At 43.9% G+C, this 144,179-nt stretch overlaps 1 protein-coding gene and 3 long non-coding RNA genes across 11 annotated transcripts in view; 1 reads left to right on the top strand and 3 right to left on the bottom strand.

Annotated features, from left to right (window-relative positions):
* Window positions 1-20,688: 20,688 nt before the first annotated feature.
* Window positions 20,689-26,107, top strand: LOC124225987 (uncharacterized). Of its 2 annotated transcripts, none has more exons than XR_006885176.1 (4): window positions 20,689-23,033; window positions 23,259-24,068; window positions 24,889-25,016; window positions 25,920-26,107. It is a non-coding gene; the product is annotated as an uncharacterized LOC124225987 (long non-coding RNA). The 2 variants fall into 2 exon arrangements; XR_006885177.1 differs by having other exon boundaries at window positions 20,697-23,708; window positions 23,892-24,068.
* Window positions 23,998-26,243, bottom strand: LOC124225988 (uncharacterized). The gene is made up of 2 exons (XR_006885178.1): window positions 26,106-26,243; window positions 23,998-24,332 (listed from the first exon to the last, which is right to left on the bottom strand). It is a non-coding gene; the product is annotated as an uncharacterized LOC124225988 (long non-coding RNA).
* A 9,043-nt stretch (window positions 26,244-35,286) lies between these two features.
* Window positions 35,287-104,869, bottom strand: ELOVL5 (ELOVL fatty acid elongase 5). Of its 6 annotated transcripts, none has more exons than XM_046639262.1 (9): window positions 104,840-104,869; window positions 102,802-102,949; window positions 59,158-59,223; window positions 58,057-58,244; window positions 43,743-43,820; window positions 42,696-42,867; window positions 40,796-40,920; window positions 38,454-38,588; window positions 35,287-37,147 (listed from the first exon to the last, which is right to left on the bottom strand). In XM_046639262.1, exons 1-9 carry the CDS (start codon window positions 104,852-104,854, stop codon window positions 37,004-37,006), a joined length of 1,071 nt encoding a protein of 356 aa, XP_046495218.1. In that variant the 5' UTR covers window positions 104,855-104,869; the 3' UTR covers window positions 35,287-37,003. The 6 variants fall into 6 exon arrangements, with proteins under 6 accessions (XP_046495218.1, XP_046495219.1, XP_046495220.1 ...); XM_046639263.1 differs by lacking the exons at window positions 102,802-102,949; window positions 104,840-104,869 and adding exons at window positions 62,621-62,727; window positions 62,963-63,006; XM_046639264.1 differs by lacking the exons at window positions 102,802-102,949; window positions 104,840-104,869 and adding an exon at window positions 102,330-102,423.
* An 18,658-nt stretch (window positions 104,870-123,527) lies between these two features.
* LOC124225993 (uncharacterized) overlaps window positions 123,528-144,179 on the bottom strand; it is a 22,451-nt gene continuing 1,799 nt past the window's right edge. The window contains exons 2-4 of one of the 2 annotated variants that reach the window (XR_006885181.1): window positions 129,170-129,478; window positions 126,775-126,913; window positions 123,528-124,945 (exon numbers count right to left, since the gene is read on the bottom strand). This is a non-coding gene — a long non-coding RNA (uncharacterized LOC124225993). The remainder of the gene's footprint in view (window positions 124,946-126,774; window positions 126,914-129,169; window positions 129,479-144,179) is intronic. The other variant, XR_006885180.1, reaches the window with a different exon arrangement.

Raw genomic sequence — 144,179 nt, 5'->3', positions numbered from 1 at the left:
TCTTTTTCAGCTCATTTTGCATATCTGTATGAGTACTAACAGGTTAACTCTACGATGGCAATCTTTCCCTGTTATTTCTAGGTTCCTAGAGGGTTTCTTACCTAAGATTCCCAGTGTTTAAAAATACCTACATCTATGAGCTGTCTAACTCCCCTCTCCTATCTATGCCCAGGTTGGCAAAAGTTCACGATTCTGTTTGAATGATATTAAACAGAACACCTTTACAGACTCAGTTTATTTGATTCTTGACTATGGAATAAGGTCTGATTTTGATTTTATGCTATCTTGAGATAAGCTAGGATTGTTTATCATCAGAAGTCAAATGTTCTCCCAAATTCATTGACTTTTTTTTCCTTTTAAATAGACTTTATTTTTTAGAGCAGTTTTTGGTTCACAGCAAAATTCAAAGTACAGAGTCTCAGATGACCCCTGCCCACACACGGGCACAACCTCCACTACTGTCAACATTCCACAACCACAGTGGTACATTTGTTATAGTTGATGAACCTACACTGACACATCATTATTACCCAAAGTCTGTAGTTTACATTAGGGTTTACTCTTGGTGTGGTACATTCTATGGGTTTTGACAAAGGTATAAGGATATGTACTCACCATTATAGTATCATAGTGAATAGTTTCACAGCCTTAAAAGTCTCCTGTGTTCTGTTTATTCATCCCTCCCTCCCTCCATCCCCTGGCAACCAGTGATATTTTTTTTTACTATCTTTTCCAGAAAGTTGGAAAAGTTGGAATCATTCAGTTTTTAGCCTTTTCAAATTGGCTTCTTTCCCTAAGTAATATGCATTTAAAGTTCTTCCATGTCTTTTCATGGCTTGATAGTTCATTTTTTCCCCCACCCTCAGTCCCTGGCAACCACTTTTCTACTCTCTGTTTCTTTGATTTTGACTTTTTTCTTTGTTTAGAGTCCACATGTAAATGATACCATGCAGTATTTGTCTTTCTCTGTCAGTCTTATTTCACTTAGCATAATGCTCTCTAGGTTCATCCATGTTGTCACAAATGACAGGATCTCCTTCTTTTTCAAGGCTGAATAATATTCCATTATATTTATATGTTACGTTTTCTTTATCCATTTATCTGTTAATGGGCGCTTAGGTTGTTTCCATACCTTGGCACTTGTGAACAATGCTTCAATGAACATGAGTGTACAGGTGTCTCTTTAAGATAGTGATTTCATTTTCTTTGGATATATGCCCAGAAGTAGGATTGCTGGATCATATGGTAGTTCTATTTTTAATTTTTTGAGGAACCTCCATATTGTTTTCCATAGTAGCTGCACCAATTTGTATTCTCACCAACAGTGCACAAGGGTTCCCTTTTCTCCATATCCTAGACAGCATTTGTTATCTCTTATCTTTTTGATGACAGCCGTTCTACCAGGTGTGTGGTGATATCTCACTGTGGTTTTGATTTGCATTTGCCTGATGTTTAGTGATGCCCAGTGTCTTTTTATGTACCCACTGGCCATTTGTAGGTTTTCTTTGGAAAAATGCCTATTCAGGTGTTTTGTCCATTTTCAAATTGGGTTATTATTATTTTTTTTGCTATTATTGAGTTGAATGAGTTCTTTGTATATTTTGAATATTAATGTCTTATCAGATATATGATTTACAAATATTTTCTCTCATTCCATAGGCTGCCTTTCTGTTTTGTTGATGATTTCCTTTGTTGTGCTGATACTTTTTAGTTTGATGTAGTCCCACTTGTTTATTTTTGCTTTTGTTGCCTTTACTTTTGGTGTCATAGTCAAAAATCATTGCAAAAACCAATATCAAGGAGCTTACTCACCATATCTTCCTCTAGGAGTTTTATGCTTCCAGTTCTTAACCCATTTTGAGTTGATTTTTGTGTATGGGGTAAGAAAGGAGTCCAGTTTCCTTCTTCTGTATGTGGCTGTCCACTTTTCTCAGCACCGTTTATTGAAGAGACTGTCCTTCCCCCATTGTATATTCTTGGATCCCTTGTTGTAAGTTAATTAACTTTACATGCATTGGTTTGTTTTTGCTTTCTATTCTGTTCCATTGATCTATATGTCTGGAGTTTTTTTGTTTGTTTGTTTTGGTTAGGAAGATTGGCCCTGAGCTAACACTCATGCCCATCTTCCTCTATTTTGTGTATGGGTTGCCACCACAGCATGGCTTAATGAGCAGTGTGTAGGTCCATTCCTGAGATCTGAACCTGTGAACCCCAGGCCACCGAAGTGGAGTGCAAGAGCCCAACTCCTACATCACTGGGCTGGCCCCTATATGTCTGTTTTTATACAAATACCATACTGTTTTGATTACTAGTTATTTTGTAATATGGTTTTAAATAAGAAAATTTGATGCTTCCACCTTTATTCTTCTTTTTCATGATTGCTTTGGAGTCTTTGTGGTTCCATATAAATTTTAGGATTGTTTTCTCCATTTCTGTGAAAAATGTCATTGGAATTTTGATAGAAATTACATTAAATCTGTAGATCACTTTGGGCATTATGGAAATTTTAACAATATTAATTCTTCTGATCTTTGAACATGGAGTATCTTCTCATTTATTTGTGTCTTTTTCAATTTCTTTCACTAATGTGTTATAGTTTTCAGTGTTCAGATCTTTCACCTCCTTGGTTAAATTTATTCCTAGCTACTTTATTCATTTTAATGCTATTGTAAATGAGCTTGTTTTCTTAATTTCACTCTCTGATAGTTCATTGCTTATGTACAGAAACACAGCTAATTTTTGTATTCATCTGGTATTTACCTGGATGAGTTGAAAACATGTTCACACAAAAACCTACACACAGATGTTTACAGCAGTTTTATTCATACTTGCTAAAACTTGGAAGCAACCAAGATGTCCTTCACTAGGTGAATGCATAAATAAACTATGGTACATCCAGACAACGGAATATTGTTCAACATTAAAAAGAAATCAGGGGCCGGCCCTGTGGCCGAGTGGTTAAGTTCGCATGCTCCGCTTCAGCGGCCCAGGTTTTGTGGGTTCAAATCCTGGGTGCAGACTTGGCATTACTCATCAAGCCATGCTGAGGTGGCATCCCACATGCCACACTAGAAGGACCAACAACTAAAAATACATGACTATGTACCGGGGGGATTTTGGTGACAAAAAGGAAAAATAAAATCTTTGAAAAAAAAGAGAGAGGCTTTTTAAAATTTTTTGTGAGGAAGATTGGCCCTGAGCTAACATCTGTTGCCAATTTTTCTTTTTTTTCTCCTCAAAGCTCCAGTACATAGTTGTATATCCTAGTTGTAAGTCCTTCTAGTTCTCATTTCTTCTATGTGGGACACCGCCACAGCATGGCTTGACGAGCAGTGTGTAGGTCCACACCCAGGATCCGAACCAGTGAACCCCGGCCACCAAAGTGGAGCATGCAAACTTAATCACTACACCACTTTGCTGGCCCCTGCTCATTTTCAAATTGAGTTGTTCATTTTCTTATTGTTGAGTTTTAAGAGTTCTTTGTATATTTTTAATATAAATCCCTTAATAGATATGCCTTTTGCAAATGTTTTCTCCATTCACTAACTTTTCTTTTTTCCTCCCCAAAGCCCCAGCGCATGGTTGTATAACTTAGTTGTAAGTTGTTCTCGTTCTTTTTTGTGAGCCGCCACCACAGCATGGCAGCTGACAGACAGGTGGTGTGGTTCCACAACCCGGAAGTGAACCTGGGCCCCTGAAGCGGTGAGCACTGCACTTTAACCTCTAGGCCATCAAGGCTAGCTTCCATTCACTAACTTTTAAAGCAGAAATTATTTGTGGGTTCTTTTGGTTGGAGAAGGAATGTGAGTTTTGCTGTATTTAAATATCAGATAAGACGGGGCCGGCCCTGTGGCCGAGTGGTTGTTTTCATGCTCTGCTTCTGCAGCCCAGGGTTTCACCAGTTCAGATCCTGGGCGCTGACACGGCACTGCTCAACAAGCCATGCTGAGGCAGTGTCCCACATGCCACAACTAGAAGGACCCACAACTAAAAATATACAACTATGTACCAGGGGGCTTTGGGGAGAAAAAGGAAAAATAAAATCTTTAAATATCAGATAAGAGAATTGACTACAAGATGGTAAAACTAAAATCATTTTTCCATGCTAGCAAGCAAAAATTATTTATTGGAATGACAATTTTCAGTTTGGGTAATAAAAATGTTGTCATCACTCTATTCTTCCATTAAACCATTATTTATGGAGGACTTACTATACACGAGGGACTATTCTAATCTACTCCCAGGAAGGAGCTCAAGAGTAAACCTCTCATAAATCTCCTCTCCAGGGGAGTTTTGTGGCCATGAAGAAGACAGAGAGACCACTCACACTTACATAAACGAATATTATCACAAACTTTCTGATCTCCTGTTTGTTCTTCTAGAAACCCATTTGAACAGTCTAATCAAATGACTGCTTACTCCCCAAGACTCTGAAATATTCAACTCAAATCCTCTTCTTGCTGGGTCCACCACTTCTAAAATACATCATAACCTTTGTGCAACCCTAATCAAGCCTCTCCAGGGAAAGCCTTGCCTTCCACTCAATTCCCAGAGCTGATAAGTATCCCAACATCATGCCCGAGCTCCAAGACTCTGTCTTGGTGGCCGCGCACTCTTTCTCTCTTATTGTGGTAAGAATAAACTCAGCTTTGTCTTATTAATAGGTTGTTTCTCTGATATATTCCGGAAGCCACTGCTGTACAGGGGTAAATTGCAGTTTTAAGGATAATCATCAGGTAGACCTCGTTAGGAACACGATATTTGAACAAAGACTCAAAGAGAGGGGGTTCGCCCCAAGGATCTGTGGGGGCAGAGTTCTCCAGGCAGAGAGAACAGACAGAACAAAGCCTTGAATGAAGGTCAAGCCTGTCTTGATTACAGCAGAGTGAGCGAGGAAAGAGTGGTGAGAGACAAGGTCAGGGATGTCGTGTGAGCTTGAGTGGCGGCCGTGTGTGGGTGTGTCTATGGGAGGGTCTTGTGGCCAAGTATATATTTATTTGTGTTTCTGTAAAAATATGCATGAAAATAATTTCCTCGGACTACTTAGACTCAGGCTCTTCTCATTTACATTTCTCCCAGTATTTCGTCCAATTTTCCCCAGGCTGCAGCTCCCTCAGAAAATGTTTGGAGAATTGTCCCAAGTTCCCCTGGAGCTAGGGTCCAGGAACCAACTTCGTGATATTTCGTCACACTTGAGTGAGATCGAACTCACAAGAACTAGCCTCAGAAAGAATTTCCTAATAGTATTAGGCCACCCCTTCAATAAATTTCAACGATGAACAGCGTAGGGGTTAAATAAAAGAAAAGAAAAGAAAGTCAGGGTTTGAGACAGAGGCAGAAATTGTAAGGAGTATTTTTCTGGGAGAACACTTTTTGTGTAGGCAGGGCCAGCTCGTGGGTCTACGATCTTTGCCCTTGCACAGGGCTATACATTTATTTTCATGCTTTGCTGTTGGTATCTTAAAATTCCTAATAATTTTTTAACAAGCTATCCTGCATTTTCATTTTGCACTGAGCTCCACAAATTATTACCTAGAGTGTAGGTTAGCATTTGTCTCTAGGGCAGGCGTGTTGCTGCCAAATACAGATCAATTGTGACACATTAGGGTCCTTGAGTGGATTAAAGAAGACGATATCTGTATGTTGGTGGTTGTGTCAAGAATAATGCTGTACAGTGTGGATGAGTAGATAAGCTTAGTGTTTGAAGGCATCACCATTCCCTTAGGCCTACTTAGACCAGATCTTCTTAATTTCACAATTAAAAGGAAAAAAATACTAGTTTAAAAATATTGATATATCTGAATATTGTTCAGCCTTAAAAAGGAAGGAAATTCTCACACATACTACAAAATGGATGAACTTTGAAGGCATCACACTACTAAGCCAGTCACAAAAGGACAAATGCTGTCTGAGTCCACTGATCTGAAGTATCTAGAGTACTTAAACCCACAGAGACAGAAAGTGGAATGGTGGCTGCCAGGGCCTGGGGGATGGGGAAATGCGGAGTTGGTGTTTAATGGGTACAGAGTTTCTGTTTTGCAAGATAAAAAGAGTTCTGGAGATTGGTTACCCAACAACATGAATATAATTAACACTACGGAACAGTACACTTAGAAAGGGTTAAGATGGCAAATTTTATGTCTGTGTGTTTACTACAATTAAATTAAAAAAAAAATATATAGATACTTCCGAAAATTCAAAAACAGAGGTGGTTAAGGGAACATACCAGATGTCTTCCTCCATGGTGGAAAAGACAGGAAGTTTGAGATTTCTAGGTGGTTAATGAGAGATTTGGTATCAAAAAAGACAGATTTTAAAGGCTTGACACACTATTTCATCTTTTTGCTTCCAAAAAACTATATCACGTGAACTATGTTATATTGTTCCAACTTTCCCTAAGTGTGTTTTTCTATTATCCTGATAACGTTTCATCTTATTCTCTAAACAAACATTTGTGGAGAGCTTGCAATGCATGAGGCGCTGCCCTGGGCAGTGGGTATACAGTGATGAATCCAACAGATTCAGCTCATTCCCTGCCCTCGTTGGCCATAGGTTCCTGTAAGGGAGACAGCTCATCACATAACTGACTTGTGATCAATGTCATGAAACAGAAATTCAAGAGGCAAGGAGAGAACGTAACAGAGTCTGAGGCCTAAACTGGAGTTCAGGGAAGGCTGCCCTGATTGTGGTAGAATCAAGAGGGCTGCAAATTCTTTGCCCTTCCCCTGATGGAGAGGTCGGGTGCATTTACCCCCCCTCTGATTCTAAGCTGGTCCTGTGACTTGTTTTGACCAAGCAAGTGCAGTGGAAGTGAGGCTGGGCCCTAAGAGATCTACAATGCTTGGAACCTTTTTCCCTGGAGGCCAGTTGTCGTATAAGAAATTTGACCACCATGTGATGAGGAAGCTCAAGTTAGGCATGTGGACAAAGAGAGGCCACGTGGACGAGCACCCAGGCACCAGCCACGTGAGTGAAGCCTTCATGGACTTTCCAGCCCGTCCCAGCCCGCTACCAGATGAATGCAGCTGAGTTAATGACCCCAGCTGATCCCACAGAGAGCAGAAGTACCCAGCTGAGCTGTGCCTGAATTCCTGTCTCATAGGATCATAAGCAAATAAAATCATTGCTATTTTGAGGCACTATGTTTGGGTAGTTACACAGCTATAGCTAACCGGAATATTGAGGAAGTGATCTTTGACCAAAATAGAAGTGATGTTTGGGCTTTAACACATGAACAAGATTCCCAACATTGCACCATGGCAGTGGTTTTCAAATTGTACTTTATAGAACTATTTTTGGATCCCAAGGAAGACTGGGGAACAAGGAAGGGCTGACCGTTCACAGTAGGGTCAGGATGAGAGGCAATAGATCAAGCAGTATTCCCTCAGCCAGTGGGGACTCGCTTTCTCTGAGACTGGTGGGGCAGGGGTGGCGGGATGGATTTGTAGCATCTGAAATCAAAACGATTTGCGAGTTGCTCATAAAAGAATAAATAAACACATCCCAATGCTTTCTCAGATTTTGCGTCACCAGCCTACCTATAAACTTAGAACTTTCTCATCCCTCTGGTACCTCTCCTGGTCTCTGGCATCCATCCGTTTAGCTTGAATTTCCTGGTGCCGCCATGTGTCTACCGTCAAAGCCCTGCTGCAGTGGGACACTTTGCTGTTCCAGGAAGAATTTCCTGGAAGACTCGAACCTCTGCTTCCGCTGCACCACCAGCCACAGCACCTGCAAGACCCAGATCCTTCCAGAAAGCAACGCTTGCTAGCCAGGCCTTCTCTCTCCATCTTCCCCGGGAATGGGCTTAAAATGAGAGGAGAGGGCAGACAGTCTCTGTGCTAGTGAGAACGCCTTCCACTTCTTGCACACGACTGTGACCCAGTAGATTTTAAATATCACAGCTAGCTCATGAAGAAGGAAGTGTTATCCCTACGTCATAGAGGTGGGACCTGAAGCTCAGAAAATGTAAGCACCTTGTCCACATTTACACTGCTAGTAAGTGACAGTGCTGGGAGCGTGCCCTTTGAAGAGGGCAGGGACCTCCCCACATGTGCTCCAAGCCGTTCAGGACGAAAGGCTGAGTCCTTCAGGCAGCCTGTCTAGCAGTGGGCACACGTATTCTTTCAGGGAAGGTCTTTGTTTAGGGGATGTGACAAAGACAAGATAGTATTTGAAATTCTGCTGTCTTGGCACAAATGGGCTTTTTTGAAATTATACATCTATTTATTAACAGAATTCATCTGTTTATAAATAGCCCATGTTGTGTATGTGGCATTGAGCACAGAGGTCTTCATTCTGAGTCAGAAGATGTAAGTTCTACTTTTCATATGAGTTGGAACTCTGTGACAAATTGCTTTATTATTCAAAATTTTCAGACCTCAGTTTCTGTCTCCTTCACTGAGCTGAGAAAAAGTCCAGGGCAGGGAACGCTCTGGTCTACCCTGTATCTCTAGCCTCTGGGTCAGGGCCCGAAAACTTTGGAAGGTGGAAAGAAATAGGAAGGAGGAAAAGAAAGAAGGAAGGAATTTATCATGCAACACCAGTCATGGGGTCAGTGATGCGAATTTAAACGACTTGCAGGGTTTGTGGAAAGTCATGAGATCAATCTGGGTGGCAAGCTTTTAGGAGGAAATGGGAGCTGTAGCAAAGCCCTCTTTTGCATAAAGGCACAGAAAATGGAATTGACGGGTACATACAATCTAATGCCTTGGCATCTTTCCCCTGCTCCTCCCAAAGCAACTGATACCACAAAATGACAAAGTGGTGAAACAAGAGGACGGCTGTCAACGACATCTTATCTGGCTGCTTCCTTTTCAGTTACCTTTGCGGGTAGCAACAAGAATAGAAAGGTTGGAGGAGCCCCTAAGACAAATGTGGAATTGCGACTTAGTTTTGTGCCACCAAACTCACCTCATATGTGTTCTTTGGTGTCCTCAATTCTTTTGACCTTTGCAGACTGAACTCCCATTTGAGGATTGTGCCAGAATTTAAACTGGGAGCCTCAGCTGCAGAGGGCAGAGGAGTCAAGTTAATAAGCTCTCCAGTTCTGCTTCTTGCAGACTCAGTTTTGAAGAAGGCATTATTTTTAGAATTCCTTCTTGCTTTCATCCTGTACCCTGAATGATTAACTCCTAGCGTCTCTCTCTTAATATTAACTCATGTTTCCTCTGCAGTTGCTCCTGGGGAAGCAAGTGTATTTTCAACTCAGGCAGAGACCAGAGGTTTTTTTTTTAAAATCATTTTTAATCTGCCTCTTCCCCTGCAACCTCACCTCTCCATCTTCTGCCCCCATCCCCCATCTCCTCCTATTAAAATCATCTCCACCTGGGCTCCAGGATAACGGCGGCTTGTTTGGGAGGTGGTAACCCTGCGAGATAAACCTTAGATAATGTTTAAAGTGCAGTTTAATTCTTCTGGTGTCTAGACAGAGCAACATCATTGGATCTCCAAGTGGATGATAGCTTTACTTGATTTATGTCATTAAAATAGAGAGGCTGGCCCAGGGTTCCTGGGTTCGGATCCCGGGCACAGACCTATACACTGCTCATCAAGCTATGCTATGGTGGTATCCCACATACAGAAAAAAAAATAGAGGAAGATGGTCACAGCTGTTAGTTCAGGGCCAATCTTCCTCGTAAAAAAACAACAACAACAACAACTGAGGTTGGGATAAAGGGAGAAGGAAGCACACAGCTCAGCATTTGGGGAGTTTGTTGAACACTTCCATGGTCTTTCATAGAGTAGGCAGATGAAGCCACTCTTCACTTATAAATCTACAAAATACTTTAGAAATGTAACTTATTCAGCGGTTTGTTTTTGCCAAATTATCTTTTTACAAATCTGAAAAAAAGTCTCAGGGAGAAAATTATAATTTCCTTTCACTCAGTTCAAAATCTATAAGTATCTTTCAGATAAATTTTCTTAAGAGAAAAATACACACAAATAATTATGCTTTGGGAATATTTGTGCCTAAAACTGAAGAACAGGCTCTATGTGAATAGGGAGTAAACCCTAATAATGACTTATCAGATTCAATGTATTATTTATTTATTTATTTATTTATTTTTTTTGAGGAAGATTAGCCCTGAGCTAACATCTGCCACCAATCCTCGTCCCTTTGCTGAGGAAGACTGGCCCGGAGCTAACATCCATGCCCATCTTCCCCCTGAGCTAACATCCATGCCCATCTTCCTCTACTTTATATGTGGGACACCTACCATAGCATGGCTTTTTTTTTTGCCAAGTGGTGCCATGTCCACACCTAGGATCCGAACCGGCAAACCCTGGGCCGCCCAGAAGCTGAACGTGCGCGCTTAACTGCTGTGCCACGGGGCCGGCCTTATTTCTTTTTTTAAAAGATGTGACTATGGTGACCAGTAAAGGAGCCAAAAAAGATGCTTGTGATTAAATGGAAACTTTTAAGTTAATATGAACTTGCAGTAATAAATGGATTCATTTGGTGACCCTGCCAAAATCAGGGGATGTGTTTTAAAGTTGTACTGAGTCTGGTTATAGTGGTTCTTGAGATATAATGATTAGAATTTTAAATAAATGTAATTTATCCTTTAATTCTCTAAAGCAAGTTTTAAATAAAGCCTGAATCCAACAGGAAATCTTGCTATTCATTCTTTGCAAAGTTCCAAGTAGTTAAGCCACAGAAGGAATTTCTGTTTCTTTGGTATGGCTCATGCAAATAAAAATTGGCATCAAAGATGTAAAGAACACAGTGTTAAACTCTGAAGTACAAATGACTTTAGGCAGAGGCACAGATGGGCGAGGAGAGGGGAGACAGAAGGAGAGATTTCTCTCCCATGAACACATCGTCCCAAAAAGGTGCCTTGTGTGCAATTTTTAAGGTCACATGTTAACACGATGGCTGTTATGACTTTGATGAAAAAAAGCTTGAGGAAGCCAGAGTGAAATACTCGGATGAAACGTCAGCGGTGAGACTTTGAGACATATAAAAAAGGTCCTCAAACCCTGCCATCTCTTTTATTTGCTCTCTCTCCCACCAAACGGCATCTCTGCTCACATGTTAAAGAAGGAGGAAATATTTGTTGAGAATACAGTCATCCTAATGTGCTAGATGAACGAAGAGGTGTTGCAACCGCGTGTGACAGAATGTATTTGTTCTTTCCTTCTTAAGTACCTTGTATTGTCCTTTACTAAGCTTAAAGCTTGTCCAAACAAGATGAATCACACACACGCGGAGATGTAAACACCAACCTCCCCACTCCTCCAGTAAGCCCCAAATAAATCTGATCTGCTTGGAACGATTGCTTTCACAGCTCCCACTGCTCTCAGGATGTAGTCTGATCTGGTGCGGCAGGTGCAGCCCCGCAGGAGCTGGCCCCTGCACCCTCTGCACCCATCCGTCTCCTCCCTCCCTCCCTCCCTACACCATATTGACTTTGAGGTTCTTGAACCTGCCACTCTCCCTTCTCACACCTCCAAGCCTATTTTTCCTGCTCCCTTCACCTCCATGGCTGCCTGTCTCTGATCTGACCTTCCACAATGAGCTCCCATGTCACCTTGCCCTGAAAACTTTGCTGGACTATCTCCTTGCTCATATCAGGATTGGTACCTGGCCGGTCTGTTCCCACACATGCTGTCCATGCCTCTACCACAGCATCCCACCAATTTGAAACCCTTGGTCTTTTCCTATTGACTGTTTCTTGTATTATAGCACAAAACCTGTCCCACAGTGAGAGTCTACTGTACTTTTGATGAATGAGTGGTTCAATCAGAGGGTGTTTCTAATCTTGTTTCTAGCTCATGTTAGCTGGTTCACTTGTGGGCCTAAGTGGGTGAGGATGATAAATCTTAAATGGTCTGCTTGACAAAAAATATTTTCCTCAGAGTGATTTGGCAACTTGAAAATTAGTGGGGGAGGTAGTGATAGTTTCTGAACAGACGGCCTTTGATTACCTTCACTTATTCAATCTATGAATGCTGGAGATAACAATAATAACTAAAAATAATGAAGACCACAATTATTATGGATATATGCCAAACATCCTATTATTGTTCCGAGGGCTGCAATTGCAACTCCAGAATTCGTCTTCTTCCCCCCACCCTGCTCACCCCCAACACACACACACAGACACACACACACACTCCCCTAGAGCCACCTTACCAGATTTTGTCTTTATTAGAGTCCCTAAGACAATGTCACTACATTTCCAAAGTCATAATGGATCTTATAAAGGAAAGCTGTAGAAAATGATGATAAAGAGACCCACTCAGTTGGCATAAGAGGCTCCCCTTTGACCTCTTCAAACAAACCAAGAAATCAAGAGCAAAAGTCATCTAAGAAAGCAAAACTTGAGGGGCCAGCCCCGTGGAGGAGTGGTTAAGTTTGAGTGCTCTGCTTCGGCGGCCCAGGGTTTCACTGGTTCAAATCCTGGGCGCGGACATGGCACCGCTTGTCAAACCACACTGAGGCGGCATCCCACATGCCACAACTAGAAGGACCCACAACAAAAAATACACAACTATGTACTGGGGGGCTTTGGGAGAAAAAGGAAAAGTAAAATCTTTAAAAAAAAAAAGAAAGCAAGACTTGGGATATTCTCCCAGCACCGCTCAGCCCATCGCACCAGTCATGTGGCTCTGTGTCAAGTACAAAGTCAGTTCTACAAGTCACCTGGTAGAAAGAAGAGTTATTTTAGAATGATCATCTTGGGAAGCTTATTTATACTCTCTCTGAAGTGATGAGTCCAATGAACTCTTGAACTGGAGAGTTGAAGTCCCTAATTTTTGCTGTCACTTGGAAAACATCACTCAGTAATTTTCTACGTAATTTATTAGAGAGCAGCAAAAGTGGCTGACAACATTATTAGCTGGACTTTTGGTCTGTTTTGGTAAACACCAGATAAAACGTTTTAAGGGTGGGGTTTAAAAGTCTAATTACACAACACTGAAAACAAATGTCTTGATGTCAAGTCTGTATTTTCAAATGGACACGAAGGACTGTCAGAACAGTTCAGCCAGCAATTCCGTGTTTCGGAAAAACGAGGTTATAGGTCTGGCATAGAGTATGACATAGACTCTTTTTCTACAAGGTGTAATAAGAAAGAACACTGAAGTCAGAGACTTAAGACTCAGTTTTAGCTCCGGTTTTGCCTGTGCGACCCTGGCCAAGTCACTTCAAAGTGAACTTGGACTTCCACAGCCACGAAATGAAGGAGTGGACTTTTCGTCTCCTTGCATCTCTGACGATGTGTGGGGTTATCCCACATCTGGATAAAGGAGGCCAAATGTTTTTGGCAACACTACCTACCATGGAAAAAACAGCCTTCCCTCGTCTTAGTTGGGGCAGAGGTTAGGCATGCCCTGCCTTCCACTCAGCAGCCATCAGCTGACCAATGTGCCCACAGCCTGTTCCAATGGGTCCACTGGTTGGGATACTTGTGGAGGCAGTTGGGTTACACCCCCTGACCAAAACCGGCCAGGTAGGAGAGAGGCAGATGTGCCAGGAGTTACATCACCCATCCTCAGGAGGGAGAATGGGGTGAGGGAACAATGGTTCTAGGGCAAGACTCACTCAGGTGATTTGATCTGTGTGTCCAGCCCAAGGCCCTTCACCTGGCCTCAACCCACCTGCAAGGCCGGTGCCTCCTCCTTCTGCTTTCCCCACACCTTCTCTGGGTCTCTATTTCCGTTCTGACTGGTGTAGCTGGCTCCTGCGGGCTCATACAGAAGATAATATAAGTAATTCACCACCCCCCCAACCCTTCTGCACATGTCTTCCTTGTTGCCAGAAGTCTGGCTATGTTCAAGGGTGCCCCCAGCCCCAGGTGGCGAAGGGAAGGTCTTAAAGTCTCAATCCCAGGGGAAAACCCTGAATGGGGTGAGCGGTCACCGAGCTCCCATTCTACTGTCCTCACGAGTGACTGGTTTAGGAATGGCTATATACTGTGGTATGGTTCTGGCCAATACCAATGTGGTGTGTTCTGGTTCAAGCTTCTAGGAAAACATATATTGTCATGCCTACATGCTGTGCCTGGAGTACCATGGCTGTCTTTTGAAAATGAGAAAGTTAAGTTGACAGGCTGAGGAGAGCACCAGCAATAATCAGCTGGGTCCTTGGTACTAAAGCTGAGCTGCCTAACTCAGCCACCCTGGAGCCCCTCTACCTCTCGAATTCTGGTTATGCGACATAACAATTTTTTTCTTACTCTTTGAGTCAGAAGCCAAAAGCATCTTAATGCAGCCCAGGCTAGCATACTGGAGAGGCAATGTGGAAACCCCTGGGCTTTAGAATTAACATGGACCTGGGCTCAAATATCAGTTCCTCCACTAAAAAGTTGTCGCTGGGCAACAAATTACTTCAAAACTTAGCAACTTAGAAAAACAATAAGCATATATTATTGCTCAGTGTCTGTGGGTTACAAATTTGGGAGGGGCTTGGGCAGGCAACTCTGGCTTAAATTCTCTCCTCCCGTGAGATCGTGAACAGGTATGGGTTGGGGCTGCAGCCTTCTGAAGGCTTGACTGGGGCTGGTGGCTCTGCTTCTTGGGTGGCTCACTCACAAGGCTGGTGGGATGGACGCCTTAGTTCCTCTTCATCTCGGCTTCTCCACAGGACTCTTGAAGGTTGTCTGTTTTAAAATATAGGTTTTATCATTATTTAGGCATGGCAAGGCCAAGAGATCAGGAGATCACTGCCAATGAAAAGAGAGTTGGTTGGGGATGTGGGCTCTGGACTGGTTGCATTGCATTAGAGAGGTGTGCTCACAGACAAGCTGCTTATTTTCTCTAGGAATTGGCTAACCCTAGGAGGTGCAGTCCCTCCAGGGTCAGCAAGACCCCAGAGGTCAAAGTAGCAAAATACAGAAAGAATAGACGTGGTTAATACATCCTCACAGCATGGTGGCTGGCTCTGCCTGCAGTGAGCAATCTAAGAGAGCCAGGCAGAAGCTGCAGTGCCCTTTATGATCCAGATTCAGAAGTCACATACTATCACCTCTGCCATACCCCACACAGACCAGCCCTGATTCAGTGGGAGGAGATGACACAAGAGTGTGAACATCTAAGAGGTGAGGAGCACTGGCAGTCACCTGCAGGCTGGTTACCACACATTTGATAAGTTATGTAACCTCCAAGTGTCAGTTTCTTCATCTGCTAAAAATAGAGCCAATGTTGTGTTAGCCAGACTTCTTGGTTGCAAACAACAGAAAATGACTCTGGCTCACCTATGCAAAAGATGGATTTATTGGATGAATTTGGGGCAAAGCACACCACGGAGGCTATATAACCTTATAGATGTGCAGAAATGAAAGGAGGCCAGGGAGCAAGTAAAGATGTGCAAGGTTGAAGCCTCAGGATTGTTCCAGTTGGGACACTGGTGTTGACACTACCCCCACTGGCCACTGGCTGTTGTCGCCAAAGCTGAATTTCTCTGCTGTGAGTAACTGTCACAGCAGCTCCCTCTGCCCTTAAGGTTCCACAGCATGGGGAGCATGGCGACGGGAGAGTGTGGCCCCTTCTGCTTCCAAGAATTCAGCTAATGTCCACTAGAAATTCCAGTCTCCTGGGATTCTCATGAGGATTCAACAGGAGTATATGAGCCTTCGGAAAACATAGTGATCAGGAGTTGTTGGTTATTGAACAGAAGGAAGAAAGCAGTCACCTTGGAATGGCGTACAGTGGGTTTAGAGATCTCAAGGTGAGGGGGATTGAGTCTTAGATCCTGAAGCATTCTCATAACATTTCTAGACACACTGATCATTTCTAATCGCACCCTCTCCCCACCCCTGCTCTTACACGCATACACAAATTCTAAATTGCTGAGATTTATGCAAATCCTATCTCTACTCTGATCGAGTTGCCCGATGACCAGAGCTGGAGGCAAAAGAACAGTACGTGATTAATTAAGAAAAGCTAAAGTGCAAGCTTCCTATGAAATTGCAACCCTGGTTCCTTGGGAGCCTGATGTGGTCCACAGTCAACCGCACTCTCTATGTGGTGGTGGCTCCCATCTGTGCTCTCAGTGCCTTTGCTTCCATCTCAGTTTGAATTGCCGAGCCATGACAAGATACCTCTGCCCAGAGAGCCTGTGTTTTTCTAGCTGTGGGTACGGGCCTTACTGTTCAGACTCAAGGCTTTTGTTCAAAGTGTTTCACCTCCCTTGGGTTTTAACTGAGGTTGACGTGTTTACCTTAGGTCAGTGGTTCTCAAACTTTAGTGTTCAGGCTGACTGATAGGAGGGCTTGCTAAAACACAGATTGCCAGGCCCCACCCCCAGAGTGCCAGATTCAATAGGTCTAGGGTGGAGCCTGAGAATGTGCATTTCTAGTAAGTTCCCAGGTAGTGCTGATGCTGGTTTGGGGCTACACTCTGGGTCACCTGATGCTGGTGCAGGACTGCTTCGTAAACTCCTTATATTCTTCCTAAACATTGCCTTTCATAGAGAAAACCAAGACATCACTCACAGAGCAAAACTCTATGATGCTGAGAAATAAATACTGAAACATGATTTCAGTTATAAAGATATTTGATTACATGGAACTGAAACTTGACCATAGGAGCTTAACCAGATAGCAGTTTATTATTTTTCCTCCCATTCTCAAGAAGACCAGGGGCTGTCTAAGGCTGGTGAGATGATGCCACGTGATCAGGGGCTCAGGCTCTTGCTAACTTTCTTCACTGCCATCCGGTAAACTGTTATTGCCCTCATGGTCACAAGATGGCTGCCACATCTGCAGGTATTGCCTCTGCACTCCAGGTAGGAAGAAGATGAAAGATGAAGAGGAAATGCACATGTGAGCTTTTCTGAAAGCCCTTCTATAGACTTCTGTTCCCTTCTCATTGGCCAGAACCATGTCAGTTGGCCCCACCTAGCTTCAAAGGAGCCTGAGAATTCAGGTAGTTTTAGCTCAGCCCTTGTTGACCCAAATAAAAAGGGGTTCTGTTACTGAGGAAGAAAGGGAGAATGGGTGGTAACCAGCAGCCTCTGTGTCAGCACTCACCTGCTCAGCTCCCAAAGGACCCAGACGGCTGACTCTGGCCAAGGCTATGTACAGTGCTAAACCCACCATACCACGGGTGAGGGGCCGAAGACAGGACATGGAGACATTGTCTACACTAGCATTTCTTGTCGCATGCTAATGGATGTTACGTGAAAAGGGCAAATTCTGGGTCAGAACTTGTTTCTATAGGACTGAGAAGTTTTATTAGGCTGAGGTATGTAATGACTTTCCAAGATAGGGACAAACACGCTGCATTTCCCAAGTGTATCTGACCACAGAAGCTTTTAAAAAATTTTCCTGGAGCATCTCTCCAAACTAAGGTCCACAGGACGTTTGCCAAGAAACCTTGATGTACACAGCGTCGACTATCAGTATGTTTTCAGAACCCCCGTACATGGAAAAAGCTAGCATGCTCTTCTTGAATCAATAGACTAGCCTATTTTTTTAAGGGGAAGGAAGTGAAAATAGGAACAGCTAGTGAGTCAGGACACGGGGTGTGGTGCTGGTCTGCTGTCTGGTAACTGCGTGAGCTTGACAACCCCCTTGCCATCTCAGAAGTCTCCGGTTCTTATCTGCGAAACAAGATCTATAGTAGATGACCAGGTTGCATGCAACAAACCAAAATTCTGCAACTTCACAGCTCCTAGAAACATCAAGAAGTGATGTCTGGATAAATTTTTGCTAATGGGTGACAGGAGAACTAAAGAAAAATGTCTAAGATTAAAAAGTCTTTCAGAAGTCAGGAATCATTTTAAGGGAAAAAATACCTTAATGAATATAAAAGATGGAAAAATGAGGGATTGCATTAGTTTCCTGTGGCTGCCTTAACAAATTACCACAAATTTGGTGGCTTGAAAAAACACCCAATGTATTATCTTGCGGTCTAGAGGCTAGAAGTCCCACATGGATCTCACTGGGCTCAACTAAGATGTCAGCAAGGTCACATTCCTTCTCCAGAAGGCCCTAGGGGAGAATCCACTTCTGCACATCTTCCAGTTTCTAAAGGCTGCCCACCTTCCTTGGCTCAAGGCTCCCTTCCTCCAAACCAGCAATATTGCATCTCACTGATCCTTCTCCCCTGTCACATCTGCCTCTCTGGCCACAGCCAGGAAGGGTCCTCCCCTTTAAGGAACCATGTGATTGTGTTGGGCTCACCCAGAGAATCCAGGATCACTCCTTCTTTTAACGTGCTTCGTCACATTGTCAGAGTCCCCTTTGCCATGTAAGGTAGCATATTTACAAGTTCCAGATGTCAGGAGGTGGGTATCTTTGGGGGTGGGAGGCATTATTCTGCCTACCATGTGGATGAAATCTGTTTAAAGAAGTTTAGGTGTTGAGAAACTAACAGACATCACGAAAAATTGAAGTTAGGCTTAATAATTTGTGAGGCAAAAAGAGGTAGAGAGGGTTGAATAAAAAAAAAGTCCAAGAAAGGAGATAAGTTACAACATGAACAAAAATAGGACAACACTAGTTAACAGTGTTAGAAGCACATTAATCCTTTGTGAAAAAAACAGAGCAAAGAGCAGAGGCTTAGTTTGGGATTGTTTTTTGCTGTTTTATCATACCTTCACAAAACAGAACTAAAAATTGCACTATTTAAACAGCTAGAATGTGTTAGCTGTAAACTAAGTTCGTCCTGCAGGAGGTCCTCCAGGGGTGGAAGGTTGGGGGAAGCCCCAAGGATGGCCTGAAATCATCGCAGAGCCCCGACAGTGTTTGGAAGGATTTATAGAAACCTGGTGACATGAGGGCAGCCTTTGTTTAGCAGCTTCAGGATGTGGAACAAAAAGGAACGTGGCATTTACATCCAAGGTGAGAGTGGGCTTGGGGCCGAGGGTGGCAGAAGCAACAGTCCTAGGGTCAATAAGACAGTAAGAACCAAATTCAAGGGACCCACGTGGAGGGTACACCCATGCTTTCTCAGCCTCTGCACCGTTGCCATTTTGGACCAGATAATTCTTTGTGGTGGGAGGCCATCCTGTGCATCGTAGGAAGGTTAGCAGTATCCTTGGATCCTGTGCACCTGAGGCCAGTAGCACCCTTCCCCAGGTTGTGACAACAAAGATGTCTCCAGGCATTGCCCAATGTCCCTTGGGAGGCAAAGTCGCCCCAGCTGAGAACCCCTGGTAGAAACTGAGAGAACAGGTGAGGGGCAGCAGCAAGCCAGCCTGCAGAGCCTGAGAGCCTGGAGAGAGTCTCTGGCTGCAAGGGCAGGAACCGAGGGATCCTTCTACAGGAACTTTTGCTGGAGCTCCTGGGCTGGCAGGGAGCCACCAGAGCGCCCAGCTGGTTTGCATATTGGTCTCTGAATTGGCTGTGGCAGCCTCCAGGTCGAGAGAGCTCAAGTACAATTGGTTCAGGGATCACACTCTGGCTATTGTCCATTTGTTATGCAAGCATAGGCTTTAGAAGGCATGTCACCTGGGCAGGTGACATGCTTGTTTGCAATCTAAACAGCTTGGGACCTATTCTCTTGTTTTCCTTCATCTAGGTTAACTGCCAGTTCTTCTGACCCGATTCACTGAGTAGGGAGAAAAGGGGGACTGTGGAGGGACTGGTATGCAAGCAGGGCCACCTCAAGCCGCATTAGACCGATGATGTTATGCAAAGTGGAAAAAGTGCACCCCTCGTGGATGAATTAGAAAAGGATGTCCCTCTGGGAGGGTCAGGAGCAGGGCTAGGAGAGCAGGTGGCACATGTGCAGCCCTGGCCCCACTCCACATGGCACCCTGCACAGTGAGCACCCGCCCCGCCCCTGGGGAGGCCAAGCTCTGTCTCCCACACTGTGTCGTACCTGTCACCGGAGACAGAGGTTCATACATGGAAACCTTGGGAATCAGGCACAATACTGGGGAGCCCCAAACTCTGAGAGGTCCTAAACTTTCTTACAGCAAAATTAGAATTTTGATACAACACATGGTCAGAAACAAAGGCAATCTATTCTGTAGGAATGAGGGCAAAGTAGTTTAGAAATCATCTAAGGGAGGAAAAGCCAAAATGGACAGCTAGGACAGGCGGTACCCAGTTGCCTGTGTGTGTGGTCAGAGGAGCCTATTCATTTAGAGACTTAGGACCGAGGTGATGAGGGGGACGCAGAGATACACAAGAGAGCTGCGCTTGGCGAGTGAGGCAGACCTCCGAATGCCTCCTGTTTCAAACACCAACCGCCCCAGGCCTCTGATCAGGAGATGCCACTCCCCAGAGCAGATCATGGTGTGCTGTGTCACTCCTGTGAACTGGCTTTGATGACCCCGGAGGAACAGCCTTGTTAACCTCCTTCCTGGTTGGGCAAGGTGTCATCCTGCCAAAGGGATGGACAAGAGATTCTAAAGTCAGAAAACTCTCACCAAGTGCAGATTACAGGTTATGGATGGAGACCCTGAAGCAGAGTCGGGCCAGCCCCTAACAACTGCAGGGCCTGGGGCGAGAGCATGAATGGAGGCCCACACTTCTAACGTCTATTTAAATAAAACTTGCTTGAGCCTTGTATTTGGATAAATATATCCTCATAGCAACAAAATTGGGGAAAAAAGTGAAATTTATGTTTTTTTATGATGTCAAATTGGCAAAAAATTTTAAATGACTATTCCATTATCATTGCACACTTGTGGGTGTTCGATTAATGAGCTGATATGCTAAAACTTTTTATTTTTTCTCCCCAAAGCCCCAGCACCCAATTGTATACCCCAGTCGTAGGTCCTTCTACTTCTTCTACGTGGGACACCACCTCAGCATGGCGTGTAGGCCCACACCCAGGATCCAAGCTGGAGAACCCTGGGCCGCTGAAGCGGAGCGTGAAAACTTAACCACTCGGCCACGGGGCTGGCCTCAAGGGCTGATATGTCTAAATGAGCAATACAATAAAGACACAATTCATGTATGGTTATATATTTATCCATAAAATTAATCTTCCTGGTTTTCATTTCAGCAAAACCACTAATTATGTTGTTATAATCAATATTTTCACATCATTTGCGTCCTATTAAAAGTAATGCACACTAGATGACCTTTCTCGAATCTTTGGGTTTTTTTAAATTTTCAATGTGGAGAAATTTTGCTCTGCAGAGGCAGCAGCAATTGAAATTGTCAATAAAATTCTTAAAGCAATACTTTGATTTGGAAATGGATCATGAGTTTTATATACCAACATTGTAATTGGGTTGCATCTGATATATTCATGATCACAGACACTGTTACAAATGTTTTAATTTCATCCTATAAATCACTATCATTTATTTCATGATTTTCAAAATCTCTTAAAACAATATTTAAAAATATACAGATGCACATAGTGTTGTAAAGAGTTGATATCAGGCTTCACACATATTGTTGGTGCACCTGCATACATCTGCATTCAAGTGTACCGTGAACTGTTGTGGATATTGTGCTAATTCACGAGTAATTCCAGAACCATCCGTTGGAACATGAAGAGAAACCAGAGACTGTTGCAGGCAGGCCACTTGGAGAGGAGGATGGCACAGCTACGTCATCTTCCCTCTCTCCCAGGAGCTTCTACCACCAGCATCTTCCTCGCTCTCCGAGGCAGCGTCAGATCTGAGGTCAGCAGTGGCACACTCTACAAACCTTTGCAGCTTTGGGCGTGGTTACCTTCTGCTTGGAGAACACGGGGCAAAAGATGTAGGGGATACCTTGGGGCCTGGAGGGTGTCAGTCACCTGCAGATGTTCAGCATTGGGGGTTACACTGAGCCCGTGCCATGTGACAGAGGGCCTTCTAAAGTGATGGGCCCAGGAGCCCACCCGCCCAGGGTGATGGCCAGTACTGCACTGCTTGCTAAATAACCATATAAATATTACTGTAGTGGATTGAATGGTGGTCCCCGAACAGATATACCCACATCCTAGTCCCTAGAACCCGTGAATGTGACCTTATTTTTGCAGATGTGTTAAATTAGGGGTCTCGAGATAAGATCATTCTGGATTATCTAGGTAGGCCCTAAATACAATAATGTGTCCTTCTAAGAGACAAATAGAAGAGAGACAGAGGGAGAAGGGGAGAAGGCTGCATGAACGTGGAGGCAGAGACTGGAGCGATGCATGCAGCCCCAAGCCAAGGAATGCCCACAGCCACTGGAAGCTGCTAGAGGCGGGGAAGGATACTCCCCAGAGCCTTCAGGGGAGCACCGAGCTGCCAACACCTTGCTTTCAGACTCCTGGTCCCTAGAGCTGCAAGAGAATAAATTTCTGTTGTGTTAAGTTACCAAATTTGCGGTAATTCGTCATGGCAGCCCTAGGAGATGAGGGCTAAGTACAATTTCCCACAATGTCCAGCATTTGTCGGGGCTGATTGTGTACCAGGCACTCTGCTGAGCCCTCTCTACAAGCATCATCTCACTTAAGCCTCACAAGGCACTGTTCTCACCCTCACTTTACAGAGGAGCGGAGAGAGGTTCTAAAAGGCAGGAAGCTGGCCCGAGGCCACGTGGCCAGGAAGCTGGGATCTGAACCCAGGTCCGTCTGCTGCAAAGATCTTAGAGCACCCGGAAGCCTCCTCGCCTGGTGACACAGCCGGCTGTAAGATGGATTTACCCTGTGCTTGGTGGCTTCTAGCTGAATGTCACCTCCTCTTTGTCCCCCTACTTAAAAGAGGCCCACATCTTTTAGCACTCTCTGCTCTAACCCTCGGCAATTTACCACCACCTCAGAAGTGAGATATAAATTACAACAGACCATTCTTCGAACTCAACCGATCATGGGAACACTGTTTGCTGTTACAAAGAAACATTCTAGGCATACACAATCACGCCTAGTTCTTTGCATCTATTTAGCCTCGGGGTCATTCGGGTTTATTCGCACACATTGCCAAGATGAATCAGAAATCTGGAGAAACCATTTGTTCTTGGAGAAGGACAGCAGTCAGGAGGGTTTTTTGTTAGTTTCTTTTTGTTGATTTTGAATTTGTATGAAGACTATGTCCCGGTCCCAGGAGAAAACAGACAGAAAAGTTTGTTTTCTTAAGACTTAAAATATATTCTCTGAGCTCACTAAGCCATCAGAACATGCCACCGGGCTCTGACGATGGCGTGATTTAGGGAGTAAGCATTTCTTTCCGCTCTATGTTTGCCCTGTCTTTTGGGGACTAGAAGAGATTGTTGTCCATCTGCTGACAAGCCCCAAAACTGTGTGTGTGTGTGTGTGTGTGTGTGAGTGTGAGTGTGTGTGTGGTGTGGCTGGGGGAAGGGGGTCTGGATGAGGTGGTTACTTTTATGTTGTTACCCTTCATTTATTTTCTTTCAAACAAAAGCTACCCCATTTCACAGGTGGAAACACTGAGTCCTGGTGGATGGAAACGATGTTCTCCAAGGTAACTCAACCAGACAGACTTAACTACAAATGCCATGCTGTCCTCTCAAGAAACCATTCCATTTAGTGAAAACGAGACCGGTTATGCAATGAGTTTGAGGCTAATTTTAAAGCAAGTCATGTGTCCTTCCCGTTGCTCTGACCCAAATACGAGACAGGGACTCAAAGTTGCACACAAAGAATACCCAAAACAATCAGGACACTCGACATGAGCCATCTGGTTGATGACGGGAATGCAAGCGTCATTTTTCAGCCACCGCAAGGCTCCGGCACTGGGGACTCGTTCAGCGTTCCAGTTAGGACACCGCCCGGAGACTGTGCCAGAGACCGGCCCCAGGTCGCTAGTTCTGTCTGCAGCCAGATTTCTAGAGCAGTAAAGAGAAGCTAACCTAACCTCTCTCACAAAGGTGGCTTTGTGCTGTGCTGACCAACAGCAGTTAATAGGGATTTGAAGCCAGGGCCGGGGGCTTTCTCCTGAGGGCTGACGGGAGGGGAAGGACAGAGTCCTTAAGAGCGCAGACAGAAGGTGTGGCCTGATGCAATGAAAGTCTACGCTGATCCCGCCTTTCTGAACCCCTTCTCCTGTCCAGGTCTGCAGCGCGCCGTCACTGGGCCCGGGCCCTAGGGCTTCCCTCTTCTCTCACGTCTCTCAACCAAAACCCGCTCCCGGGAAAGAAGACGAGAAATTCATCCGCATCAAGGAGAACGGACAAATTTATCTTCCTGGGAGTGTCCCGGAAAAATAATGGGTCTCTGGGCAGTTTCAGGTATCCGAGAAGTCAGGTCGGAGGGGTGGGATCTGCTCTGGGGGCAGGGAGTGTTGGGGGGCCTGGGGCGGGAAAGTCGGGGGAAGGCAGGACGGGCATTTTCAGAAAGGCAGGCAGAAGTCATCAGAAGAGTCCAGGGGCCGGCCGGTGGCGCAGCTGTTAAGTGCGCACGTTCCGCTTCTCAGCGGCCAGGGGTTCGCAGGTTCGGAGCCCGGGTTTGGAGACAGCGCTGCTTGGCAAGCCATGCTGTGGTAGGCGCCCCGCCTATAAAGCAGAGAAAGATGGGCACGGATGTTAGCTCAGGGCCAGGCTTCCCCAGCAAAAAGAGGAGAACTGGCAGTAGTTAGCTCAGGGCTAATCTTCCTCGGGGGCGGGGAATAAAAGAAAGGAGTCCAGGGCCCGGCCCCGGGTGGAGTGGCTAAGTTTGGGCGCTTTGCTTCAGCGGCCCAGGGGTTCCCGGGTTGGAATCCTGGGCGGAGACATGGCACTGCTCATCAGGCCACGCTGAGATGGTGTCCCACATGCCACAACTAGAAGGACCCACAACTAAAAATATACAAGTATGTGCTGGGAGGCTTTGGGAGAAAAAGGAAAAATAAAATCTTTTTAAAAAAAAAAAAAAGAGAGAGAGAGAGTCCAGCAGCAGATGAAGGAGCTAAGGAGGCAGAGAGCAGAAAACCTTGAAGTCTAAACTCCCTTTGGGAGTTACCCGCTTTTCCTTAAAGTAAAAGATTCAAGAAAACCGAGTGTGTATATAAAGCTCACTCTATACTTTCATTCATTCATCCATTCCAATGAAATGGTATTTCCTGTGTTCCAGATACCAGAGAGAGAGCCAGGAAGAAGATATGTGAGATCTATGCATGGAACCACGGAACTTTCTGTCTGGCTAGCAGGGGAGGCTAACAAACAGAACTTCATGTGGATGTTTTGAAACAAGAAAGCAGGGTAAGGAGATAAGGGAGCGATGGAGCCCGAAGGCAGCTGAGGGGCCCACAGTGTCTGGCTGAGCTGGTGAGGAAGGGCATCCTTTGTAGGGTTGCCAGGTCTAGCAAAGAAGAACACGGGGCACCTAGTCACATTTGAGTTTCAGATAAACAGTGAATACTCTCTCAGGATAAGTGTGCCCCGTGCAATATTTGGGACATACATGTAACTAAAAATTGCCATTTGTCTGAAATTCAAATGTAACTGGGTGTCCTGCATTTTATCTTGCACCTCTACTGCCCTGGGGCCCCCAGGAACGAGGTGGGGAGAGAAACAGTCAGCCCAAAGATTGCCAGGCAGAAATGGGCTTGGCTCTTGTTCCAGTGTGGCTGGAATAGAGGGAGGCAGGGAGACGATGGTAGAGATGACCCCACAGAGGCAGGCCCGCTAGGAAGAGTTTGCGTTTTATCCCGATCAGTAGAATTTTAGGGAACACCCTCACACTGCAATTCTTCATTTCCATGAATATTCCAGTTTAGTATTGTGTTTCCCGAAGCAGGTGCCACTGACCTTGCTTTAAGGCCAGACTTTAGAATGGGAGACTAGGTGTCCCTGCCCTGGGTGTCTCACCTAAATTTACCTGACCTCCCCTCTCTCTTTTCACCCCATTCACTATTGTCTGCAGTTTTCCTAGTGCTAGACAGTCATCGGACCATAAGAAATGAACTTAAAATGCTACTGGGAGAAGAGATTTAGGGACTCAAATTCTCACTAGTGTGTAGATGACTATTAGAAAGTGTTTTGAAAGTGAGGAAGGGAAGAGCATATAGCACAGGTCAAGGAAAGGTGGGAAAAGAATAAAAAAGGGAAATTTGAGGGCGCTAATGCCAAGCTTGACCAATTTGCCTTGCTGTGACCCTGAAGCTGAGCGTTGGCTGAGCAGAACTGCAAACCAGTTTTCCCCACTCTCAGTGTGGAGATGACCAAGAGTCTGTCGTGGAAGAGAGATTCAGAGCCAGGCCGGCTGCGAACTGATACTGCCAGATGGCAGAGCCGTCAAAATATTTAGCTGTGAAGCCCACACTGTGTTCGGGAAGAGGCTGAACTCACCTTCCTGCCGCAGACCCTGGTGGGCTCCCGTCTGTGGGTGCCGCCTGCCTCCTCAGCCGGCCGCTTCGGTGACTCACTGAGTGGCTCACTGAGTGACTCACTGAGTGACTCAGGCTGGGCTCCGGTGGTTCATCCCTGGCAGGGATTTATCCAGCTGAACCAGCTTCCTCTCCCGCCTTCTAGTAAAAGATATCCTGTGTCGAAAACGGAGTCTTGACTGTACTTCTGTGAGAACGGCCCTACCTTGCTTCCGGGGAATGTGGGGTTTTCTGGACCCAATAACACACAGAAAAGCAATATTGCTCTCCATGTTATAGAGGGGAAACATTGTGAGAAGACGGGCTTGCCCAGGTTCCGAGTGCTGGCGGGTGCACTTGAACGCCCGAGTCTTTTCTATCACACTGAGGGTGGTGAGTCCATTTGAAGATTCCTTAATGACGTGTGCAAGATTGCATAACTACTTGCTGCCCTCTGAAACCGAAACGTTCTTTTTCTATAAAATCATGGTTTAGAAACCAAGAGCAGAATCTACAAGGGAGAAGTTGTTTCCCCCCATGTTTTGAAAAACATTCATTTCAGATAATGAATCCCTGGGCGATGGACTGGTTGATTCTTTCAAAAGAATTTAATGACCCCTCCATTATACAAATAAGAAACGTTTATTGCAGAAACTTTGGAAAAGTTAGAAAAAAACAAAGGGGAAAATAAAAATCACCCGTCATTCTCCTAGTTAGATATAATTGTTGTTATTTTGATGTGTGGCCAGCCCTGGTGGTCTGGGTTAAGATGTGGCGCTCTCACTGCACGGACCAGGTTTGTCTCCCATCAGGGACCACACCACCCATCAGTCGTTGTCACACTGCGGCAGCTGCGTGTTGCTGAAAGCTCTGCCACCGGGATTTCAAATACCAGCAGGGTCACCCATGGTGGACAGGCTTCAGTAGAGCTTCCAGACTCCGACAGACTAGGAAGAAGGAGCTGGCCACGCACTTCCAAAAATTTTGACCATGAAAACCCTGTGAATAGCAGCAGAGCATTGTCTGATGCAGTGCCGGAAGGTGAGAGGATGGCGCAGAAACACCCGGCAGGGTTCCGCTCTGCTGTACGCAGGGCCGCTAGGAGTCGGAATCCATTCCACGGCACAAATGACAAAAATTTTAATATGTATCCTTCCTTTTTTCATACACGTGACCATATTTTAACAAATTGGAAAAAATGTGCTATAAACTGATGAATGATACTTCCATGAGCGTTTTCTCACATCAATTTCTTTCCAAGCGTCTTTGATCCATAGCACACCCTCTATCCTACGGATGATGTATTTAATTTACTCCACCTATTGAGACTTTTAGGCTGTTACCATTTTTTTTTATTATAAACACCACCACAACAGGCTTGCTTGGTCTTATAAATATTTAGTGAGGTTTCCACCCAGCCATTTGTATGGGCTTTGGTTTGAGAAAAACTGAAAATGGAAGAACAGAGAAGGTTAATAGACATTGGTTTGATTTTTGTCTGGCAGAGAAGGGAGAGAAGGGCGGGCAGCCATCTCAAGTGTCCCCTCTGTAAAGGTCGTTTCCGTCCCCCGGGCTCTTAATTCTGTTCCTCTGACTTGGCTCCGGTGCGCTTTACCATCTCCGTCTCCCCACAGCTCCTCACCTTCTCGCCACCCTGTCACAATCTCTGTTTGCCCTCGTCACACTCTGGGGGCTCTCCTCAGGGCCTCCCTGGTCTTGCCCGCTGTTGATGAAGGTTTTCTGTGTCTCGACTCAGTGCCTGAGAAGTTATTTCTAAGAGCAGCAAGTGAAGGATCCCGGCACAGTGTACGAAGTCATGCCCATAAAGCTCTTCGGCAAATCACTGCATCGTTCCACCCGTTGGGTACAGCCCGCAATGCGGCTGCAACTGACCGGGCCCAAAGACAAGCAACAGTGGTGTGACCTCTGGACTTGTCTAATTTCTCCACTGGACTAAGCGACTGCCCCTCCATTCCCTTCCCATCAGGCACTATCAGTGTGTCAGCTCTAATAACAACTAGAAAAATGGGGACAATCGTTATTCCCAAGCTACAATTTGAGAAACATCTAAGAGAGTCATAAAATCGAATAAGGCTCAGCTGAGTGCCTTTAGGAAAAAAAAAAAAAAACCATCTCATTTGTTGCAGGTTATTAAAATAGTTCCCAATGCTGTCCTTCACCTTCACAATTATTTTCGGCTTCAGTTCTAAATCTGAATGGCACAGAGCAGCAGAATTTATACATTTAAGTTCATAAGAGAACAGACAGCTCATTAATTCTTAACGTTGGTGGGATTTGACTGTTTGCCATCGTATGCTCCATTCCGAAATATGTCTGGGTCTGCTTTTCTGAGATGATTAAAGTGTCTTATTGATAACCTTGCGGCTGTTAAGAACACGGTGCCCTTCAGGTATGAGACAAGGTTACACGCCCCTCCCACCCAAGGGAGGGTGTGGGCAACATCAACACGAATCATCTCACGTTTATCCATTCACAACTTCATTTAGTCAAATATTTGAGATTTTCCCATGTGCCAAGCAAGAGAAAAAGCCCTTGTCTTCCAGGGGGGAGACAAATAAGCAAATTTGTAACATAATGAAAATGTGACAAAAAAAAAAAATAAAGCCAAGTAAGAGAATGGAGTGTGTGGGAGGATGGGGGTGGTACTTTAGATCTGGTAGTTAGGCAAGGCCTCTTTGGGGAGGTGGCATTTAAGTACAGGAACGAGGCATGGAAATAACTATCAGGAGGAGCAAGGACAAAACCCTCGAGATGGGAAAGGCTCCACGAGAGAAGGGGAGCAGCGAAGAGGTGAGGGTCGCTGAACGCAGCGAGGCAGGGAGAGGGAGATCTGAGGGGGCCAGGAGCCAGCTCAACGAGAGCCTGTCAGCCACGGACCTTGCTCTGCTCCACCATGCTCTCTCTCCAAGTGCCAATTCACTGCAGACTCTCACGGTCCCTGAATCCAGCGGTGACCACCTTGGGGCCCGGCAAGCTGGAAGCCCTTAGGGATTCCTGGGAAAGCTCTGGGTCCTGTAAAGTGGTCACTGCGGCTGCCAGGCCCACCCTTTTGCTGGTTTTACAATTCAGATGAGCTGCTCCTACAGCCTAGGTCTGCTGCTATACCACCACCTCACTTAACCAGAGACTGCTGTGTGGGGATCACAGTTCCTGAGTTCTCCTGTAGACCATGTGATCTGTATGTATTTCCCCCCATCCTAGAGAAGGAGGCTGAGTTTCAGGAGGTTAGGGACAAGGTCACATTGTGCCTTAGTCAGTTCAGGTTGCTATAACAAAGTACCACAGACCAGGTGGCTTATAAAATCTGTTTCTCGGTCGCTCTGGAGGCTGGAAGTCTGGGATCACGGTGCCAGCACAGGTGTCGGTGGGACCCACTTCGGGTTGCAGACTGCCAGCTTCTCACTGAATCCTCATATGGAGGAGAACAGAGAGAAGTGGCAAGGTCTCTTGTGACTCTTCTAAGGGCACTAATCCCACTCGTGAGGGTTCCACCCTCACGACCTCATCTAATCCTAATTACCTCCCAAAGCCCGTCTCCTAATACCATCACGTTGAGGGGTAGGGTTTCAACACAGGAATTTGGGGGGACACAAACATTCAGTCTATGACACTTGGTTATTGAGTGAGGGTGGGATTTAAATGCAGATCTAATTGACTGGAAAGCCTGCTTTTCTTACATCACGTTGCCTAATCCTTCCTGAGCACTTCTGTTCATTGATCAAAATATTTAGTGAACATCTGCCGTGTGTTTGGTGCTGTGCTGAGCATCCCCAAGGGACGGAGACACAAATAAGAGACAGTTCCTGCCCTCAAGCATCCTAGAATCAAGTGAGCCATCTAGTCTATAATACATCCCCAGCATGGAGTGGGATTATAACACAGCTCCACCACCACACACACACACACACTCACACACACACACACACACACCCCGTCGTTTTGGACTTTCTCACACAGACATTTGTCTTATTCTTCTCATTAAAGAAACTTGCCAGCTGCCAGGCAGGATGGGCCAATGCCAAGCGTGAAAAGCATGCGTTGACCCATCTGGCCTTGGTTGACATTGGTACTATTGTTCACAGTTGGATTTCACTTAAATTTGGATCTTAATTGTCACTTTAAAAAATCTTCAAAAAGATCACCCTATGTTGCAGGGCTAAAATGGTAAGACGTCACTGTAGAAGCCTGGCCATCACGCGTCGGCAATGCAGCCGAAGGACAGCAGGAACTGCCACGTCTCAGCTCTCCCAGCAGTGTCAGAGCCAAGCCCAGGACTCACTCAGGCATGTGAAGGACGAGCGTTCAGGTGGAGAACACACAGCTCTATCAGAAGCTTCCAGACGACTTTCTAGAGAAGGTGTGATACTTCCAGTGGTATCTTATTCAGCTCAGGAATATATGAACTACAAGTTTAACCACATCGGTGAAATGTCTCAAAATGATCTCCATCCCAACAGTGCCTAAGAGATTATTCTCAGCCTCAGTACCCTGGTCGTTTCCTTTGCTATAGTTCCCATAATTTGAAATTACTTTATTTGCTTGTCTTTGTTTTGCAATGAGGTTATCTTTTCATTGTTGTTTCTCCAGCACACGGCAAAATGCCTCAAGCACAGTCGGGTTGCGGGAAGCAGAAGCTTCTGAGATGCTGTATACTCACCGTGGCCAGGACGATTTACAACTCTTTCTTTAGTGTCTGGGAGAAAGCTTGGTCTCAAAAGTTTTATTGTGACGCTGAAAAAAATAAGTGCTATGTTGTTGTCTAAATAAATATACGCTACTGTGAGTTTTTTAAAACACAGAGTTATGAAGACGTGATTTTTTTTTTTTCTGAAAAAAATTTTATTAGCTTTACAGATACTATTTGGTGTTAATTTTTATGACTTGGCAGTTCCTCTTACTCAGTGGCATCACAGAATGAAGGAAACAGTATAACAAGAGACCTTTAAATATTTTAAAGCTTTAAATCAGAGATTGTAATATTTGGGAATCTCTTCAAACGACTCTCCCAACATCTCTAACCCATTAACAAAAAACTCTCATTAGATAATGTGTACTTTCCAAATAATTTGAAATCACCTTGATAGGGCTTGTAGGCAAATCATCACTGTGGCTGGAAAGGAAGATGCGAGCAAATGTGCTGTAATTGTACTGAAAGGAGCTGGTCCGAGGGGGTCCTCTCTGGGCGGCTCCCTGCATCGTGAGCTCTGTGGGTGGCATCGGCTTTGGAATAGGAGAGCCTTTTTGATTGGGTTCTTTGCTTTTTTATTGTTCATTTGTAACATACAATTTTTGTTTTTGGGTGACTGCTTAGGATTAGACAATTCTATTTAGAACCATTGTGCAAGGCAACTAAATTCAAGACATCCAATTCATCCAATTTATTTTCTTTTAGAAATCTGAGTACTCTTACCAAAAGATAGTATTCACTGAGCTTCAACTAAGGATAACTTGATGGAAAGAATTTGTGTTGAGCAATAGAATTTAAAATCTGATGCAAATTGATCAACGTGCACTTTCTTCCTTGTTTACTTACCTATCTGGTCTTTCTTCCTTGATAAATAAATGACTGTTACCATAAAGCCTTGTGCTCAGCACTTCATATTTCACCTCTGTACTCAACCTCAGTCATCAGAGTTAAGCATCCATATCTGTCTCTACAGATGAGGAAACTGAGGTTCAGAAAAGTGAGGTAACCTGCTGTGGTCCCACAGTAAACACCAGTCTTTATTGTAACATGTACGTTATGCCACCTCCAAAGATACATGACCCCTTCCAGCACAGACAACAGTGCTTCTGTGCTCTAAGATGCGTATCCTATTGCACTCAGTTCTAAAATAAATGTAAAATTTGGGGTCTAGCATGAGGCCATCACAAATTCCCTCTTCTGGAGCCCTTAAGAAAGCTTAAGATTTGGATTCCAACTGCTCCCTTGTAAGGGCATGGCATGACTTTGGGCCTTGGTCTGAAAACACCTTTCGCCCAGTACTCCTAAAACAAAGGGCTGAACTCTGTGTGAGCCCTTTATTTTGCACAGAGTGATGGTAGTAACATGTTGACATAATCACTTGAGGAATTTGTTTACAGGCTAACATGGAATCCCACCCATGACCCATTCCTTCAGGTGCCCCAAGTTTTGAGACTTCAGATGCCAAGTCTTTGGTTAGGAGGAATTTTCTGGAGAAGGACTGAGGCCCCCCTTCCATCAGCACCATCTGACAGATGACTCCTATCAGTTTATAACTAAGACACGAATCCCACTGCCTGCTGCATCACCCTCCTGCTCCTCGCTAGCACTGCCTCTAAGGGAGGGCAGAGGGAGGGCATCTGGGCAGGAGGCTCCGCTGGTGATGATTCTTTTAAGGCGTAATTACTACTTCCCCTTGGGAATCTTGAGCAACATTCTACATATTTCATCAAGGAGGACACCCAAATTCCACCCACTTCCCACTTTACCTCATTTAAAAAATAAGCAGTTCTCTCACACATCCGGTCGTTGAGTGAAATATGTTGTGTCTCACTGGCTCAGCCTTCTACTCATTCGCTTGTGCCGTTTCCTGTACTTGGAAGGGCGTCTCCCAGGCAACCTTCAGTCACCACCTACTAAAATGCAGACCATCTTTGAAAGTTCAGATCAAGCCCACTCCTTCACAGAGCTCTTCTTAATCACCTTGCTAGAAGAGTTCTCCCCCAACCCAGACTCTCAGAGTAGTTGGTTTACGTCAGTCTCACAGCCCTCGGCACAACCACCCTGGGCTGAAGTCATCCGCGTGCATGTCTGACGTCAATGGAGCAAAGGCTCCTTCGGGGATTCAAATCCTCTCTCATAGATCCCTGTCTGCTCGATACACCTGGCTCGGTCCTCTGGACCAAGCGCTCTCCCAGTGAACCAGGAAACATTCTTCAAAGGTCTGGTCAACACAAGAACAAAAATGGGCAACAGAGGGGACAGTAAGCTCCCTTCAAGTGAGCCTGGATGATCTGAGATGGGGGCAACCACACGATTGCATCTCTGCCACCACTGTATCATCAGTTATTGGGTTCCTCTGCTCATTCTACAACCTCCAGCCCGGAGCCCAAGCCGTCTTCCAAGACTGATGTGGGGATAGTGGGAGGCACCTGTTTAAAGGAGTTCACACAAAACCTACGCAGGTACTGAAACAACCTGTGGGTGTGAGTGCAGCACTGCTGTCAGAACTCTGGAGAAATCAGGAGCGACAGAAGACCAGAGACTGAAGACACTGCCCTATTTCCCAAAGGCGAAGTAAAGTAGATTCTAGAAACTCCAGAATGCTGAGTTTACTGTAAAACTCTGGCAAAATCTGTAATAATATAGATGGTAACCATTTTGACCCCTAACAATGGCTGGTTTCTTTTCAACTCTTGATTCAATGCAGTGTCATACCAAACTAACTTCCTTTCCTTTTTTGATAGGCTTACTGGATCAACCAACCCAGGAAATAGTAAAACAATAGTTGATAGTTTAAAGTGACCAGGGGGGTGGACTGAGCACAACACCACCTTGAAGATAACAGCTAACACTTGCATAGTTTATTCTGTGCTAGACCTGGTGCTGAGGGCTTTGTACATATTTAATCTATTTAATCCTCATAATGACCCCAGAATATAGGTACTATCATGCCCACTTGGGCAGCTGAGAAAACTGAGGCAGAGTTAAAGCAATTTGTCTAAAGGTCATGCAGCGAGGATGACAACCAGGCAACGTGGCCGCCAAGTGTGCCTTTCCATGAATGGCAATGTTGCCAGAGGGGAAATGGGAAGGCTCCCTTTGCCATACAGGTTGAGCGAGCTTGCCCACTTGTCCACTTCTGGGCAGGAGAGGGAAAGTAGCATGGGAACACAGCTGGCCTTGCTCCACCCCGTGACCCACTCCCTTCTCTGAGGGCAAGAGGTTGACTTTCTGATTGCCAAGACTGGGAGATGCAACTGAGCACACTTTTTGGGCCTGGAAAGGTCATCAGGGCAGAATCTGCACTTCAAGGGGAGCTTGTAGTTTAAGTGGGTAAATTCCAGGACTGATATTCAAAATATTTTAATAACCAGTTCATCACCAGACCAACAACCAGGGCGGAGGCAGCCATGAATCCCTGGTGTGCTAGTGCCAGCCCCGGTAAGTTTACCTCAACAGGGTTATTAGCCAGGGTAGTTACAGAGCCCTACGGTGGTCTCAGCTTCGCCGATCCAGGTTTTCAGGAAGAGAGGACCTATTTTGATTTCCATTAGTCTGATTTCTATGTCTTGTTTTTTTCAATTGTTCTGGACTTAGTGGGGAAAGACAAGGATATGAATGATCACTACCAAACCCCCAACGGGCTGCTACACTTTTCAGATAGTATCCCAAATACTAAATGCAGTTTCAGATGACATTTTTAAGATGATACTGACAAACCAGAAGGCACTCAAAAGCTGGGATGATCAAGCCTACACTGGGAACCGGGTGGTATGAAGTTGATGGAAGGAAGAGGGGCCATTCATGTCACTGTTCCCACTGTGGGTGTGGATAGACCTGTAAGGCAGACTAGGGGGAGCCAGGATCTAGGACATGAAATGGTCTTTGGCAAAGAAAGTGATAAAGCTTTGGAAGCAAGGTAGGACCCCATTACTCTAGAGTCGGGGTCAGCAAGCATGGCCATAGGCCTTCTGTTCTGCATCCAGTTCTACTGGAACCCAGCGACGCCCATCCATTTACATATCGTCTATGGCTGCTTTTGCACTCCACAGCACAGTCGGCACAGTTGCAAGTAGACCATATGGCCTGCAAAGCCTAAAATATATACTATCTGGCTCTTTACAGAAAAATGTGCAGAGCTCTGGTCTAGGCCTAGGAAAGTAGCTCTAACAGCCTCCGGGAGTGTGGGAGTGCGGGAAAGGACCAGGGGAAGGGAGGAAAATAAAGGAGTGTGCTTAGAGCTGAGGGCTTTAGTGGGGCAACCTGGAAAAGGCAGGAAGGAGAGAATTAGGGGGGACCCACCACTATGCCTTACTCCTCATGTGAGCTGAGCTACAATACAACCTTTCAAACTGAATTATTTACATCTGTTTGGGTGAGTTCCTAGACAGTGAGGAATGTGGATTTCCCTCCAATCTTTCAGAATTGGCAGCACATAGACACTGTAAAACGCAAGCACAGGTCATCAAAAATGTTTTAATGATTAATGTTTAGACATTATTTAACAGTGTGGGTATATCCAGATGAGCGAAAGCACACTCTGATAGTACACTATTGAATGTTCTAGTTTTTGTATTGGAATATGCGAAGACATTCGCAAACTAGTACCTAGAAGGACATACATTTACAAACATACACATTCTAGATTTGATAAGGTAAATGTAAACAGATGCTGTGACTCCTTCCACACAGACAACCCACAAAAGACTAACAAGAGAACCAGTCGGCTCCCTATGATACGAATGTGCAAAATTAAAGCATGATAAACTGGTATTTGCATAAATATCAAAACAATTAGTTTATACATTGTCAATGACCTTCTAAGATGTGTCATGAGTGGTTCAATGAATGTGTCCCCCCCACAATGGAGAAGGTATTCAGAGACTAAACTCCAACACTTTAAAATGACACACAAAATAGTCTTCATCTGTTTGACCACTGCCCTCAAGGGTGCAAGACATGATTTTAAGATAAGCAGTCTATCGTTTTGAGATAAGCGTTTCTAAACAAATCTTCAGATTCTAAGCAGAAAAGATGACAGGTGCTATTAGACTGACGTTAAATAAATGATCTCCATCCAATTTCTTATGCTGTAGCTATCTGTTTAACTTTACCTTAAATTTTTTTTAAGGTCCTTCCCCTCCCCCCTTTGTTAATTTTGCTAAGCTAGGCACATTTTAAAAGGAAGTTTGCGTCAAAACAGATAGCAGTAATCAATCCAAATTTAGACCCTGGCCACCAGTTCCCCATTGCTCATCTATGGGACTCTGTCAAACGGTAAATATTCAGTCATCTCTCTTGAAAAGTACACATCCTCTCTCTCAGGAGTGGAAAGCAAAGTGGGCTTTGCTTTCCATATAAAAACACTTAGTACTTTACAAATTAAAAATGACCTACTCATCCTATACACTTCCTAAAATCTTGAAGACAAAGAATATATATTTAAGTTTCAAGACTGCTTTAGAGCCCCCCCTACTTTTTTTTTGTACATTATTAATAGTGGCACTCAAAATAAAAAAATAAGATCTGTTAAAAAGTTAAACTGACTGCTCCACTAGATTTGAGGCTTGCCTGATTTAAAGCCAATATTACAAAACCGAAGGTGCCGTTTCTGACTTCACACGTACAAGTCACTTGAAATTACGTGTCACATGTTCGTTTCACAAATCGCCGTCTTTGACTTTTCTAAACAGAGCTATTAAAAACGAATAGAAATTTGAAACATACCCTAATTTAAACTAAAAAGCTTTGGGCCCTGCTTTTTAAATTTTAAGGCATGTGTGTTTCTCTACTGTAACAACGTTGTACAAATTTACAATCACATGCATGATCTACAGTAAAAAAAAAAAGTTTGGAGTACAGTGTTTTTAAATTGTGAATCACAATTCAGCACCTATCATGTTATAACTAATAAGGCAACAGCAGTGTCGTATACTACAATAACGCTCCCTCCAGAGTCTAGCGCAGGGGTCGGAGAGAGTCCAGAAATATTAAAAATCTTATGCCTACTTGTATAATTGGTGTACGTTTTCTAAGGGTTTGAACTGATGAAAGAGGCCCCACACGAATCTCACTGTAGGCCTAGTTACAGCAGCTGTTCACGAGCGTCGGGCACAACTCATACTGTGCTTACAATCAGAAGAAGTGATTTGGAGGTTTGCAACTCTGCAACTTCAATCCTTCCGCTGCTTCCTCAGCTTCACATTGTTCTCCAGGGAGGAAAAGCTAGTGGTGTGTCCATTCACGGCGGCCACCGACCCGTTCTGGTGCTCCCTGAGGCGCTCTTTCCTCCGAGAGGCGCTCTTCTTGTTGTAGGTCTGAAACGCACGAGGGGAGAGGGGAGCCATGTGACCCGGGAGCTCTGTGGGGACCGCATCCCTAACTCAAGAAGCAAACTCTCAACGAGTGACTGCCGTAGTCAAGCAACCACGAAAATGATTCTTGCCACTGGTTTCCCTCTTCCACTTTTTGAGGCTTAGCCTGGGGTAAGTTCACTGAGTCATGGGCTGCAAACATAAATGCTATTTTAAAAATTACATAGAAAATCCAATGACGCTTTACGTGGCTTTGCCCTTTCAGTGTCTGGATGGCAGAGGACAGGGGTTATGTGGCCAAACTGGTTTCTCCCACTTGGTGCCACCTCTCCCATCACTCAACATTGCTTGTCTGCAAAATTAGCTTGTCACTGCAGCAACTATCTCGACCCTGCGTACCAAGTGCTCTGCTGCTATCTGAGCAGTTAAAACAAGTGTGATTTCAGTTTCGTCACGGCCTATCCTGTAACCTCCCCTACACCTGGTGAATGCCAAGTGTGGCATAAACCATGAGCCCAGCAGTATATGAACTCAACTCAAACATGCCAGGCCCAGGGGTGGGTGATGAATGGCGCAGGCGGGCAGAGGGAAACATGGCTGAGCCCCAGGTGGCTGCTCGACACGACCAGGCTTCCCTGCGTCTGCCTCCATCTGCCCACCCTTGTTCCTGACTCAGTGTGCCTGCTCTGGAGCCAGGCACTGCAGGAACACGTCATCCAAGGGGGACAGGAGGCAGGGGAATCAGCAGTGGCCACACAGTGGTCAGGATCCACCGGAGATAATCTGCCCTAAATGGACCTTTCTGGGAGGAGAAACCTATCGTCCATCACCCACTTGGGAATGAACTGAGCCCCCAGACCTGAGCAACGGATGTGTAAAGGAAAGTGGGACCAACAGGCGGATTTCTCCCTACAGCAGAGGACCGTGATGGAAATTTCTTCCGACATTTGATTTAGCCACGAAGTTCAGGGCAGCGCAGCTGTGAGACTTTGGATTGAAATCTCCTGTCGCACATCTGCAGAAGCCAGAGAGAAGCAACGCGGGAGCCTGTGGAACAGTTCTGCTTTTCCTACACGAATCCAAGCTTCCCTTGCTAAAGATCTAGAACTCTGAGGGTCTAGGACAGGCGGAGCATCTCCTCTGCTGGCAGTAACCCGGCCCCCTCCTGAAAGCAGGGCCGCCCCGTGACTGAATTAGAGCCCAGTGCCCAGCACACCACGGGGGCCCCACACATCCCCCTTAAGGGAAGGGATGGGGCCTTTGCTGAAAAGTTCCAAAATCCCAATTGCCATAGAAGAAGGAGATTTACCTGAATGTAGAAGTTTGTGAAGAGAGCAATCAGAGAAATCATGTACCCAATCTGGAAATACAACCAACCGAGAGGGAACGTACACGGCCAGATGACCCCGCAGCTGGTCTGGATGATTGTCAGCACAAACTGAAGCTGGTGGAGAGAGGGGACACAGCTGAGCAGCGCAGTCACGGCCCACAGCCGAGACGAGACGCCCTGCCCGGCAGGCTCCCTACCCAGCATCCCCCGAGTCTGAATTCACTTATGAACCTCTCTAGGCGCAGAAGCCATTTCATGAACACGATGCATACACTAAATTTATTCTTACCTACATATACGTCTGTGTTTATCTTATATTCTCTTCCTCCTCTTCCGAGCTACTTAAACCATCTTCTCTAAATTTCAGGGAACAATCAACAACACTGTATGGTAGATTTGAAAGTTGCTAAGAGCGTAGATCTTACAGGTTCTCATCACAAGAAAAGAAAGTTGTAACGGTGTATGGTGACGGATGTTAACTAAACTTACTGTCCTAATCATCTTGCAGTATACACATATATCAAATCCTTATGTTATACACTTTAAACTTACACAATGCTATATGTCAATTATATCTCAATGAAGCAGGGGGAAAAGAAAACTTGTGAGAACAAAAGACACACACAAAAACTTCAGGGACAGTATATAGAGGCAAGTTTTCTTTTTTTCTTAATTTTTTTTAAGGGAGGAAGGAAGGGTGTGGGGTCTTATGTTACAGGGAACCATGATGTCTCTGTGGGATGCTCAGTTCTGCTGGACATTGTTACTATTCCTTATCCATGTATCTTTTTGGTTTGGTTAAGGCTGGTGAACAGATTTAAACTCTTACTGGGATACAACGCCAAGTCCATAGACAATTTCTGACGAGTAAATCTTGAAAAGCAGGTGGAACTGCTTGGAGAAACGGGGAAAAGGTGTTAAAGTAGGGTGTGGCTACTGGAGGGTGCATCTTGAAGAGGACTAACAGCAGAGGGCTGGGTTCTGCCCAGCTCCCAGTATTTCTACATAGAGAACTGGGTTTTTCTTTTTCTTCTCTCTTTTCAGGTAAGTCCTTTAGGCTGAGAAATGATTAGGAGTGATGCTTAAGAGAAATCTACACAAACTGGTGGAATCTTCCACCTCAAGGGCAGAGCCCGATGGAAGCCTGACCTGCCCAGTCTGTTCTGCTCCATCCTGCCTCGGGAGAGCCACAGCGGTGTGCTCACCCCATCTGTGCATCGCCTCTCCTCAAGTGAACAAGGAGGTCAGAGACAATTATCCTTCCTCGCAGGTGGCGTGAGAAAAGTTAACAAGGACTGTACAGCAGCTGGCGAGAGGCGATAATGAAATGTCAAACCCGTAAGTAGCTTAGAAGAGCTTCTCAGATTTTTTCTCTAGATTGCTATTTTTAAATACTGAAAACTCACAACTGACTAAGAGGATCTGAATCAGCTGGGTTTCTTTGGAAAAATGTATTCATAAGCCAAGGCCGGGGCTAAAGGTTTAATGTCTGAACCCCCCAGTTGGCTGCCTTTGGCCTACTGCCTCAGTGGCCTCCTCTATAAGATGGGGATGATACCACAAAATCAGGCTATTGGGACAACTCATGCAAAACCGCTTACTCAGCGTGAGCACCCGGCACAGTCAACTCAACAAACGTCAGTGTTTAATGTTACTCATAACAGTGTTAATGATTAGGTCATGAAAGGATTCATGAGTGGGAGCAACAGGGATCTATAATGTCCTCACATCTGGGGAAAGCTTAAGAGAAGTGGGGTGAGAAATAACCACCGAGTGCCAATAGTTGCTGGGCAGGCCTTGAGAAGGGGCTGTCACCTGAAGCACAGGTGCCATTCTCACCCACAGGCACTCTGCTACACGGGGGTGGAAGGCTAGCGCAGCGCCTGCCTTAGCAGACATCCTTACTAATAAGCTATGAGCGCCTGGACTCGCCACCCTCCAGCTCCTGCTGAAGCCCCTGGGAACATAGACAGTCTCCTCTTTGGACTTTGACTATAATTTAAAAACCTGCACACACGTGCTTCGAGCACAAACTAAGAACAAAGGACTGAACTTGAAGTCATGAAACTAGATTCTAGCCCGCCGTGGGCACCTCAACTAGCTGTACACCCATGGGCACAGTTTCTCCATCAGTTAACATTAAGATAATTCCCTGCTCTGCCCACTTCTAGGAGGTTAATTGGATCAATGGGAAAGGGTGGGAAAGGCACATTAGACGCTATTAAGCAACAACAATAAAGCCAGGAAGGCAGCAGAGCATCCAGGAAGAAGTCTGTGCCCCCCAGGCTCCAAGTCCTGGGGGAAGAGGCTGAGTCACTCACCAGCTGCCCCTGAGTGATGTACTTCTTCCACCAAAGGTACGGACGCATGGAGGGGATGGACGACAGACCATAGTACGAGTACATGAGGACATGGATGAAGCTGTTCAGTGTGGCACCAAAATAAGCTGCAGGAACAGACGGGATTGGGGGCACGATGCATCAGTGTTTTATACATAACAGGTAAAAAAAAAAAAAAAAAAAGACTCTTTTTAAATCCAATAAAAAGATGATTTTGAACAGAGGCTGGAAACCCTGCAGTACTGGCAAGCACTGCATGGACCTGTAGTCAGAATTCAATTCCCGCTGGGCAGGCAGCCATCTAACACAGGAGTCAGGGGACCACCTGCCCCACTGTGGCACTGAAGGCTTTGCTGTCAGAGCCACCCGCTTTTCTTTACATGCCCTAGGGCCTCAGGCCGCTGAGTGGATGGCTCAGGGAAGACAGCCAATGGCCAAGATGCTCAAAGCCGGCTGTGTCTACACATTTGCTGAGGTTTGGAGAGGCCTTTGAGGTCACCTCCTAATTAATCCCCAGGACTGCAGGCCTGAGGCCATCTATTTTTATTAATAATACAGTCCAGAGTCCAGTTCCTTAGAGACAAAAGGCTCCTCTTTTATCAAATGATTTTTAATTTCTAGTAGGACCACCAGTTCTTTTTTTAGACTCTCTGGCCTCCTCTCCAACAGCAGGCAAACAAACAAAGCTATGTGGCTTTTCCACGTGCAGTCAGATGTACACATGGCTGGGGATGAAGACGGAGTTTCTACTCTGGGCTGTGACCATCACTGGCTGTGCAACCCCAGATAAGTGACAGCCATTCTCTGGTTGTTTCTCAAGGGCTGGGGGGGGGCTAGTTAAAATCTGTCATCCTACAGGTTCTTTGAAAATGTGAAGCACTCTTCAAATGGGAGGAGGCGCTGTTTCTATTAGAAGGTTAGGTCAGTTAATGCTCAGCCATGAGGTGTGATGCTGGAGGAAAATCACCAGGGAGAGAGGGAGGGAGGGAGGGTCCTGGAGGCCCCAGCCCTGCCCACACTTCTACCGGCTCAGTTTTCTCCCAAACTGAGAGGGGCTGTGTATGGCAAGTGCTTTCTAGTTCTAAAATGCTGTGACTGTGTGCATCCCGGTGGGCCGAGTTACCAAGGGCGTGCTACCCTAGGAAAAAACATGGGTGACCAGACCCAAAGGTTCTCAGTCAAACTCGTCTGGGTCAGACGGCAGGAATTTTGGGACATTTGTTAGAACTCCCAAGCTGAACGTGAAGGTAATGACAATCTCTGAAATTTTTAAGAGACTTCAGAGCATGAGCTTTAGAAAAACCACACACGTCCTTAGAGAATTCACTTCAAATTGTGGTGCCTGTCATGGAAGACAGCCTGCTAAGCATGCTTCACGGACCACAGAGGGTCACTATGTTAGATACGAGCGGCCTTCCTAAGGCACCCATCAGCGACTGCTGCACTGTCATCTGCCTTGTTCTCTGGGGCTCACTCAGTGGTGTCATTCCCTCTTCCTGGCCTGTTCCTGTCAGTCAAACACCTTCCAAATTGCGGAGAAACAAGAATGAGAAATAATCTGGAACAGCTGCCCTCGATGAGGGACGATGACACCCCTATTTCTTAATAGGCCCCAGGTTGGGAATCTGGTACTTCCCTCATCTTGCCACATCAGCAACAGGACAGTTTAGTAACAGGATAGTTAGTTACTAAACTAGAAAAGGGTTTTGTCACCTCATTGAGTGCACAGGCCACACAAACTATCACTACAGCCACTGGGACACAAGGTTCAAGGCTTGACCCAGAAGGCGACAGAAACAGCACCGCTTCTTAAAGCTTTTGTTTCAATTCATCAGAGCCCCACACCTCATCCCCAATCCCCCCCACCCCACCGAGGGCTTACAGTGGCCACAGGGGACCCAGTTCATGACAAACCACCAGATGTTCAGCATGGTGGCGTGGTGGTAGACGTGCAGGACCGTGATCTGGTGGTTGTTCTTGCGCAAGATGAAGAAGAAGGTGTCCATGAACTCGATGAGTTTGGAGAAGTAGTACCACCAGAGGACTTCGATAATCTGAAGGGAAGGCATCGTCAGTGTCTCTGGAGGACCACCTCGCACGCGCTTCACTGACATCCCACAATACCCCACGTCCACTCGGAGAAGCCCGAGTGGCACCCAGCTCCTCAAGTCCTGCAGCAGTGGGGAGCTGTGGTCACTCCGTGAGGGCCTCTGACCGAAGAGCAGGACGCGGGACAGCAGGGAGGGTGGAAATGACAAGAGGGAAGGTTTTAAAAGGGCCACTGCCATCCTTCAAGATGAAGAACGGGAGGCTCAGAGTTCAAAACCGTGAAGTCTGCCTATTTCCCTCGGAAGGAGCCTGCAGAGCATCACACAGAAGAACCGCCAGAGAGGCGCCTCCGATCTCAGGTGCGGGCGTGGGGCAGGTGACAGGACACGGGGCAAAGAAGAAAAGGAACGAGAACTCCCAGCGTCAGGTCCCCGCCCAAGGGAATATGTCAAATGGCGCTCTAAGGAAACGACTGTCCGTGCTGAGCCTAGACCAGGAGGCTTTTATTTAAAAAATACAAAACACTCAAGAGTGGAGGTCGGAACCTACAGACCACTACTCGGGGGCGCTCAGAGACAGGAAGGACGCCTTTAAGAGATCATTCTTCAATCCTGTTCATATAATATAGCATTAACACTGATACAAGCATGCAACTGTTTTTCCTGGAAACCTAACAGGACTGACTTTTGCAGAGAGGGAAATTTTAGTTTCCCATTTTGTACTTTTCATGTTGTTCCAATTTTCAGACCATGCACGCATACTGCTTTCTTAAATTCTTTTAAAACTGTTAACACGGATCACCTGGACAGTGAGGTGATGAGCCATTTCATCTTTTGTACAATTTATTTAAAAAAAAAAACTACTTAAAAAAAGACAATACCTTCATATCTGCTTCTCCCGCGCTGCGTGTGCCTTGACAGAAGAAGTTGTAATTGTTTTCCCATACTCCTGTCACTAACTAAAAAAGGAAAACAGGAAAAAGGAGAAAGCCAATCACCAACAATATCAGAACCAGCAAAGCCCTATGCAGTCAAACCCTATGCATTAGCGCAGAATCCGTGCAAACCGCCCTGGGGCTGTGCTGAGGCCATTTGCTCTGAGGAAGAAACACAATGCTGGGGAGGTGGACGAAGGGGAGTTTAGTGACGTGAGCCTCAATTTCACAGGGATGGGCGTGCTTACAGATGAAGGGGTGGTCTGGGAGTCACTCTTTTATAAGCTGCCTCTCCCCAAGACCCTCAAGTCCCTCGGCTATCACCACTGCCCTGTCAATTCCAGGGCCCTGGCCCACTCCATCACAGGCTCCCATCCTGCCCCCAGCGGTCTCACTGGGGGAATCACACGTCACAGTCAGGCTTTCCCTGGGCCAGCGCTTCTCAAACGTGAGCGTGCAGCACCAGAATCACCTTAAAAGCACCTTAAAACACGCGTCACTGGGGCGTTTCAGATCTAGGAGGTCTGGGGTGGGGTCCCAGAATGCCCACCTCTAACAAGTTCCCGGGTGGCACTGCTGGTCTAGAGATGGCACTTGGAGAACCGCGGCTGTAAACCTGGAGATAATGTAGTCCCACCTCATCATCATTATTTCCTATTGCTGTGTCAACCCCGGGATCCATGAATTTGACCTCTGCAGGCTGAAGGAATCGTGCCCATGCCTCAGAATTCACCTGCAGCAGAGTAAGCACTGTGGGGTGACAGGAAGGACCCCAGTACCGAGTGCAGGCTCTAGGTACAGACCTGCAGTCACCAGCTCGCTGTGATGGTCTCAGTTTCCTCCCATGCACACAGTGAGGACACCTGGCCACCGGAGACCTAAGGCCCGCTCTCACAGTGCAGGGAGAAGGCTGAATTTGACCATCCTGTGCATGTCCACGCTGTGCACCATGTTCTGGCCAACACCTACAGGATGCTGCTCTTTGTGCATGTACTGTCAACTGCAGCTGATTCCTCCTGATGCCTGGGGTGACCTTGAGTTTTCCTGGCGACTTCCCTGCTGGTGGTCAAGTGGTGGCACGTGGGGAGAAATCTGAGGTGGCCCGCCTTGTGCCTGATCTCATCTGGCTACCCGACACAAGGACCTGGCCACTGGGTCTCAAAATGTGGTTCTCAAAGTGTTCCCCAACCCAGCTGCATTAGCATCATGTGGAAACTTGTAAGACATGCAAACTCTTGAGCCAGAATCAAAACTAAGAGTGGACCGTCAAGGCAGGGCCTCAGAGTCCAGGATCACAGATCCTTTGAGAATCTAACACTGTGGTTTACAAAGTGTGGTCCTCGAGCCAGCAGCATCAGCAGCACCCAGGAATTTGTCAGAAATACAAAACCTCGGGCTCTACCCCAGACCCAATGAACGAGAAATTTCTGGGCGTGAAGTCTAGTGGTGTGAAACAGGTCGTTTCACAGGTGACTGTGACGCAGCTGAAGTTTGAGAATCATGGCTTTAAGCTGTGGTTCTCATTCCAGCTGGACAAGAGGATCACCTGGGGAGCTTTTAAAACTTACTAAAGCTTGGCCTTCCCCCAGACGATTAAACCCGAGTCTTCAGGGGCCTTTCACCCAGCTCTAATGTGCACCCAGGAGTGGGAACCACTGGCTTCAGGCTCTCAGCTCAAATCAACAGTTGGCCTACCAGTGCCGCCAGGAAGATGGCACTGAGCCTCAGGCCTCAAGAGCCTCCGGCTGCCCGCACACTGTCCTTGACCACAGTTTAGTTGGGGGAGCGACACAGATGCCCTCAGGGGGCATCAGGGGATCACAACACTTCCACCCAGACTCACTCAAAAAGCGATGCCACAGTGGGTGTGTCACCGACTAGTCACCCAAGGAACTCAAAGGTGGGTTTGGATATTTTAACTGTTTCTCCAGATTATTCTTTTTCCTTTTGTTATGTTAAGGAGATGCAATCACCAACCACCCTGAACCAGACCAAGCCTCGCCAGAGAGCTAGGCCTATGACCTTTTCCTTATTTTTTATGCTAAGATCTCTCCAGGAGGTTCGGCCTCATTACCATCACCTGCAGGGTATGTGGAAGCATGTTTTCCAACTGAGCCTGCGAAAGCGAATACCACCTCTCCCTTCTGAATATTCATTCTCCATCCGAAATAAATGTCCCTGCTTCCCCTTGCTCGGGGTTGCCATAACTTTGGAAATGATTCTGCGTGGTCTCCTATTTGCTGCAAATATACTTTACTTTGTGAGACGGCTGGGTGGAGAGTCTGATTTAACTCACCCGGAGGGAACCCACTTGGGTTTCAGTAACAGGTGCGGCCCCCACACTCACACTCAACACCCTACTCAGAATCTGATTCCTCTTCTATTAACTTCCTTTTATTTTCCTTCTGCTTTGTTACCTTCTACACATTAAAAAAGCATTAAGAGTTAACAGGTTTTCACGGCCCAAGACCAGCACAGGGATTCAGACTACACCGGAGGTGGGGCATCAGCTTATGATGAAAAGAACCCTGGATCAGGGAGCACAAGATGGGGGGCCGGGGCTAGACAGACAACCATCTCCATCAGGGTCCAGCACCTGAGACAAGCCAGCTGATTCCCTAGGCCTTGGTGGTTTTTACTCTAAGAGCATGAGGTTGGACTCAATTACCTTGAAAGATTCAGTTCTCATTTGCTACAATTTCTAGGTTAAGACTTTCTGAAAACACACAAACTGTACTACACTGTCTTTGAAAGACCAGAACCCACAGGACATTCATTAGAAGGTATGTTAGGTGTCTGGTCTTATACGACTCTGTAAAGTCACAGCCAGGAAAGCACACACAGGCAGCCCTATCAGAAGTGCCGAGCATTAAGGTCCACAGCCCAAGTCCCAGGTGGAGTTGGCGGGGAGCACATGCTGGCCTGTGCGTCCTCAGGAGACCGGGGTGGAGAGAAGGAAAGAAGGAAGCGCTGCCCTTTCTTCTACCCCTCGAGGGACCGGATGAATTACGTTCTGTGGCTGGAGGGCACAGAGAGGGAACTGATGGTTCTTGATGAAATTCTCACAGGACGACCGCAAATGAGAATAATAAGGACGACACTGCAAAGTTTCATGAAGATAAATCCGTGCAATTTAAAATATACCTTTATTTAAAACAACAGCCTTACTCGGCAAAATTAAAAATTGACTAACATGATTGTCCTTCTTAGGGATGCTTTTGAAATTGTATCACCTTATGAATCTAAAATTCTAGGACTCTCTGACACATGCCTCCTTTCTTTGAAAATGTCTTTCAGAAGGAATCCAGGCAGGATTGCCTTGACTCTTTAAGCTAATTAACCTAAAATTCTCTTTGCCCCTCCCCTCATAAATGGAAAGAAAAATCCCTGTATACACCACCCACTGTCTTTGGAGGCTAAAGCACTCGAACCCAGGAGCTGGGTGGTGAACTTCCCAACACTGAAGCAGAAAGCAGGTACCCGATCCAGAAGCCGCTCAGTCAGCACCACTTCCCGGCCCCGAGGCCACCATCCGTCTTCTCCCTGGACAGGCTCCCCACGGGAGCTCTGCCACACACCCTGGATACTGCTGCCACTCGGCACTTCACTTCCGCTGGGGCCTCGAGCTTCTTCAAACCATTGACCTCTGTGTCAAAACTCTTCAGTGTCTCTCAGTGCCTTCAGAATGAAACCCCGAGCACTAGGCACAGTACTCGGGTGTTCACATTCTTTTACACTGCAGCTCCAAGCTGATCCCTATCTTCCCTTCCTCCCTCACCTACAGTCAGACAAGCGTGCCTTTCCTTACTCACCACACAGTGGCCAAGGGGCCAGCACAGGGCCAGGCACCAGCTAGAAGGGGGTTTGAATCCTAGCTTCCCCGCGTTTAGCTAGGGGACCTTGGGCAAGGTATCTCCATTTCTTTAGGCCTCAGTTTCCTCACTCCAACAGGATGAAAACAGTATGCTTGCCTGTTGAGGCTGCCGAGAGCAGTTAACAAGATAAAGTGTGCAATGCTTATCATCCCCAACCCGGTCCCTAGGATAAGCACGATAAACGTGAGCAACGACCATTACTCTACTCTTTTCACCTGAAATGCTCTCTGCACCCATGCACCCCCAATTCCAGCTCTTACAATCCCATCCTTCAAAGTTCAGTTGAAATTCTATTTTCTTCATGACTGCTTCCTTGAACGCTCCAGCCTGAAGTCAGTTCTCCCCCCTGTAAGCTCACCCTGCCATGACTCGTAGGTATTTGCTCATATGCTCCCTGTAAGCCCTTTGTTAACGGGTCTGTTTTAAGCTCTTCTGTCAACAATTAGAGGTGGTGACTGTGGCCCCAGTGTCCACAAAATCCAGCCCGGGGACTTGTACACAAGAGGCACCGAACAAATATTTGCTAAATTAATGACAAAGAATTCAAGGCTCTGCTTTTGTCCCCAGAATCTAGGCCTAACGTTTTATTTGCAGCCAAAAAAAAAACCCACTTCATTTCTGCTTGGCAAATGTCGAAACTGAAATACAAAAAAGCATTTTCATGAGGCTTGAATGTGGACAATACTCATCTGCATTCTATTCACAAGACTAAAACCAGCCCTCACCAAAGGTCATCCTGGTGACATGGAAAGTTCAATTCTCAAATATCCTTGGCTTCAGAAGGGACAGAATAATTTAACACATGAGGACCAAGTATCTGAGTTCAAGTTTATTCATCGAAGACTCATACACTGGCCAGTATCAGGGTCCTGTGGCCACTGTAGACCGCAGGCTGAGGGCCCAGGAGGCTGGATCAAGGAGAGGCACTGAAAGCAAGGGCAGGTCTCTGCCTCAGGCTTCTGGGAGCCACCAGCTTGGAGGAGGACAGGACGGTACTCCAGTGAAAAAGCAGGCCACAGGGAAGAGCCTGCCACTAACTACGCAGTTCCTGATACCACCAACTACTCCAGGAGCAACCGAGGGAGCCTTATGCACCCCACCTGGCTTTTCCGAGTAACCAAGATACAAAGAACAGCACTGCAAACCACATGTGCTTCCTCCTTCCGTGGAGGAAAGCAAACTTTAATTAGGAGCAAAGCACAAGAGGAACCATAATTAAAGCCTCGCCAGCAGCTTTCTTCTCTCATCATGAGGCAAATTCAATAAGCAAAGGTAATATGCATTTTTCATTTACAGAAAATTCAGGTGAGCATCACCAGGTCTGCAAGACACAGTTCACAGAACGGATCATTTCTAATGGCAAGAGCTGGCTTTCTCATCTAACACCACATTTCACCACAAATGAGGTACAACCTTTAGCATGATCACCATTCGCGTGGCACTTTCTGGAACGCTCACAACATCTCAAGAAACAAGGTCATAACCAGAAAAATGTCATCCTGGGTGGCCTTTATCAGTCATTCACCCCAACATCCCAAGATGTCAGAGCGACAAGATAGCCCCTTTGCAGAAGGGGCTGGCTGCTTTTAGTGAAAGAACTGAAGAACTGTGGTGTTATTACTCTCTAGGCAGAAATGGAATGAGGCAATGAGAACAGAGACTGTCTATATTGGAACTCAACTGTACCACAGGACCGAGGAACTCTGCTAAGCATCACCAGTAGAAGCGTGTGGGGTTGACGTTTTCACAGCTTTGACTGTTTCTATGTGAATCCCCAAGTGTGTACTTTTAGGCCTGGGACAAGCTCATGTTCTTAATAAAGAAACAGATGAGCAGTGACATAGGCGGCCCAAAGTCCCACAGCTTCTTGGTGCCACCGCTGGGACGAGCACCCAGGAATCCTGACGCTCAGTCCAAATGCAATTTCAAACAGCATTTCCAAGCTCCCTTGACCTTCTTTGCTTGTTTTTGAATCCTTAGTAAGATCACATTGAGACTCCTCTATCCATGAAGAATTCTGTGAAAACTAGACCTTGAGCTGTGTCTTTCTCTTCAGCAGATGTTTGGTTTAAAATTAACCATCGGCTACTCCAAAATTAAAAGCACCCATTTCCTCTAGGATTTACCTGGCCAACCTTGCCAGTGCCATTATGAAATAGGGTCAGGTCAATGCATGTGGTTTCGAATTTCAAATCTCTCATGGCCAGAGCATGAGGATGCCCATTAAGATAATGTCACACTTGTGACCTCCAGGAGTGTTTTTTCCCCCTTAGGACCAGGAACACTCTTGGGTTAGAGCTGAATGGCTGATCTTGGTTAAGTCATAAGGAGAGGCTCTATACACTAGAGAAGTCTTTAGAACAAAGCACAAAGAAACAGCTTGTCCTCAGCCCAACCTGAGGCAGGTATGTCTGGCATCCTTCCCCGAACCTAGGCCCTGCCCTCTGACGCTGGCAGTCCCTTTCTCTCCCTGAGAGGTGGCTTCTGGTAGGCTGCTTCCATGTACCCCATGAGAAACACTTAATTTCTCCTTCATGGGGGTGTTAGTGGCTGGGAGGGAAAACCTCAAGCTAAGACTTAGCATTTTGAGGTAGTACTGTACAATGGTTAGAAGCACAGACTTGACTCCCTGGTCCACCCTAGAACCTTCCCTCTGTAGAAAGGGGAGAGCAATAGTGCAATGAATATTAAATAAGGTAGGCACTATATAAGGTCTTTGTTATGATTCTAGCCAAATGTTCACCAGCTCTGCTTGCAAAGCTTGAAGGCCCATGACTAGGTCTCAAGCGATGTTGCTCCTACTGTGGATGGAGCCCCAGCCAGAGCATCCTCTGCATAATTGAAAGAGACATCTGCAGCCGACCTACTCAGGCTTGCTTGGCAGACTAGGTCTGCTTTAGTTAAGGATTTGTAGAGTGACATGTTCCTTGTCACACCAGCTGCATGGCCAAGTTACCAAAGGTTTGCAGAGTCAGTTCAGAGGAGTCAGGCCTGGCTTTTGACCTACCCCAAAGCCTCCACTCTTTTGGAAGGCATCCCTGCCCCTCCCCCTGGGGGTGAGGGGGAGGGGAGGCTGTCTGGGCTGCATCCTTCTCTCCAGTTGCCCCACTGTGAGGCATTCTCTCGGGCAATGCCAGAGAAACAGAGAGGTGAGTAGCTGAGTGGGGTGCTTCCACTCCCCAAGAGAAGTTTCTTTCTGGGCAAGGAATTCCAGTTGTAAGGAATTAAGAGTGAGGAGTATTTTAGGCAATGCTCAGGCCTTTCTTACAAGTATGAATCTCACCAGATGTTTCAACTCCTCTATACTTCTGTTAAATGGGAAAAAGCAGAATAGAAAATATCTTTTTCAAAGTATTTTGGTAAGCAAAATAATTTTTTAATCAAATTCAATAATCGATTGCCAGGTCTTTTAAGTATTTTTCCAAATCCTATTTTCCCACCATAACATATCTATTTTAGGAAAGCCTAAAGGCAAAGGAAAACAAGACACTTTAGAATAGAATGTTTCCAAAGCAACTGCTCTGAGGTTCTATCGAGAAGTGCAAAGCCAGAGCCCTGGGAGGGACGGCCTGCTAGGTGCCTGGGGAGAGCCATGCTCCCGCAGCATGGAGCCCACAACTGCAGAGAGGTCAGAAAGCATGAGCTCAACACCCCGCCCATCAAATGCTCACTTTCTTTCATCTTCCAAATAAAGAAGCATCAGAAATCTTCAAAAGAATATTCAAAGAAAAAATACTGACTTCTGATTCCGGCAATGCAGCAAAGTGAACAAAAGCAGAGCCAACTCCCCCACTATTAACACATACAGAAATCCTACGCCAAACACGTCAAAAAAACATCATCACTGATGCCTAACTATAAGGTGAGGTTTTTTTCCCCCCAAAAAAATTATTCAGAGAAGAGGAAGTTAGCTTACATTCAAGTTCTTTAAATATCTTTCTTTTGTTTGGGGAAGACACATTTACCTGAGATGACCCCAGCAATACCATCTGGCATGCTTACACAGGACCCCCGACAACTGTGCTGTTTTTGTTTTTAAAGAGATAAAGAAATTTAACACAGGTTTCATAATTATTCCCAGAGACATGACCTCACAGATGTACCTGAAAGAAAACTTTTTAAAGAACATTTTATTTTATCTTGTCCTTTGAGGAAGATTAGCCTTGAGCTAACACCTGCTGCCAATCCTCCTCTTTTTGCTGAGGAAGACTGGCCCTGAGGTAGCATCCCTGCCCATCTTCCTCTACTTTACATGTGGGATGCCTGCCACAGCATGGCTTGACAAGCAGTGTCATGTCCACACCTGGGATCCAAACCAGCGAACCCTGGGCCACTGAAGCAAAACGTGAGAACTTAACTGCTGTGCCACTGGGCTGGCCCTAAAGAACATTTTAAAAAGCAATACAAGCAAATGGTTAAGTTTGGAGATCACTGGCACATATCTATATCATGAAGGAGAAAAAAACCAATGTTTCCATGTCATGGAATGAAAAAAAGAATGAGCAGTGAATTTTTAGAAATAAAAGGTACACAGTTATTGGAACTAAACATGAATGAAATGGATGAAACAGATTAGACACAACTGAAAGAATGAGTGAATTAGAAGAATGCGGAAGAGAGACATCAAGATGGAAAATAAGTGAGAGAGGATATGTAAAGTCTGAGAACGCCCAACACAGGTCTGATAGGAGCTCCAGAAGGAGACAATGCAGAGAGAGGAAGAGAGCCCCCAGCCACGGAGACAATGCCTGAGTATTTTCCGAATTAATGAAACAAATCAATTCTCACATTGAAGGCACGCAAGTCCAGAACAAGATAAACAAAAACAGATGACCACCTAGGCACACTATTATTTTATTTTTAAACACAATTTTAAAAGTACCTAGAAACAAAAAAATTACTTACAAAGGAACAAAAATGGGACTGCAGCAGAATTCTCTGGAATAAATTTTCAAAGTGCTAAGGAAAAATAACTGTCAATCTAGAATGTCACGTCCTAAAATACTATTCAAGCACAGAGACAAATAAACCGATGCTCACAGAGAGGCCGCGTTCACCCTTCACTGAAAAGAACTGTCGGAAGAAGAATGATCCTCCAAAGCAAAGAATGGATTTCACAGATCAATGGTGAGCAAAGAGAATCAGTATTGATTATCATGATTGTTTAGGACCTTGGAAGAAAGTGGAACTAAACATTTGCCAACAATAATATGGAAGATGGGGATCAGAGCTGAAATATCTAAGGTCCTTGTATCGTTCAGGAGAATAGAAATAATAATTCACTTTAGACTTTATTCAGTCAAGGATGTGTCTTAAAAACTTAGGGGTAACTACTAAAATAACAGAATGAGTAACTTTTAAGTCAGTAAAATGAAAAAAAGGAAATAATATAAAAATTCAACAGAAAGCAGGAAAGGAGGGGGAAAAGGGCAAAGAAAACATATACACACACACAAAAAGGTGATATAAATTATTCCAAAATAACAATTATGCTATATTAAAACAGATTAAATTTCCCCACTAAAAGACCAGAGACTGCCCAGATTCAGTCATTAAATTCCTATGTGTATACCTGGCAAAAAAATACGACTCAGACATGCACAATGGGACACATCTAAGAAAATTCAACACAACATTGTTAATGGCTAAGAACCTACATGTCCACCCAAAAAAAAAAATGGATAAAATGGTATAATAAATTCTAACACTGAAATACAGAAAAGTTAAAACTAACGAGTTAAATTTCTAAGATTCAATATGGATTCATCTCAAAATATACTGCTGACTATAAAAAGCTATTTGAAAGAGGAGAAACAATATACCATTTATGTACCAAAAAAACCTGTCTCAGAATATACCATATACTGTCACATATACATACATGTATAGTAAGAAGTATAAAAACATATCCAGAGCAGAAACAGATGAACTTTCGAAGAAAGTTACGCCTGGAATGGGGCTGTACTATAGATGCACTTAAGTAATGTTTCTTTTTTAAACAAAAAATTCAAGCCAATAATAAGTGTCAACATTTGTTAGGTACGTAGACACTATTTTTATGATTTTATTTTCCATATTTTGAAGTAGTTCCGAAATCAAAATTTAAAATAAAAATTGCAAAGGGAAAGAAAGAATATGTTTTGGACCTATGCCAATCCACATCCACTCATCCAGTTAGCTCTCAATCGCTGTTTTAAATCACATTTTCAACATTCTGAATGTTTGAGGGAGAGATCCCTCTCTCACACTAGTCACGTCATACAGTTCTAACTGCGGGGGAATATATACAAATACTCAAAAAACAATCTTGTTTGTAACCTGCGATTTCCCTTTGTTCAAGTCCAGCGGTGGTTCTGGCAGCTGCTTTTTCTATGCTACTGGTTCAGGATACGTCTGGTGGAGCCATACTAACAATGGGAAGAAAGAGGTGTGGAAGCGGCATTTTAATCACAGCCATCCTGTGAGCCAGCCACCTGTGTGTGGAGGTGAAGGCTGGAGGGCACATTCCCGGGCAGCCAGGAACAATGGGCAGGCCAAGGGGCTGACAAGTCTCTGCTCTGGAGCTTCAGTGCTGAGTCCTCGGTGCTCTCCTGACTTCCCAGAGGGACTGACGCTGGAGCAGAGTCCTCAAAAATGAGATGCAGATGGTCAAACCCAGGCGGGCTGAGGTCTGGAAGGAAGGTGGAGTTTATACGGGGTAGAGAAAGGTCCAAAGGAGCAAAGAGCCTGGTGTTGAGGGGGTCTGGGCAGAGCTGGGCATAATGGCAGGCGAGGACGGCTCAGCGTCCCCTCCGAGGGCAGAGCTAGCAGTGCTCTCCCTTAAAGCCGTGTGTGCCATGCAGAACTGCCCTGGCCTCCCAGCAGCTACCGATGAGCCCGGGGTCAGGGCACGGGCCTCAGGCGGGTCAACAGACACAGTCCCCTTTGGACCCCAGCCAACCAAGCACTTAGATCCTCTCTGCTTAGGGGGACAAGAGGCCAGAGGCGCGGAGGGAAGGGCAGACACGACAGTTCCACATCAGGCCAGAGCAGCTAGCTGTGTGGGAACCCCACGTGTGACCTGGTCACAAAGGAGCTGGGAGCCTTTGGGTGGGCCAGGGGAAAGAGGAGCCCAGCCTGGGTTCATACTACCTGACGAGGAAAAGCCACAATGCGGCATCAGGTAGGTGGGGATTCTCAGTCTGGGGCTGGGGACAAGGGGAAAGACGTGTGGACAGTTTGAAAAAACCATGGGGCTTCTACTCAAATAAAATACGCCCTGAATCTCAGGGGGCAGAAAGGCACACAAGATTTTTGTGTTTGCTCTGAGGACACAGTTTTCCAAAGCTGAGTAACGAATGCAAACTGAGTTGTTTCTCTTCTGTAACTTCACTTTTATTTCTGAGCCTTCAGCATTGACTGTGATCTTAGACAACACCTGATGTAACAAGTAAAAGCTAAAAGGCCTGCCGCAGAGTCCTGTACTTTCAATCTGAAACATCCCACCATTCAAGTATACTTCTCATCAGGGATTTCTGGTCTTCTTCCTGGAAATAAGCACTAGGTTCACGAGAATTACAAGTAACGCCACGTCTTTTCATTTCCTTTCTACCAAGTGCATAAACCATGAACAAGTCTACATTTTTTTTATAATTTAAACTCCGTTTCACAGTTTTAAAACTGTCATTTACTTATTTTCCTTCTTCTAGGAACTTTTACGTTTCAATGACTTTCTTTTCATTTCCTCTTTCTCTCCCTTCTTTCAAGATTTCTCGTCTCCTTTAAGTGACAGTTAATTTTATTTGTATTATTAACCTACAACTCGCCAAGGCAGCTGTGAATTCATGACACAGGATTAAATAAACAAAAATATCAATGACTACATATTTATTCTTAAAATTCTTTACAGACTCAGGTATGTAGATAAGCAGGAGAGTAAACAGACTAATAACCATGACCATGCCAATAGTGTGACCACAGGCAAACGGCTCCAACTCTTGGGACATTTCTGTGAAATGAGGGGCCCAACGGGGCTCCACGGTCACCTCAGTTTGTTTTGTTGGAAAACTCAGTGACTGCTTTCCCAGGCTTTACCATTCAATGGAATATAAATACTAAGTTTAAAAAGAAAACTCAGGGGCCGGCCCCGTGGCTGAGTGCTTAAGTTCGTGCGCCCCGCTTCGGCAGCGCAGGGTTTTGCAGGTTTGGATCCTGGGTGCAGACATGGTACTGCTCACCAGGCCACGCCGAGGTGGCATCCCACACAGCACAACCACAGGCACTCAGAACGAGAACCTACAACTATGCACTAGGGGGCTTTGGGGAGAAGAAGAAAAAAAAAAAAGATTGGCGACAGTTGTTAGCTCAGGTGCCAATCTTTAAAAAAATAAAAGAAAAAGAAAAATCGGTAGCTAAAAAGAAATTTAAAGCTTGAGAAAGGATATGTTTAACAGTATTACTGACAAGTTTATGAGAGTACAGGAAAAAAAGACAAAAATCAAACGTAAATATCATCTAACTTGGAGTCCTAGGGCTCATTTTCAACTCAGGGTTATCTGATGTGCGTCTATTTTTATAAACCTGATTTAATTCAAGGAAGGATCGTGAAGCAGAGATGAAGTTTCCTCTTCTGCGTATTTCTTAAGTCTCTGTACTCAGTGCTCAGACACGGCTCAACATCTTCTATTCTCACCAAGCTGTCAGAGGAAAATCTGAACTATCTATTACGATGTGTTTGGAACCCCCAAATTCGCTCCTATGCACATAGCAGCAATTTATACAGCAATTTCCTTCTCTTCTTTACAGAGGCTAAATTATGAAGTGATCGCTAGATCTCCAGGGCTTGAGAAACATATAAGGCAGAATCTTAAGTTCTATAGATTTAACAATCTTAAATATTTTTTTCTTTAGACTATTGCTATGCTTAATCATAACTTCTATAAAAGCTTTCTTAGGCAAATGACTCTATCATCTATCAATTATGGGAAAGGAAACAGTTCGCTCTGAAAACCTGACAGCTGGCTGCGGTTCCGTCCCTTGAACACAGAGAGACGTGCACAGTGCCGGGCCCAGGAGTCACTCCTGTGTACCGCCCCTGCCTCCAGGCCTGCCATATCCATGCTGGAGGCTAATTTAAACTGCCTTCAATCTAGAACAGGACAGAAAAAAGCAAAAGAGGAGTTGTAAGCATTTCACAGGATGTCAAGCATCAAAGAGTGATAGTAGCAGTATCTATCATTCTAATCATACAATCTCTACCTGGGCTTACGAAACACATGTGGGAGAATAAGACGCAGCTCTCGGGCAGACACACAGGGTGTCTTCCACTCGCTTATATACCCAAGTGCACGCCCGCACACAACCACATGCAGACAGGAGACAGCCTGAGGCTGATGGAGAACTCATTCTTTAAACACTAATTGGAAGACTGATGCTGATTTCTCGCCTTCCCCTCCTCCCCTTATCATCTTTACTACTCCTCGGAGAATTAAAGCCACAATAAAAGGTTAAACATCTAAATAGGAGTATTTGAAAGTGTTCACTTTACGTATGGCTTAGTTCTCCACCCCAGAGAGTTAGCAACAGTTCTGCGTCATAAGCCTGAGAGGTTGTAGTCCTTCCCCTAAAAACGTACACAGATGGAGCTTACCACCGGAGGCAGCTTTCCTCCTGCTTCAGCTTTACAGGCTCTATCACTGTACCGCGCAAAACAGGCAGGACAGAAGCGTAGATTCCAACTGTCTTTCGTTCTTAGGCAAGCTACAACGTTTGCCCTTGAGATCATCACATTTGGTTCTCAACATCCCAGTTACACAGACGAGATAATCTGGCCTGAACTTACACAGACCATTCAAACCCTAAACGTGCATCTCTCTATCCATTCTTCTTAGAGCTTTTAAAAAATAACTTGTCAAATCTCAAAGCTATTGACAGTTATCGGATCAGGATAGAGGGCTCACTTACCACAAACATACCCCCAACACAAGTACCACCCACTTCCTTCCTCCCCCACCGCCAAATGAGAACCAGGCATTTATTAAATGCTTAATAATAAAATGCTCATAGATCTGTTTTTCACACTGTTCACTTGCCACTCCGCATTTTGCCTGCATCAGAGTATTTCTGAAATATTTATTTTAATTCTGAATATAATAAGAAATGTAAATAACAGAAGCATCAATAGTAAAGCCTTCTCTTTTAGATATTGTAGAAGGCATATTTCTACAAACAACTCTGGCATTTTGAAAAATCAATTTCAAAACACACTCAAAATGCATTAATGTACTTGCTTCTCCCAGTTCTCTCCCGACCCCAAGCACCCGCGTTTCTTCATTTAGGAACACAATTCAGGATAGCGATCTGAGGACATTTAAGTGAGAGGAAGCCTGTGCTAACCCCTGACCTACCTCATAGAACATAAAGAGAGACAGCAATGTGAGTCCAAGGTTATACACCACTAAAATTCCCCGGCAAGAGAACGGCTGCCTCGTCTTCATGTATTTTGGTCCCAGCCATACAACTAGTAGGTATATGGCAGTGCAGATAAAAGTAGGTATATAATTGTCCAGAAGAAACCATCCTTTTACTCTGGTATCTGGAAAACAAAGGAAAATGATTAGTGATGAATCAGGCAGCTATGTGACAAGGCTACAGGGAGCATCCTTACACACAGCTTTGCATAACTGATCCAGATCAGCTGGAGTCATCGAATAGCTGAGTCAAAGGGCATGAGCATCTTAATTTCAACAGGAGACACAACACCCTCCAGAAAGGCTGCATCAGTTTAGACTCTTTCTCCACATCCTATTAGCACAGACGGTATCGAACATATTATTTCATCTGTGCCGTACTAATAGCTGAAGTTCCTTTTGTTTTCTTTTGTATTTTAAAAATCATGGGTGAAACTGAGAGTCTTTTCATCTCCTTAAAAGCCTCTTGTAGTTTTTCTATGAAACTTTCTGTGAACCTAAAACGCTCCTTCTTTATAGATGAGACATTATACATGACATTAAAAGAAGGCAAAAATGGAGCTGGTTTACTTCCTAAAAGATAATAAAAGATTAAGAGAAGTATAAAAAGTGAGTTCAGGTGTATATATTTACCTGTTGATGTGACAAAACGTGAAAGGACTTTAAAAAGCCCTTAAAATGTAAAAGGGGCAGAGTTTTCAACTCCTGCTGTCGCAGTGCATTCTGGAGACACACAGGACTGAGGAAAACATCCCACGGGTAAGGATGACCCTGCGGCATTCCCAGCCTCCAGATTTACGGACTGATCTCCAGCTAAAGTCAGCAGAGCGACACAGCAGCTGTGCTCTGCTCCAACAGCTAGGGGACATCGCCCCTTCAGTGACCACCAGAGGACTTCTCCAAGCCCCATGGTATCCAGGACAAAGTGTTACTTTCATCATAGAAAATGCTAATGTTTTCTAGACTCTCTTCATGCAATATTTACAAGTAGCTGTAATTGGTGGGTGAAGAGGTGAGCAAAACCGAAAAACGCCTTACCTCGGGGGCCCAGCAAAGCCCTGAAATAGGGACTCAGTGATGCATCAAAATTTTCCATTTTAAAACCTATTAAGAAAAAAAGACACTGATTAGTCTCTACTCAAAATGCTTTTTATACAGTATTTTTTCACAAAAGAACAAAAACGAATTGTTTTCAAGTAATATGCTATGGACAAGATTAAGTTCCTCATGTTCAAACGATTTTTGTTTTTAACTCACAGAAGTAACGTACGCGCTAGTTCTAATTTGAAAATCAAAAGGAAAGACACAAACCCATGAATTCACTTTATAAATGAAGCGCCAGTTTTCTGAACTTCTTTTCTCAGCTCCATAAAAACTCCTTCGTCGAAGCTGAAATTTCAGTGGGGAGAAGAGAATTGGATTGACAGGGGCAGAGCGGGGAGGGGCCCCTCTGGGAAGAACCAGAGCTTGAGGTAAGACAACAGAGACAGACAACCTCCTCCGAGAGAGGAATGCCACAGAGAAAGTTGGTTTCCTCTGCCTGTTACTTTTATTAATTATTGTTTTTAAATACTTCACGTCCACAGTAAAAAATTCACATATTAACAATAAAAAGAAGCGGTAAAAAAATCTGATCACTTCCCTCCAACCACACTCCCTAAGGGCCTCAGTCAGAAGGAACCTGATGGTGACATTTCTTGGGTCCACTTCTAGAGATTTTTCTTTTTGGGCACAAAAGAGGTCATGCCTAATGGGTGTTTTTTACAGTTGTGGACTACAGTCCATTAGGAGATGATCGAGTGAACTTAGCATTACAAATAATAACAAACTGATCCTGATCAGAGCGCCCTACCCTTAGTGAGAACGAATAAATATTGTTTCATAAATCTTTAGTGAACATATTTATAAGTATTATGTACTCAGCTGTGATATAAAATATATTCTTACTGTGAGAGGTCACAGGAAAAAGAAACTTAGAAAAAACACTGTGATATTGAGAAGTGTGTATCTTAATAAAACGTCTTAGAAACGGTCTCATATTAGTAGCTATAGATCTATCTCCGCCTTCTAAGATTTTATTTGTTGTTTGTGCTGTGGAGTGGATTCCAACTCCTAGCGCCCCTGAGTACAGCAGAGCGGAACCCTGCACGGTCTTTTTGGGCCATCCTCTCACATTCCAGCACTATTTCAGACAATGCTCTGCTGCTATTCACAGGGTTTTCATGGCCAATTTTTTTGGAAGTGGGCGGCCAGGTCTTTCTTCCTAGTCTGTCTGAGTCTGGAAGCTCCGCTGAAACCTGTCCACCATGGGTGACCCTGCTGGTGTTTGAAATCCCGGTGGCATAGCTTTCAGCAACAGCGACACACAGCCGACAGGACAACCGACAGATGGATGGTGTGGTTCCCTGATGGGAAACAAAAGCGGGCCATGGCAGTGAGAGCGCCAGATCTTAACCGCTGGACCACCAGGGCTGGCTCTAGGATTTTATAGCTCCCTACATTTCCCCCCAGTTTAAGAATTACAGTTAGAGGGGAGCGCAGATTTTGCATCTGTATACTGATGAGATTTCCTACATTAAAGTTGGGAGGCATATATTTTCAACTTTCCTGGTCATTACTCTCATAGAAATAACCACAAGTATTTTACGTCCCAAGAGCAATGGTAAAATCGGTTTTATTAACTAAGCTGTTAATCATTTAATGCTACTCCTCTTCCTTGGCTTGCAACACTGAAGTGTTCGCATTCTTTGGCTAATTTAGGATAAACTACTTTATCCGGGAAATTACCCAAAGGGTTGCAGTAGTCACAACTGAGCCAATCCAGCCAGTTGTGAGACAGAGATGGTAAGGCCATCAAAGATACTCTGAGAGCAGAAGGTAGTAGGGTTCTGTCCTGACATCTGTCCAGCCCCAGGGCAGAACAGAGGAGGGTACGACTCCCTCAACCCATGGCTGGAAACCAGGAAGCCACCAGCACCCACATATCCAAGTGCCAACAATTAGGTATGTCACCTCTGTCCCTCCATAGTTACACAACCACAGCACTAGATCACTTCTGCTATTCAAAAATTAAACATCTTTTAGACAAATTGTACTCTGAAGGCCACTCTGGTCTTGAGCCATTCTTCTCCTCCAGACTGAACCTCTTGAGGGGACAGAAATTCTAGAGCATCTAGAAGAGAATTGGTTAGCGTTGCATTTCCTCAACAGAATTCCTCTTAAGAAGGACCCAACCCTTAAATAAGAAATGCTGCATCTATCACAGGCTATGAGAAGTCCTGCAGTTAAAAAATAACTTAATGGTATCTAATTTTTTCATCATCTATTGAAAATCATCTGGCAAATGCAAGTTTTGGAAAACAATAGTCACGTTTTTATGGAATTGAAATCACTCTAACACAATTTAACTTCATCCGTGACGGACGGTAGGCCATGCACAGCCATGCACTGCGTAATGACGTTCTGGTCGACGACTGACCACGTAAATGACGGCGGTCTCATAAGATTAGTCCCAGAGAGCCTAGGCATGTAGTAGGCTATATCAGCTAGGTGTGTGTAAGTGCACTCTGTGATCACACAACGACAAAAGCGCCTAACGACGCGTTTCTCAGAATGTGTCCCTGTCGCATGAGTATATATGGAGGGCACAGGGTCCTCTGAACCCCAATAAAAAGTGAATAAAGACATAGCTCACGGACATACAAAGTCATGAACACCATGACTACTGGACTGAATTACTGATGGACAAGCTGCCCACTGCGGACAGATTCTTCGAAGACACTTTAAATCTAGATCCTGCTATTACAGAGGAGTACACAGTTTATTAATGGTCACGTTAAACGTAGAATAATCAGGTATTAAGCACGAAGGGGCTGAGAGCAGGTGTGAGGCAGAACAGGTTGGCAGGTGACTGAGTGGTTCAATGCTGAGCTCTCTAACAGACAATGTGGCTTTGAAATATTTTTTCTACTTACTAGAAATGTGACTTTGGACAAATTATTTAACCTCCTATCTGTAAAATGGGGGTAAACAGTAAAGAAACTGCCTCTCAGGTTGTTCAGAAGATCACACGATTCAATATACACAGGTCCTCAAGAGCGGTAGCTGGTATGCAGAGTAAGCCCTTACTGTTTCCTACAGTATGTTTGCCAGAGGTCCAACTCCATAATGAACAGTGCCAACCATCTGCGGCTGCCCGTGCTTCCCAGCTGGGACACCGCTGGCATTCCGTCCCTGGCCCCTGTCCACTAAATGCCATCAGTGAGCCCCCAGTCGTCATGACAACCCACAGTGTCCGCCTCAAGTCCTAACATCCCTGGGGGACAGCAGTGGAGGATGGGGGAGCTGATACCATCTCGGGAGAGAGAGGACTTGTTGGTATGAGACATTATCTAAACCAGAAAGACAAGGCTAAGATGGACGTACTAATTAAATACACAAATATCAAGCATTTGCTGTGTACAAAGGATTGGCAAACAGAGAGGAACACAAAGGACCATACCTGGAGACCTAGAACAAACCAGACACTCACGATGGGGAAGCAGCTGGGCGCGGTCAAGCAAAACCAAAATCCAGTCTGCAAGTGAGCAGGTGCTGGACTGATGCACACTGCAACAAACCGTATTTACACAGTCAATACCAAGCTGTGAAAACAACACGCAAGTCACCGTATCCTGGGCTCTAACATCAGGAAAATACCCGGCAAAAGCAGTAAGGTAATCATTCTAGTTTTTAACTAGGAGGCCTTTCAGAGGGCCGGAACCAGTTTTGGTTTCTAAGTAAGGAGGATATAGAAAAGCTGAAACAAGAGTAAAGAGATGTTTAAAAATGATGGGAAACAGACCTGTGGGGTGGAACTGGGGGGAAGATCATCCATGGACTTGGAAAAAAAAAATGAGGCCCAGGAATCGCTAAAAATGACCTGTTATTACAAGGACAACAATGCCTGGGACAGAGCTCAGCCTGAGAACCCAGGCTAACATCACGGCACCAGAAAAGCAGCTTGACGGAACAGAAGGAAAATTTCAGTCCAAGAGTGCTGGGCCCAGCAGCAGGCGACCAAAGAGAGTGTGGAATGCAGTATTTTGAGATCTCGGAGAATTCTGTTACAAGCCATCTGTCCTGAGTAATCTGGAATTGAGGCCCTCGGAAGCTGGCAGGCACAGGAGCACTCCTGCATCTTTCGAGACGGAACGCGTTCTCTGCAGAAGCGAGCAGGAGGGGATCTTGTCAATAACAGCACATCTGTTCTCAGCACTTCTTCTCAGCTTGAGAATTCTTCTCTGAGGTTCACAGAACTTTTCATAACCAAACTTAGGAACATAGGAAATAGCTAGCAAAACATTCTCTAAAAGAACATACGTGGAAAATAATAATTTTCAAAGAGGCTGCTCGTGATTCCTGAAATGCCTATGTTGAAAAGGAGGAAAGGACGGGTAGAGGGGAGGCCCCTGGAACACAGGGCAATCAGCACAGTCCTGACCTGTGAATCACAGGCCTGATTCTGGGCTGGACTCAGACAGGCTAAGTGTTTTCCCCAAACTCTCCCTACTACGCCCCCACTGGACATGGACCGTAATGTTCTCAGACAGGGCTGTTTGTTTCCACACCGGTTACTAAGAGACATCTTCAAAGGTTTACTCTCGTCGTTCACTCAGCACGATGTCACGTTTCTGTCTGGCCAGCCATGTACCTAGCCCCCTCGACACCACGTGTTCGCTTCTTCATTCATACCACACCCTTGCCAGGTGCCCATTACTAAGGCCCTGAGGGATACTGCAGGCTGGGGGAGAAATACACACACACACATAGTACGTATGTAAAGTAACTGTTAAGCAAGAAAAAATAAAGCAGGCTAATGGGGTCACGGCACAGAAGCTTACTTTGAAAGATGCTGTTAGAAAAGGCCACCCTGAGAAGGTGACAACAGAGCAGAGACCTGCATGAGAGAGCAAGCTACCTGTCCATCAAGAGAAAGGGCACTCCAGTTAGAGGCGTAGGTGGGTGCTATGGCCCCGAGGCCAGGCTACTGGGCAGGCTCCAGGACCACAGGCAGGGCTGGAATGGTGGGTGGGCAGTGAGGCGGGTTGCCTGCCTTCCACGTGCTGCGTGGCGGCCCAGACCTCACTCTGTAGTGGTCCGTAAAAACCAATCACACAGCACAACCTGCAGAGAGCAAGCGGCCACCAGGCTGGGAAGAGAGGAAGGTGCCGATCGTGAACTGCCCTTGCTGCACCGTGCCCCATCTCCCGGCTGCAGCCTGCTGCGGCACCCTGTTCTTCTCCCCCACCGCCCGGCAGAGCCTATCTGCTGTGACCAGTAACATACAGGAGGTCTCGGCAATGACGTCTTACCTGCCAGGCTGGTGAACTGGCACTTGTTGAGTGGCCTGTGGGCCGAGCTACACTCTTCTGTACTTTTCTAAAGGGCACAGGGCTCTGCACAACCAGACACTTTGCCTAGTGATCTGGAACCGTGGGAACGGCATGACCTACTTTGTGTAAGTGGTCTACCCGCACTGCCAGCCTGCAGTCTGCCTGGCCGCTGCGGTTCCTCCACCTTCCCAGCTGCATGTGGCCAGTGATCTCACTTCCTAATAACCTGAGTCACCCTCCAGGCAGCCTGGGCGAGCTGGGCCAAGTGGGAACACAGCTGCCTCTGTACAATTGTACTAGCAGGGACCAAGCCCAGGCGCTGGGCCCATGGAAGGGGAGCTCTGGTCCTAAATGCAGCAAAAGAATAAGCCATTCTTTGATCTGGCTGATTCCCCACACGCAGACAGGAAAAGGGACATGGCTGGGGATGGTCAGCACCTCCCAGGAACCAGCTTCAGGCTCACACCAAGCCAAGCATCGCTTCCCCAGCCTCTCTAACCAGGAGTCTGTGACACCCACTCCATCTACGGGACTTCCCAGACGTACAGGTCCTTACAGGGACTAAAAGGATCTGTTAAAAAAAAACAAAAAAGCCAACCATAACAGTATCCAAAAGCTATTCACTAATTCAAGGCCACACACAGAAAATGATGACAATGAAAACAGAACAGGGCTGGAAAAGAAAGGCAGGGAAATTACAAGAGATTTTAAAGAATTCCTCTTTCATGCACGTTTTCCAAAAGACACTCTTAGTTGAAAGCCACTTCCCACTATGAAATTCTGGTGTGTTTCTGGTAACCACCCAGCTGTACGATAATTGTCCCTCATCATAAGTAGCTCGTTAAAAAAATTAATTGGAGCTGGTCATTCTCTCTAAATTACCCTAGATTAAAAGAGGATGTGAGAGTCAGCACACTCTCACTTGAGTGAAGGATGAGTTCTGTATCCCGGGGCAAGTGGCTGGTACACGTCCTCAGGGCTCCAGGATAGAGACCAGCCTCAGGCTCAACTCAGGAGAAAGGTCAGAACTACCACACACGAACTACAAAAACCTGGAAGACTGACGAAAGCAAAGCACAAAAGGGCAAACCCGAATCCTCCATCGAGAGCCCTGCTCACGTGGAAAATCCATCTGTCAGCCAGCTCTCTCCAGGAGCAGTGTGCCCAGGTGGATGGTCTGCGGGAGGTTAAACAGGCATCAGTGTTCACTCTGATCTAATATCAAGAGAGTCCGCTGAAGGTGTGTTTGAACAAAGACACTACAATAAGCTCTATGGCAAAGCAGTCCCTCTTCCCTTCCATTTGGCTCCCAGGAGGGACAATAAAATGGGAGAGAATGGGGAACAGGTGTGGGGGGGGCAATGGAACAAGGTGGGGGCGTGAACGAGAGATGGCACAGTAAGCGGCTTCCATCACAATTCTCAGGATGAAGTTATCTATCCCAAATGCAAATGCTAGTCACCACAGCCATCTCTATCTGGAGCAGGAGAAAGTGTGAAGGCTGCTCAGCAAATGAAAAGGAATGGGATCTTAGAGTAAAGCTGTTTTAAAAGACATCAAGATTAAAAAAAGAAACTTAGTATAGTAAAGAAAGTTAATTTCCTAAACCCACAACCAGTCCGCTCACTCTAAAGCTTCGCAGGAAAGCTCTCTAGAGCCCAGGTTTGGTTCTTCTTGCCGCTGAGGCAATCGTGGCAGGGAGCAGGCAGCTTGCTCTGAAAGCCCCTTTCCTAGGAAATCAGTCAAGTTACCCTGCTTTTGGCTTAAAAAGATGTTTATTGCAGACGTTTACCTTCTGGTTAGCATAACTTCCTCATCGCATCCTGTCTTATTTATTTTTTGAATTCTCACAGTTCATCTGAAAATAAGTCAGTTGAGCTGAGCTGACCAGCTACAAGCGGTCCGGAGGAAATTTCCCGCCATCTGCTCTTCTCTCCTACCCAGTCCTCCCTTTTAACAGTCAATTTGTGCTAAGCGGGCATGGGAACAGTCTCCAGGTTGGCGGCCGGTGACACAAAAAGTTATATGGTGTGTTAATTTGGTAGTCACAACGCTGTTTCTTGGAAGGTTTTTCTAGCTTGGAGAAAATCAGCTCTGGAATGAGAGGAAAATAAACACACCTTGCTCAGAAATTTTAAGACAGAAAACACTGTCATAAAGACCACAAAGGAAAGAACAGCTAAGTACTAACAAGCTTTCACATATGAAAGTGAATCGACAACAGAATCCTTTTCGAATGTCAGCATCTAAATAATGTAACTCAGATTAAATCTTGGCTCAAGAGAAATTATCTGCCACATCGACAGCGGTACCGTCATTCTGACAGCCCAGGAACCCATGCTTACTCTTTTTTCCTCGGAGAGTTCCCCTACTTTCTAACCTCCATTCTAAAGGCATAACAAACTCTTGTTAATACAGTCATCCCTCAGAATCCGAGGGGATTGGTTCCAGGATCCCCCAGGATAAGAAATTCACAGATGCTCGAGCCCCTTATAGACAATGGCGTGGTATTTGAATATAACTTACACACATCCTCCCGTATACTATAAATCATCTCTAGATTACTTATAATACCTAATACAATGTAAACACGACGTAAATAGTTATTATACTGTATGGTTTGGGGAATGACAAGAAAAAAAATTCTGTACACATTCAGTACAGATACAATCATCGTGGGCCTTCCAATCTGCACGTGGTTGAATCCATGGATGCAGGACCCGTGGATATAGAGGGCCGAGTGTACCCCGACGGAGGCATTTTCTCCCACCATCCATCATACGCGTAGAAAAAGAACACAGCCCTGTTTGGGACCTTAGATAAGTAACTGGAAAACGAGGGCACTGATGCGCACAGAAGCACGGCTACAAGGTAGCTCCGTGGTGAAAGGAGGCCGAACGACCTTATTCTGGTATAATGGACAAGCTTGGGGGAAATGTACGTGTTGCAACAGCATTTGTACAAAAATAAGATTAGACAGGTTAAAAGAGAAGCCCTAATCTTCCAGCTCCTTGGTTGCCACCCATTACTTAAAAAGCACTCTTTTAACCATGGCTGGAGACGGACATTTGCTAAAGCAGGGGCGAGGCACCACCGTGGCTTTCTTGTGATGTGAATTATCTGTGGTGCCTCCTCCCTGCCCTCCCTTGTCTTCACTTCCAACCCCTTCTCCCAGGCCCAGGGTACAGGTTAGAGGCTCCCCTTCGGCCTCTTGTAGTTCTGCTGGCTGGACAACTCATTTAGCACACAGCAATTTCTATTTTCATATGACTTGGATACTTATGTTCTCAGGTATTATAGGAACATACTCTGTACCATTTCGGTTAAAGCCCAAATTCATGAACAGCAAGTACTCCCATTTGTTCAATGCGTGCAACAATTATCTGTGGGTAACACTACAAGTGAGGAGATATGCCTGCTATTACAAAACAAAAGGGAGGGAAAACAGTGTTAAGCACTGACACTCAAGAGCCCACCATGGCAGCTTCCCAGAACAAGGACTAAACCTAGTTACAGAAGGCATTTTCTCAGGGAAAAGTTCCCCCATGCTGGTGATCTGGAATTCTAATGGAAACATTCTAGTCTTGTCTGTTACATGATCAACAAAGGCATTTTACAAGGTGCAAAAGAAACAAACACCAGAACGATAACACACACACCCACACCCCTCTTAAACATGCAACAGTTTCTTCCCCACTCAAGAGACAGAGATTTATTTTTCTAGATTAGGAAGGTTATATATTCCTGAAGGAAGAAACTCCGAGGTGGACGGCTTTTCCAGCAGTGAGCAGAGATTAACACGATCCTAGAACAGTATTCTAGGCGAAATCCTACTCACAGCTAAAGAAGAGAACGGACCATCAAGTTCAAAGTTCCTCCCTAGTCCTCAGGTGGGACAGACAAGGACCCCACACACCGATCCACTTACCCAGCAAGCACTGGGAAAGGAGTTTACTGGAGAAAATTACTCCTGTAGAGTTTTATTACCTTAAAGATGATGACTTAACTTTTACTTGAAAATGGAAGAACAAGAGCCAGTGATGACTTCTGCCTGGGTGGAAGCATGCTCCGTCATTTGGAAAAAGACAACACTAACCTACACACAGAATGCTCCTTGCTGGCGGACGAAGGCAGGATTGCTGTGAACGGACTTAGAACTCTGCTCTCACAGCGAGCTTTGCTGACAGTAACTAATTAATCCCCCAAAGGCTGCAGTGAGACAAGGTAAGAAACCCATGAGTGCCGGGCTCAGGTCAGCCCCATGGCCAGTTTTATTTCTGCACTCCCGGTGATTCTCAAAATGACCGCTGTTCACGCCACCAGTCATTCGAAAGGCGCTGACTCACTGAGTTAACAAATATTTAATGGATGCCTACCATGTGCCAAGCAGTATACTGCTTGTTAAGAAAACAACAGTGACAAAGACAGACATGACCCACGCCCTACTAAAAATCAAAGTAGTAAGAAGTATGCAAAGACACCTGTGGGCCAATCACTCTGGTGTAGCAGTGGGTAGGAGCACACCCTCTGGAGCCAGACAGCCTAGGTTCAAATCCCCGCTCCTCCACTTACTGGATGTGTGACCATGGGCAAGTTACTCTCCCTTCCTCATGTGATTAAATGAGTTAATATACGTAAAATACTTAGTGCATGGCACACAGGAAGTGCTGCAAACATATCTCCATTATCATCATTACAAAAACTTTTGGTATTGACCGATTTCACATTCAATGTTAATGAAGAGTTTTGCTAAGCCATAAATCGGAATTTTCTGCAAAGTTCATGGGCAATGAAACCTGCTCATACATATCCACACTTCACAGCTGTGTTTTCTCCCACTTTGGAGGGAATCTCATGGCATAATGATACTTGTGAATCCAGGGACTTTTGAATCTCTAAATTCCTCTGGAATATTAAGGGGATGCTGGTCATTGACCTCTCTGTGAGTGGAAGACAAGATCAGTGTTCCCACCACCCATAGTACAGAGCAGAAATCCATCTGGATCTGACACCTTTTTGTACTCCCAGCATAAAGTAGATGCCCAATGAATTCATTCACTTACTACAATTGGAGACTTGACTGAGCTGCCAAAGGGCACAGAGCTTGGGTGGAGCTAAAATTTGACCCTAGATCTTCTACCCTATGACCTACTGCTCTTAAAATACCCCATGTGGCCTTTCAAGGGAGCATCTTCACATGTTTATTGTTAAGAGGATGGTGACAGTATGTTATTAATATTGTTTGAGTTCTTATAACTTTATCCATGAGAATAAGATATAGAATTAACTTAATTTTAAATAATATTATCAAGTTAACAAAAAAAAAAAAACCAAGAACTAAAACCAGTTGTATTCACCCATGATGCCTGGTAATAAAGGCGTGAGCAATCTCTGTAATTCAGACCTAGATGGGAAGATGTTGGAAAACGAAGGGACAATCTTCCTTGGCCTCGTTTTTGTATGCCCATCATCACTTTCACGCTATCTCACTTGGTGACAAAATTATAGGCTTATTTTTTAAGTGTTGTGATTACTGGTTATACTGTAATTATCTGTTCCTTTGTTCACAACCCCCATTAAGCTCTAAGCTCTTCAAGGGCAGCGCCTCTGATAGTCCCATTTGTACTCAGAGAGCTTGGATCTATGCCTGGCAGACTGTTGATTACTGGTTGACACCATGAACAAATGAGTGAATGAATGAATGCCTGCAGGCCTTTTAGAGTTTCTTACCAATGGATTCTCAAATGTCTCTGTATCTCAGAATCACTCAAGAGCTTTAAAAAGATTTCTAGGACCCACCCCTAGAAATTCTGATTCAACAGTCTCGAGGCTGAGAAATTTGTCTTTTTGAAAAATTCCGGGGCCAGGCCCGAAGCTGAATGGTTAAGTCCATGCCCTCTGCTTCAGCGGCCCAGGGTTTCACGGGTTCAGATCCTGGGCGTGGACATGGCGCCGCTCATCAAGCCATGCCGAGGCAGTGTCCCACATGCCACAACTAGAAGGATCCACAACTAAAAATACACAACTATTCACTGGGGGGCTTTGGGGAGAAAAAGAAAAAATGAAATCTTAAAAAAAAAAAGACAAGTTCCTTAGGTAACTTGGAGAAGCCATCTTCTTGGGAACCACTCACTGCTGTATATGTAAATTAGGCTTCTGGACTCTTAACTAAATCCCCTGAAGCTCCCGAAGTTTGGTCACCCAGACAGTATCCACGGATTGTATCACAATGACAGGGTCTGGACTAGGATGGTGGTCAAAGACAAAGTATGTTTCATTCCCACAAACCCAGTTACAATTCCCTGTTTACGTCCACTAGCTGGAAAAAAAAAAAAATCATTTCTTTTCCAACCATCTCTCAAGCTGAAATAAAACCCCATTAAGTTAGGAGATGAGTTCTCCTATCTTTCAAACACTGTGTTACAGAGGACCCACCACATAGAACCACCACATTAAGTAGAGCAAGCTCTTTATTCTGGAATGTGGTCATAAAAAATACTACTGTCAGTAGAAGACACTCCTTAACCTCGTCCCCACTTCCCGAGCCAGCCATCAGCGGTGGCCGAGTTTGTAAAGCTCACTGAGGGCAGGGAACATATCCATCTTGCTCCCTGTAATCCCCAGCAGCTGTTCTTGGCACAAAGAAGGAATTTAGGAACTACTTGTGTAATTATATTGAACTGGAGCAGCATGGGGTGCCAATGAGTGGCTGCAGCTGCCAAACCTCATGTCACATACGTGGCCACAGCCAACCGCATATACTGCTTGCACGGAGACAAGGTGGGCATGGGAAGAGTCTGGACACTGGCTGAGACGTGGGCCCTGTTATCATCAGTCCTAAACCGAGCCACTTCCTATTAGCCGCATTACCTGCATTAGAGAGTCAAGGCCTCTCCGAGTGAACTTGGTACCTGTGGAAGGCAGCCTCACAGATGGTCCCCAATGATCCTCTCCTGCATCGAGCCAGGGTTGTGTGTGTGACCAACAGAACACAGCAAAAGGGACGGTATGTGACTTCTGGGATTAGGTTATAGGAGACACTGTGACTTTCACCCTGGTCAGGCAGTATGTTTCTCTCTCTCTGCCTCTCAGATCATTAGCTCTGGGGAAGCAGTCCTCTGGGGAGGCCAGTGTGGAAAGAAACTGAGACCCTCTGCCAACGACCCCCTGAGGGAAGCTTGGAAGCGAATCCTTTGGCCCCAGGCAGCTTCAGATGATTGCAGCCACAACTGTAACCTCATGAAAGACCCTAAACCAGAACGCCCCAGCTAATCCTCTCTGGGTGTCCTGACCCTCAGAGACAGTGAGATCAATGTTTCCTGTTTTAAGGGACCAAATTTTGCAATATTTTGTTACTCAGGAATAGATAAAAGGCTTAGAAATTAACAAGGTCAGTGGGGTTGGTGGAAGAGATTCTTAAAAGTCGACTCTTCTTCCCCTTGCTAGCTTTCCTTTTGGTTAAGACACATAATCCAGGTACCAACGAGAAGCATGGCGCTGAAAATAAATGCTCCCCCGCCCCCGCCCCCGGCCCCGATTTAATTGGATCTGGGAAGGAAATGAAAAAGGCTTGTTATCTAAAGCACAGAATTTGTTTTTGAAAACAATCCAACACTTTTATTACTAGCTTGAAGCTTAGCAGACAAGGGGGCTAACACTGTCTATTGCATACCCAGCTTTTCGAAGACTCAATAAGGAATTACCCCCATTTTCTAGATGGGGAAGCTGAAGTTCAGGGACTTTAAGTAACTTGGGCAAACAACAAACAGAGCCATTTCGTTTACTGCAGGTTAGGGAGCACCATTGTCCTGGCTTATTGGAACTTGGGGGTTTTCCCGGGATGCAAAAATCTAGAAGAACAAAAAAATTAGGAAAGTCCCGGGTCCCCCGGGAAGAGCTGGTTACCCCACTATGTCCAAACCTTGGGTCCTGCAAATCACCACACAGTGGATTTTTTATAAAATACATTTTAAAGCTACCATTTTGGCAGCGTAAGATCTGCAATGAATTTTCATGAAAATGAAAACCACAAGCCTTTCTAGTCTTTATCTTACAGTATCCAAGAAAGACTTGTTTTTCCTGTGAAAGAGTAAAACAATTGCTGTTCTACGATACAAACTAGCATGGGAACTTTTCAGCTTAAGAGTTTCTGCAAACTTCTATTTCAAAATAGCAACAGAGTCCAAAGAGCCAGCAGGTCCTCCTCCAGCCTCCGCAGGCCCTCCAGCTGGCTCAAGGGCTGCGGGGCGTGAACGGGTGGGCTCCTCACAGAGCAGCACACCAAGTCAAGTGCTCCGGCTGCAGGGTCAGGAAGCTTCCTAATTCCTCTTCTACAGAAGCTCAGAGACAGCTTCCGCTATCACTGGGAACTCAACCTGAGCAGTGCACGAGCGGCATGCATTCCTGGTAAGTCAGGAGGGCCAACCAGCAGCAAGTTAGCGTTGCCCAAACAGCTCTGATCCTTTCTCTTTTAAAACGATCCACGTACACCCACTAGGACAGCAAAGAGGATAAAGACAGACAATAACAAATGTTGGCAAGGTACGGAGAAACAGGAACATTCATACATTGCTGGTGGGATTGTCAAATGGTGCATCTGCTGTGCAAAACTTTGGCAGGTCCTCAAAAAGTGAAACACAGAACTACCATATGACCCAGCAATTCTACTCCTAGGTATATACCCAAGAGAAATGAACACATATGTCTACATAAAAACCTGCATGCAAATATTTACAGCAGCACGATTTATAATAGCTCCCAAATGGAAACACCCCAAATGTCCACCAAATGAATAATAAACAAAACAAACATAGCACATCCATACAACAGAATGTTATTCGGCCATAAAAAGGAATGAAGTACGATAGATGCTATAACATGGATGAACCTTGAAAACATTATGCTAAGGAAAAGAAGCCAGTCACAAAAGGCCACATATCGTACAAGTCCATTTCTGCAAAACGTCCGGAACAGGAAAATCCATAGACAGAAAGTACATGAGTGGTTGCCAGGGGCCGTGGCTGAGGGGAATGGAAAGTAACTGCTGAAGTGTATGGAGTTTTTCAGATAATGAAAATGCTCTAGAATTAGATGCACTTAAAAAGATTAAAAATAAACTTTAAAAAAGGAGAGGTACTTAAAACAAATAAAAGCTTTAAAATTTTGTATACTCAATTCCACTTCTAGAAATCTTTACACTAAGGAAATAAAAACAGATATGCATTAAGATCTACCTATAAGATTGTCATCCGAGATGTAACGGCAGAAAATAGGGGGGGGACCTTTATATATCCAACTAAAAGTAACCTGCTAAATAAACTATGGGACAGGAGTGGGCATTATTCAAGAGAAACGAAAACTTAGGTTCTTCACAGGAGCTTTATCAACAGCCCCAAACTGAAACAACCGAGATGTTCTTCAACAGGTAGATGATTAAACGAACAACGGTACATCCACACCACAGAACATTACTCAGCAATAAAAAGGAACACACTACTGATACACGTAACAATCTGGGAGAAGCTCCAGAGAATTATGCTGAGTGAAAAAGACAATCCACTTATGCAACCTTTTTGAAATCACAAAATTATAGAGATGGAGAAGAGATTAGTGGTCGCCAGGGGTTAGAGATGGCGTGAAAGCAGGAGGGGAGCAGGGGTGGCTATAAAGGGCATCATGTGCTGATGCACACATTCTGTATCTCGACCGTACCAATGTCAGTATCCTGGTTGTGACAGTGATGTTACTATTGGCAGAAACTGGGCAAAGGGTATTTGGATCTCTATTATTTCTTACAACTGTTTATGAATCCATAACTATCTCAAAACAAAAAGTTACATCTTTTAAAAAAGACCCACAAAAGTGAGGAAAACAAACCAATAAACAAGACTAGGCATACGATTTTTAAAACAAATTCAACCACCATCCCCTCTCCCCAACTCAATCACACACAGTCATGACTTCTCACTGTTTGTGAAATGCTACTGTTTGTAAAGGAAGGTTTTTGCTGGAGAGGGATAGTGTGAACTATGACTCTGTTCACGAAAGCTTAACACTTCACCTAAATGCTGGTGTTTCCACTATTTTAATTTTGACTACAGTCTAACTTAGCTTCCCAGTAAATGCTTATTTATCCACACTGCGCAGGCAATGGGGAATACTGGTTTGCTCTAACGTTCTGATGCTCTTCAAGGGACCATACAACTCACACAGGCCAGTTTTGACAAAGTAAGAAAATCATTAAATAACACCTTCCTGAATCAAATTTAATCTTTGATGATTCAGAGGCACTCTGTGATCTTAATGTGTTTCAGAGTCAGAATTACGAACGTCAAGTCCCATTTTACAGGACTGCGGAGGAGTAGGCATAGATAATCGGAATAAATCTGTAAATCTTCTATGCCTCTATGGCTTTAAATGATAAGTTTCTGCAATCAGTTATTTCCTCACCACTTTCCATTCTCATAAACAGAGCATAGAAAACTTTAGATATCAATAGTTTTGAGTTGTCAAGATTCTAGATGTTTTTTGATAATGAAAAATATTAATAAAAGCTTACTGCATGATGAAAAATAAAAACTGTGCTTTCTTCTATCCTTTGGATCATTTTCTTGTCAATCTCCTGAAAAACACAAAGTGGTTAAGGAGCACTTTTTTTTTTTTTAAAGATTGGCATCTGGGCTAACAACTGTTGCCAATCTTTTTTTTTTTTTTTTTTCTGCTTTATCTCCCCAAACCACCCCCCGTACATAGTTGTACTTCTTAGCTGCAGGTCCTTCTAGTTGTGGGATGTGGGATGCCGCCTCAACATGGCCTGAGGAGCGGTGCCATGTCCACGCCCAGGATCCGAACCCTGGGCCACTGCAGCGGAGTGCGCGAACTTAACCACTCGGCCACAGAGCCGGCCCCAAGAAGCATTTTTACAGTGCAGAGACTCATCATCCTGTGACGCCACAGCTGACTGCAGTGGGCGCTGGGTGCTGGGCAGGCGGCACCCATGTGCTCTGCAGGGGGCCCTCTGCTGCTTGTCAACAGGAAGGAACCACTCAGCCCCCACAGCTCTCCAGAGAACAGCAGACGGCTTTCCAGAAAAGAAAGGCTGAGATGACTTCTTCTGTAACCCTCTGCAGAAATTCTCCAGCAAGATTAGATCTCTTCCTAGCAATGCTTCTCTTTTCACTAAGTGCTACTTTCAACAACTGCCACTGTGTTCAAAACCCCCGTAACAACTATTAAAGGTGAAATACTGAGAATCAGGCCGTAAAGTGATTACACTTTAGTGGAACTGCAAGTATTTTAGCAAGTCATATTCATGTAACTGAATATTCTGACTGGCTAATAAGATTTTCTCTTCAATTCTCCCCAAGTACCAATATTCAACTCCAAGCTGTCATAAAAGCCATTCTGCTGTAAGAAAAAGAAGAAAGAGAAGCCAGTGATCAAATTAACATAAAGTCAATTAGGTGCCCACCCAGAGCCAGAACACCATGAGACAGACTAACAGGTCTCAAAATGAAAACTAAGGAGGGCCCAGCCCTGTGGCTGAGCACTCAAGTTCGAGTGCTCTGCTTTGGTCGCCCAGGGTTCGCCGGTTCGGATCCCAGGCACACACATGGCACCACTCATCAGGCCACGCTGAGGTGGCGTCCCACATAGCACAACCAGAGGCACTCACAACTAGGATATACTAGGTACTGGGGGGCTTTGGGGAGAAGAAGAAGAAAAAAAAAGAAAATTGGCAACACGTTAGCTCAGGTGCCAATCTTTAAAAAAAAAAGAATAAAAAAATTAATGATATAGTTGAGGGGGAAAAAAACCCCAATCTGTGTATAGAACTTGAAAAAATTCTTTCCTGGAGAAGTCAATCAGGTGAAAATTTTAGAAAAAGAATTTAGGTGGTAAAATGGCATATATCATTGTTTAACAACGTGCCTTTCTTTACTGAGCACCAAATGTGTTTAAGACATTATGGCAGCAGGCAGAGCTACTGAACACAGGCCTTTCACCTAAGCTCAGAAACCTAGCTGTCATCCCATTGGAATCCATATTTTTAGCTCATTTCAAAACACAGAAATTCAGCACAAATTAACAATAGTTCAACATACAAACCCTTCTGAAAGGCAAGAACATTTAATCCAGGCGGGTGGGGAGCAGATATAAAATGATACACAATATCCCACTTTAATTTGGAAAAGCGATCACATTTTTTCTCATCAGAACCAAATGAAAACAATTACTCGAAGAAAATTTAGATGACTACAGAAGCAGTGACACGTTTAAAATGTACTGTGGTTTGCTCCAATGATTTTTTTTCATACACATGAACAATTTAATATATGCCACCAGGTTGGAGAAGGGAAGAGAGAACGTTTTAGCTCAGGCTGCTCTAACAAAATATCACAGACAGGAGGTTTAAACAGGTTCACGGTTCTGAAGGCTGAGGAGTCCAGGATAAGGTGCCAGCAGATCCAGTGCCTGGTGAGCGCACTCTCCCTGGCTTGCAGACAGACACATCCTAGCTGTATCCTCATGTGGTGGGGATCAGGCTCTGGTCTCCTTCCTCTTATAAAGGTGCTAATCCCATCATGGATGCCCCACCCTCATAAACCTATTTCCCTGAAGGCCCCACCTCCATATACCATCACAATGGGGGTTAGGGCTTCAGCATAAGAATTGGGGAGAAGACACAAACACCCAGCCCACAACAGAGAGGTAGTTTTCCATTTAAGAGGTAAAATGAATGACTGTTTACAGAGTCAAAAGAAAATTGCTGCTTTTTAAAAATCCGTAGTCACTAAAATGAATCATTTTCATTCATTCATTCATTCATGTTATCAAAACACATAATCTCTACTTTACTAAAGGGCTGTGTTCCAGATGTTAATTTGTAAACCAGTCATCTGGACTTTAGAAAATTCTGTTTTCTGTATTCTATTTTCTACAGAAGTAATGTTACCTTAGTCATTCTTAACCTTTTGGGGACCCCACGTCAATTGTGAAAATGTGATTAAACAAAGGAGACCTTCTCTCTATCCCCAGATGACAGAGAGTTTAGATAAAACTGACATTTAGGGTCCCTAAAATCCTACGCGTCCTCAGTCCCCAAATTAAGAACCAGAGCTGTAAGAGGTCGATAGATCTCCAGATGGGCCCTAAACTACTTAACTCATAATGAAACAGCACCTACAGGACTACTGATTCTATTTGTACGAGAAACTATAATCTGTAATATGTCTAATTTGAGTTACACTCCCCTGGGCTCTGACACTTAACAGTGTAATATGATCTTTAGTAACCTGCTAAACCTGCACAGACCTCCATTTCCTGATCTATAAATATGTGAATAATACCTATACCTCATGCAGTTATTGTGAGGATTAAATGAGATTATATGAAACACCTGGCACAAAGCACAAGCACCTCAATTCACAGCAGCTATTTTTATTATCATCAGCAGGCATCCACCAAACATGCATTTAATGCAGCAAAACAGAAATCCACAAGACAGTAAATCTGTCTCCAGAGAGGCAGGGGAGAGAGAAGTGATAAATAACTAATGAAGCAATCGAGGTGCCTTGACAAAGCACCTACGGAGGTTAATAGGGGGATAAAAAAAGAGGAGTCAATTTCACACAGGGACGAGTGGGTCAGGTGTCTTCGGGTTAAGGCTTGCCAGTGGGGGTTGGGATGGAGGGGAGGGGAGAGAAAGTGAAAAACAATGTTGGAGAAGCAGGTAAGGGCTCCAGTGTTTAATTTTAAACTGGGGAGGTGGGGTGAGAGTGGGGGTGTGCAGGAGGCTGGCAAGAAGGGCAGATCAAGGTCAACTGAGAAGCCCAGAGCAAGAGTCCACGTGAGAGATGGAGGACTTCCTGAGGCCACGGCAGGGGAAGGGACGCAGGGGCCACAGAGATGTTCTGGGTGGGCAAGATGAAGCCCCAGCTCTGGCTTCTCACTCTGCGCCCTGGATGGGGGTGCTATTCATGAGTTAGGGAGCACAGGAGCAAGCAGGACAGAAGAAGGGAACAGGGGAGAGTTCCGACCATCATGCAGAAAGGTCCTGCTCTGCTACTGATCTTATTAATCACACATCCATCATACAGTTTCTTCCTTTTTTTTTTTTTAAAGATTTTATTTTTCCTTTTTCTCCCCAAAGCTCCCTGGTACATAGTTGTATATTTTTAGTTGTGGGTCCTTCTAGTTGTGGCATGCGGGACGCTGCCTTAGCATGGCTTGATGAGTGGTGCCATGTCCGCGCCCAGGATCCGAACTGGTGAAGCAGAGCGTGTGAACTTAACCACTCGGTCACGGGGCCGGCCCCCATCACACAGTTTCCTAAGTGCCTGTTGAGGTAGGAGGCAGGGCATATACTGTGAATTATTAGTGTGCAAATTAGTGGAAATTCACTGTACTGACATGTTCTCTTCCAGGAAAAAATTTGGAAGATGAACTGCGCACTGAGTTCGTAATGTTAAGTATAAGAAGTTTAGGCTGAAGCTGGAACCTAAGCCACACATTTGTCCAGGGATTCATATCCTCTTGTTGTTCTAAGAAAACATTAAGCCAGCTATGCTCTAACATGAATTACACACTTCAGGAGGCTGAATTATTTAGCAAATTGCTATTTCCCTCCACTAAATGGTTTGCTAATGACTGACTGCTCCAAAGAAGCTTTCTAAAGCCATCCTCCTATCTCATTAACATCTCTCCAAGAGAAGCTAACAACCACTTGGAACCTAACCCAGCCCACCATTTCAAATGATTTTCCTTATTTTCAAGTCCTTTTCTTTGAAGAGCATAATGATTACGTATAACAGGAGCAACTAACACTGAGTCCTTACTATGTACCAATAGATTTTCTGGTAAAATTTACAAGGATCATCTCACTTACTCCTCATGCCAGCCCTTTCTCAGGTCCCCTTCTCAGAGACGAGTCCACTGAGGCCGAGAGCAATTCAGTCATTTATCCAAGGCCACAGCGATAGCACCATTACACCCACTGCCTCCCCATGTTACAGTTAAATAAAAAAGGGACATTTATGGCAGAAAATCTGGAAAGCAGAGAAAAGCTTGTTTCATTTTAAAGCAAAAACAAAAAGTAACCAAGGCTGTGGCAGGAACCCTGTTCACCCTTCTATTGTTTACAAGCAGCGTGATCTCAGGGAAGCTGATGTCTGGAGGCCTGGTGTCCCCACCTGGAACATTCTCCCCAAACGGGAAAAAAAAAGACTTACCTAATCAGCGGAGATGCTTCACAGAGGCATTCAGCACGGAGCTAGGCCAATATTACATAATAAATATGTAAAATATAAGTAATTGTGTTGTGTCTACTTTTTTTTCGGCTTTAAAATAACAAACACTTGTAATCTTGCGTTTCAACACTGTAGCAATTACTTTCTTCATGACCCTAATTTGAGTTCTGAAGCAATATTTATATAAATGCTTTAATTATTCCCCCATTATTAGTTATTCGATCTGTTTCCAAGTTTTTACTGTTCTCCAATAACGTTGTGATGAACATCTTCGCACAGAAAACTTCAGCTGTATGTTAAAATTATTTATTTGAGTGAGAGTCCCAGAAATGGGCCAATTACATCAGTCTTAATATACACCGCAAAATTTCTTTCCAAAACACTTTTACCTATTAACGTTCCCACCAGCAGGATTACGTGAAAAGCCTATATAACTCCACCCTGGCCAGGACTGCGTAATCTCATGGAGGAAAAGAAAAAGATTTTTTCATTAATTTAGTCTAATATAAAATGCCCTATGCATATATTAAAAATATAAATCATATAGAAATCCCAAAAGCTGAATAAACACTGTATATGTTGAAAATTTATATAAAAGCCATTCCCAGCTAATGCTTGTAACAGAAAAATGAATAATAAACTGTGCATCCTCTGCTTTCTAAAAGATCAGTCTGTTACTATAAACTGGTAGTTGTTAATTGGTCACTTATGTTAAGAGTCTTTCCTCTCTCAGGTTATTAGTAAATAGAATTGTCTGCATTCCACAAAAATTCTCCCTCAAACCAAGCATCTAAGTCTGGTTGCCAATTTTTAAAATCTCTGAGAGAAGCATTATGTCTTACATAAACAGCAGTGATCCTTGTTGAGAACAAGTATGGATTACCAAAAGCACAGCTAAAGCACTTGTTAAGTATCTATTTTATCTAGGGTCATGGACCGTTTAAAAAACGGAACTGAACCCAAACACAAAGAAGCCCTATAAAACAACAGAAAATTCGCTTCTAGTAAGAGAGGCCCATAAAACCAGCTTTAAGAAAACCTAGTGTTTCATGTATTTAAGAACTTGAAGTAAGATGACTTTTCCGGTTGGTTTTTCAACTGTGTACATAACATCTTGCAGAAGATAGGCCATTTTTGCTAATCAGTAGCCGAGTCAGCCAAATTCAGTTTATGTCATTAGTATTATTGTCAACAAAGCATCATAAAACAGCTTGATTTTTCCAATCCCATGTGGAGGCACGGAGTGAGCAGTTAGAAAAATATTTGGACTTGCTCACAGAGAAATTTCGTATGCACTTCACAGGACATGGATGAGAAACCCCAGAGAGCCCTCTTGCCTGGACTTTTCAGCCCAGTCACCACGCGCAGAATAAGTTAAGTGGCAGAGGACCCGACAGCTTCCATTTAGAATCAACCAACTCCTACTCGGGTCATAAAAATCCTCATGACGACAAGTGGTCCACTCTGCGAGAACTGTCACACGGAAAGGAAAACTGGATCAGCAAAACGTCAGGCAGGCACTGGGATAAGCTATCCAAGATCTAAGGATGAAATGGCATTATCTCCGGCCTCATTTGTTCCAGCATCAAACAAATCTTCATCATTATAGCTCGTAACGCCTCACTAATGAGTTAAGAGGATTTCATTACGAAACCATAATATTCATTCTATGGAGAGTCCGTGGCTTCAGGCTGGTAGCATCATTAAAAATAGAAAACATAACGACGATAATAGTCCGAACAGTAACTAACGGGGGACACAGCGTGCGCTACGCATCACTACCCCACACTTCATGTGCACTATTTAATCTCCTCAGTAACCCTGCGAAGGATTATTTTTCCCACTTTGCAGAGGAGGAAATGGAGGCTCACAGACTAGAAGTCACAGCACATGATCCCGAGCCTGTCCCCGGTTTATGGGATTCAAACCTGCCTGCTTGGACCCACAACCTGAGCTCTTAATGCCTCTTGTGAAATTACACTGAGCAGAACCGAGTCTGCTAGGAAAATCGGAAAGTGCATCAAACTAGCAACTCACAAGTGCCTGTAACACACCACTGGGCCCCAAGTAATAAACCAAGGTTTTGTGAGGAATAATCTATGTCCAAGGCAACCTAACACCCAGACAACGGTGTACAAGGCAGTGTGCCAGTGAGCCAAGGGTGACAACTGGTTACAACGCTTATGGAGCACACACTTGAGGCGGTTTTCCTTCCCCACTCAACTGAATCACCAGAAAGAGTCTGGTGTCCTGTAGACAGCATAAAGGAGGTTGCATTAATTCTCAGGTCACAGGCATGCTTAGAAATGACATAAAAGCAAGTAACGGTGATAATGTCATTTCAGGGAGGCTATGACTGAAAAAATCTCAAGTGGAAACTTCTGGTTTGAGTGTTCTGGAGGACAACACGATACAGAATGAGAAATGTGTCCGCCACGTCCTGTACTGATCTGTTTCTAGAGCCAGGATGAGCAATGGGTTTTTCCCGTGTCCCTTCACACGATGGATATGCAGCATACAATAAAATCAGTTGTAGACCTCTCTCTAGATATTAATTACATAAATTTATGTAATTAAATACATTTTAAAAACATGGATATATAGAGTTAAAAGATTAAAAAAAAAAAACACGCCTCTGGCAAGTGGTTTGCCATAATTAGTCTTAGATCAAGACAAGAAGCTGAGGAATGAGCTATCATAAAAACAAATCAGAATTTCTCCATCTCCAAAGGGGATCAAAGAAGGAACAGTACTAGCTTGCGGTTTGATATAAGGAAGAACTTTCAAAGATGTGCAAACACAAGGAAAGGCGTGTGGGGTTTTGCACACATAAGCCATTCTCTCCATCCAATGGCTGGAAATATAGACTACTGTGAGGCCAAGGACTTTTACTGAACACTGATAGCCCTATTCCACACAGAGTGAAAAAAACTCAGAAAAGCCCTGGGTTAAAGGTCTCTAGTCTCCCAACTTTCTAACGTGAAAACCCTATCCCACCGTTCAGTTCTTCCAGGAACGTCAGTTGACAACTTATCCTCCAAAATGCCGTTTGTTTCACACCGGCTTTACCACCGACCGGCCTCCCCTGCACTGAGATGTCCTATTCAAAAAGAAAACTTCCAGAAAGATACAGCAAAGCAGAATCATTTGGGTATTACTCTTCAAACTAAAACATACACTCTAGGCTAAGATGCCCATTACTGTGTCATAAGCCAAATGTATGATACATCCAAATGCTGGTTTTTTGAAAAGTGCCCATATCTTATCTATCACCTATGGGAATTCATGACGATCGTGAGCCATCTGTAGATACTTCTGTGTGCTAACTATTTATAAGTGCTCTTCTGGATGGAGTGGACCTGAAAGAGTCTGTAATTGCCCAAAATAACTGGACTCACACATGCACAGCAAATTAATACCACAATAGCACCCAGTAAAAGAGAGGGAGAGCCCCGGGGTGAGGGCCGTGGTGAACAGGGAGAGGTGTGCGAGAGGACAGCAAGAGAGGGTTCCAGAAGAGTGGGGCTTGAACTGCCCCTTAAAGCATCAGCAGGTGTGGGGAGGCCAAAGAATGCAGGAAAGGTGTTCCACGTGAAGGAAAGTGTTAGCCAAGGAGCAGGAGGAGTGGGGCTGCCACGCTCTGGGAAGAACTGAGATGGTGAGCGGGCCTGAGGACAGTTTCCAAATTCTACCTCAACTTTATTAAAGCAATCATCTAACTGGCGTGAGAGAACACTCTGCCTTCACTAGAAAACCAGTCAGCAGTGATTTAAAGCACATTAAAACTAGGGAATGCTCCAAAAATATTTGCTAACTGGATGGATTCTGAGCAGGGGAAGAGGGAAGCCTTCCCACAAGTGGCATGTGACCAGGTTTTAAGGATTTTACAAGGCAGACGGCCGATGAGACAGAATGTTGATGGGTATTTCAAGCTGAAGTCCCAGCATGAAAAGAGGCATGAAAGGATACAGCAGGTTCCAGAGGAGCAGGGTACCAGAGCCACTCAGTCATCTCTGAGCCTGTGGATGCTATCTCCCAAGTACCTCAGAAACATCCGCATCTTCCCTTCTGCATCACCGTCCAAGACAAGGGCACTGTTTTCTTTCACGTGGACTCCCGGCTGGCCTCCAGACATCCACTCCTTCCCTCCGATCCATCTCCACACTGCGCCAGAGTTCTCTTTAAACCACCAAAACTGATCGAGCCACTTCTGCCTGCAGTCTTTCAGCTGTGTTCCCTCATTCTGCCGATAGAGTCTACAATCCCTGCTTAGTTCAGAACCACCTTTAGGCACTGGCTCATACCTGCTTCCCCGGCCCAACTTCTGCCCTCCCCTCCTGCTCACCGGTGTCGACCACACCTGCTTCCTTCCACCTTCTCCACCGCGCCCTTTACCTGGGCAGATCCTACGTACCTGTCCCACGTCCCTCTTATTCCTATTTATGCTGTAAACTTCTGCTGCAAGATGTTTACTTCAGAGAAGTCTTGCCTGACTCCTCCCCGAAAGCCCCAGGCCAGGTCAGGTCCCTCTGTTTACACTCTAATCACACCCCAAATACAAACCAACATTTGGTTAGTATCTAAGTCCTTGAGGACAAGGGCTGTGTCTGTCTGGCTTCACCATGTAGCATCAGCTCAGGCTTGGCACACAGCAGGTACCCATTACATAGCTGTGGAATAAGTGGTGTGCTGGGTCATGAGGCTGGACAGCAGACTGGGGACAAAATGGGGAAGAATTTGCAAGCCAGTAAGTCCTTTGACCTTTATTCTGTAGACAGTTGGGAGAGACAGCTGGGCCCAGTGTCGGCCTTGCTGGCCATACTGCCGGCCTCCATCACTGCTCTTGGCACCAACCAGAATGGCTGACTCAGCTTTGCCGACCTTCATCAAAGGAAGCAGAAAGAAACTCAAGGTCTGCTTTCCACCACTCGGCTCCCAACTAAGTGAGAAGCCCTCAGAGCAGCAGCAGAACAAGATCACCGAGCCTTATGCCTCACCTGCCTCCTTAGACACTTGGTCCGTCCACCTGCTCACTGCAGCAGGCACTTATGGATGACTCTGACCAACCCACTTAAGATGGGCTCGTGGTTCCACATGTTTTCTCTAACTGTGGACCCCAAATTTACCCCATTTTAAAATAGGATATTCCTTCCCCTCTTAAAGCAAGTTCCTACCCACCCACTCCTCCTCCCCACACCTCCACAGGTAGTAAATTTGCTCCTGGCGATCTCCACCACCAGACCCAGACCTTTGACACCCCACCCTCCCAGCTCTGGCCCTGGGGGCGTTTCCCTGCTCAAACTGGACCTCACAGTCATTCATTCCACAAATACTCTTGAAGTCACATCCACCCCTATGGAGCCTAAATCCTAGGTAAATCTAACTGGCTGAACTGTTTTGCTGAGATTCAGGCTGTCAATAAGAATTTCTTAAAACTTCCTCTCTGTAAAATGTCATGTCCCTTTTTACACACTACCATGGGGATGAACCTCGAAAACATTACGCTAAGTGAAAGAAGCCAGAAACAAAAGCTTACATACTATACGGTTCTATTTATATTGAACAGGCAGAAGAGGCACATCCATAAAGATAGAAAGATAAGTGGTTGCCCAGAGGCTGTGGGGGAAGGGAGAATAGAGTGTGACTGATAACCGGCTCAGGGTCTCCCGTGGGGGAGATGAAAATGTTTTGGAATTAGAGAGAGGTGGTCAGAGCACAACAGTGTGGATGAACTAAATGCCTCTGATCTGCCACTTTAAAATGGTTAATTTTATGCAACTTTCAGTTCAAGAACAAAAATCCAAGTACTTGAAAAGAAAGTCACTCTTTTCCCTTCCAATTCAGAGTGGCGTCCATCCACCAACTTGCCCTCCACATCCTTTCCCAAGTCTTTCAAGACTTTATTCAACTCCCATTTCCCCTTTTACCTTCTATTTCCTCTCTCTACAGGATCCTTTTTTTCTGTTGACAAATCTGTTAAGTCTGCCCAACCTAAAAATCCCTCCCTTAATCCTGCTTTCCCCTGGAATCTCATCTAGAACCATCTCAAGATCTCATAAAAAGCAGCCACTATCAACTGTCTCCACTTTTTCACCTCCAATATTCCCCGTAGCTCCATTCCTGGCTACAGATAGTGAAACTCACCTGCTACAACACTCTCAAATCGAAAAAATGTACAAAACTCTTGTAGAAATGAACAGATGAGCCTCAAGAACCTCTGAGGCCAAGAATGAGAGAGGCAGGAGTCATTAAAAAGAAGCTGCCAGAAACCCTTGGAGTTACACTGTCCAATGAAAGCCACATGTGGCTATTTCAATGTAAATTAAAATTAGATTAAACTAAAAGCTCAGTTTCCTAGTTGCACTAGCCACATTTCCAGTGCTCAGTAACTACCTGTAGCCAGTGACTATCATATTGGACAGTGCAAAATATATCCCATAGAAAAATCTCAGTATCTAGAAACAGAATGTCTCAATATGCACCAGCACCTGATTCAGATTATCACAGAACCTGAGGTTATAAACATCTTGAAAGAATTCCCCGGAGTGAAATAAAGGGAAGGCAGATGCAGCGTTTACTAGTCCCCAACGGAGAGCTCGACATGATGAGACATTATACAAAAATGGCCAGAGCAACCTTTTGGTGACACATCAAATCACAAAGGCTAAATGGTAAATAGCACAAGGTAGAGATGTGGGACATGATGCAGCAAAATTTTACCAAAGCAACAGCATTGTCCAAAATCACCAGGAAAAAAGTCACGTATCTATCAGACAGAGATGAACTAGTTATTTTTAAAACTACTCCCAAAGACAGCCAGTCTAAAGGCCCAAATATTATACTGCACAGATAGCAAAGAGAATGGGGTAAAGAAAAAAATTAAATGAACATCGAAAAAGCTACTGATGGGGGCCGGCCCCGTGGCCGAGTGGTTAAATTCGTGCGCTCCGCTGCGGCAGCCCAGGGTTTCGCCAGTTTGGATCCTGGGCGCAGACATGGCACCGCTTGTCAGGCCACAGTGAGGCGGCATCCTACATGCCACAACTAGAAGGACCTACAACTAAAATATACAACTATATACTGAGGGGATCTAGGGAGTAAAAAAAAAACATATAAAATTAAAAAAAAAATAAAAAGCTACTGACACTACACTGAGACCTTAATCTCTTAATTTACTCCTTTTTCTGCTCTGGACTTTTATTTTAAAAACTGACCACTATAGTCCTCCCAAAGAGCAACCACGTAGGCAACCAGTGTTGTTAGAGGACATGAATTTACTTTTAAATAGCATCCTACCAAATAGGGTACCCGACAGATACATCTGACAAACGACCAAAACCAGGCCACCTGAGGAAGTTCAAATATAAAGTGACACTCAGAGATCCTGTGGCACAAAGCAAGAAATTTACTCAGGCAGGAGGCAGAAGAGGCAATAGCTGCTGAAACAGGAAAAAAAAAAATGACGTTTTCTTAGCTGAGTAGAAGGGCGGTCCTTATTTAAAAATACAGTAAATAGGATCTGCTTAGAACAAGGTTCTCAAAGTGTAGAGCAGACACCTCCGAGGGTCCTGGGGCCCTTTTCAGGGGTTCTGTGAAGTCACAACCATATCCATAATACTACTAAGAGATTACATTTTCAGTCTCATCTCTCTCATCATTGTAAAGTGTCCCTGAGGCTACAGGATATGTGATCTCAACAGACGGAATGCAGAAGCAGCAAAGAGAGCCAGCTGTCTTTCATTAAGCCACATATATAATACGTTGGCAAAAAGGCCTGTTTTCACTAATTTTTTTTGGTTTGGGAAATATATTTTTCATGAAAATATAGATTATGTTATCATGTAAAGGGCTAATTATTTTTAGATGAATTACTAATTATTTAAAATTTTTATTGAAAAATAATTAAAAACTTCTAAGACAGGAAATACCAACAGGTATAACCCACATAGACAAAAGCTCCCTGAGATTCTTAATAATTTTTTAAAGTGTAGGTCCTAACGCCAAAAAGTTTGAGAGCTGCTGTATGAAAAATTGTGTACAGAATTTTTTTCCGCTCTATAAGGTTTTATTTCCAAAAAGACATAAATTTAGATTCCCAACTTAAAGGCAAATATTCCAAACACACCTCAAAAAGAAATGTGTCTTTATACTTGACTTTAGGAGTTAAATTTAATGGAGGACACAGAGTTTAAACAGAGTACACTTAAATACTTGAGGTTTGTGAAAATATAGTCATTTTGAAAGCAAGCTAACAATAATGAATAAACTGATAATAAACAGATTATAATTTAAAGTACTCAAATAAATTCTCACCAGCCCCCACTAAGTCATCAAATGACATGTGGTATGGTACTATGAGACACTCAACACCAATCAAGCAGGTCAAGCTGATTTCCACATTACTATGTGGGTGTAAAAACTCTGGAAGTTTCTGAAAGCATGATACTAACTCCCCTTCAAACGAGGATACTCCTCATGGAAACTCTTATCAACAAAAACTAAAAGCTTAAGTCATCAATAATGAGAGATGCAAATTTCCTGTGGCTAATCACAACAGGTAGTTCTGCAAATAGAACGTATTCACTCGTCAACCACTATAGAAATGCTGGAGTGTGTATATATCGCGAGCGCAAATGAGAGACCGCTGGCTCAGAATTAAAGTCAAAATTCATTTTCCTGACTTCAACTTGCCACAACAAAACACCTTTTAAGAACCACACTTTTGGGGCTGGACCGGTGACACAGTGGTTAAATTTGCGCGCTCCGCTTCAGTGGCCTGGGGTTCGCAGGTTTGGATCCTGTGTGTGGACATACACACGACTCATCAAGCCATGCTGTGGCAGCATCCCACATACAAAATAGAGGAAGATGGGCATAGATCTTAGCTCAGGACCAGTCTTCCTCACCAAAAACAAACGACACTTTTCATTTGCGTGCCCATCACCTCAGTTGTACAATTTTCAGAAAGTCCGAGTTCCTTTTCTTTCTTTCTTTTTTTTTTTTTTAAGACTCCAGGCCCAAACGCTTCAATCTGACAGCCAGTTCTCTTTTTCCTTTTTAAAAGATTGGCACAGGAGATAACATCTGTTGCCAATCTTCTTTTTCTTCTTCTTTTTCTCTCCAAAGCCCCCAGTACATAGTTGTATATTCTAGTTGTAGGTCCTTCTGGCTCTGCTATATGGGATGCCACCTCAGCATGGCCTGATGAGTGGCACTAGGTCTGTGCCTCAGACCTGAACCTGTGAAACCCCGGGCTGCTTGCCAAGTCCTAGTGTCTTTGACTCATTCTGCTAATCAGTAGCATCAGTAGGAGGTTTCCTAAAACTTTCCAACTCCACTCCTCAGAGGGAGAGCCCTCTTCCCCTGTAGGCTGCAGCAGGGCCACAAGCCACTGTCAGCACCAGGGGCTGGCGGGGCCACCTGCCTTCCTCCTCTAAATGCAGCGTCGGTTGCAGGGATGGCCCTGACGTTGTTCAGGAATATAATTACCAGAAGGAAAGCAGAGTCTCAGCTGAAGCAAGAAAAGGAGACAGACAGAAAATATATGCATAAAAGAGGAGGAAAATCACACGACACCCCCTTCTCTTTCAAAATAAGCACCTAGGAGTGGCATAGCATTTCACCTAAGAGTAGCAAGCATGACTTTCATCGTTTAGAAGCGCATTCCTCTGAAAGAGAGCAGTGTCAACGGCAGAACCAATCCTGTGTGGACCTTAACTCTTACTTGCTACGAGGGGACATCACACCCTCCCCATCTGCTGCAAAGAAACTCAGCTCTTTCAAAGCAGAGCACGGAGCACTCACCTTCAGGTCGTGGCCACAGAGCAGAAGTCTGCATGCTTCTCTCTACAAAAGGTTTTCTCTGTTTGCTCTCCTAGTTTAGAAACCATTATAGAGAAATGCCTGTAAGCCAAGGAAACTGTCTCATTTGGGGGAACAACTAGATTTCAAGAAAGAAAAAAGAAAATCACGACCGTGTGTACAGTGGACGATACAGCTGAAATGTTAACAATGGGCCTGAAGCACAGGACCAACACCTTCTCCCCGCCTCCTCCTTCCCAAGGTGGCTTCATCGTGTGGCACTCGGATGTTCTGGGGGCTGTGTCTTCAAGAGACACTGATTAAGGTAAATGACAGCCCACAACTCAGCACACATAAATCCGATTCTAATCAAATTAAAGGGCAAGGGAAAGAAAGAACAAAGTTTAGTTGGTCAACTTAGAAGTAATGGGATCTCTTGTTTCAATCTTACTTCCCTTTCTGGAGAATAAAATATAAGTAACTCGAAATTAAAGTGGTTTTCATGTGTGGCTTATGGAAGTCCTTACTTTCTTAGTCATATCTCCTATCATTATAGGCTTTAAAATTTTTTAAATTCTATTCAGTACAGTCTTCATTGAAAAATCTTCCTTTTCACTTGCAAGCTTAAATTACATGGTGCAAATGCCACCAAGGAGGAGGACAGCGATCAGAGACAGAACAGCATCAGCAGACCCGTGGGAAGGCAACGCCGTGCCGGAGAAAATCTCCTCCACATCAGTACTTTCGACACAGTTGCTCTGAAATGGTCTCTCCCGTTTCTCAGGAAATAGGCTGCAATTTCAATCTTTATAACCAAGTTCATGATGAAGAACAAAGGAATTCAGAAACCAACAACTTTCAGGAAGCGACCATGTCTAAAATAAGCGTATATTTTTAAAAACAGATGTGGAAATGTTATATCAAGTACCACTCATTTCCCTTCTTCCAGCACAAAGCCAAGTTTTGTTCAGACCTCCATCCTCCCCGACTCAGTGGGTGAGATCTGACAGTGTCAGGATGCAGAGGGGAGGAGCATGTGACCCCAAGTGACTGGCTGGGTGACAAAGAGACCAACCAGAGCCAGAGAGACTTCTGTGAAGATGACATGCTGCACAGGGTAAAATATGCAAGGGAAAGTTACAGAACTATGTTATTTTTATTTAGTTTTTAAAAACTTATTTATTTAGTATTAATTTATCTACCAAAAAAACCTAAGGGATCACAGAATTCAAATGGCAGGAAAAATAATTTAAGCAAATCACCAGGAAAAATTTCTTAATTTTAAGGAATGTGACATACTGGATTCTTCAAAAGGGTTGCTGAGTCTCTTCACTGGAGAAAGGTAAAGAAAGGGTATACGTGGGGGCCGGCCCAGTGGCGCAGCGGTTAAGTTCACACATTCTGCTTCTTGGCGGCCCGGGGTTCGCCGCTTCGGATCCCGGGTGTGGACATGGTACCGCTTGGCACACCATGCTGTGGTAGGCGTCCCACATATAAAGTAGAGAAAGATGGGCATGGATGTTAGCTCAGAGCCAGCCTTCCTCAGCAAAAAGAGGAGGACTAGCAGTAGTCAGCTCAGGGCTAATCTTCCTCAGGAAAAAAAAAAAAAAAAAGAAAGAAAGGGTATACATAAATCATGACCAATGACACCCAATCCTGTATCCCCAATCCCAGCCTCAGGACCAGTTTCCATCCTCACTCTCTCCACCTACAGACACGTGGTGCCCTGAACCTCACACTCAGCAAGCCACAAATTGAACTCATCACGCTTCCCTCACAACCTTCTCTTCCTTCTGACTCCCTTACTTCTGTTACAGCCCTGTAACCCTCCCAGGAATCCAGTCCGGCAGGCATGCTCGATCCCTGCTCTGCACTGGACACCAGGCCACCCAGGGTTTCGTCCTGTCACGACTCTGCAATTTCAGCCCTCCCATCTCCCCCACCCTCCTACTCCTCTCCTGTCTCATCCTTGTCACCTCTTTACAGAACTTCCTTCTGCAAACTCCTTGGCCTCCAGAACTTCCTTCTACCCAAAGCATCTAATACATGAATCTGTCTCGTTGATCTCTTAAAGCAGAGATCTCATTCACTCAGCAAACAAGCACCGATGCGGTATTAGTTCTGTATGGCTGCTGTAACAACTTACCACAAATTTAATGGTTTACAACAACCCAAATTTATCTTACAGTGCAGGAGATCAGAAGTTCAGAACGGTCTCACTGAACTCAAATCAAGGTGTTGGCAGGGCTGCGGTCCGTTCTGGAGGTTCAAGAGGAGCATCCTTTTCCTCGCCTTTTCCAGCCATCAGAGGCTGCCTGCATGTTATGGTTCCTGGTCCCTTCCTCCACCTTCAGAGCCAGCAGCACTGAGCCAAGTCTCCTCACGCCGCCATCTTTCTAGTTCTCTTCTGCCTCCCTCTTGCACAGGTAAGACCCCTTGTGATCGCCCTTGGGCCCACCTGGATAATCTAGGCTATCTTCCCTATTTCAGTCAGCTGTTTGGCAACCTTAAGCCACCTGCAACCTTAACGCCCCATTGCCTGTAACCGAGCATATTCACAGGTGCTATGGAGTAGGACACAGACATCTTTGTGGGGGCCATTATTCTGCTGACCACAACTGCTCGATACGAGGCAGCAGGACAGGTAAAAGTTAAACAAGATGCAGGCTTTGCTGTCAAGAAGATCATGTGAGGCCTTTGATACCAAATGTTAACTGGTTCCCTGCTGTTTAAAGAATTAAGGCTAAACCACTTAATTTTACTTTCAAGCCTTCCATGATTTCCAAATCCTCCTCCAGTATTATCTTCTGCTTCCTTGAAGCCCGCGGTTCACCCTACCCTACACTCTCTCACTCTTCATCACTGTAGTATGAATAGCTGTTCATTTGTCAGTATCCTCCACCAGACTCTAACTTCCATGTGGGCGCGACTGTCAATCTCATCCACCACCTGTGGTACAGACTGGTGGTTGTTGCCCAATTCTGTAGAGTAGCAGGACTTTTAATCTCCCACAGCTACCCAGAATCAAGACAAAATTTTCCAGCCTTTCTTGCAGATTTATGCGGCCACATGTTTAAGTTCTGCCCAAGGAGACATAAGAAAAATTGTCTAGGGGCAGTTTCTGGGAACTTCCTAAGAGAAAGCACAAATGACTCCACTGTCCCCTTTACTTTCTTGGTCTCTTCCTCCATCCTGCTGCCTGGAAGATGGGGCCACACTCTAAGGCTGATGCATAGCGAGCTAGTAGGAGCCTATGGTTGGTCATTTCAGTCCTGGACCCCCTCTCCAGCCTTATGGGAGACACAAACTTCTCCCTTGTTTTGAGATCCCATCATTGGAGCCATTATTATTTTTGGATCTCTGTCACTTGCAGTCAAGCCTAACTGCAACATACATGGCCATACCCACAGTACCAATAATTACCTATTGATTCAGGTACATAGCTTACCTCTTCTACTGGATTATAATCTCTGCCAATCGGTGTTCTTAGCAGAGAGTAGCAAACAGAAATCCTCAATGGTGAGCGAGTGTGAACAATCAATGAATGAAAGACCATGTGGCTAGTGACATGGAGAGGCTCTGTCCAACGCATATGGTCTACTTTAACCTTGGCTCAACACTGTGGCCAACCAAAATAAGGCTAAAAAAGAGCGTCAGTTTCCACTACTATTTGATCATGGGACAGCTGGGAGCCTAGATACCAGAGTTCACTCTATTCCTTCCTTGGACATGGTGCCATCAGTGTGGTCTATCACTGGCACAGTCACCTGAAAGCTCTACAAGGTTAATATGCAAATAAACAAGGCCCTTTAAAATAATAGCAGGTCCCCTCTGCTCCTGGGCAGGTGGGATGTCTTGCAATTGGGACGGCCTGAAGGCTGTTGTTGCTCTGCTCTCTCAGCCTGGAGGGGGGAACAGCAACGCTAAGCTAGGAAGCCGGCCCTCCAGAGTCCCCAGCCCAGGTGGGCTCATCTGAGGTGTATATATATTCTCAGGCTATCAAGGCATACACACCTGCACCCAGCCATTAGCACAGATTACAGAACTGACTATACAGTAGGGACCAGAACACAGGGAGACAGAAAAGAGCCAGTGAGAAACTGTAGTCAGCCAGGAAGGGACTGATGTGCTGTGAAGGCTGGACAATGGGGGTGGGGAGGGCAGCGGAGAGGGACAGAGCAGAGCCTGAATGGACAATACTTGCTGACTAACAGCTGGACAGAGGCAGGGAGGGACGTGGTAGATGAGAGAGAAGCTTGATGGCTTGGGCAAACCGGTGGATGGTAGCGCTCCTGACCATGGTGGCCAAGAAGAGAGAGGTTTGTAGGGCATGCGGGAGAACGCAGCTGATAAGAAGTTATGAATCTGGAGCTCAGAAGAAAGGAGTAGATTAGAGATAAATATCTGAGATGCACAATGGGTGCGTGGACAGATACTGAATCCAAGGGCAAGGAGATCACCCATCGAAGTTGGTCTTCCAACAGTTCTTTGCAACTATTCATCTAAATCTTGAGTTTGGGGCAGCCCAATTAAATATGCCAGTCCCATTTCTCAAAAAGACAACAACGTCAAGCTTGGAGTACTGTACCAGGGGCTCAATGAAAAGCACCCACCTCCCTAGGCACTGCAGTCATGGCCACCTTCCTTTGGGGGTCACTGAGCCGAGTCCAAACCTACTGCTTCTTGCAAAGTAAACAAAAAGGAGCTGCTGGGCAAATGAAGCAACCACGGTATCTACAGCAGTCTCCTGGGACACAGAAGTCCTGGGATGCTACCTTTAAGGGGCTCTTTGAAGAAGCTCTAACCAGTTCCACAGGGCAACCACCTTCTCAGCTGAAGCACAGCTGTGGAGAAGACAGCCAACGGCCAAAGCAGATCATGGACATCAAGAGCCCACGCAGGCCTCTAACCATTCACTGAAAGACTGGGCTGAAAGAGACTGAGCTCTATTTTAACCATATTCCTAAGATCTAAATGAGACTGCACTGCAAAGAATGGGGAGACAAACCTTTAAAAGGCTTTTAAGCAACTTTTCTGGTACGGGCACCTACTTATAATTCTTATCCGATTGCAGTCTCTCAAGTGATATGCTAATTTGTACAAAATCTACAAAGGCAGTGTTACAGCCTCAGGTGAAAGTAAAGGAGGGCGGAGAAACGTAATTAACAAAGATGAGTCATGCACCCCGCCCCCCCCAAGAGAAAATGTCTTAAAAGATTTAAATTCAAACCGGTGGAACGTAAATAAGGCATGTGACAGGAAAACACGTTTCTTTTTCTAAACTCAATCTAAACATCCACATTTTGTAACTGTTGTTTGGGTGTGGGGGTGAAGGAGGAGAGAGACAGGCAGAGTTAAAATGTAAGTCGGCTACGACGTGGTATTTTTAAAGCAAACACAATCTAGTCATCACTTATTCATCTCTTCTATAGAAGGGTGTCTAAAGTCAACAGTTGTTCCATCACCTGGTCACATTCCATGTTAATATACAAGCCATTCTGTGAATTTTGTGATCCTCTTATTTTAGGAATTATGGTGCTTATAGCCATCAAAATGTCCACCCCAGTGACCCACACCCAGAAAGAAAATGAAGAAGTTCTAAGAGTCTAAGACTCCCAAGAGAACTTGGTGCGGAAGATCTATCTCAGCCTGAACACGTGGCCCTTCAGGAGGCCTGTCAGAATGACCTAGGAGATGTTCTCAAACACACAGGACTCCACCTCCACCCAAGGGAGACCAGCCAATCTGGAGACAGAAGCTCCCTGGAGGATTCAGGTGCCCTTCCCTGCCAGCCACACCTCTCAGGTCTGATTATACACCTTGTTAATGAAGCCCAGGTGGAGCCAGGGCCAGGTAAGGAGGCCACCGCTAGACGCCCTTGACCAGTCAGGCTAATCCAGCCAGCTTTCGAACACCGAGTTCTCAGACCGATAATTACACAGCTCTTGCTGTGTGCTGCACTTCTGACTACACCAAAAAGAAGAGGCTTAAGTTCAGAATATCTCAAAAAGGAGTTTGAGAAGAAACAGAAGGTCACCCTTTCAAGGAGTGAACCTCAATATTAGTCCCCTTTAGCTGTCTTTGTCCAAACCTTTGTTTTGTTGCTGTCAACAGTCCTACACTGGTTATACTGTCAACCTTCCAAAATGTACTGAATAAGAAACCCTACTTTGTTTCCCCTAGCTCTGTATCCAGAGCTGCAAATGCAAAGATTACTAGTTAGGGCTAACAGATGCACAGCACAGCAGGTAGCTTTGAGCACAGTGAACCAGCCTGCCCAGGTGTGAATCCCAGCTCTGCCACCTACTAGCTGTGGAGCCTTGAACAACTCACTTAACTTTGCTGTGCCTTAGTTTCTTCATCTGTGAAACTGGGGTACCCACTCACGGGGTTTGGTGAGGCCAAATGAACGAATATATGCAGAGTATTTTAGCAGTGTGCCTGGTATACGGTACAGAGCAGCTATAGACTCAGTACCCTCAGAACAGCCTCATTCTTTTATAAGCCGCAAAGTATGACACTGCCTAGCTGTGGTGCAATTTATTCCTCTGAAGGACATTTACTGTACAGACTGTTAATCTCTTGCTAATAATAAACAATGCTTCCATGAGCATCCTACACAACAGAGGATCTTTTTACCATGCTCATCAAATTAAGTCGGTCCCCACGTAACTTTCAGGTATAATACTGGTGGTTTGACCATCCTCCAAAGTAGGCACAAGTATCAGCCCCCTCAAGTTCTACACAGAAGCCTCAGAGACCGGGAGTGACTCACCCGCCCCAGCCAATACAGCCCCAAATAGCAGGGCGGGAACCCTGTCCAGAGGTGTGGCTGCTAACCTGAAAGGCACCTTCTTCAGTAGGCTTCCTAGAGCTTTCTTACTCAAAAAGAAAGCATGGTAGACGGTCTTATAAACGCACCTCCGATCCACAGGAGGGAGAACTGCTTGGAAGCTCTGTTAGACACAAACTCAAGCTCACGAAGAGGGCAGATGGAGATGTCAGCAACTTCGGTAACTATTACAGTAATTTATTTCTTCTGCCAAAGACGGAAGCAGAGGTACCCTGAACACGACCCTGAGGGACAGGCACCACACGGCCAAACTCCCAGGGAAGCCAATGAACAATTACTGAATTTGGTACCATGAGAACTATTCTTTGGGGAAGGAGAAATTCCTAATAATTACTGCACAGTAGCATTTGCTGTGCCAAGACAGAAGGGGAACAGAACTCTGGGGTTCAGAATAACTCAGGTAAAATAAAGACCTGAGCGGCCAACTCTCTCCAGGACGGTTTTAATTAGCTTTGTTGAGTACGGGATTCTAAGAGATTAGTTCTGACAGGGAGAAATTGCTGACAATGGGAAAAGAAAAGGGCAAAGGCAGAACTTAACAGAGGTGGACCCTGTAACCAGCGTGTGCCAGCAGGAGGGGGCTAACCTAGCACAAGGATTACAGTTAGAAACTGCAGGTGTGTTTCAAGAAAATGGTTACTCTCCTAACTAGAGAGAGCATGACAGTACCAGCACTAAAAATCCGAAATAAGACACTACTTCCTAAATCCCGCTCAGCAAGAAGACATCAAACAAAAGGTATAAAAGTCTAACTTAAGATATAAGGAATCTAAGACATTCCACACCACTGTGCTTCAAACAAGACTGGTGCAAGCTGGGGGGAATTCAGTCTTTCTCAACACTCACCAAGTCTGACTATTTTAAACCCAGGGACCACACAATTCTAAAAGCAAATGCATACAAGTCAAATAAAAATGTTTCTGTGGAGGAAACACACCAGAGGGAGCCCAGTGGGAAACTAACAGTTTGGTAATGCTAGCACTTACGTGTTGAAATAGGGGTCAGGGGTGTGAGTGGCTGGGTAGGGGGTTCTATTACAGAAGCTTAAAATTAGGTCAGGTTACCTTCCTAACCAACTCACTTTGCTAGACCAGAACATGTCCAGCAGTTCTGTTTAGCCTCTTGAAGAGAAAACTGTATTTCCATCACTGATTCTTTTTTTTTTTTAAAGATTGGCACTTGAGCTAACAACTGTCGCCAATCTTTTTTTTTTGCTTTTTCGCCCCACATCCCCCTCAGTACATAGTTGTATATTTTATTTACTTATTTATTTGAGGAAGATTAGCCCTGAGCTAACATCTGCTGCCAATCCTCCTCTTTTTGCTGAGGAAGACTGTCTCTGAGCTAATATCCGTGCCCATCTTCCTCTACTTTATATGTGCGACGCCTGCCACAGCATGGCGTGCCAAGCGGTGCCATGTCCGAACCCAGGATCCGAACCCGCGAACCCAGAGACACTGAAGGGAACGTGCGCACTTAACCCCTGCGCCACCGGCCGGCCCCATAGTTGTATATTTTAGTTGTGGGTCCTTCTAGTTGTGGCATGTGGGACGCCACCTCAGCGTGGCCTCACGAGCGGTGCCGTGTCCACGCCCAGGATCCAAACCAGTGAAACCCTGGGCCATCCAAGCGGAGCTCGCGAACTTAGCCCCTTCTCTCCAGGGCCGGCCCCCTCCATCACTGACTCGGACACATACCTTTCTAAGACCTCAATGCTCTCACCTTTCATTTGCTATGCCTGGCCAAACAGAAACCAAGGATTTGCTCTTAGCAAAAGTGAAAATGAAAAACAGTGGTTCTGAAAGGGGCCTGGAAACCACCAGAGTTTCATCTTTCATTTTTAAAGAAGAGACCAACGCCCAGAGTCGATTTTCCTATGGCCAGTGGCAAGTTAGAACAAGAAACCATGGCAGCCGGGTTCTATCCAAGGATGAGGCACCCGACTTGAACAACTTTGCCTTCCAACCATTTCAAATTAGTTCACTTGTAACAAACAAAGAAACATGCACATGCTTTACCATAATCCTTTACCAGGAGGCAACATTTACTTTAATACCTAGCATGTGAGGTGAGGTAACCCAGCTGACTGAGGGAGCCCAGGAGCCATGGTGTTCACCCCCTGGCTCTGCCAGCAACTGGCCGCAGGAGCTTTAGCAAGACGGGGAGTTTCCTTTTCTCACTGATACTTCATTAAAAGGTGGGAAGCATCCCGATTTCAGACTTTTTTTAAGATTTTATTTTTCCTTTTTCTCCCCAACGCCCCCTGGTACACAGTTGTGTATTTTTAGTTGTGGGTCCTTCTAGTTGTGGCATGTGGCACGTCGCCCCAGCATGGCCTGATGAATGGTGCCTTGTCCACGCCCGGGATCCGAACTGCCAAAACCCTGGGCCGCCGAAGCAGAGCATTCGAACTTAACTGCTCAGCCACGGGGCCAGTCCCCTCAGACATCTTAAAATGCGGACAAGTGCTTGCCGTGATTCTCAGATGCCACTGATTATAAGCTGCATCTCTACCGCGCTATGTTAAAATATGAAAAACTGTCTCTGAAAGTGGATGAAATGTGGTGGAAACACAAACTCGCAGAAGGGCAATAAAACAAAGTGGCCGACAGAGCCTGTGCAGAGGAGTTAGGACTGGTGGGGAAGAAATGGCTTGTCTGGAGATGTGCCTGGGCCCTTAGGATATCCCCACCTGATTACAACCCTTCCTCTTTCTCCTTTAGAATACCATGCTTCCTCTACCTCGCAGTGTGTTAAGAGCACCGTTCCTCTTCTCAGCCTCGAAATCCAACTGGTCTCCACGTCCCACAGATCTTATCCCAGGAACAAGCGCGTACAATTAGCTCTCTTCGGTCTGTGCTTATGGCTGTGGCTCCAGGTGGGGCCTCATCACTGCCCTGGCCTCCTCCAATACCTCATCAGTTCTGGGATGGGCCCCAGGTTATCAGATTTCCACTGTTTTAGTTACTACCTCAAGAACCAAGGCCTAAGTCTATCAGCTCAAGGCCAGGGACCCTCTTTGTAAGGCGGTGGGAAGGGAAGTTCCCACATGAGAACACGGTAATGGGCGGGGAGACAGGTTGCGCACCTGGACTGTCGCTGGCGGTCACCTTGCAAAACGAGGCTATGGACACAACATCTGAGAGGACTTCAGAGAAGCAGACCAAAAGTTCTGCCCTCCGCCCTCAAGACTCTTCGGGTCAGGTGATCACTTAAACCCCTCTGAGTTGGGTTTTCTGTCTCTCCCACTGAAAGCATCCTACCCAATTTGGCGGTGCTTGGCACTGAGATGTCTCACACGGATAGCTCTGCCACACAGCTTTCTAGATACAGTGAGACAAGTGCCCCCAGAACTGCTTCTGGCTCCCATTTGGTCCAAAGTGTAGATTAAGCATGGGTATAAAAGGATTAAAGTGTAAGCTAGTTGAGATGCCCTTTGGAGTCAGGAACTGTGTCATTTCACTTTATAGACAACCTTGCCCGCCAACACACACACACACACACACACACACACACACACTACACACTCAGTAGCGGACAAGGCAATGAATTAATAGAAAGAATGAATCAAGTATGGGCTAACAGAAGGGAACAGATTTTAGGCAGATTTGAAAGATGACAAGCCGTTCATCTTAGATCGCTTGAAGATGGGCCTTTAGACACGAGGTTAGATTTTTAAGTTACAGAGTAACAGAGTTACATAAATGGCACACGGCCCACTGAAGAAATCCTAGCAGTACAAGGACAGACAAGGAACAGGCTTGACGTAGGAGACGGAGCTATGTGAATTTGGAAAAGTCACTTGGCATCTTTAGGCCTTAGTTCTCCATTCTTTACAAAAAGGGGTCAGGGATAACACCTCTTACAGGGATGTTCTAAGAAGGTGCTCACATCCATAATACCTAAAACAACACAGACAAAGAAAGACTTATTTATGGGGTAATAAGGCAAAGATCATGCCATCAGTCACAGAAGAGTTGGTAGGCACAGAGGAGGAATTCAAAATAACGACAAAATTTCTTGGGAGAGGAAGGATGTGGCCGACTAACAAGGAAGTAAAACCATCACTCACAGTCTACCATCTACTTAGGCATCCAAGTTACCCTAACAGAAGGTAAACAGCTTTGCCTTGATTTGTATAATTCATGTTGGAAATAAGACACCCAAGGATTGATACTCACCTCAAGAAGCAGGAGGATAATCAATAATTATAGAACAAGGTAGGAGGTACTGAAAAAAAAGATCCTTGCAAACATCAAACATCCAAAAATTAAGGTCTCTAACCAAAACAAAAAAATCTCATTTCTCTTACCTCAATTTCAAAAGTGACTTCATAGCGATACTGGAATTCGAGGCTATGAAAACCTAGTTTTATTTGAATACTTTCCCAGTAATTTGAGATTCTACAGCTTTGTTCTTGGCCACATCCACTAAACCTCACTTCCCCTTCCCCAAGAAAAAAAATTAGGGAAGAAGGAAACACTGATCAAACCAGTATTTGGCATACCCCATGCTGGGCTCTCTCATTTGTTATTATCTCCTGAAATCCCTATAGCAATTCTGCAACACAAAACCCCCATTTACAGACAGGGAAATTGAGTCAAGGGGGTGAGGACAGTGTCTGAAGTTATGAGTTATTTTTCTTGAAAAATCTGAATCAAATTTGAACGTGCTTTCTACTTTCACTTTTCAGCAAAGTTCTATATTCTTTAAATCAGCCATCTGTAACCATCAATAACATTTTCCCTTTTGTCTTAAGTTAGAAATGGAAGAAAAAATAAAATGCAAAAAGAGAAACAGTACAGAAAAAGTTCCTGGCAATGATAAGTTATAATCTGGAGTATGACTCTAAAAGGGCCAAGAGTGACTTTTCTCTTTCCAGCGCGGAGCTTTCTCGGGGAATCCCGGGCAGCGTCTGAGCTGACTAAAAAGGGATCCACTTGTCCCCTAACCGCAGATGGAAATTTCAAGTGGTCGTCGACTGCCATCGAATGCAAAACTGGCTTGTCTGTTTCTGTAGATTCTGCACCAATGCTGCAGGCTGAGATATGCAAGCAAAACAAGTGCAAACCAACAGGTTATCTATCCAGTGGTTAGGGGCACAAGTTACAAAACCCAACCAGCAACATCAGCTCTTCAGGACAATCCTATAAAGCACTTCCTGCCACGGGTCCCGCTATTAAAGAATTAAGGCTGACGTATCCTCACAATTCCCTCGCCAGCACCCCTAGGTTCCCCAGCCCAGTTAATAAGTCATGCACTGGATTCTTCCGTACAGGACCCACCCCCAAGCCCAAAGTTGGCCAAATGCATTCTGCAAATCTGCAATCAGCAAGCCGGGGGGATGAGCTTAACTGCAATCAGGAGGAGGGGAACCACCACCCTTGAGACACAAGGGCACGGAACAGTTGCGAGACAGTTTAAAAGAACAACTCTTGCTCCAGTCCTGGCTCTCTCCACCCCGGGGCGGGACGGCAGCAACGCAGGGGCGAGGGGGGGGGGGGGGGGGGGGGAACGAGTGTCGCTGACGTTGAAACTGTACAACGGCACTTTTCCTTACAACTCGCTACAGACGCGACCGCAGGGGTTCCCCCGGCCTGAGCCGCTCCAGCGCCGCGCCCGTCCCTCCGGCGCCCGGACTCTCCAAGGGCCGCCCAGGTCGCTCTCGAGTCCCCGCCCCTGCGCTTTCCCACCGGCCCCATCCATCCCCGAGGACCGCGGCTGCGGTTATCTGGTTTTAATAAAAACCGAAATGGTCCCAGGCTAGAGAGCTTCCCGCCGGGAGGCAGAGACGGAGGGAGGAAGAGAAAAAAGAAAAGGTCGGAGGATCCCTGCATCGCTGGCTCCAGGAGCTCCCCGCGGGGCGAGGGCGGGCGCGCCCTGGCTCTTAGTGCCCGCCCGACCCGCGCCCCCGCAGAGGCTCTCCGAACTCACCCAGGTTTTGTTCTCCCCAAAGAAGGAGCGCTCTCCCTCTCAGCGGGAGCTGCCCTGGACCTCCGATCCGCGAGTTCATCCCGCCAGGGCGGGCGGACTTGAGCGCACAAGCCCATCCATCCTGCCCCTCGTCTGGGCACAGTGTGTGCCCCCGCGGCGCTGTCAGCGTGCAAAACGGCCAGCCCGCTACTTCCACGCGCCGAGCAGGTGCGACAGCATCACGCTGGAAACTCCCGAGGCGCCCAGCCTCGCGCCCGAGGTCCGAGCCCAGGAGGCCGGACTGGGGACCCCCGGAGCCGGCCAGGCTCCTCCGCCACTCGGGCGGAGCGCAGCCCGCGCCGGCAGCTATTCCGCGGTCCCGGGTTCGGGAGCTGACGGCGGTTCGCAGCCCTCACGTCCCGGCCGCGCACTCGCCCGGGTGTCATGGCCGAGCAGCGGCCCCGGGAGAAGTTTCCAAGAGCTAACGGCTTACCTCTTGGCCCCACGGGCGGCAGCAGCAGCTCGGAGAAGCGGCGAGGCGGCAGCAGGAGCACCCGTGGCAGCCCGAGCCGGGAAGGATGTCGGAGGGAGGCGCCGGCAGCGAGGCACCGCGGCGATGGGAAGAGGAAGGCGCCGGGTATCTACAATCAGAACGTGGGCTGACCGTGACGTCACAATGGCGCGGCCAGCCAATCGGGGCCCGAGGGCTGAATCAAGCGCTATGATGTCATGCGGCCGCGGAGCCAATCGCGAGACAATAGAACTTTCGTGATTGTAAATTCCAGAATCCGATGCAGTGGGGGAGCCGAGGCCGGGGTTGGTCCCCTCAGGTTCACGTGTCTCTGGGCAATTTTATCCCCTTTCTTCCTAATAAGCCTGCGTGGAACGCAGAGCCTGCGCAATAGCGACAATGAAGGTCCGACGCCCTGAACTCCGACTCTCCCGGTGCCAGGCGTGGCAGGGCGGTGTGGCCACGCTGGGACGGCAGAAGCGCACTCTCGTAACGGTCTCCTCTACGGTTCTGAAAGGGTTCTAGTTCCCCTTGGTTTTAGCTGAAAGGGTTAAATGCCTACGGGGACCGCTGGAGCGAAGGTCTGCAGTTGGACAAGATCAGGCAACAACCCAAAAAAGCGTTCGAAACGTGGGACAGCTGAACTCCCTTGTGATAGATTTACCGTGATTTTTCTTAGGGGTTCTGATTTTCCCTTAGAGGTCACTACCAACTCCATTTCTACCCTAGAAATTATTCCAAAAGCTTGTAAAAGGAGGAAGGGTGATGGAGTAAGTGAGGTATTTTCAGCTGGACGAATTTAAGCACTGAACACGAAGTGCTGTGTGCTCAGGGCGCTAATAGAAGATCTTTGCTGTTTTTCATTGATATTTGGATAATTTAAGGCCCTCATCACCCTAGTATCCTACTCTTTCTCCCTGTCAGGGCCCGGAAGTCCTTTGGCCTTATGCTTTCTTACTGTATTCCTACTCCATCGAGTCAACCATTTAATGTACTCAAATTTATTGTTTTACATGTTTACAATGTAATGTTTATCATGTGCCAGCTGTGTCCCAGGCATTGGGCCGCTGCAGTAGGAATACAGGTGCACAAATTATATGCAAATTAGGTAATTTAAACATACACAAATAATTGAGATTTGTAACAAGTCAATTGCCGTTCAACTCCACAAACAGAATGCCTTCCGTTTGTCAGATACTATGCTAGATGTTAGGAATAAAAACCTTCGAGGACCACCTCCCCCTGTAAAATGATACAGTCAGGAAACAACTACCATTGCAGAGTGGTAAATGCTACAGTGGACACCAAGACACACACATTAACTGGGAACTTTCTGTCAAGGGGCCTGTGAAAAGCATTCGCTAGAGGTGTAAGTGGGACAAAGTTATCTCCTTTATTCTTCACTCTTCTGCCAGCAGCCCAAGACCAGAGCTAGTTCAGCTCTCTGTCACCCTCTCCAAGTTCTGTCTTTCCAGGTTTTAAAAGTTTCGAATTTAACTTGATACTCCAAAAATCTCAAGTTTTACACCACGCTCCATTGTTTTCTTTGTGTTCACCTGTCAGTAAAATGTTTTAAGCCCACACTACCAAAATATCTGTTTTTATTTTTGATTAAGGATTTATATAACTCTCAAGTCATGCATTAAATATTAATTTGTTCTTATTTTAAAGTAAAAATAAATATAAAGTTGTAATATTTTATTCCTATCCCCCAAAGGATGCCTTTCCACATGCTCCTTGACAGACAGGTCTTAGTTAATCTGTGTATCTTGGTTTCCATTGTAGCGTTTTCCACTCTGCACTTGTGGTTGTTTCCTGACTGTACTGTCTTGCTCAAACCATGGAGTGCCTGAACCCCCCACCTTACGGTCCACTACTTTAGGTTGTAAACTCCATTGAAGGGAGAAACATGTTGAAATTTGCTCATTATTTATCCGCAGGTTTTAGAACGTCCCTGGTATGTAAAAGGAGCTCAGGAAATACGTTTTGAATGAATGAATGAACTCCTTCTCCCACTCACCACTACCGTGTTCATCCTGGTGCTTCCATTTTCTGCTCCAGAATTCCAACCATCTGTCTGATAGTCATGTCCCAGGACTCTTGACTCCTAACAAATCAAAGTTGGTCAGGTCACGTTCGCACTCTTCCTCCAGCCAGAGACTTAGGGTTCCCAATACATAGATGATTAAGGGGGAATGTCCTGCCCGCACACAACTCATCTTACACCCTACAGTGTAAACTGATTACCATGACCTCAGTATGAATTACTCCATGTTGCAGCACCATCACATTCATGGTCAAAGGGCAAGAAAAGCAGCAGAACTGAAATGACTCCTCAACTTACCTGTGGTACTTTTTTCCAAATAAATCAAAAGAATGCCTAGGATTGGGGCCGGCCTGATGGCTCGACTGTTAAGTGCACACGTTCCACTTTGGTGGCCCAGGATTCACCGGTTCGGATCCCAGGTGAACCTATGCACCGCTTGGCAAGCCATGCTGTGGTAGGCATCCCACATATAAAGCAGAGGAAGATGGCTATGGATGTTAGCTCAGGGCCTGTCTTCCTCAGCAAAAAGAGGAGGGTTGGTGGCAGATGTTAGCTCAGGGCTAATCTTCCTAAAAAAACAAACAAAAAAGAATGCTTAGGATTCAATGCCAGGGTTCACGGTACGTGTTCTAGTTAGCATCCAAATCAGATTCCTGGCCATCCAGGTTCCAGACACCACGCTGGAGCCATCCGAGTCCTTATAACCCACCTATCAAAAGTAAATCCGGGTGGTGCAGAAACAAAACACTGTAACTTGCGTGTTTCTTTGTAGCATTCATGTGGTCGTCCCCCGAGGAGTGACTGTTGAATTATCTTCATTAAACAGTTAACTATTTTATTTCTTCTTCTCTTCTTCCTCCTATTTTTCTTTACTTTTAAATTCTAGTAGCATTTTTCCCTCTGCTCCTAGTTTCCTCAGTGGTCCTGAATCTCCTCCAACCACATGCTTGCAAGTGTATTAGAAGGTTACTTCAATATCACTCCTGAGAAAGAATATGTAACCCATTGGGACATTTGCTCTATTGTCTGTAGTTGAATCAAAAAATGTGATTCACAGTTTCATTTGCATGCCACTCTGATTAATGAGACTGTTGTTTCATTAAGGATGAAATACTGTAATCTGCTTGACATAATGAAACCTGTCTTTTGAAATAGGATGTTTGCCTCTGAACATTTAAAATTTGACTAAGACATAGGCCAAGGATAAGCTAGTTTCTGTAAGATTGCCACTATGCCTTCTCCCTTGGTTTCTACCTTTTTGTCCCCCTTCCCTGTCATCCTACTTTTTTCTTCTCTTCTACTTTGTATCTTATCTTGTTGCCAGGGGTTCCCAGTGGCCGGGCTTGCCTTTGTTGGAGGCAGACAGAGATTAAAGCAGCTCCTTTCCTACTCAGGCCTTGCAGTCAGTCCCACACTTACATCGTTGACTTTGCGGCTACTCCTCTTCAGTGCTGTTCACCCTGTCCTGAGGTTTATCTGTTCCTGCCCTTGAGTGTTCGTCTGGAAGGATGTGAACTACTTGAAGGCACTGCCCATGCTTGGCCTACTATGTTGTTTTTCCAGTGGCCAGCCGAACCTCTAGCAAAGAGCCGATACTCATAAATACCTGCTGAATGAATAAAGGATTTAAACTATTTCTGGATTCCCTGGTCTTTTCTTTTCCACTTCATTTTACACTTTAGTACTCTGTCTGGGAGGACCGGGCAATGAAAGGGGCCTGTGCCCTCAGTGCTCTCCATGGACAGTGACTTCCTAGGTGATATTATCACCCCGTTCACGGCTTTGAATTCCATCTATACTTTTCTGATTCCCGAATGTATTTCTCTGCCCAGACCTTTCCTCTGAATTCCAGACTTATATACTTAACTGCCTATTAATGACTTCCCTTAGTTGTCTAAAAGGCATTTCAAACTCAGAATAATCAAAAATGAACTCTTGGGGCTGGCCTGGTGGCGTAATGGCTAAGTTCATGCACTCTGCTTCGGTGGCCCAGGGTTCATAGGTTCGGATCCCGGACACAGACCTAGCATTGCTGGTCAAGCCATGCTGTGGCAAGGACCCACACAAAATAAAGGAGGATTGGCACAGATGTTAGCTCAGTGACAATCTTCCTCAAGCAAAAAAAGGAAAATTGGCACAGATGTTCGTTCAGGGCCAATCTTCCTCACAAAAAAGAGAAAAAAATGAACTCTTAAATGATAGCTCCGTTCATCTAGTTTCTCAAGTCAAACACCTTAGACTTATGTTAAGCTCTTCTCTTTCTCTCACATCCTACATCCATGCATCAGCAAAATCCTGCCTACTTGATCTTGAAAACATTTCCAGAACCTGTTAACTTTACACCACCTTTACCACAACCACTTGTTTAAGCAGCTATCACTTGTTGCCCAGAATTTTGCAACACCCTCCTAACCCAACCTGTACATCAGCTTTTGGCTCCTACAGTCTATTCCCAATCCAGCAGCCTGAGGGATCCTCCTCAAACCAAAGCCAGATCATGTGGCTTGTCTACTTAAAACCACCTATCAATTTCTCATGTCAGTAAAAGTCAAAACCCTTACAATGGCCTATAAGGTGCTTCATGACTTAGCACCTTACCATTTCTCTGACCTTCCAAAGCTACTCTGTCTCCCACCCACACTGGCCTCCTTCTTATTCCTTGAGCACACCAAGCACTAGACTGCCTCAGGGTCTTTGCACTTCCTCTTCCCCCATGCCTAGAATAATCTAATCCAGACATCTCCAAGGCTTACACCCGTGTTTCATTCTGATATCGATAAATGTCCTCTTCTTAGAGTTCTCCTTGATCACTCTAAATGTGCAGTATCTCCCTCTTTGCCTCTCATAGGCTAGAAGACTTTTACTCTGCTTAATTTTTCTCCTTAGCACTTATCCTGTCTGGCACACTCTGGATTTACTTCTAATATTTGTTTCTTCCCCCTGCCATAAGCTTATTGAGGGCACAGACTTTGTTCTGTTCACCTCTGTATCCCCAGCACTTGGACCACTGCCTGGTACCTGGTAGGGGCTCATTAAATATTTACTCAATGGATAAATGAGTGAACAAATGAATGGAAAACTGAATTGCAAACAGGGGAGATGCTTTAACTAGGTACCACTTGGCCAAAAATGCAGTCTAAGAAAAAGAAAATACCAACTACCATAATTTAAAAATTATTATCTATGGGTATTATTTTTCTGTTCCCCATTAAAGATAATAGGTTTTTCCTGCCACGTTTTTGAAATTTTAAAATCTGAAAAATTAACACGCTTCAAAAGAATAACATTTTTAAAAGGCTATAAAGGAAGAAAGACTATAACTATGGTCATGCTGAAAAAGAAATCCCATTGTCCTAAATTAGTGTGAATTTGGGATATCTTACTTTTCTCTAAATGCATCAGATCTCTTGAATTTCAAGCACTTTTTCCTGAAATAGAAACTGTTATGATATTTATTTTAATGATGAATCAAATTTGGTACCAATTCTTTCTCTTTTTAGAACTTCTAAGTTTCTAAGGCCTTTCCCAATACATCTCATTTTACCCTTTTGGCACCATAAAGAAATGAGAAAATTGAGCTACAAAAGAGTTATGTGACGTACTCAGGGCTGCAAAGCCAGTTAGCACAGAATCAAGGTTGATTTCGGATCTCAGTTCTCAGCTTCTTCAAATGCTTAGCTGTGTTAAAGATAAGATTTTAAACCAGGACAGATTCTCAATACGTCTTTTACTTTGCTGGTTAACAAAAGATAAATTTCATAACGGATTTATATCATTGTATAAGATATTAAAGAGTTAAAGATTTCTAGGAAGTAGACAAAAGCAGACGATAACCAAACATCTAGCCAAAAACTATAGAGTTAGCGATGTGGTTTCTGTTGTTAAGGAGTATGTTCTGCTTAAGCTGTGTGTTCTGCAAGTACTTTATGCTTTGCTGCCCTAATTCTATCATTTACAAAAGAAGTTCTCCAAAAATTAGCCGTGAGCGATTTAGTCATTCAAGGTCATGTGATGTTTTAGTTATATGCATAATGTGTCATAAAAGGCCTTGCTTTTGTGTACCTGCAATATTAGACACGCTCTTATATGTCAAAAACTGGTAGTACGATTTCTTTCTACAATTTCAAGTTCACATTTGTATTTTTTGTGGGGAAGTTTGGCCCTGAGCTAACATCCACTGCCAATCTTCCTCTTTTTGCTTAAGGAAGATTGTTGCTGAGCTAACATCTATGCCAGTCTTCTTCTACTTTTGTATGTGGGATGCTGCCACAGCATGGCTTGAGAAGTATATAGGTCCATGCCCAGGATCCGAACCTGCAAACCCTGGGCTGCAGAAGCAGAGTGCTCAAACCTATGCCAGTGGGCGGGCCCCTCAAGTTCACTTTTTGCCAGGGGTGAATGTGGCATCCTAAGACTCAGATGAAATTCTACAAGTGTGTGTTGCTGTTCAATTATTTTTGCAGACTATTGCTTGGCACCTGATTGTGAAGCACACTTCTTTTTTCAAATTCACATAATCCCTAAGGTCAGGTTTACTCAGTCAATTCCCTTTCAGGTTAAATAGCATTACAGTATTCTCTTCTATCCTGAATGATTAAATGACACACTGCCCTCTATCAGATATATTTTAATAGAATGAACTCCGGTATAAAACTTAAAAAGCTATCAGGTAGATATCCTAGATGCATAAAATTGAGGCAATTGTAGGCTGTCTAAAATCTAGAAAATAAAAAGTACAATAATAGATTACTACTTTTGCACTTTGCTGATCAATAAGATAACGTCTACATAGTCTTAATCTATACCCAGTCCTTTCATTTTTTTCTCCACCTCCCTCTGCCCTTTCTGCTTCCCTGAATGTGACCTAGAACAGAATGTTTCTTTCCTACTCTCCCCATAACCAGAGCACTCTGTGAAGACCTTTATCACTTATAATGTTACCATTGTAATTATGTGTCTATACCTCTCTTCCCCAACTCAAGGCCAGAAAATGTGTCATTCATCTTTGTTCTTGTAGCATCATGCTATGCCAGATACATAGTAGTCATTCAATAAATGTTTATTGAACTGGACTCTCAAAAGACCATTTACTTTCTTCATGCTAAAGACAGCAAATAAGGCACAGTAGGATGTTTCAGGATATGCAAGCAAGACTTTTGGAGCCCCAAATTCATTCCATCAGTTTAACGTGCTTTGATAATATGGCAGACAGTTTCCGAAAGCGTGCCCAGTGATCTCTGGCACCTGATATTCATGCCCACGGGCTGGACCTAGTAATTTGCTCTTAACAGATAGAAAGGACATGGCAAAAATGATGAAATGACACTTGCAAGATCAGGTTAGAAAAGAAGTGACTTCTATCTTACTGGCACTCTCTGTATAGCTTCTTGGCTTGCATATTTGATGAAGCAAAGTGCCACGGTGGAGATGCTCACATAAGAAACTAAGGGTGGCCTCTGACCAATAGACAGTTAGGAACTGAGGTTCTCAGTATCACAGCCGACAAAGAACCGAATCCTGCCAATGACCACATGAGTGACCCCAGAAGGGGATCTCTCCCCAGTAAAGCCTTGAAATGATTTACAGGCCCAGTTGATATCTTTTTATTTTTTTTCTGCTTTATCTCCCCAAACCCCCCAGTACATAGTTGTATATCTTAGTTTCAGGTCCTTCTAGTTGTGGGATGTGGGACACAGCCTCAACGTGGCATGACGAGCAGTGCCATGTCCGCGCCCAGGATCGAACCCTGGGCGGCTGCAGCGGAGCTCGCGAACTTAACCACTCGGCCACGGAGCCGGCCCCCCAGTAGATATCTTGATTGTAGTCTGTGAGAAACCCTGAAGCAGAGAACCCAGCTAAGTAAACGATGCCCCATTTCTCACCTACAGAAACTTTGGGATAAAAAAATGTTTCAAGCTACTAAGTTTGGAGATAATTTGTTATAAAGCAATAGATAACTAACACAGACATCAATAGTTTTCCTTTTAAAAACAGAATCAGAAACAGAAGAATTGAAATAAAGTTTATTTACTTTACCTGTCAGAACAATCAAGGTATGCCTAGTATTTTGATAACTATGTCAACATGCCAGTTAAAAAATTTGCCTTTTCCAATATGGCTTCTCATATCACAGGAAAACATTTACACATATGGGGATAGGTTGCCAAATTTCAGAAGGAGGAGGTAGAGACAAGGCAGGCCACTCCGTAAATAAATTAAGCTGCTGCCTCATTGAATGAGGGCTTCCTGGGAAGGGACCTCATTCCCAACCCAACATCAATAAACATTTGCTCAACTCAGGAGGCTAGTCAAGCAGCTCAGATTTTCATTTCATTTATTATTTCGACTTAAAGCATTACAGGTTACTGTTAAAACACAAACACTATACGGAAAGAATAATACATTGTACTTTCATCCACTAATGAGTAGAGCCAATTAGTTTATTGCATCAGCTAATTAAGGAGTAACTAAGCTATGAAAGCCTGGAAAGTTGGGTTGTGGCTAAATAATCAAGAAAAATTCCCAAAGACTAGGGATAAAGGGTGCCACAGTGAGTACCCATAGGACAAGCATAAAAGGACACAATTAATATTCAAGAAACATTCATGAGTGCTCTATTCATTTTTAAATTACCCTGGACACCTAGTTGGGTATCTGGAAGTCAGTGGATGCTAAGTATATATTTACTGAATATTCTTTGGGGACCTCTTATGTGCCAGGAACTGAGATAATAAAACTACAATACTCGGTAAAAAGTGATGTTTTGCACTTAACAAATGCAAAAAAAGTGCTACGGGAATTTAGACGTTGGCGAGGACGGGGAAAGAGAATTGAAACAGCAAGGCCTTTCCAAAGGCCATACCTCCTGCCTAAAACTGCTCACCTCCCCCTTTTCCTGGTCTTAACTTAAAAGTCATCTTTTTCAGATAGGTCTTTCCTATTACCCTGACTAAAACCAGTCTCTCCTCTTTTCATTTTCCCTTCCTCGGCCCTACTTTATACTTAGTTCGCAGCACTTCTCACAATCTATAATTGTTTTGCTTACTTATTTTTATCCCTGCCTTCCCAATTAGACTTGAAACTTCAGGATGCCAGAAACAAGTCTGCCTTGTTCACTGGGGTGTGCCAGGCATAAAATACGCGCGCAACTGATGTTTGTCAAAGGACCGAACGTAAACTATGAAGTCAAAAAAGGGTACTGATGTCGGGGTGGAAGAAAGCTGCGTGTCCAGACATGGATTCCAATCATAGCTCTTCCTCCGAAGAGCTGGGCCATCTTTGCACATCGTGCTCTGGGCACCCAGGAGGGATCCTCGGGGAAGGGACTCCTTTGTCGCCCGCCCGAGAGGCGGGAGCAGCTTTCTTTGGCTCGCCCCGCCCCGCCCCGAGTCTGGACCGCAGCCCCCCCAGGTTCCCCATCACTTCCGGGCCCCCACACCCGCGCCCAGCCCTGGGACCAGAGACCGTTCACTGGGCCCCCTCCTCCACTCGTGAGGCGTGGGGACCGTTACTCGCCCGCGGCGCAGGGAGGGGCCGCCACCGCCCAGTGCCCCTCGGTCGCCCTCCCCCGCCGGACGCCCGCGGGTCCCCGCCCCGCTCCCCCGCCGCGGTCACCCCATTCATCCCGCGGCTGCACCCGCCAATCACCGTGCACCGTCTGCGCTGCATCTGGCGATGGGGCGGGGCCTCGCGAGGCGCGCGCTCGCCCCTTTCCCTCCCCGAGCTTGCGCCGGGGCCGGGTCATTCCCGGGCAATGACCGGCCTCGTCCTCGCGCTGACCCGGCCGGGGACGGGGAGTGGGGGTGGGGGAGGCTCCGAGCCAAGGAGAGGAGAGTTGTGCGGTCCGGATTGAGGAGTCCTGGGATCCGAGGGTGGCCGAGGCCTTGGGGGAAGAAAGGCAGAGTGGCCTTGACTCTGGTGGTCCCACGCCCCTCGGATCCGGAGCCCAGAGCATCCAGATTGGCGCTTTGGACGTTCCCTGTCCCGCGACACGCGACTGGGTGGAACTGCGCGGGGCGGGAGAAGAGAGGAGATGAGGCAGCAAGAAACTGTGTGTCTGCGGACAGCTCAGCCCGCCTCTGACTCTAGGGCAGGCCTGTGGAGAGAAGCCTTGACTCGTTACTCATCTTTAAGACTTCTTTTATAATTGGCGAATTAGCCCTGCGTTGTAGACTTTGTTAATGCTCGTCCAGGCTGCTGAGAGTGAGGATGAAACAAAAGGCTGCTCCTGTTGAGCTTAGAATTATATTTACTTTCGTATCCCCATAAACTGTGTGATAGTGAGAACATTTCTCTTGGTATATTTCATAAGTGGGCGTTTTTTTTTTCTTCTGCATATCTTTCATAGTGTCTTATTCACCAGGAAGGCTGAGAGGAAACCTAGCAGCTTTTCTTTTGGCAAAGGTCACCTCTTCCTTCCTCCCACCTGCTCACCCCCCTAAAAAACCTTAAAGGCACAGACAGCAGTTTGACCACAAACTGTTGCTAGATTTTTCGCTTCGTCTGTAATTCTCCTAACCAGTCTGTAGGAATAGGTATCATCACTCATTTTAGATGTCACAACAGGCTTAGAGATTAAGCCGGCCAAGTTTGCAGTTTGTAAGTGACAAAGTTTGAGCTCTCTCCACACTTCTTTCCCCCAGATCATGAAATTTCAGTCCATGGTAAATGGAAGGTGGAAAGGAACCCAATGCTTTCGGAGTCCTTGGCTAAGGACGGGGCATCAAGCACCTGCAAGCACCTCTTGGAGGTGGGTTTGCATTTCTTGAGAACTCTGTTGGGTGCATAGCTTTCATGCCAGGACTTTGAAGGGTAGAAGAAGAGCTCCTTGAAGCTCTGAAATGCCCGGTCACACGTGGGCTGAAGTCTTTCGTAACCCTAGTCTGACCTGAAACAAAAACCCTTTTCGTAACTAAGTGTTGCCAACCTGGATGCTGGAAGGCTGCCCAGGTCTTGTTCGGGGATTTCAGTCTTTGTGGCAAGAGAGTGCAGAAAAGTTGGATCAAAGACAGAGTTAATTAGGTCACAGCTTCTTTTTTTTTTTTTTAATTTTTTTTTTTTATTAATGTTATGATGGATTACAAGCTTGTGAAATTTCAGTTGTACATTTTTGTTAGTCATGTTGTGGGTACACCACTTCCCCCTCCGTACCCTCCCCCCACCCCCCCTTTTCCCTGGTAACCATCGATCAGATCTCCTTCTCAATATACTAATTTCCACCTATGAGTGGAGTCATATAGAGTTCGTCTTTCTCTGACTGACTTATTTCGCTTAACATAATGCCCTCGAGGTCCATCCACATTGTTGTGAATGGGCCAATTTCGTCTTTTTTTATGGCTGAGTAGTATTCCATTGTGTATATATACCACATCTTCTTTATCCAATCATCAGTTTCTGGGCATGTAGGCTGGTTCCACGTCTTGGCTATTGTAAATAATGCTGCGATGAACATAGGGGTGCAACGGACTCTTGAGATATCTGATATCAGGTTCTTAGGATAGATACCCAGTAATGGGATGGCTGGGTCATAGGGTATTTCTATTTTTAACTTTTTGAGAAATCTCCATACTTTTTCCATAGTGGCTGTACCAGTTTGCATTCCCACCAACAGTGTATGAGGGTTCCTCTTTCTCCACAACCTCTCCAACATTTGTCGTTCTTGGTTTTGGATGTTTTTGCCAATCTAACGGGGGTAAGGTGATATCTTAGTGTAGTTTTGATTTGCATTTCCCTGATGATTAGCGATGATGAACATCTTTTCATGTGTCTATTGGCCATATTCCTATCTTCTTTTGAGAAATGTCTGTTCATGTCCTCTGCCCATTTTTTGATCGGGTTGTTTGTTTTTTTGTTGTTAAGCAGTGTGAGTTCTTTGTATATTATGGAGATTAACCCTTTGTCGGATAAGTGGCTTGTAAATATTTTTTCCCAATTAGTGAGCTGTTTTTTTTTTTCAATTCTGTTTTCCCTTGCCTTGAAGAAGCTCTTTAGTCTGATGAAGTCCCATTTGTTTATTCTTTCTATTGTTTCCCTCAACTGAGGAGTTACAGTGTCCGAAAAGATTCTTTTGAAACTGATGTCAAAGAGTGTACTGCCTATATTCTCTTCCAAAAGACTTATTGTCTCAGGCCTAATCTTTAGGTCTTTGATCCATTTTGAGTTTATTTTGGTGTGTGGTGAAAAAGAATGGTCGATTTTCAATCTTTTGCATGTGGCTGTCCAGTTTTCCCAGCACCATTTGTTGAAGAGACTTTCTTTTCTCCATTGTAGGCCCTCTGCTCCTTTGTCGAAGATTAGCTGTCCATAGATGTGTGGTTTTATCTCTGGGCTTTCAATTCTGTTCCATTGATCTGTGGACCTGTTTTTGTACCAGTACCATGCTGTTTTGATCACTGTAGCTTTGTAGTATGTTTTGAAATCGGGGATTGTGATTCCGCCGGCTTTGTTTTTCTTGCTCAAGATTGCTTTAGCAATTCGTGGTCTTTTGTTCCCCCATATGAATTTTAGGATTGTTTGTTCAATTTCTGTGAAGAATGTTCTTGGGATTCTGATTGGGATAGCATTGAGTCTGTAGATTGCTTTAGGTAGTATGGACATTTTAACTATGTTTATTCTTCCAATCCATGTGCAAGGAATGTTTTTCCATCTCTTTATGTCATCGCCTATTTCTTTCAAGAAAGTCTTGTAGTTTTCATTGTATAGATCCTTCACTTCCTTGGTTAAGTTTATCCCAAGGTATTTTATTCTTTTCGTTGCGATTGTGAATGGGATAGAGTTCTTGAGTTCTTTTTCTGTTAGTTCATTGTTAGTGTATGGAAATGCTACTGATTTATGCACGTTAATTTTATACCCTGCTACTTTGCTGTAGTTGTTGATTATTTCTAATAGTTTTTCTGTGGATTCTTTGGGGTTTTCTATGTATAAGATCATGTCGTCTGCAAACAACGCGAGTTTTACTTCTTCGTTACCTATTTGGATTCCTTTTATTTTTTTTTCCTGCCGAATTGCTCTGGCCAGCACCTCCAGTACTATGTTGAATAGGAGTGGTGAAAGTGGGCACCCTTGTCTTGTTCCTGTCCTCAGAGGGATGGCTTTCAGCTTTTGTCCATTGAGTATGATGTTGGCTGTGGGTCTATCATATATGGCCTTTATTATGTTGAGGTACTTTCCTTCTATACCCATTTTACTGAGGGTTTTTATCATAAATGGGTGTTGGATCTTGTCGAATGCTTTCTCTGCGTCTATTGAGATGATCATGTGGTTTTTGTTTTTCATTTTGTTGATGTAGGTCACAGCTTCTTTTAGGGGAGAGAAAGCAGCAAACTATGATTGGACTTTTGTCTCAATCCGATTTAACAGATTGGCAGAGTCTGTCTGCTCCATGCTCCATGCTGTGGGCACACAAAGATGGGCGAGCAGCTTTTCCTGCCTGCTGGAGAAGATTACGGTTGGAGCGAGGTGCATTAGTGAGTCGAGTGTATGAAAAACTAGCAAAGGGAGGCAGCACATAAAGCAACTGTAGATCAGTACAAGGCAAGAGTTATGGTGGGTGCAGTGAGCTTTGACAGAGGAGCATAGGTCAAGATGCAGAAGGAGGAGAGGAGGCTCCTTTAGGCTCCAAGCTGAGCAGTCAGAATTTTTCTTCACCAAGCAGCCAGAGTGGCCTTTAAAAAGAAATGCCAACCCAACATCCATAAACACCCTTTAGCAGCTTTCCCATTGTGCTTGGTATCAACTCCCTAATCCTTACTGTGATGTAAAGATCTGCATAAGCTCTGCTTGCTTCCGGGCCCATCCTCCGGGGCACCACTGTCTGTACTTGCACGTAAAACTCATCTCTTCGATTCTCAGAGATGAAACTCTTTCTCACCCCAGGCCTTTTAAACATGCTGTCCCTTTTGTCTGCTCACTTCACTAACCTGTCCCCCTTCTGTACTGTTTTCTCCAGCTCTCTGTCCTTCCATCTCAGCTTCAAGTTGCTTCTTTTTCTGAAAAACTTCCCTTCTAAATAATGCCAACTATTGTAACTCTCATCACCTGCTTTTCTTTTTTTCCAGGCACTTATCAAAATTTGTAAGATACTGTTATTTGTGTGATTATCTCTTAATATCTGCCTGTCCTATCGTCTCACTCTTGTTTCTATAGTGCTTATAACAATTTATAATATATATTTGTGCACTTATTTGTTTTTGTGTCTGGTGGTCCTGTCTGCTTTTGGGTTCCATGCAGACATGGTTTTGTTTCCCATTATATGCAGCGGTTAGCACAATGCTTCGCCCATTGTCAGTGCTCAATAAATATTTTTTGAATGAATGTTTGGAATCACTTGGTCTAGAATACATGTTGAGGAATATGGGAGAAATATATGTGGGAGGCAGGCTGAGTAAGGTAGATGGAGCCAGACTGTGGAGGGCCAGAGAGAGGCATTTCTATCTGATTGGTTAGGCCTACACTGTTCAGTATGGAAGCCGCTAGCTGCCTGTGGCTGTTGAGCACTTAGAATGTAACTGTGGAGCTGAATTTTAAATTGTATTTATTTTTAATTTTTTACATGTTCTAAAGTATGTTTGGAACAGCATGAGTACGTAAATCTACTTTTTCAACTATAAATTTTATGAAATCTAAATACTGATCAAGAATTTCAGTGAAAATTTATCATCTGAATTGGGAAGAACTGTAAATACACTGAATTTTGAACACCTCATACAAAAAAAAGAATATCAAACATCTCATTTTTCCCCTAATGATTACATGTTGAAATGGTAAGATTTTGGATATATTAGGTTAAGTAAAATATACTTTTAGACTTAGTTTCACTAATTCTGGGTGTACACCCAAAGGATTGAGAGCAGAGACTCAAGCAGACACTTGTACACCAATGTTCATAGCAACATTGTTCACAACAGCCAAATGTCCATCGAAAGATGAATTGATAAACAAAATGTGATATGTATATATAAAATGGAACATCATTCAGCCTTTAAAAGGAATGAAATTCTGATACATGATACAACATATATGAACTTTGTTTTTTTTTTTTTAAGATTTGCTCTTAGCTAACGTCTGTTGCCCATCTTGCTCTCTTTTTTTCCTCTCCCCAAAGCCCCAGGGCATAGTTGTAGGTTCTCGTTGTAAGTCCATCTAGTTCTTCTATGTGAGTCACTGCCACAGCATGGCTACTGACAGTCGAGTGGTGTGGTTCTGCACCCAGGAACCGGCCTGGGCCACTGAAGTGCAGTGCACCAAACTTTAACCACTGGGCCATCAGAGCTGGCTCTAGATGAACTTTGAAGACATCCTGCTAAGTGAAATAAACCAATCATAAAAGGACAAATGTTGTGTGATTCCACTTATATGAGGAAACCAGAAGAGGCAAATTCACTGAGACAGAAAGTAGACTAGACGTAACCAGCGGTTGAGGGGAGAAGGGAATGGGAAGTTATTGTCTAGTGGATACAGAATTTCTATTTGGGATGATGAAAAAGTTCTGGAAATGGATGGTTGTGGTGTTTGCACAGCATTGAGAATATGCTTAACACCACTGAATTGCATCCTTAAAATGGTTAAAATGTGAATTTTATGTACACTTCACCACAAGAAATTTTTTTAAATTAACTTTGTTTATCCTCTTTTACTTTTTAAAAATGTGGCTACTAGAAAATCTTAAATTACGTATGTGGCTTTCTTGTTATATTTCTATTGGACAGCCCTGGGCTAGACAACTGGGAGCCCTGGGGGAGGATGAGTAAGTTTCTGTGATGAAGCTTTCACTAATGTCTGTGGCACCAGGAAGGCTGCTTGTAAGGAGGGCATGAGGGTAGGAGACGGCGATGAACCCACACATTTAGGATTTGCTGGAATATATTATATATAAAAAGGCACATGAGGAAAAGTCTGGATGGGAGTGGGGAATGCACAGTAGGATTTAATCTAGAAAGAGTTTTCTCTGGGGCTGAAGTAGGAACCTTCTAGAGATAGTGCTTTCTCTACTGTAACGAGATAACTTGGCAGTAAGCCCAGCGTGATGTTCCTTAATTGTTGTGGGATCAAATGAATACCATGTGCGAAAGAGCTGTCTAATCTGAGGTGAGAGGCACAGGTGAGGTGAGAGGCGCAGGTAAGATTAATCACAAGGATGGGGGTTCTTCAGTGTGCTCATGGGATGCTCCCATCTGCCCTGGCTTCTGCAGAGCAGCTCTAGCTTAGGGACATTTTCTACCAGTGCCACATACTTTCCCTTCTGTATAAAATGGTCAGAGGGATCAGCCCTTAGGACTCCCTAATGCCTCAGTGATAGAAACCCACCCTCCAAAATTGCGCCCTCACCACTTTGAGAATGTTGCGTTTAGAGAACAATTGTCTTCACGTGTTCAACATTGTCCTGTTATTTATGAGGTTTTCAACCACCTGGAAGCCAGGCAAATACTGACCCAAGCTCGGAACTGTGCGCTGACCCAAGGACAAAAGGTATGGGAGAAACTGGTGGGACAATGGTGGGTGACAAGTCCGATTGTTCAACTTAGTCTGACGCTCAGGGAAGCCAGTCGGAGACACAAGATCCAGAACTGTTGCAGGGCTGAGCTGGTGGGTTCTCAGGGGTCTGAGCCACACTGGACACCTGGCCCTGGCCCCCCACAGCCCTCCACATAGTTTAGGACAGTCCAGCTCTTTGGGCTTGCCTCAGATTAAGAATGGCCATCGCTGGGGACAGAACACCACGTCCACCCTGGTCAGAATGATATATGCCTCTCTCCAGAATTAAAGTTTCACCTGAGTTGGGCTGAAACTGGCTTTGACCCTGGAAATATAGGAGGGAAACCCAAGTTTACTAGAGAAAGATCTATATACCCAGAATAGGAGTTTAATACTCTGCAAAACAATACAGGGGTATTCTCTGCCCAAATGAAATCAGAAGCATAGTAGATGCTAAAAAGTTTGTATCAAATAAGGTTTTTTTAATCTATCTATCTGTATTTATTGCTGTTTTTGGAATACTTTAGTGTAGCTTACTTCTTTTTAAAGATCCTTGTAAGGCCTAAGATTAAAGGTCCTGGTCTGACCATTGCAACAATGATCAAAAATCAGTTCCTGGACCAGTTGTCTACAGCTTTGTTGCTGGTATGAGATGAAGGAATATATTTTTAACGCCATCCAAATTCCTACATCCTACCTTGTTCTAAATAGTATCTTTGGTGGGACTTTATCCTTAGCTCCTATTGTGAGGACCAGACCATGGCTGGGACTTTGCATTATGTTTCTAGTTATCACAAGTAATTGAGTTAGTGAGTAAATTCTTCCTTTTTGTCAGTTCTGAGAAGAAAGCAATTTCTGTGCTCCACTATATCTAAGGCATTCCGTGGCTATGTTTGCTCGTGACAAAGTAGGACTTAGAGGTAGGTATTAGAGAATAGAGAAGAAGATCCACTTTGGCCTGATTCTCTTAAGTAACAATTGGTTTGACTTAACCTAGGAACAATTCTAGCATCCAACACGTCCCATTTCAATGGGAAATGTGAGCTTTACATAGATTGCCCTCCCCGGGAAATGAAGAGGCACGGGGAAGAAGTACTTATCTATTAAATGCTTTATTACCCAAGATTAACTGTTAAGATTGGGCTCCAAACAGAAGACTATTAAAAATCACTATTTTATAAATGAGCCAGCTTCTTGGTTCATTTCTTCTTATCCATAGTACCAGAGAATGCATTTCAGCTGAAGGTGCTAAGGGATTAAAAGATACCTAAACCTTTTAATTTAGCAACACCAGCGGTGGATAAAGGTCAAAGTTCTTTAAGTTTTCGGATGGTTCTGGAAAAGCCACAATGGTGTTATATATGTGTGATTATAATGTCTGCACACTGAATTGTCACAGTGTGAACATTTCTGGGTTCTAAATTTGTGGTAGTAGTTGCTATAGTTGTTGTTTTGTTTTTTTGTGACAGGTTAATGGTTATGCTGCTGTACTGTGTCTTGTCCTATTGTCTATTGACAAATCTAAGCTATTCCCCTAAGATCCAGGAAGTATTTACTCAGTTACACTAATTAGAAGCCTTGATGGGAAGGGCAGAAACCACTACTGTTGGCTGGGTTTTTTTCTGAAGTGTTCATAAAATCCCAAATCCACATATTGCTTGGTCTGAATGAATACAGACATTAAAGTCATCTAGGAAATTATAATTATACTATTTTTAAAGATTTTCAAATCACCGAAGCAATTATAATTGTGTTTTTCCATGTCACGACATTATCTTTTTTAAAATGTCCATTAAATGATTGTACCACAGCCATTGCTTAGGCCATTGGTGCTGAATACAAATGTCTAGTTGTTGAACCAAACCTACTGAATCCAGAATACTGAAGGGGAGCTCAAGAACCTCCATTCCATAATTTCCTCTTCCCCAAAGGCAGTCACCCTGAGGTTCGAGGACAGTAGGGGCCTTTGATGCTCCTCCAGTGCTGGATAAGAAAGTCATCGTTTTCCACTGATGTAAATAAGATTGCAGTGAATATCTTCGTGAACTTTTATTTTCCTTCTTTGAATAATTTCCTTATGTTTTTTGGTATGTCCTATTTCTTTCTAAATGGAATGAACCAAATGTATGCATAATTTTTACCTACTTTCTTGACTTTCTTATATTCTTTTCCCAAATTAGTTAATCAACAAATATTTCCAAAAATGGGAAACCTGATTTTAGCTACATTTTAAATTCTAGATGTGAGACAGTCAATAGTTTAAATGTAGGGAAGTTAAGAGTTAAATATCCTTCCATCCTCTACCCGGTTGACTAGGGTCAGGGAAGAAGGCAGTGGAGGTGCGGGGTGGATCTGCAGCCACGCATGGGAATCAGTGGTAACGATATTAACTAATGTTAGTGAATCTTCTTCATACTTAGAAAGCAATTTCACATTCATTATCTGATGAGGTTCTCTCAACCCTGTGAGGTAGGTATGATTATTCTTATTGTATTTGAGGAAGTCGAGGCTTAAGGTGGCTAAGCAATTTGCCCAAAGTGGGGAGTCCTTGTCTGAAAGTGGAAGGTTTTCTGTGTCTTCTCCTCTGTGCTGCCTCCCATCATAGTCTAGGATCTATTTATTGAGGACACTCTTTTCTTACGATAATGGCCAGAGAAGTTTTCTTCTTTATCGCCCTCTAATTTTATTTGTTTTAAAAATTAGACAATTGTATCCCAATCAGTTCAGTTAAAAAAAATAAGGTAATAAGCAACAATTAGTTGCAAGGTACCGCACCAGGTACCATAGGGAATCCAAAGATGGGAGAGCACAGCCCGGGGCCTCTAGGAACTTTCATCTGGGAAAGTAAACAGCATGTTTAAGACAAGAAGGGACCAGAGACTGTAGAGGGTTTTGTCTAATTTCTCCCTTGACGGTTGAGGGAACCAAGGCCTAGCATCAAGTATTTCCCACTCCACTTATTCTCTGGACTGTAAGCTCCTCAGGAGCAGGGCATGGCTTCCTTATGCCTATTGCTGTCCCCAGTGTTCATGCACTGCCAGGTGCAGAGTGGGCACCCATTGAATGCATCCACTTCAATTTCTTCCATATAGAATAGGCCTCATGATATTTTCCCTCATTCAACAGGTCTTTATTTAGTTTCTACTATGTGGCAGGCATTGTTCTAGGCACCTGGGAGATGAGGAAACAAAAGAGACAAAAATTGCTCCCCTTCCAGGATCAAAATGTGCAGTCACTTTTTTGCTGTCCAGGAGTTTGATACCTACGAGGTATACATCATTGGGATGATGTTGAGTGGCTCTGCTTCTAGCTTTACTTCTTTTGTACTCTTATTGCTAAAGAAATGCATGACTGCTGATAGCTGAAGAAGTTTCCGGTACCTCCCTTTTACCTCGTTCTGTTAAACTTGATTCTATATAAATCTGACCTTCATATAGAATTTTTAAAATTTTAGGGAACTGTCTAGGCAGTTCCCTAAAGACAAGCGATGAAAGTGTATAAGATGTTGGGAACTGGTGAATGACCCATGTGGCCAGAGTGTGGGACTTGTGGCTCTAATTAGCTGGAAATGAGGCCGAGAGTTGGCTTGAGATGAGATTAGTGGCCTTGGGAAAAGCCATGTAGGTTTTGGGTAACTGAGAGTGTTTTGAGGTTTTTGAGGAAGAAAACAAGTAAGATCTTATGTGTTAGGACGGTTACCTTGGCAGTGGTGGGAAGGATGCACCAGAAGGGAGTAAGCCAAATTAGGAAGGTCTTACATGGAGTCTATTATGAAATAAAGCACTTATAGCAAGACAGAAGAAATTAGAAGAGGGAAGAGTTGCTGTAGAAGTGGCAACAACAGAACTAGGTGGGTAACGAAGGAAAGAATATATGAAGGTGATAGGGAGGTATCTGGGAGATTGTTGGTGGCATTAATCATTAAAAATGCAGGGCAATGAGCAGGCTTTTGATTGATGGATGTGAATGATATCATGAATGCAATTTTGGATATTTTTTACTAATTATCTAGGACAGCATAACTCATATCGTCTATGCCAAATAATTGTATCCAATTAATCTCAAAACATATTTCCGGAGTTCCTACCACTTGCAAAGTGTTAGAGATCATACAAAGCTGAGACAGACAAATCCTGCCTTAAATTGTTCTCGGCCTAATGCATGAAATAAATACAAACACAAACAATAATAAAGGTAAAATAGAGTATTTCCTAAGAGAGGTACAGAAGCCATCAAGACCTGAAGAAGGAAGAGATTACACTCCTTGAGGGGCAAGCTGGGACAGTTAGAATAGGATAGGATACAAAAACAATTTCTTTAATTAAAAAACAATGCCAAAAATATCTATTGAAATAATCATATTCAGAAACATCTAATGAATGTTGACTTGGTGTGCACCCAAGTGTAGTGAATATACCATGAACATTTTAGTGAATTCCTTCCAAGGGGATAACGTGAGATGCATGAGTGGAAATCCACGATTATGAACAGCTAAGAAAAGGAGACTCGCAAAGACGATTTAGGATATTTCAACTTATAGCAGTCCGCATTTATAGACTGGAGATGTGCGTAGTTTGGCTATCTCTTGCTTCTGCTCCTGAACACTTTGACTGAAATACGGTGGTCCAGGCCTTCTTTGGGCTGGTCAGTTCCCAGGCAACTTTGCTAAGGAGGGCAGCTGCTTCAAACACTGCAGTGGACGTTGTAAGCACTTAGCCAAACCTCTTTTGAAACTCATAGATTTTTTAGTACTATTTTCCTGAGTTTATTTGATAAAAACAAATATGCATTTTGTTTCAAACCGTCAGTGGTAAGTTCTTCGGTAAGTGGGACGTGACAGCCAGGTTGTGACGCAAACTCGTTGGTGTCTATCTCCTTCCACATGCATAGATGTCTCTGGAGTTCATTCCTGATCAAGTCTGGTATGGTTGCAAATAGTATATTTTTTATTTTTCCTTAACGTATTCAACCATCCCTCAGAGGAATGAGTATTACTTCAGCGAGTGCCAAGTATGACATCAGCTCCTGCTCTTTCTGATCATGATTGTTTCAATCCGTGTGCCTTTTCCTCCTCTCCCATTCTTTTTTGTAGTTGCCTCTTTTTTTTGCATAATAATCAGTTGCTTCCTCTCTTCCAGTTGGACAATATTTTTTCACATGGAGTATTGTCCCCGATTCTATTGGCTCTTTTTCTTTGTTGTAGATCATAAACTTGTTTTGTTTTCACCATCTTTGCTTTGTTTAATAACTGTGAGGCTGGCTTCTAATGGCACATTGACAATTAATTGCAGACTGAGACATATTGGGAGGTGTGAGCCTGTGTTCTCTCCATAAAGCTGACGAATCATCGTTTTCAATTTGAGTGTTATCTTACCACCAATCAGGAACAACTGTACTCTCCTGGTTTTTGTCTCAGGACTAGAAGTGTTGTTGGAACCACCAGCCAAAGCAGACTTCCCAGCATCTCTCAGCTAACCCTCTGCCCGGTCCCAGACAGGATGCTGGAGATGGCCTCGGCTGAGAATCATGATCGGGTTTCCTTAGCAAGGAGTGTTGAGTTTAACTCTGCTTTTAATTCTGCTCTGGTTCCAGCTGTTTGCGTTGAGTCTGTTTAGTTAAAAAAAAAAAATTCCACTTTTTTGGGTAAATGCTCCTATTTGTTAAAGTAATATAGATTCATTGTAGAAAAGTTGAATTGTAGAAAATACTTAAGGTTTGAAGAAAACAACCCAAACTACCCATCATATCACAACTCACTGTTAATGTTTTATTTTACTGCCTTCATGTCTTTTTTCTTTAGTTTATAAAGACTCAATTTATGCATTTATACCTTGGGAATGAAAAAAAAAATATATATATATATATGTCTATGTTCCTAGTTTCTCACTTCAATTTTGCTTAGCAAATTTTGTGTTTTTTATGTTGGAACAACAAACCCTTTGCACCCTTGTCACCTGTGGAGTTGTCCTTGTTTCCCTCTGTTATATATTTACTTGACACAGGGGCCCTGTGTCTGGTCAGCACAGGACTTTTGGCCACGTTTCATTAATACAGCAAATGCCCAGGAGGAGAAATTACACCACTTTTCCCATTCTGGTTAGAGTATTCTAGTGCATCTGTCTTCATTTTAATAGCCTAAGGTCTAATTTGATTATTCTGATGCAAGGCAGGATAGAAATGAGCAATCTGGGCTCGTGCCAGGAGCCATGAGTTTCATAAAAGACTTGGACCTGACCTGAGGTCACTCCTTTGAACATACCTATACATAAACAGCGGTCTAAGCAGGACTTAAAAATGATTTGCAGAGAATTTATCATCATTTGGTCGGATGCTCAGAATCACTAGCTGCATGGCCATATTTATACAAGCAGATGACCCGGTGGTCTCAGTTTCACGGTTGGCTGCAGCTATGGGTGGAGACTAGCACTTTCAGGGAGTGGAAATTAAAAGAGAGAACCATCTCTCTCATCAGCCACCATCTCCCCCACATTCTTTCTTTTTTGGAACTTTGCTAATGGTCACTTCAGTGGAGCCCAGACCTTGAACTTCAATTGTGTTTCTAGAAACCAGAAGTAAGTGGCCACTCTGATAGGTCCTTATCAGCGTCAGCTGGAAAGAGAGAAATACTGTTTCTGAGCTTTACTGCCATCTTTGGGATTCACTAACAAGATAGGTCAATAATTAAAGACAGGTGTCTGAAAATTCAGAAAGCCTCCATTTTTGTCTTAGTCCCTTAACAGCTTGGTTAGCTGAAAATGACTGTGATGTGATGTCAGCCACCACCGTTGCCAGATCACTTGCCCACTGTCGGCATTATGTACTTTCACTTAATTTAGGCACTAATGCTTGTGTATGTTTTTTAAATTTCTCGTTTTAATAACTTTTCTTCTTTCTGAGTAGCGTTGGCCCAAAAGTGCTTCAATTTCTGACAGAGAAGAATGCTGTAATAGAGCATAGCAGATAACAATAATCTCTAAATGTGTAAACTTTCTGAGTCAGAATGCCTTACTGAAGTGGTGACCTGCTGCTTGAGATGTGGTAACCAAGGTGGGTCCGAGGAGGAGGCATAAACGTTTCAGTTTAGAAGCACCTACAGCGTATGGATTTGAGAGCTCTTTAAGCTTAACTTTAGAAGATTCTACAGTAGAATAGCAATAAGGAACTATTACTCAATAATAATAGCTGGATTAATTGAACATGTCAAACATACCGGGTACTGCGTTAACCACTGTAACGTGTTATTGTGTTTCGTCTTCATTACAGCCCTATAAGGTGGGTGGAGTGGTAATCCCCATTTTGTAGACCACAGAGAGGTTATTGGCTTTTCTAAGGTCAAGGAGCCAGTGATGGCAGAGCCACAATTTGAGCTCAAGTCTACGTGACTACAAACGTATGCTGCTAAGCTTTAAGCTTTGTGTGTTAGTTCTTGGTGATACCTTTTGGCAAATCAAAGGACGGACTCTTCCCATTTTCAGGTCCACTGATAATCTCACAGAGCGATGTTAAGCCGAGACTTCAAGCAGAGGAAGGGAGCATCTCCTGCCGTTGTTCTTGTTTCCTTCTCAATTCTGGATTCTGCAGGCACGAAAATACAAAATTAATGTGTCTTTTAGTCTCAGGGAGTACATGTTTTTCTTATCATCTAAATCATTTTAAAACCCTACAAACAAGTCTCACATATGCTAAAAATCCTGAATAAAATGTTAGCACATAGAATAAAGGACTACATTAACATTTCACTGGGATTTGAAATATCAGTGAATAGCAGCACACTTCAACAGAGAAAGGTTCTTTGCAGAATTTCCAAAATAGTTATAAAATGGGATTAATATTATATAATCAGCCATAGTAATAGATTAAGAAGCATATTGTGATCATCCTAATAAATGCTGAAAAGGCATTTGACAAAATTCAAGATCATTTTTGGTAAAAGTTCTCGTAGTAAAATAGGTATAGGTTAATGTATCCTTAACTTGATAAAAATGTGTATATTTCAAAGCAAATACCATATCACATTTAATAATGAAACCCAAGAGCATAAATTTTCACATGAAAATTAAATGAAAAAAACAAGGATGAACCCAGTTCTGAAAACAATCCTCAAATATCTTAAATTCATAGCCTAGTCTAGTGCCTGGCACACAGTAGAAACTCAATTATTTGTTGAATGAATTAATTAGTGACAGATGAAATGAGAGGCTCTATTTTGGAATAGAGGAGGCAAAATTATCATTATTTGCAGGTAATATAGTTTTGTTCCAAAAGAATCAACTGAAAACTTACTGGAAGCAATAGAACATTCAGAATTGCAGCTGGTTTCAAAATTAATATATAGAAATACAAACCACTTAGAAAGTGTAATGGGAGGAATGATCCCTTACAGTCCAACAGAACTCACAACAACAACAAAAAATGTACCTGTCCTGTATGAAGAAAACCTCACAATTCTGCTGAAGATGTTAAAAATGTACATACTCTGTTCTTAGATAGCAACTGTCAAAGCACCAATTCTAAATTAATCTACACAGTAATAAAATCCTAATGAAAATGCCAGTAGGAATTTTCAAAAACACCCAATTGATTAAAAAGTTTGATAGTACTCTATATTGGCAAGGGATTTGAGGAAACAGTATCCACTGTGGTGAAAGGTTAACTATGTGAAAATTTGAAGAGCAATTTGGCAATATCTATTAAAAATACATATATTTTGGGGCTGGCCTGGTGGCGTAGTGGTTAAATTCCTGCACTCCACTTTGGGGATGTTGAGTTCACAGGTTCAGACCCTGGGCAAGGACCTAGCACTGCTCATCAAGCCATGCTGTGGCAGCATTCCACATAAAATAGAGGAAGATTGGCACAGATGTTAGCTCAGGGCCAATCTTCCTCACACAGACACACACACACACACACACACAAACACAAACATATATCCCTTGACCCAATACTTTCACTTTTAGAAATTTATCCTCCAGGTAATTCACAAAGTACACAAAATTAAATATGTACACAACTACACATATGTATGCATAAGAAAAGGTACGTGTATGTTTGTACAAGGATTTTTTTTGCAGCATTGATCCTTTTATTGCTTAAACAATGATGACTAGCATTTATTACATTGTTGTGATGAAAAAGAGGTATGACAGTTTGCCTCACACTCATATGTATACCCGCACATAAAACACACACACACAAGACCTTCTCTATTTCTAGAATTTGTCCTTAAAAACACCTTACAGGGCAGTTCTTTGATTTAAATGTTTCCTCAATTAAAAAGAAGGAAAAAAAAATACTCATTCTTGGGTACTGCCCAGAAAAAGAAAATAAAAGCTTGTTTTCCTTTTAATGTATATGTTAGCCTAGGCCCTCTAGAATGCAGAGCCTGAGGCAAGGATAAAGTGCTGACACTTTATTTGGAATGTGCAAGTCAGAGGACTTGAGGGAGAGTAATAAGAGAAATAAAACAAGGAAAATCGTGAAGCAGTGCAAGGAGACTCAGCAGGTGGCTGGGTGGTTTCAGTCAGCAGGCAGGATTTCTCTGGAGGAGTTGCAAGGAGGAACAGGGTCTCTGAGTAGTCCACAGAAGAGATAATGTTAAGGGGATCGTCTTCCCAGTGCTACTCATCTCTCATTTCTTACTGGTTAAGGTTTACTCCATCAGGACTCCCCTTCTGGGTGGGTCATCTGGCTCTTTAATGGCTATGCAAAAAGCTAGATCCCATACTTGATAGGGTGGTACTTTGAGGCTGAAAGGGGAGGCCAACCTGGTGGGTGGTTTCAGCTTAGAGAAAGGAAAAAAGGAGGCAATCAAGAGACTCAGAGGAGACATACAGGGCCTGTGCCCAGTGCAAGCTCACAGAGCACAGCCTGGGACATGTGTGTGTTGCTCCTTTCAACAGCAGACACTGGTCAATCTCAGAAATGACTCTTCAGCCGAAGGGCTCTGAGAAATAATCTCTTAACCTAGAAACCAGTGGAGAAGCCAGATCTGTGAAGACACTTTCAGTCTAGGAGTATCCAGCCTCAGTGAAGTCGGATCCACATGCGGCTACTGAGCTGGTCTCTTCTCAGAGCCCCGAGCATCAAATGACTCTTCTGGCTGCAGGTGCTTTTGAACTGCAGGCTATTGCTTTTGCAGCCCTGTTTGTAATAGAAAAAAGTTGTAAACAATCTGTTTAGATAAATTATAGAACATCAAATGAGAGTTCTACCCAGGGGTTGAAAAAAGGATGAGGTATCTCTTTGTGTTCTGATACAGGACTGTATTTAAATCTTTTTAAATAAATAAAGAATAAGTTATGTAATGTTATATATGTTCTGATTCCATTGGTGGGGAGCGGGGAGATAATACTATATCTGCTTGCACCTGCATTAAAAAATTCTCTAAGAGTGCAGAAAAGCCCACTGAAAGATGCTGTTAGTGCGAAAACTTGGAGGAAAGAAACTGGGAGTGAGGGCAGGGAAGGCCTTTACTTTCCACCTTATGCACATCTATGCTATTTGAATGATTGTTTCTTATTGAGTTCATAATAGTTTACATTATTGTGAAATTTCAGTGGTACATTATTTCTTGCCTGTCCCCTTATAAGTGCTCCCCTTCACCCCCTGTGCCCATCCCCATCCCCCTTCCCCTGGTAACTACTGAACTGTTTTCTTTGTCAGTGTGTTTATTTATATTCCACAAATGAGTGAAATCCTATGGTGTTTGTCTTTCCCAGTCTGGCTTATTTTGCTTAGCTTAATACCCTACAGGTCCATCCATGTTGTTGCAAATGGGATGATTTTGTCTTTTTTCTGGCTGAGTAGTATTCCAGTGTGTGTGTGTGTGTGTGTGTGTGTGTGTGTGTGTGTGTACACCACATTTTCTTTATCCAATCATTGGTTGATGGGCACTTGAATTGCTTCCATGTCTTACCTATTGTGAATAGTGCTGCAATGAACATAGGGGTACATATGTTACTTTGGATTGTTGATTTCAAATTGTTTGGGTAGATACCCAGTAATGGAATACCTGGGTCATATGGTAGTTCTATTTTTAGTTTTTTGAGGAATCTCCATACTGTTTTCCATAGTGGCTGCACCAGTTTGCATTCCCACCAGCAGTGTATGAGGGTTCCCTTCTCTCCACACCCTCTCCAATGTTTGTTATTTTTAGTCTTAGTGATTACAGCCATTTTAACAGGCATAAAGTGGTATCAGTGTAGTTTTGATTTGCATTTCCCTGATGCTTAGTGATGTTGAACATCTTTTCATGTGCTTATTGGCCATCTGTGTATCTTCTTTAGAAAAATGTCTGTTCACATCCTCTGCCCATTTTTTGATCAAGCTGTTTGTTTTTTTTGTTATTCAGTTGTGTGAGTTCCTTATATATTATGGAGATTAACCCCTTGTTGGATATATGATTTGCAAATATTTTCTCCCACTTGGTGGGTTATCTTTTTGTTTTGATCCTAGTTTGTTTTGCCTTGCAGACATTCTTTAATCTGATGAAGTCCCACTTGTTTATTTCTTCGTTTCCCTTGTCTGAGAAACCATGGTATTCGAAAAGATCCTTTTAAGTTTGATGTCAAAGAGTGTACTGCCTATATTATCTTCCAGGAGTTGTATGGTTTCAGGACTTATCTTCAAGTCTTTGATCCATTTTGAGTTTATTTGTGTATATGGTGTGAGATAATGATCTACCTTCATTCTTTTGCATGTGGCTGTCCAGTTTTCCCAGCACCATTTATGGAAGAGACTATCTTTTCTCCATCGTATGTTCTTGGCACATTTGTAGGAGATTACCTGTCCACTATTTGAGTCATTTTTAATGCACACATATTTTTTTAATGAAAATTACCAGTAAAATGAAACATTGTACCTATAATTAACAATACTGCACTGCCCACTTAGTTTAAGAGGGTAGATCTCATTTGTTCTTACTGCAATAAAATAAAAATTTAAAAAAGTAAAATGAAAAAGCTAAGTGATACATGCTTGAGGTAGAAACTGTTAAAAATATAAAAAAGCATAGGGAGAATAAAATTCACCTGTGAGTCTACTAACTAGAGACACTTGCTGTTAAGATTTCGTGTTCCTTCTGGTATACTTTCTGTGCACATACACATGATTGTAATTTTTAATTTGGATGAGATCATACACATATATAGTTAGTTGCTCTGAATTTTATTGAGTCAATGTTTTTCCAGGTTAAAAAAAAACCTCTCTAAACCACCATTTTTGATGACTATATAATATTCTATTTTGTGACTATACTGTAATTTGTTTGCCCATTTATCTGTTTCTTCACTGACCTTCTTATGCTCTTTTCCTGTATGAGTTAAACAATCATGTGTGCCTGTTTTTGGCCAAGCTCTGGGCTCTAACCATGCTGCAGAGTCTTGCTCTTGAGATACCAGGGAGGGTGGCTTTGGGGACCACCTGGCAGCGTTTCCTGCACATGTGGGCAGCCCCTTGGAGAGGCGTCCCTGACTCACGTCTAAATATCATCACCTCTCACTGCTCCCTAGCTCCTTACCTGGCTTTATGTTATTGTGGTTATTGTTGTAAATAGTGGTAATGTAGGATTTTTGGTTCCTGGCATTGTGGCCACCTGACCGTGCCGTGTATGTCTTTGTGTGTTGTCTCTCTCCCCACCTGAATCACAAGCTCCTCAGAGAGCAGGGCATTGGTGTGCTTTGTTCTCTGCTGTGTACCCTGTGCCTAGAGCACTGTCGGGTACATGGTAGGTTGTCAATAAACAGAAGCGTACAGGAGGAGGATCTTCATTGCTTCTATTCCTCTTTTCTACTTAAAAAAAGTGATTGCTGTTCAATTCCTAAGGATGAATACTACCTAGGCAGCCCTTGTGAAGTCAGCATGATGTATTTCTCGGGTTGCTATTGTTTGTCCTTAGAATTACCAAACGTTAGACCCGGAATCGGGACCATTAGGTGATGTAATCCATCCTTCTACAGATAAGAGGATAATTTAGATTCATCACAATAGTAAGGACTGGGAAAGTGAAGGAGGGGAGGAATAAAAGTATTTAATCCCTCAAGAGGTTTACGATCTAGATGGGAAGAGAGGATTAAGAGGCAAGAAGATGGTCGACAGTTTGGGGCAATATCTCATTACGGGTCACATGCTGTGTGTAACTCCATTTCTACCCTGCAGGATTTTATAATCTCATAAAAGACTATTTAAACAAATGATGTGTTTACAGTGTTAAATAAAGACTGAAGCAATGAGGATTGCGATGGGGAGATAAGCTTTGGGAGCAGACTGGAGAGAAGGATTCATTTTGTCTGGAAAAGTCGAGATGGTGTCATGGAGGAAGGAATATTTCAGCTGGTGTTGAAGGATATGTAGAGCACCGGTCGGAGGTACAGGTGTGGGGGTGAAGGCATTAGAGGCAGAGGGAACTATGAAAGTAAGGGCAGAGAGAAAGGAAATGCTTGGCAGGATTGAGAAACGGCAACTCGCTTGCACCTAGAAGATGGAAAGAGAGGGATACAGGTGATGAGGGGTGGTCAGAGGGGAGGAGTCATGGACGGTGAAGCAGAAGGAGCTCTCAGGGCTGGATGGTACCTCTATGCTGAGGGTTTATCAGTTAAGAAATGGAGTGACATTGAAGTTTTTTCAGTTGGAATGTGACAAGATTAGATCTGGATCTTAGATGATTCTTATAGAAGGATCAATGACATAGAGAATTGAGGTGGAGAGGAGAAACAGGAAATTAGAGAATCCTTGGAAATGAAGTCGAGATGGGTTGAAAGACACTTCAGAAGTAAATTGGAAGGAAGGACTTGGGAACTTACTGAAGTCCTAGGAGTGTATATAGGTGAAATAAACATGGACTGTGCTGTTGTCACTGACTAGTTACCCTGTGGAACTCAAGGGTAGGTTTGGATATTTCAAGTGTTTCTCCAAATTGTTCCTAGTCCTTCTGTTATGTTAAGGAGATGCAATCACCAACCACCCAGAATGAGACCAAGCCTCACCAGAGAGCTATGCCTGTGACCTGTGCCTCATTTTTTATGCTAAGATCTCTCCAGGAGGAGCTTAGGCCTTATTACTGTAACCTGCAGTGTATGAGGAAGTTTGTTTTCCAACTGTGCCTGCCAAGTGAGTATCCACTTCTCCCTTCCGAATATTCATTCCCCATCCAAAACAAATGTCCCTGCCTCCCTTTGTTTGAGGACACCACGACTTTGGAAGTGATTCCCCGTGGTCTCCTATTTGGTGCAAATATACTTTACTTTGTGAGACAACTACTTCTGGTGTAGTCTGATTTAACTCGCCAGGAGGGAACCCACTCCAGTTTCGGTAACACTATCAGGTCAGGAGAAGACATCTCTAAGTTTTCAAATTGCAGCATTAGCCAAGCAAACTAGGGGAGGACCAAAAAACAAAAACACCAACAACAATAACAACCCTGAAAAGTGAAAGAAGACACAGTGAATCCCTAACTCCACCCCAACCCAAGTAACTCAGGTCCTTTATGATCTGAGTCCCGACACAAAAGCTGCATGTTGAAAAGCCGGATGACTGACTCAGCTGTTCTAAACTTCCCCCCACCCTTTGCCCCTGACTTCCTTCTCGAAGTTGCTCTGAAGAGTCTCTGCCTGAGGCATGAAAGCCTTTCCTGGTTTGCACACAGTCACCTGGTTGCACTTGGCCATGTTGGAAAAGAGGCCATTTCAGCTCAGGATGGCGACCATTGTGGGGTGCTCTGTGACTAAATCAAAAGCAGGTGTCCCCCTGTAACTGCCAAAAGGGGGTCTTCTACTGGCCGAAAGATAAGCCAACAGTCAGAAGGCAAAGTGGTAAGAGAGAAAGGGTCTTTTTATTACAGCTCGCCAGCAAGGGGGAAGATGGTGGACTCGTGTCCTAAAGAACCATCTTAAAACTACACAATTTTGAAGCAGTTTTATAGGGCAAATGGGCTGAGAAAGGGGAGTCTCAGGATGTTGACCATCTGGAGCTGTCATCCCTGAGACTACAGAGCATCCCTTTCTCTCTTCACCGGTGACAGATCTCAGCGGAGGTTTTTTCACCAAGGTCGTTACATCCCTGGAAAGGCTGAAAGGACAACATCATTGCCTTATCAGAATAGGGAGGTCTATGTGTAAGCCGAGGCTACAAAAATAGCACAGCAAGCAGATGTGTACTTCTTTAAGCTACGTGCAGACTAGAGCATTGCTAGTAAGGAAAACGGAGTGTCATCTTATAGTCCCAACTTAGTTCCCCTCTATAAGATGGCTTCCCTTGTGCTAACGTATGTTAACCATTGGCTGTATTTATCTTAGCTATTTAGGTGGCACTAACACCCCTGGGTTGCAGACTTTCCAACAACCTAGATGAATTCCCCATTCTGCCTCATTCCTTCATGACCCTCACCTCTCCACTCTCACTGAACTTGTCTGTCACTCAAACAATATTCATGCACACCATTGGTTTCCATCCCTGACAAGACTGCTTCAGGCTGGATGTGACCTTCTGCTCTTTTCTAAACTAGATACACCCTCTTGTTGCTTTCTCAAAATTTCTCCTTTGCGAAAGAATTTCTTGATCAACTTCCATCATTCTGCTGCAAAATCTCCAACCCACTTTTTTGTCAGTATCCTATGGCAGCTGTGTTTATATTTGTTGTCTGTGTGCTCTGTCTCTCTTATTTAATTGTAAGTCTCTGGTAGGCTCTTCTCTGCTCAACCCCTTTTCGGTGACAGCTAAATAGTGTCAAAGACAGACACAGCTGGGCACTGGTGAGAGTGGTAAGAGCAGATTTTAGTCAGTGATCTATGACAGCAGTAGAGCAAAGAGTCCACTGAACTCGACTTTGATTTGCAGAGAGGTAACTGGGCATTTTAAAGAGAGAATGAGGGAGGATCGAGGAGGGTGAGCAGGGACTCCGTAAAATAAGGGAAGGGAAAATTTACAAAAATCAAGGGGAAAAGGGGTTGGTCCATGTAAAATCCATCTGGACTTGCTAACTGGCACGTACTGAAGTCAGGCTCTTTCTCTCCCAAAGAGACCAAGAGGGTCCCTATCTTCAGGAGTAGACTGGAGCAAACAAAATTCTTTTGGCAGCCTTGAGTTTTCTTAGGCAGAGACTTTAAGTGGGGCTAGAGCCATCCTAAGGATTTGACCTTGAGCCGTTAGAAACCAGCTTAATGTTTGTTCAAGTCTTTATAGACCAAGGTTGGGGCGTAGTGCGGAAGAGGGCTCAGAGAACCTCGCCTAGAGTTTGGTCAAGGAGAGAATCTTTGTCAATAGGACAAGGAAATCAAGAGTGAGTGGAAAGATGTCTACTCTGATCTCAATAGAAGGTTTTGAGACAATGAGAGGAACATTATAGGGAAACTAGATAAGGGATCATTTAAATTACACTGCCCACTGAAAGGACTGCTGAATTCCAACCAACAAAAGCTAGGAATGTTGTCTAGACTGTGTGCTGCTAAAATCCAAACAAAAAAATGAGTTACTTCATCTGTAGCTGGTCTCTTAGGGTGAACCAAAATTAATATTGTGAGTTGTATTTTAGTTTAAATAGCTTGCACATTATTAACTTGTTCCTAATGAAGCACAGAAATAGTGATGCAGTTGACTTGTTAAGACATTGCTCTCTTAAGGAAAGTGACGTTTTCTCTCAAATATCAAGCTTTATCATCTAAAGGTAGTTAAATATTAGTTCATTAGCCTTTATTATGTGCATTTTGTAAATGTACACTCTTCCTTTTTTGTTTTATGCCTCTTTCTACTTGAAATTGGCAACAACTTATGTTACTTGATATTCTGGTCTGCTGTGGTTAATGACTAGTGACATAGTGACCCCTGTTTTCCCGCATGATGTTCATGATAACTCCCTCCATCACAGTCCAAAAGGCTAAAAGAGGAGGTGGACGTGGATGGGAAGAGACTTCAAATCTTAATGCACTCTTGATCGAAAGTGAGAAGATTATAGAGCTAGAGAATGAACGATCCAGTTGTTTAGAGGAAATGAGTTGTTTTTTAATTGAGATATAATCTACAGACAGTGAAACACACAGATCTTAAGTATACAGTTAAACCACTTTTAACAAATGCACATACCTATAAAACTCATGCCCCATCAAGATAATCAAGATATAGATATATTTCCATCAACCATAAAACTCCTTCACACCTTTTCCCAGTCAATCCCCTCCACTTTGAGAAGTAACCGCTACTCTGATCTCATCATAAATTTGTTTTTTTCTGCTACAGAACTTCATATACCTGGAATTATATAATATATACTGTTTTGTGTCAGACTTCTCACACTTAGTATAAAGTTTTGAGATTCATTCTTATTGTTAGCAGTTCACCAGTTTTCGTTATTGAATAGTATTTCATTGTATGAATATACCGCAGTTTGTTTATTCTGTTGATGGATACCTGGATTGTTTCCAGGTTTTGCTATTATGAATAAAGCTGCTATGAACATTCTTGTACGAGGCTTTCTGTGGACATGTTTTCGTTGCCTTTGGATGAACACTAGAAATGCCATTGCTAAGTCATAGGATTAGATGTATATTTAACTATCTAAGAAACTTCCAGTTTTCCAAAGTCATTATACCATTTTACATTCCCACCAGCAATGATGAAAGTTCTGTTTGCTCCACATCCTTGCTAATATTTGATGTTTTCAATCTTTTAAATTTTAACCATGCTAGTGAATTTGCAGTGATATCTTATTACAGTTAATTTGCATTTCCCTAACAACTAATTATCTTGAGCCCCTCTTTATGTGTTTATTGGACATTCATATACCTTCTTTTTTTCTCTTCTTTTTTTGAGGAAGATTAGCTCTGAGCTAACTACTGCCAGTCCTCCTCTTTTTTGCTGAGGAAGCCTGGCCCTGAGCTAACATCTGTGCCCATCTTCCTCTACTTTTTACATGTAGGATGCCTACCTCAGCATGGCCTGACAAGTGGCGCCCTGTCCACACCCAGGATCTGAACCAGCAAACCCTAGGCTGCTGAGAAGTGGAACATGCTAACTTAACCACTGTGCCACCGGGCCGGCCCCTCATATACCTTCTTTTGTGAAGTGTCTGTTGAAGTCTTTTGTCTATTTAAAAACATGGTGTTTTTTTTTTTTGCAGGTGAAGATTTGCCCTGCCTCCCCAAAGCCCTAGTACATAGTTGCGTGTATAGTTGTAAGTTCTTCTATGTGAGCTACTGCCACTGCATGGCTACCGACAGGCAAGTGGTGTGGTTCTGTGCCCGAGAACTGAACCTGGGCTGCCCAAGCAGAGTGTGCTGAACTTTAACCACTAGGCCATCAGGGCTGGCTGGAGTTGTTTGTCTTTTGATTACTGCATTATAGGAGTTCTTAATACATTCTAGTTAAAAATCCTTTGTCACCTTTATATGTTGTGAATACCTTCTCCTAGACTTTGACTTATATTTTCATTTTCTTGAGGTATCTTTTGATGAGCAAAAGCATTTAATTTTGACGAAGTCCCAATTTATCATTTCCCTTTATGGTGAATACTTAGTGTTCTCTCTAAAAAAAAATTGCCTACCCAAGGTTGTGAAGATTTTCTTCTACGTTTTCTTCTAGAAGCTTTGTAGGTTTAGCTCTTACATTTGTGTTTATGATACTTCCTGCATTAACTTTTGTATATGATGTGAGATAGAGGTTGAGGCTTTTTCCCCCGAGTTTGAACACCTATTTATTCTAGCACCAGATATGGAAAAGATTTTCCTTTCTCCACTGAGATGCTGTTGAGCTCTTGTTGAAAATCTTTTGACTGTAGGATATGCGTAGCTCTGTATCTGGACTCTCCTCCATTGACTGATTGTCCTTTTGCTAGTACTATCCTATCTTGATTACTATAGATTTACGGGAAGTCTTGAAGTCGGATAGTGTCATTCCTTTAACTTTATTTCTTCTTTCAACGTGGTTTTGGCTACTCTAGTTCCTCTGCCTTTCTGTATCCCTTTTAGACTCAGTTTATCAATATCTACAAAACACGAAGTTTTGATAGATTTAAAAATAACTATTCAGTCTCTTTGAAGATGTTGAAAGATTTCTGTATTACACTGTTCCTGATTTTAATTTCTATGATGAAAGAACTGTGGCTAAGCTCTAGTTTTTGCTCAAATGTGAAATTCAGTTGTATCTGTGGTTTCAGGGGAAAGGCGGAAGAGAGATAGTGGAGAGCTGGGAAAAAATTTAGGGAGAAGATTGTAGAAGTGACGAATGAGCAACTTAGAAGGGCTGAACTTTCTGGGGGGATGGGAGTGTGTTGTGGGGTTCTACCTCCAAGTTCCTGCTTTCTTGATGGAATACGTTAAACTGGCCCATGGGTCATCTTAATGGGTAGCCATTGGTCTCACTACACCAGCATGCCAATATTACACAGAAAGTAAGAAAATAATTGAAAACACTTTAATGTCTCAACACCCCTCTTTGTGGATCCAAAAGTTAGTATAGGCAGAAGTTGGAAGTTGATTTAAAGACCATAGAAAAGGGACAACTTCTGAGTAAAACTTAGAAACACTCTCATTACGCCATTTACTCTCTCTCTTTAACCTTGCTATTGCTCCCTTGACACATATTACATACTTCCAGAATATTTATGTTTTGCACCAGTACCATAATTGCTTTCCAAAGAGAAACAAAAGTCTTACAGACAAGTGGGACAAGTGTTTCTCCAACCTCAATCATTCTCTTTAATTTAACAACAGTCTTTGATACTTGTAGATAAGTACAATTTTATTTCCTAAAACTAAAGCATAGTTTAGCTATTGTATCTTCCACTGTGTGAAGAAGTCACTTCATTTCTCTCTTAGAACAGCAAAATATTTCACGCTAAACTGGTTAAGATCCAGGTCAAGTGATTAAAGTTTGCCTTCTGGGTGGAAAAAGATCCTCCATGCAAATGGCAAAGAAAAGAAAGCAGGGGTAGCAATACTTATATCAGACAAAATAGACTTTAAAACAAAAACTGTAACCAGAGACAAAGAAGGGCACTACATAATGATAAAGGGAACAATCTAACAAGAGGATATAACACTTGTAAACATCTATGCAACCAACATAGGAGCCCCTAAATATATAAAGCAATTATTAGCAGACATAAAAGGAGAACTAGACAGTAACACAATAATAGTAGCAGACGTTAACACTCCACTTACACCAATGGATAGATCATCCAAACAGAAGATCAGTAAGGAAACACTGGCCCTAAACGACACATTTGACCAGATGGACTTAGTAGGTATATAAAGAACATTCTATCCAAAAACCACAGAATACACATTGTTTTCAAATGCGCATGGGACGTTCTCCAGGATTCATCACATATTAGGCCAAAAAACAAGTCTCAATAAATTTAAGAAGATTGAAATCACACCAACCATCTTTTCTGACCACTGAGGTATGAAACCAGAAATCAACTACAGGAAGAAAATCAGAAAAGCCACAAAAATGTGGAGATTAAACAAAATGCTACTGAACAACAATTGAGTCAATGAAGAAATCAAAGGAAAAATAAAAAAATTCCTAGAGACAACTGAAAATGAAGATACAACATGCTAAAATCTATGGGATACAGCAAAAGTAGCTTGTTACTTGAACCTGTGAGTGAACGATTATATCATAATTTTCTTTCTCAAATGCAATAGTGAGATTATAGACTAAGACTAAGAGGAAAGTTTACAACAATTCAAGCCTATCTCAACAAACAAGAAGAATCCCAAATAAACAATCTAACAGTGCACCTAAAGGAACTGGCAAAAGAAGACCAAACAAAGCCCAAAATCAGCAGAAGGAAGGAAATAATAAAAATCAGAGCAGAAATAAACAAAATAGAGACTAAAAAAAAATAGAAAAAATTAATGAAACCAAGAGCTGGTTCTTTGAAAAGATAAACAAAATTGACAAACCTTTAGTTAGACTCACCAGGAAAAAAGAGAGAAGGCTCCAATACATAAAATCAGAAATGGAAGAGGAGAAATTACAATGGACACCTCAGAAATGCAAAAGATTATAAGAGAATACTATGAGAAGCTATATGCCAACAAACTGGATAATCTAGAAGAAATGTATAAATTCTTAGAATCATACAACCTTCCAAAACTGGATCAAGAAGAAGTAGAGAATTTGAATAGAACAATCACCAGTAAGGAGATTGAAACAGTAATCAAAAGCCTCCCCCGAAATAAAAGTCCAGGACCAGATGGCTTCCCTGGTGAATCCTACCAAACATTCAAAGAAGACTTAATACCTATCCTCAAACTCTCCCAAAAAACTGAAGAGGAGGGGAGGCTTCCTAACTCATTCTACGAAGCCAACATTATCCTGATACCAAAACCAGACAAGGACAACACAAAAAAAAGAAAATCACAGGCCAATATCACTGATGAACATCAATGCAAAAATCTTCAACAAAACCCTAGCAAATTGAATACAACAATACATTAAAAAGATTATACATCATGATCAAGTGGGTTTTATTCCAGGGATGCAGGGATGGTTCAACATCCACAAATCTATCAATATGGTACACCACTTTAACAAAATAAGGAGTGAAAATCACACGATCATCTCAATAGATGCAGAGAAAGCATTTGACATGATACAGCACCCATTTATGATAAAAACTCAAAATGAGTATAGAAGGAAAATACCACAACATAATAAAGGCCATATATGACAAACCCACAGCAAATATCATTCTCAATGGAGAAAAACTGAAAGCTATCCCTCTAAGAACAGGAACCAGACAAGGATGACCACTTTCATGCTCTTATTTAACATAGTATTGGAAGTCCTAGCCAGAGCAATCTGGCAAGAAAAAGAAATAAAAGAGATCCAAATTGGAAAGCAAGAAGTGAAACTGTGACTATTTGTGGATGGCATGATTTTATATATAGAAAACCCTAAAGAATCCACTAAAAAACTTTCAGAAATAATAAATGAATACAGTCAAGTTGCAGGATACAAAATCAACATACAAAAATTGGTTGTGTTTCTATATGCTAACAATGAAGTAGCAGAAAGAGAAATTAAGAATACAATGCCATTTAAAATTGCAACAAAAAGAATAAAATACCTAGGAATAAACTTAACCAAAGAGGTGAAAGATCTGTACACTGAAAACTATAAAACATTGTTGAAAGAAATTGAAGAAGACACAAAGAAATGGAAAGATATTCTGTGCTCTCGGATTGGAAGAATTAACATAGTTAAAATGTTCATACTTCCTAAAGTAATCTATAGATTCAATGCAATCCCTATGAAAGTTCCAACATTTTTCACAGAAATAGAACAAAGAATCCTAAAATTTATATGGAACAACAAAAACCCCGAATAGCCAAAGGATTCCTGAGAAAAAAGAACAAAGCTGGAGGTATCACACTCCCTGATTTCAAAATATACTACAAAGCTATAGTAACCAAAAAAGCATGGTACTGGCACAAAAATAGACACACAGATCAACGCAACAGAATTGAGAGCCCAGAAATAAACCCACACGTCTATGGACAGCTAATTTTCGACAAGGGAACCAAGAACATGCAATGGAGAAAGGAGAGTCTCTTCAATAAATGGTGTTGGGAAAACTGGACAGCCGCATGCAAAAGAATGAAAGTAGGCCATTATCTTACACCATGCACAAAAATTAACTCCAAGTGGTTTAAAGATTTGAATGTAAGACCTGAAACCATGAAACTTCTAGAAGAAAACATAGGCAGCGTGCTCTTTGACATCAGTCTTAGCAGCGTATTTTCAAGTACCATGTCTGAGTGGGTAAGGGAAACAAAAGAAAAAATAAACAAATGGGACTACATCAAACTAAAAAGCTTCTGCACAGCAAAGGGAACCATCAACAAAATGAAAAGATAACCTAACAATTGGGAGAAGATATTTGCAAACCATATATCAGATAAGGGGTTAATATCCAAAATACACAAAGAACTCATATGTCTCAACAACAAACAAGAAAACCAACAACCCAATTAAAAAATGGGCAAAAGATCTGAACAGAGTTTTCTCCAAAGAAGATACACAGATGGCCAACAGGTACATGAAAACATGTTCAACATCATTAACTATCAGGGAAATGCAAATGAAAACTGCAATGTGATATCACCTCACTCTGGTCAGAATGGATGTAATTAACAAGATAGGAAACAAGAAGTGTTGGAGAGGATGTGAGGAGAAGGGAACCCTCGTACACTGCTGGTGGGAGTGTAAACTGGTGCAGCCACTATGGAAAACAGTATGGAGTATCCTCAGAAATTTAAGAATAGATCTGTCATATGATCCAGCTATTCCACTGCTGGGTATTTATCCAAAGAACTTGAAAACACAAATGCATAAAGATACATGCTCCCCTATGTTCATTGCAGCCTTATTTACAATAGCCAAGACTTGGAAGCAACCTAGGTGCCCATCAAGGGACGAATGGATAAAGAAGATGTGGTGTATATATACACAACGGAATACTACTCAGCCATAAGAAAGGATGAAATCCAGCCATTTATGACAACATGGATGGTTCTTGAGGGTATGATGCTAAGTGAAATAAGTCAGAGGGAGAAAGTCAAATACCATATGATCTCACTCATAAGTAGAAGATAAAAACAATGACAAACAAACACATAGCAATGGAGATTGCATTGATGGTTACCAGAGGGGAAGGGGGGTGGAGGAGGGCAAAAGGGGTGATTAGGCTCACATGTGAGGGGATGGACTATAATTAGTCTTTGGGTGGTGAACGTGATGTAATCTACACAGAATTTGAAATATGTTATGATGTACATCTGAAAGATATATAATGTTATAATCCAATGCCACTGCTATAAAACTAAAATTAAAATTAAAAAAAAATAAAGTTTGCCTTCTGTTACCAATAGCGTCTCTTTGTTCCCATACTGAACTGATCTGTCACTTCAAGCAGATGTGCAATTAAGGACACTTCCCAGGGGGCTGGTCTGATGGCATAGTGGTTAAATTCACATGCTCCCCTACCGCAGCCAGGGTTTTGTGGGTTGGGATCACAGGCACGGACCTACATACTACTCATCAAGCCATGCTGTGGCAGAATCCCACATGTAAAATAGAGGAAGATTGGCATAGATGTTAGCTCAAGGCCAATCTTCCTCACCAAACCTCCCCCCCACCCCTGCAAAAATCCACTTCCTATATCTGAGCAATCCTTTTATTAAAACAATGGCTAAATTGCTGTGGGAGAGGCCCAACAATATGATAACTTGACTAATAAAAGTTTATTTCTCTCTCATGTGCTAGATTCAAGTTGAGTGGTCCAGGTCAGCAACGTGGCTCTGTTCCTGAGTTATTCAGGGATTTAGCTTCTTTCTATCCTGTAGCCCTGCCATTCCTTGAGCACTGTCCTCATTTGCATGGTTGAGGTTGGGTCACAGACAGTTCCATGTTCTAACTTATAAAGGGCCATGACACAGCTCTTCTCCTCAAGGAATTCAACCTAGAATGGTAGTTCTTTTTTTCTTTTTTTAAAAGATTTTATTTTTCCTTATTCTCCCCAAAGTCCCCCGGTACACAGTTGTATCTTGTTAGTTGTGGGTCCTTCTAGTTGTAGCACGGCTTGATGAGCAGTGCCATGTCCGCACCCAGGATCCGAACCAGCAAAACCCTTGGCCGCCGAAGTGAAGCACGTGAACTTAACCACTCGGCCACAGGGCCAGCCCCTAGAATGGTGTTTCTTAATGCTAGCTACACTTAGAGTTACCTGGAGCTATAAAAACCTCCAGTGCCCCACCCCAGACCAATTGAATCAGAATCCCTGGGATAGGGTTTGTATATCAGAAGATCTTTTTCTTTAACCTTTTTATTATGGAAAAGTTAA

Source organism: Equus quagga, chromosome 15 (genome assembly GCF_021613505.1).
Source record: "Equus quagga isolate Etosha38 chromosome 15, UCLA_HA_Equagga_1.0, whole genome shotgun sequence".
In the NCBI taxonomy this organism is placed as follows: domain Eukaryota; kingdom Metazoa; phylum Chordata; class Mammalia; order Perissodactyla; family Equidae; genus Equus; species Equus quagga.
This window is presented reverse-complemented; position numbering and strand designations above follow the sequence as displayed.

Excerpts from the sequence above, each read along its gene's own strand:
- ELOVL5 (XM_046639262.1), bottom strand. Across the intron at positions 58,245-59,157 it reads GGCTTTGCTGGGCCCCCGAG|ATACCAGAGTAAAAGGATGG; the intron begins GTAAGGCGTTTT and ends TTTGTTTTCCAG. Across the intron at positions 40,921-42,695 it reads CTGGGTCCCCTGTGGCCACT|CTTATTTTGGTGCCACACTG; the intron begins GTAAGCCCTCGG and ends CTGTTCCTGCAG.